The sequence below is a fragment of the Akebia trifoliata genome, chromosome 5, assembly GCF_017979445.1.
Source record: "Akebia trifoliata isolate Shusen 1 chromosome 5, ASM1797944v1, whole genome shotgun sequence".
NCBI lineage: Eukaryota > Viridiplantae > Streptophyta > Magnoliopsida > Ranunculales > Lardizabalaceae > Akebia > Akebia trifoliata.
Window position 1 is genome coordinate 34,208,856 of NC_141379.1, and position 122,141 is coordinate 34,330,996.

The 122,141-nt window shown below is 34.9% G+C and overlaps 13 protein-coding genes and 1 pseudogene across 18 annotated transcripts in view; 10 read left to right on the forward strand and 4 right to left on the reverse strand.

The window, feature by feature from the left end:
- Positions 1-7,084, forward strand: part of LOC147402464 (zinc finger (CCCH type) helicase family protein) — a 16,133-nt gene extending 9,049 nt beyond the window's left edge. Inside the window, 9 exon segments of the mRNA XM_086444134.1 lie at positions 55-235; positions 751-1,034; positions 1,117-1,239; positions 2,604-2,748; positions 2,830-3,092; positions 3,185-3,379; positions 5,710-6,240; positions 6,628-6,709; positions 6,712-7,084. Of these exon segments, the coding sequence (XP_086300260.1) occupies positions 55-235; positions 751-1,034; positions 1,117-1,239; positions 2,604-2,748; positions 2,830-3,092; positions 3,185-3,379; positions 5,710-6,240; positions 6,628-6,709; positions 6,712-6,842 (1,935 nt within the window). The 3' untranslated portion in view covers positions 6,843-7,084.
- Positions 7,085-9,440: 2,356 nt separating this feature from the next.
- LOC147402465 (complex 1 family protein / LVR family protein) lies at positions 9,441-13,615 on the forward strand. The gene is made up of 2 exons (XM_086444135.1): positions 9,441-9,726; positions 13,223-13,615. Exons 1-2 carry the CDS (start codon positions 9,483-9,485, stop codon positions 13,300-13,302), a joined length of 324 nt encoding a protein of 107 aa, XP_086300261.1. The 5' UTR covers positions 9,441-9,482; the 3' UTR covers positions 13,303-13,615.
- Positions 13,616-14,534: 919 nt separating this feature from the next.
- LOC147402466 (protein transport protein Sec61 subunit gamma-like) lies at positions 14,535-17,208 on the reverse strand. 2 transcript variants are annotated; one of them, XM_086444137.1, is made up of 3 exons: positions 17,024-17,208; positions 16,762-16,877; positions 14,535-14,706 (listed from the first exon to the last, which is right to left on the reverse strand). In XM_086444137.1, exons 1-2 carry the CDS (start codon positions 17,115-17,117, stop codon positions 16,762-16,764), a joined length of 210 nt encoding a protein of 69 aa, XP_086300263.1. In that variant the 5' UTR covers positions 17,118-17,208; the 3' UTR covers positions 14,535-14,706. The 2 variants fall into 2 exon arrangements, with proteins under 2 accessions (XP_086300263.1, XP_086300262.1); XM_086444136.1 differs by having other exon boundaries at positions 16,754-16,877; positions 17,024-17,207.
- A 2,152-nt stretch (positions 17,209-19,360) lies between these two features.
- On the forward strand, positions 19,361-27,810 carry LOC147402467 (protein pleiotropic regulatory locus 1-like). Its single transcript, XM_086444139.1, has 17 exons — positions 19,361-19,574; positions 19,785-19,809; positions 20,050-20,170; positions 20,880-20,961; positions 21,097-21,165; positions 22,354-22,438; positions 23,601-23,693; positions 24,428-24,491; positions 24,611-24,696; positions 24,795-24,896; positions 25,011-25,094; positions 25,704-25,764; positions 25,842-25,908; positions 26,093-26,170; positions 26,442-26,506; positions 27,109-27,186; positions 27,281-27,810. Exons 1-17 carry the CDS (start codon positions 19,441-19,443, stop codon positions 27,451-27,453), a joined length of 1,467 nt encoding a protein of 488 aa, XP_086300265.1. The 5' UTR covers positions 19,361-19,440; the 3' UTR covers positions 27,454-27,810.
- An 8,856-nt stretch (positions 27,811-36,666) lies between these two features.
- Positions 36,667-40,351, forward strand: LOC147402468 (UDP-glucuronic acid decarboxylase 2-like). Its single transcript, XM_086444140.1, has 6 exons — positions 36,667-37,280; positions 37,411-37,553; positions 38,193-38,356; positions 38,475-38,549; positions 39,015-39,107; positions 39,755-40,351. Exons 1-6 carry the CDS (start codon positions 36,667-36,669, stop codon positions 39,986-39,988), a joined length of 1,323 nt encoding a protein of 440 aa, XP_086300266.1. The 3' UTR covers positions 39,989-40,351.
- Positions 40,352-44,573, forward strand: LOC147402469 (large ribosomal subunit protein eL22z-like). 3 transcript variants are annotated; one of them, XM_086444143.1, is made up of 3 exons: positions 40,352-40,492; positions 41,839-42,090; positions 44,244-44,573. In XM_086444143.1, exons 2-3 carry the CDS (start codon positions 41,861-41,863, stop codon positions 44,386-44,388), a joined length of 375 nt encoding a protein of 124 aa, XP_086300269.1. In that variant the 5' UTR covers positions 40,352-40,492; positions 41,839-41,860; the 3' UTR covers positions 44,389-44,573. The 3 variants fall into 3 exon arrangements, with proteins under 3 accessions (XP_086300269.1, XP_086300268.1, XP_086300267.1); XM_086444142.1 differs by lacking the exon at positions 40,352-40,492 and adding an exon at positions 40,555-40,695; XM_086444141.1 differs by lacking the exon at positions 40,352-40,492 and having other exon boundaries at positions 41,732-42,090.
- Positions 44,574-46,356: 1,783 nt separating this feature from the next.
- LOC147402470 (blue-light photoreceptor PHR2-like) lies at positions 46,357-49,297 on the reverse strand. The gene is made up of 4 exons (XM_086444144.1): positions 48,192-49,297; positions 47,483-47,712; positions 47,284-47,388; positions 46,357-46,714 (listed from the first exon to the last, which is right to left on the reverse strand). Exons 1-4 carry the CDS (start codon positions 49,155-49,157, stop codon positions 46,633-46,635), a joined length of 1,383 nt encoding a protein of 460 aa, XP_086300270.1. The 5' UTR covers positions 49,158-49,297; the 3' UTR covers positions 46,357-46,632.
- A 6,415-nt stretch (positions 49,298-55,712) lies between these two features.
- LOC147402471 (Dormancy/auxin associated family protein) lies at positions 55,713-56,991 on the forward strand. Its single transcript, XM_086444148.1, has 3 exons — positions 55,713-55,891; positions 56,004-56,150; positions 56,588-56,991. The coding sequence occupies exons 1-3, from the start codon at positions 55,777-55,779 to the stop codon at positions 56,698-56,700; spliced, it is 375 nt and encodes a 124-aa protein (XP_086300274.1). The 5' UTR covers positions 55,713-55,776; the 3' UTR covers positions 56,701-56,991.
- An 8,206-nt stretch (positions 56,992-65,197) lies between these two features.
- Positions 65,198-70,439, forward strand: LOC147402472 (mediator of RNA polymerase II transcription subunit-like protein). Of its 3 annotated transcripts, none has more exons than XM_086444147.1 (4): positions 65,198-65,446; positions 68,170-68,296; positions 69,781-69,893; positions 69,996-70,439. In XM_086444147.1, exons 2-4 carry the CDS (start codon positions 68,170-68,172, stop codon positions 70,128-70,130), a joined length of 375 nt encoding a protein of 124 aa, XP_086300273.1. In that variant the 5' UTR covers positions 65,198-65,446; the 3' UTR covers positions 70,131-70,439. The 3 variants fall into 3 exon arrangements, with proteins under 3 accessions (XP_086300273.1, XP_086300272.1, XP_086300271.1); XM_086444146.1 differs by having other exon boundaries at positions 65,203-65,446; positions 65,747-68,296; XM_086444145.1 differs by having other exon boundaries at positions 65,204-65,446; positions 68,046-68,296.
- Positions 70,440-72,324: 1,885 nt separating this feature from the next.
- Positions 72,325-75,632, forward strand: LOC147402473 (folate receptor family protein). Its single transcript, XM_086444149.1, has 4 exons — positions 72,325-72,477; positions 73,851-74,209; positions 74,457-74,785; positions 75,285-75,632. Exons 1-4 carry the CDS (start codon positions 72,417-72,419, stop codon positions 75,409-75,411), a joined length of 876 nt encoding a protein of 291 aa, XP_086300275.1. The 5' UTR covers positions 72,325-72,416; the 3' UTR covers positions 75,412-75,632.
- Positions 75,633-77,051: 1,419 nt separating this feature from the next.
- On the forward strand, positions 77,052-78,615 carry LOC147402474 (phylloplanin-like). Its single transcript, XM_086441635.1, has 2 exons — positions 77,052-77,957; positions 78,117-78,615. Exons 1-2 carry the CDS (start codon positions 77,777-77,779, stop codon positions 78,395-78,397), a joined length of 462 nt encoding a protein of 153 aa, XP_086297761.1. The 5' UTR covers positions 77,052-77,776; the 3' UTR covers positions 78,398-78,615.
- Positions 78,616-79,500: 885 nt separating this feature from the next.
- U1A (spliceosomal protein U1A) lies at positions 79,501-83,749 on the reverse strand. The gene is made up of 5 exons (XM_086444150.1): positions 83,589-83,749; positions 83,192-83,364; positions 82,975-83,068; positions 81,774-81,868; positions 79,501-80,159 (listed from the first exon to the last, which is right to left on the reverse strand). Exons 1-5 carry the CDS (start codon positions 83,659-83,661, stop codon positions 79,878-79,880), a joined length of 717 nt encoding a protein of 238 aa, XP_086300276.1. The 5' UTR covers positions 83,662-83,749; the 3' UTR covers positions 79,501-79,877.
- Positions 83,750-87,604: 3,855 nt separating this feature from the next.
- Positions 87,605-100,731, forward strand: PUM24 (pumilio 24). The gene is made up of 17 exons (XM_086444151.1): positions 87,605-87,932; positions 88,893-88,946; positions 89,020-89,081; positions 89,172-89,253; positions 89,349-89,472; positions 89,590-89,673; positions 90,153-90,267; positions 95,287-95,437; positions 95,542-95,655; positions 95,769-95,840; positions 96,498-96,548; positions 96,653-96,703; positions 97,115-97,225; positions 97,318-97,536; positions 99,022-99,096; positions 100,081-100,328; positions 100,414-100,731. The coding sequence occupies exons 1-17, from the start codon at positions 87,675-87,677 to the stop codon at positions 100,541-100,543; spliced, it is 2,001 nt and encodes a 666-aa protein (XP_086300277.1). The 5' UTR covers positions 87,605-87,674; the 3' UTR covers positions 100,544-100,731.
- A 1,415-nt stretch (positions 100,732-102,146) lies between these two features.
- On the reverse strand, positions 102,147-104,684 carry LOC147402477 (subtilisin-like protease SBT1.5 pseudogene; annotated as a pseudogene).
- Positions 104,685-122,141: the final 17,457 nt, after the last annotated feature.

The window sequence follows — 122,141 nt, forward strand, 5'->3', positions numbered from 1 at the left end:
TTGGTTTTAGATTTTGTTAAGACGTGATTAATTGATTACAATGATTCGCTGCAGGCTGAGCAACGTAGGGGGAGGACTGGTCGGACTTGTGATGGTCAGATTTATCGATTGGTAACTCGATCATTTTTCAATAAGTTGAATGATTATGAACCTCCATCCATATTGAGACTATCATTGAGGCAGCAAGTGCTTCTGGTTTGTTGTGCTGAATCAAAAGCCATCAATGATCCCAAAGGTATGGTGTTGAGTACTTGATCACGTTCTCACTTCCTTGTGAGATTGTTTGTTGGAGAAACTTTTTGTGCTTACTGTCCAAAAGGATGTGATAGGTAAGATGGTAATAATTGACGTGAGAAATATTGTTTTTGCTTTATGAATCTCCTACATGGACCCATTGAATCAGGACCTCTCCTGTGTATACTCCACATAACGATGTTGTGACATGCCATCTTTACCGTCTGCCGGGGCCAACAAGTCCCATATATTTCCATTTAGAACTTTTAGGAGTGAATAATTCAATTATTTGCAATTTTATTACAAAACATTAATTAGAGTTTTGTTTCTTTTTAATCCAACATTCTTGAATTTCTTCCAAAAATTCTACACATGATGTGTGTGTTTCAATGTTTACATTTCTGCCAAGTCTTGCTTACTGTCCCCAATTTCTGTTTCAATGTTTCCTGCATGAGTGTAGACTGGGAACTCTTTGTTTAGTGCAATGTCTAACATATGGACTTTGATGTTCTCAAGTCTTGTTGCAGAAGGCTTTGGATCCACCAGATTCTGAAGTGATTGAAGATGCATTAAGTTTGCTTGTTCATATTCATGCACTGGAAAAGCCAAATTCTCATAGGGGCCGGTATGAGCCAACATTTTACGGACGGTTGCTTGCTAGTCTCTCATTGTCTTTTGATGCTTCGGTGCTTGTACTCAAGTTTGGAGAAATTGGACTTCTTCGAGAAGGCATTCTGATTGGTATATTGATGGATCAACAACCTCTGCCCATATTTCATCCTTTCGGGCAGGAATCTCTGGTATTATTGCAGCTTTTACATGCATGGTTTAGGCAGTTAGCCCAGTGATCTTCTGTTTCTGATTATTATTTACACTCCTCAGTTTGCCGAGTACATAGACAGCTACTTTGAGGGGAATACTGACAGCACCATCCTAACTGGCAGAAAGGAAGTGACACTCATGGGAAACCTATGTGCATATCAATTTTGGCAACGTGTTTTTAAGGTAAATTTCTATCTTCTGCTTTAAGGGAGCATCACATACTTCATGTAAGGAGAAAATGGACATGGCACACCTCTAAATAAATACCAGCTTGAGTACTTTATAGGTCTTTCCAAGCTAAGATAGTAACTTTGATCAATCTCAATTATGATAATTCTTTGCTGTTTCCTTTCCTGTTGCACAAGTGATATTTGGAAATGTTTTATCCATTCAGAAGGCATGGTTGAAAACATAAATTTTTAAATGTGTTCAACTCAACAATTAAGGGAAACACAACCAATATTTTTTCATTGTGCTGTATTGCACATATATGTATATTGTATGTGTGCAAATGTACGCTAATATCTTCATTTTGAGGATTTTATATCTTGGTGGGCAGCAATCATAGTTTTTTGTTTCACTGATGTAAAAAAAGCCTTGTCACTCAGAGTTTTTAATCCCTCGCATACATCATACATATGTAGCAATTTCTAAAAGAGTTATGTGCTTCTTACAATAAGTCAACGATATTTCCCAAATAGAATATTGGATTTCATCCACAAGGAGGGATTGATTGAGGAGGGTGTTACCCTGAGAACTAGAGCTGGCTGTCTCGGTGAAGATATGCTTCCGTATTATCTGACCACACCAATAAGACTTGAGGGAACATTTTTATAGGACAACCACAGGACCAGTGTTTCTTTACTGTGTGGAATGTTGGTCAAGCAAGAAACAACATGCATAAACGAGCGTATTTGAGGAAATGTGTAAGTATCTTTATAGGCAGTAACATAAGACTCATTAGAGATGGGTTGGTCATGTGCAAGGAAGGCTATTGATAGATTTGGGAAGGAGGCCATTGGAGTAGTTGAAAGCTTGCTCTAATAAAGAGGAGGGAAGGGCACAGATTGTGGTAATGAGATAGGATTTGAGGCTACGAGCATCAAAATAGGATACAACCCTAGGTTGAATGGATGGCAAAATTTAATCTGTATAAATGAATCCAAATATATGGGAGAGGGTTGGATGGTGGCATGGGAAATATGAAATGTTGGCATTCATCTGCATCACATATGCCTGTATTGATTTCCTATTGATGGCATATTGCATTAGTCAACACTTTTGACAATGCTGCACTCTTCCCTTTTTAAGTTACCTAGGTTTGATCGTAATAGCAATGATGTTACATGCCAGATTACCTCTTGCTTCTCTCTTTATTAACCAAACAGAAGAAATCACATACCCTTGTTACCGTTCATTTCTTGTAGTATTTCATAATGTTAATTTAGCTAGGTACCTGTTGGGTGGCATTTGAAATTTCATTTGTTTACATTTCACATATTTTGAATGTGTCTAGTTAATTATTGTCCCGTTTTTTTTTCCTGAAGGATAACCATCGCCTTGAGCGGCTGAAACAACTTCTCAAGTCTGATGTGCCAAAAGCTACTCAAATACCATTCCCTAAACTTGAAGAGGAGTGGTGCTCTTCCCATAATCTTGTGCAGAAATCACTACATCATGTTTCTGAAATATGTATGGTTTTATAGTCATTATCAAACATAAACTCTCATAAGTGAACACTCATTTGAAAGTTTTGATCTTCTTTCCTTTCAGATGAAGATATACTAAATGTACTGCACCGGTTCCGTCCCCAATTTATTGCTACATCAAATGGACTACCCTCTTACTATGAACCTTACGAATTTGAGCACACATGCCATCTTCAATCTCTGCCAGATACGGGTGCAGTTTTTGCCACTGATGAACTCCTTGATCCAACTTCTGAAACAAGGACATGTCGTACTTTACCTTTTGTCAGTTCTTACCACTTTCAATCCAACGCTGTGGCTGAACAGTTGGGAACCATTATCAAGGAGGTATTATTTCTTGTGTCTTGTGCCTTTTGCGCTGGTATCGTAATGTATTTGCCATCAAAATTGATCTTTTGTTCCCTGGTTCTGTTAATCAGATTAGAGTTCAGTATACAGAAGACACCACTGGAGATCAGAAAAAATCTGTAGATGATGTGGGTTCTCTTGGCAGGAATGAAGTTTCTCTATGTAAATTCTTTATGAATGGATTGTGCAACAGAGGCAGTCAATGTTCCTTTTCTCATTCCCTTCAAGCCAAAAGACCTATCTGCAAATTCTACTTTTCTTTTCAGGTGTTCCACTTGTCCCATTCAATTTATTACTATATATATATATCTCATATATGTTCATCAAGTCCTTGTTTTTTTAGTCTGTCATCAAGTTTATATAGTCCATCACACCATCTTGTTAAGCTGATGGAACAAGACTTCTTGACCAAGATAGAACAAGACAGTAGGAGGAAATGACATCTTTTGAACAGGTAAAACTAATTTTGATGTCTCATCATCACCAAAGCCTTGTCCCAAGATTTGTTCTTCATTTTGGGATAAGCTTTGATGATAATGATGGAGAGGACAAGAGAAGTTGAGGTTATGTTATGTATCTTCTCGGCATCTTACAAAAATGAAAGGTCTGCCCAGATGGTCCTTGATGGCACTCTATGAATCATACTTGTTATCTATAGTGTTTGAAATATCATTGGGTTCTCTATCAAAAGAAACCTGGACTTGAGTTGTGGTTAGATCTACTCTCATGCACTGTTGAGTTGTTTCAAATCTGTGTGGAAAATTCCAGAGGAAGCTTATCGTTTTTTCATCCTGTAATGTTTCTACTCCACAATCTGTAAATTTACCTAGAGCAATTTTGACTAAACCTTGAACATGGAACTCCTAGTCTGCACATTTTATCCCTATGCCATATTGTTATGATTTTTTTAATTGCAAAACCAAATATAGAAAACAATGTCATAACTTTCTTCCCTTTTGATGCATTCACTCATGAACTTGGCAAAGCTTGGATTTTGTGTTATACCACAAAAACTGCCAAACTTTTGAGTCTTGATATTTTGTGCAAAAATCAAACATAATGAAATATGGATTGCATCACCCATTTGTCAATCCTAAGGTGTCACATGTCATCGTACCAACTATCAAAATATCCAAAAAAGAACAATAATCATTTTTCCTGTAATTGTCAATTTTTGTTGTCTTCATGGTGGTTTTCTCAATTAGTTTCCTATCAGATTCTGGAGACACTTTTTGTTATCTTGGCTATTTTTACAAGGATGGAGAGATTGAAGATGATGCTCCCTATAGAATTAGAGCTGGTTGGTTAAAGTGGAGGATGCTTCTGGAGTGCTATATGACCGTCATATCCCAATCAACCGTAAGGAAATTTTTATAAGACTGCAGTTAAGACTGGCCATACTTTATGGAGCTGTGTGTTGGTCGATGAAGAAACAACATGGTCACATATTTAGCAATAGCACGAACAAGGATGCTGAGATGGATGTGGAAAGACCGTGAAATATAAAATTAGAAATGAGTTCATTTGTGAAATTGTGGGAATACCCAATAGATGATAAAATCCCCATCAAATAAAAAGGGGAATTTTATAAGACTGCATTAAGACCGGCTACACTTAAGGAGCTGAATTTTGAGCAATCAAGAAACAACATATCCATAGATGAGGATGCTAAGATAGATGAGTGAAAAGACTAAGAAAGAAATGTGAGCACTCATGAAACTGTAGTAGTAGCCCTAATAGGTGATAAGCTAAAGGAGGGTTGATTGATATGTTTGTCTATGCACAACAAAGACTGTTAATAGTCCCAATTAGAAGTGAAGTGCAAGGGAATGCTCTAAAAGAGTGGAAGGCAGATTGAAAGGACGTGGATTGAGATAGTGAAAGTAGATTTGATGATTCTTGACTCAACGGGAGACATGCCTTTTGACTGAATTTATTGAAGAATTAAGTTTTGTTCAGCCAGCTCAGATTTTTGGGATAAATCTTTGATAATGATAATGAGGGGGCTGAAGCCAAACTTCTTTCCTAAGAGCCTTCTGTTTCTGACTACTTGGAATCACAAAATTTCTATGTTTCAGTTCATTGTTGACAAGCTCTGACCAATTCTATTAATCATCATGAGTTTGAGCAGCATTGTTACATTGGGGTATTCCTGTTTTTCTCTTCCATCTTCGTTAGGATCTTACTGTTTAATTTTCTTGTTGCATTTTTTTTTTTGTATTTAGATTATCTGGCGTTTTGTGTGCTTGTTAGTCTGGTGATGGGGGGCTGGGTTGGTCTTGTTGATAGTTAAGACCTAGAGGATGGTCTTTCAGTGAGAACCTTCTTCAAGTTACACACTTACACTGCAGCCATAGCTATGTACTTAGATGGATACTGGAGTGTTTTGATTACCTTACAAAAATACAACCACATAATTTTGACCGCATGCTTATGTATCAAGAATACATAAACTATGTCTCAGAAAGGAAATAATGGAACAACAGTTTAATGTTTATGAATTTGCATCAGAATATTTCATGATTATGCTGGATATGAATCTTTGTGCAGAGGAAACATAATTTTTATTTTTAACCTCTGATATGTGGATGAGCAGGGATGCCGTAATGGAAATTCATGTTTCTTTTCTCACGATGTCAACCCATCTGTTCCATTACTCAATGGTAGTCCAAGCTTTTGCATGCCAGGAAATGAACATGCTGATGCCGCTTCTTTTCTGAGCTTGCTACCCACAACTCCTAATGGATGCGTTCTATTATTGGATGATACCGATTTGCATTTTTCATCCAATCTCTCTCAATACCTTGATCCAACCAATATAATCTCCACGACAGGTCTTCCACACACCTCCATATTTGATGACTCATTGTTGGGCGTCAGAATTATGTGGGGTTTGAGTCATCCATTGCAGGCAATCATATCCAATGCAGGAGAAAACAGCATCCCGTGGAGAGATGTTCAGTGTGTTATGTGGTTCCCTAAGTTCACGGTCGATGATAGCTTGGAAGGTCAGAGGGACCTCTTACAGAAGTTTTTTGAGTATCTTGCTATCAGGATTTTGGCTGACTCCTTATATGAAATACGAGTGATTCTTACTATGAACAATGTCAGATTTTCACAGCTTCAGGTACGATCTGTTGCAAGTCTTCCAATGTTCTTAGTTCCACCATACTATGAAATGTAATATGGGATAATCACATAAAGGGAATCCCTGGTGCTACCTGGTGGAATAGCTTGCACACATATTCTTTGCCCAACACTTCATGAAGCATCCTCACCCATCTTGAAATTTTGAAAATTTAAAATTTTATAGGACTGCAAGTCATGTTTGTCCAATGAGTTGCATTTGCATGACTTAATAGTAGCCTTATATTTGGTCTCTCCCTAAAAGAACTTGTGGGTTGTGGCCCCGTAACTCAGTGGGACCTATCAACGATTCAAGTTCTTGTGATGGTGATCACCATACATGGTAATAACGATGATGATGGCTTATCTGTTAATTGGTTTTTTTCAGGTGGAAAAGTTGGGTAGGGATTGTTTCTTCTTCCTCACGGAGTCATTTCTGCTTGATGAATCAAGCTTTGGCGAGGTCTCAGACAAATAATCTTAAAGAAGCCGATGATGGTATCAAAGGCTGTCTCATATGTTTTTGACCTTCATCCACCAACTGACATCCAGTTTGGAGATTATGCTGCCAAACTTCACAAGTGTCTGCAGAATAACCAGTGAAACATGAGCTCTGAAGGTTGGGGAAGTATCAGTTTTCTAAATATAAAATTGTACAGGGTTAGACTGGTTATAGAGAATAGAGGTTAGCACTAGTAGTTTATTATATATATATATATATAATCAGAAGTTATTAGGGGTTTTGAGAGTTTGAGAATCTCATGTGTGTTTTATTTCCAACTTGGTCACAAAACTAATTATTTTTAAATATAAATTACAAAAAAATATCCAATGGTCCAATGCTAGTACAAATTACTGCAACATGATTGTTCAATTATCCAACACCATTAAAATTATGAGGAATGGTAACACGAGAAACAAGTGGAGCCATGATTTCATGGGTTGTGTCGAGTATGGTCTGTTCTTGCATAAAAGCTCCCTTCGACTGATTAAGAATGATGAACTACGAAGATTAAAACAAAGAACATGAGATTTACGTGGTTTGACAAAATTGCCTACGTTCACGGGTGGCGATAATTCTTTATTGATGAAAATTGCGAAAATACAATACAATTTTTAGCGTTTCTGAACTTAAAATATACATGGCATGACTCATGACCCTGGGGTTGCTTACAGGTGCTGAGAACCTTCAAACCAGCTTAGCCAATAAAACATAACCAATGCTATGTATTTTGTTTGTTTTTTTTTTTTTTTTTTTAAACATTTAATGTTTTGTAAACGTGACAAGGATCTTATCATGTATTTTGAACTGGAACATTTGCCATTGTTGTGTGCTTTTTTACTGAAGCAAACACATAATCCAACGTCCATGAATTGCTGTTGAAAAGCAAAGTTTGAGGTGTTATAACTTCCGGAACTCTCCTAAATTTACTTCAGTTGCTGCTCCCTCATAAAATGGTTGTAATCATAAAAAATCGAAAATTGAATCTCAACTTCTTGCTTCAATTTTTTTTTTAATACATAAATCATTGAAATAAATCGAAAAAATATGTCTACATGTTCAAAATTAAAATAATATCATTCTCCATTTGTCATTTATGATCAAAGATCGTCGGAATGATTGCAATCGCCATTGGAAAACCTAACTATGTGAAGAAGATGAGAAAATGGTAGTTTGGGTTCAACTACCGAAAATTGTGGGAATGAGGTTGAGGGATCATTTAGAAAAGAGAAGTTTACTGAATGTCTTGTCAAGCTACTATAAAAAACTTAGGGACTATTTAGGAAGAAGTCCCTCCACAAGGATCCTTTAAGTAATTTCCCCTAAATTCTAGCACTAATACCCTTTTTCAACATATGTCACTCGATGCTCTTAGATTTCTTGTGATGATTTTTTAGTTTTTTATTTTTTATGTTTATAAGTATAAAGATTTTATAAATATAAAAAAGAAAAGGATTACAAAGGAGGTCGAGAGAGCCCCCAAGCCGGAAACCAAAAAAACAGAGAAAGCAAAAAGGAAGGATCCTGCTAGTTACTCATCTAAATACAAAGTCCTCGAAAGAGAACATAGAAAAGACCTTACTTAATTTCACTAAAAAAAAACAGCAACCATAAAATCTTCAAGTACACCGAATGCGAGTTGTTCTCCTTGTCCTGGAACGTCTTGTTATTTCTTTTTTCCCAAAGATCCCATGGCCAAAGAAAAAATAACCTAAACGTGTCTTTTTCTATAAGAGATATTGTAAGCCCACCTTTCTAACATCATAACAAAGATCTTGGGGGAAACCCAATACATTTGAATCAAAGACAAAAATAAAGGCCAAATACCCCAGAAGAAAGAGTATTGAAGAAGAATGTGATTTACATATTCGTCACCACTCTTACAAAGGGGATAAAAATTAGGAATGATCCACCTACGAGATATCAAATTATCCAAAGTAAGATCCTCCCTTAAGAGGCAAAGTCAAACAAAAAAAAATATCGTAGAAGGAACAAGAGAAGACCAAATGAGGGATTTTGGATAAGTATTCTCCAACTTTTGAAGAATGACTTTGTAAAAGGAACAAACAGTGCAGACAATTACATCAACTCGTTCATCCTAATTTTTTAGTTGGTAGGGGAGTGCTGACCATTAAATTTCAGGAAATTATACCAATAGTATTTCCAAATGAATAATGCTGAAGTAACTTCAAACTGGAAACTCACATCGCAGTTCTTAACGTGAAAGTACGATATGAGGTTCATATCCACTTTCACATCAAGAAATGGGATATGAAGTTCCAGCTTAAGGTCACTCCAGCACGACTCTTTCCAGATAGCCTTTTGTAGTATGCAAGTGGACAAATAAATTTTGGATAATGCTAAAGTAACATTAAAATGTACATCATAGGGAACATTTTTGACGTGGATGTGTGTTAGAACCATATATGCTTTCATCGAGATCTCACTCTTATCTTGATGAAAAGCATCTATGGTTTTGATAGACATCCACGTCAGAAATATCCCCAACGATGAACATTTCAATGTTACTCCAGCACGACACTTAAATTTTGGATCCTGATACTAAGATCCGATATAAAACAAGTCCGGAATCCGACAATGGTCCCATGATCCTATTCTTATCGGTTCCACTTCCAGATCCAATTAGTTGTCGGTTTGGTCCCAGATCAACCCGATCCGTTGACAGCCCTATATTGAATTGAAGTATTGAACTAGAGAGAGAGAGAGAGGGAAGGAGAAGAATGGCGAGAACAGGTGAAGCGCTGATTGCGTACAGAGCGCTTCTTCGAGCAACTCGGAAATCGTTCAAAGGAGACACACTGATGATGAATGAGTCTGCTGTCGAAGTAAGAAAGAAATTCGAGGAGAACCGAAACGTTACATCCGAAACGGAGATACATAAACTCCTCGAAGACGCTCGCGAAGCTTCGCATTTCATCACCAACATGATCGTTCAAGCCAAACTAAATTCCTCTGGCGGTTACGGTAAAACCTAATTAAAATCACTCTTCTCTCATAAATAAATTAAAAAAAAAAAAACTGTTTTTCCTTTAAGATTAAATTCGGATTTGTAGATCCAGATTTGCTCCCAAACAAGTTGTAGAATTAATTTTTTTTTTTTTTTTTTTAATTTGTCGGATTTTGATTCTTAGTTTTTGTTGGAAAAATCTGCATTTCTATCCAGATTTTTTGTGATCAAGTAGGGATATTTGAGCTACGATTCAAGTGGGTCCCATTACTTTTTTGTAGTTGGACCACTTGGAAACTTATTCATCTCATTGAAGAGAATAGTTTCATGTTTTAAGTTGTCAAAAATTCATTATGGGTGAATGACAAATCAGCTCCAAAGAACCCTATTAGCCATGGTTTGTTGTATGTGGTTTATAAGATTATTGAGTTTATAAGAGAAACTCTTTAGTCCCACATCGGATAGGAATAAGAAAATTGTCTAGTTCTTATATAGAACTTCTTAAATCACTTAAGTGTATATGAGAGAGAGACTTGGATACGCACGCGCACAAGGGGCCCATGGGCTCAAGAAGGATTTGATCCATTGGTCCAAAATATCCTTAATGCGGGCACACGATGCGCGCGCAGGGGGGGGTGCAAATCCCGTCAATTTGGCTTCACGTGGGTGCGCGCGACGGGCCCTTTTGCATTGGGCTTGGGCTGGGCTCAAAATCCGTTTTCTTATGAAGGGGCAGGGGGCACACACACCCCTCACCGTCCTAAGAGACCTTGTCTCTTAAATTTCTATAAATAGGTCTGCCTCTACCACGTGTGATCGTTGTATCCTGGGAGACAATTGTTCATTGATCCGTGTGCACCAAGTTGCGGGAACAAAATTGTCTTAAGGACATTGTGTTCAACACAAGCCTCGGTCAAACGTTTATTTTGTTCATTCTCGGGTATCTACCGCTTCAACTATTCAACAGTTTTATCGTTAGAGTTAGCTTGTTTGATCGGTATGGATTTGATTAATTAGTCATCTAGAAGGAGAGAGTTTATATTATCAGCGAGTGATGGAATTTTGATTGATGAAACTAGAGATGGAATAAATGTCAAACTTAGGGTTTTAGGATTAAGTAACTAAGATGGAATGAATGCGATGCAACTTTTTACTAAAGACACCCATAGCCATAGGGATAAGATGATTGTGAAGATTTGATTTTGCAAGAAATACCTCTAAAGTGACCAATTTCATTATTTAGGTCCTCTATTATCCATGAAGACACAGATTTGGGAGGCTCTGACTGATAAAATTATCATTAGGTTGTTAAATAGTGGAGACTTGCTTTTGGATTATTTAGAAAAAAAATTTTGAAAGAGAAGGCCAGTTATAGTTTATGGAGTTGAATGTAGTTGGGTGATATGTTCTTCGGATAACTTAGATGAAATAGTTTAAGTGTGTGAAATGTAGACCAATGGCAACACAATGAGATTTATTGAGTTGAAAGGCGCTAAAAAGACAAACAAGGCCAAGAATGATGTGGATTGAGGTGATACAGTAATACATAGGAAGCAACAATTCGGGGCGGAAGAGAATCCTTTGGAAATTACTTCCTTTTGCAATGTCCTGGGGGCTTCGGTTGGAAAGAAACAAGAGAATATTCAAAGGGCCCGCTGATTCTACTAGAGACTTTGTGTTGAATGTTTTAGGGTTGCTTTTTTTTTGTGTAAACTTTATCCCGAGTTCAAAGGGGATTTCTTCGAGGAGTTTGTTTCTCATTGGGACTCCTTGTGTGATACTTGAAAACTTTGTTTTGATTGGTCATCTCGACCGATCGGTGTACTTGCTTATCTTTTTAATGAAATTTATACTCATCAAAAAAATAAAATAAAGTAATACATGAACACAAGTTTCTTGATAGGAGATCTTGCTCTAGATACAGTTCAACGGAGAAATTGGATTCGTGTTGTTGACCATTGTTGGATACTTGGGTTACTACATTGTTAATGGTAATGATTCATATTGATTTCATGCTAGTTGTTTCACAACTGACGTTGATTTGCAAAACATAAATACAATTTTCTTAAAATGTTTGGTTTACCTATTTCTATGTTGGTAATACATATCGTCATACATGGATTACAAGCAGGGTAATGGTCGCTAAAGAAGGTAAGAAAGATGTCTACAAGTTGGCATGGATTAGGGAAAAGAAAATTAGATATTTAAATAATGTTAGGTGCATTAAATGCGAAGATCAACAGGAATTGGTAAGGGATGAAGAGATCAGGGAAATGTGGAGGGGTATAATAAATTATTAAATGAGGACCACTAAGATGACATAGGACTAGCAAGATACATAGAGGAGATTCGAGGGCATACATGCTTATGAGAATTAGGGTTTCATAAGTGTAAACCAGCTCTGGGAAAGATGAAAATTGGTAGGGTCTTAGGACTGGATGGTATTCTAATAGAAATATGGAAATATTTGAGAAGTCTTGGCTAACTAAATTATTTAACAATATTTTAAGAATTAAAAGTTGAATGAACAGAGGAAAAACATCATAATGCCTATGTACAAGAATAAATGAGACATTCAGAGTTGTACCAAATATTGTGGTATAAAAGTTATGAGTCACATTATGAAACTATGGAAAAGAGCAATTGAACATTAAGACAAAAAAAAAAATGTATCAAAGAACCAATTTGGTTTTATGTTGGTTAGATCATCCTTTGAGATAGTATTTCTACTTTTAGACAACATTTCTACCAAATATTGTTTCTTCTGTTATTTTGTATTCTGTTAGGTGGCCATCTCCACTCTTTGCTTTGTCTCAATAAAATTTCTGCTTTGCCCTTCAAAAGAAGAAGAAGAAGAGAAAAGTATAGAGAAAAGAGCAAGTATCTTTGTATGATTTTTATTGATTTAGAGAAAGCATACGGCAAAGTGCCAAAAGCTAATTGGATGCTATTAGGAAAGATGGGAGTCCTTACTGAATATATTGACATAATTAAGGGCATATATGTGGGTGTGAAGCAAATGGAGAAAAGACGAATGAGTTCTCAGTTACACAATTGGTCTATATCAGGGATTGTTTTGACTTCATATATTTGTTTGTTCTAGTTATAGATGAAGTAACAACTTATATTTAAGAGCAGGTACCTTGGTATCTGTTATTTGTAGATGATGTAGTATTAGTTAATGAGGTTAAAGAATAATTCAACACAAAACTAGATTATGGAGTGGGATGTTAAAGTCCAAAAGCTTTAAGAATAAGTCGAACTGAGGTGAAGTATGTGGATTTTAAATTCACTATCAACACCAAGGATGTCTTAGGGAGGCCCTGTTTTACTCTGCCTTTATATAAGTCCATAAGAGGAAAACTAGAGATTTTTTGTCATATATGTGGATTTATTTGAACTGTTATTTGCTTGGTTCCTAGTTCTATGGTTTGTTTATATGTATCTTCAGTGATTACAAGTAGCTTTCTATGGTTTGTTTATATTTGAACTGTTATTTGCTTGATGTTGCAGCTGTGAAACCCACTAAAGAGCATGCAGGAGCAACCCTTGAGCTTCCTACCGAGGATATCCTTCCAAAGTCCACTGCATAAGATAGTACATTGGCTGCAATGCCTTCAAATGTGGGCATTTATGGATTATTTGTTTAGGTGTAATCTCTGCTAAAAAGAGTACAGGAGTTCTACTTTTTTGTGTTCCAATGTCTATGGTTAGCTCAAACATAAAGCAATAAGGCTGAAAGAATGCGTTCATTAATGTAAAACTACACCTAGGAAGGTGGAAGAGTTGGTCATACTGTTTATGCTGCAATTCCTTTGGTTTCAAGAAATGCTGATATTTTTAAATTAGGTTAATTGTAACCTTCCTAAGCGGATTCAATCGAGTGGTTCATGTTTCCTGCTTCCAGTATTGATGCAGTATGTCATGATTTAGTCTATTGTTTGCTTAACCATATAGGCTCACGGTGGAATGATTGATTATTATGTTTTCTTTCTAATATGATTTCACCGTGGATATTAGCTCCATAAGACTTCAATCAAAGGTACAAGTTGTACACTGTAAAGCTCTTTTCAATATATTACAAAAAACTTTTTGTGGGATTGATTGCCGTATGAAACCCTTATACGCATAAAGTTAACATTAACTCATAACGCTAAACTGCAAGATTTCAATGGAACATTAGCAAGCTCAAGCACCAAATGTTTCCCATAAATGATCCACAAGATTAATTACATGTTGTCTTCATTGTAAAAAGGCAAACGACTTTTTCGTCATTGTGAAATAAGCTTTTATAAATAATTTTTTGATCGGCAAATACTTATAAAAAAATAATAATTCCACAATATCAATTAATCCTTTTTTTTTTTTTTTTACATTAAAAAAAAGAAACAAGATAGTTTTAGAAAGACATTTATGCAAAAACAGATGGTTTGGGAGGTATTAGTTGAACTCTGCATTATAGACCTGATTCTTCTTAAACTGCCATTACCACATTTCTTGTGACATTCATAAGCAAAATGCCAGATCCCCCAAATCACACAATGGAGACCTTAAACCAAACCATTCAACACGAGCAAGTTGGGGTCGTAGATGTCTACTACGGCCTACTTTTGTCAAGAATTCGTTTAGGTTCAATCCTGGGTGAATGTAGCAAAAGTGCACCACCCTTCAAAGCTACTTTTGGGGGAAAAAAGAATTTTTTATGAGAAGCTTCCAAAGAGTTATCAAAAAAGGAAAAAAGCCGACCAGACTGAAAGGCAATTGTATTGTACAGGCTAACTTAAAAGCAAGGTCACATTATATGAATGAAAGCAACGAAAGAAACTCGAGTCTAACAAGCAAATTCAACTAATGCAGATGAGTTTTACATGTCAAAAGAAAGCTTAAACAGCGTTGGAAATCATTCCGATTTTACAAAAATAAAAATAAAAATGCCGAATACTGTAATACTCTTGTGCATCTTTCACCAGCTCTCCTGCAACCACAACTCACATAGCCTGCAGTTTTTACATGAATATCAAACCGTCAGTCTCCAAGAAAGAAACAACAACAAATTTAAGAACCAAGTAAACCAACAGTGTTTGGTAATTGACGTTGAACAGAAATATGGAGTTTAAGCATTGCCTCATTCATTTAAAAAAAAAAGGGGGAGATATATGGAGTTTTGCCAAAGGGTCATCTCCTCAAACAATTAAACCACACTGTTGTTCTTATCCTGAAAACTATCAACTCTGAGTTCACTAGACCAATCAACCTACGTCCCGCACCCACTCCCACCCGCCCACTCCAAAAAATAAAATATAATAATAATAATAATAATAATAATCGAATAAACAAAACAACGTACTCATGGGATATTACATACCATTAGGAAGAATACTGAGAAATATATCAAACGGAGTAATCTTCCGCCGTAAGAGTGGTTTGAAGAATATAGATGGGTCATTCTTTCACTGGGGAGGAGGCTGGCTGTTGTGTTATTATACATATTCTAAAGGCATGGGGTGCTACTCTTGCAAGATGATTGGACCTTTAAAAAGTGCACCCAAACGTAATATAAAACTGTCGTAGGTTTTTCTCCCATGAAAAGTTACCAACTCTTTCACCATAGGAGAATTATCTTTAGGCAGAACGCTCCAGGAAAGAACTATCATGTTTTGTTTTTCCTAAGAAAAACAATGTTATTGATCATATGTTAGAACTCGAAGCAGCATCAAATCAATTACAAGGGCTTATTGAGTGCCTGCATTTCGCCACTTTAGGTTCTTAATAAAAATTTTGCACAAAAAGAAGAAACTCCCGTAGTGTATGTCTTTTATTCTCAAGTAGTTCTTCTCAAATGTCACTTAGGGATTACTAGAATTGTGATCCCAACAATATAACTTAAATAATATCATTTAATTAGAAATGGAAAGGATATCTTAACATAAAGGAGCCTTGTTTTTCAATCTGACCAAATTGCTTCTACGGGAATTGTGAAAATTGAGCCCTCAAAGCTCAATTTTCATTAAATAAAATGTTAACAAGGAAAAGACATGAAAAACAAAAAAGGTTTCTTAGCTTCAGTTAATACAAGGATTATGTAACAAGAGAACCCCATTTTCCTAAGGAGAGTCACACTAGACACCAATGGCCCAACACAGCTATTCAGGGCTGCTAGGAGTTACCATATAATGTGGTTGTGCTATTTTTTTAAAGACTCGGGGTCCAATAAGGTGTCCCATGCCTATAATGAAGGTAAGGTGTCTACATGGCACATTTTAGTTGGAGTTTGAAACACCTAAGGCTCTTAACCAAGCCGTGCATACAGCTCGACGTGTTTGAACTCCAACAAAAATGAATGTGCCATGTAGACACCTAAAGTTGTTATAGGAACGGGACACCATTCTGGATCACAATTCTTTTTTAAATTTGAACTGACCGCACTTAATTATCGACGCCTTTGGATAGTGCTAATATGCAGTCACTAATATGGCATCATTGATCCATCAAAAAAAAAAAAAAAACTTGAGACGGGCTTGTACCACCTTGGGAGAAATAGGGCGTGGGTTATTTTCAATCACATTCTCCGCCATCCCATCCAAACAATCAACAAGAAAACAAAGATAATAATTTGATCTTTTGTGTATCAACCATGGTTTTAAATCTCATCCAAGACCGAGATGTCTCGGTAGGGTCCACCACCGAGACGAGTTAACAAGTCTTCTCAAAGACATGGTTTGTTCTAATTCTAAGACATTTTTTTAAATCTCGTCCGAGACGACTCAAATAAATCAGATATCTCGTCCGAGACAACTTGGTCTCATTCATGGATGAGACAAGACGTCAAATCGAGTTTTAAAACCATGTTATCAACATAGAAATTATATAATTCTAGTTTAGTTTTGTCTATCCTTGCAAACTCTATTTTTTTAAGCTTCTGTTAACCAGAAAATCATTACTCGACAACATTTACGAAATTCTTCCGGCTTCGTTCCTATATATGCAACAATTGGGAGAGAATTGACATCAATAAAAAATGCATAAAATATATCAATTTCAGACCTTTTTACCTAAACAGATCCTACGATGATGTTGTTGATGGGGATGAAGATCAACTTCACGAAAAACCCTACAAAGCCCATCACAACAAATCCGACCGCCGTACGGATCGCAACCTTCGTGAATTCTACATAAAAAATAGCCGATTTCCGAGAAATCGGACCAAAATAAGCGATTTAACTCCAATTTGTTTCAAATATCCGAACAACGTAGATTTAAAAAAAAAAAAAAAAAAAAAAAAATCTAGATCAAAAAGATGGGAGATCGATTGACCTTTTCTGTCAGGTTTGTGGCATCTCTTAACAAGGCGAGCGCTGTCCTTCGCAAACTCTCTCAATGGATCGAAGGCTGAATCTAGGGCATCCATTGTTCCAGGGATTCGAAAGTTGATTATTAGAATTAAAATTAAAAGTCAATAAAAGACGATAGAGCTAAAAGACCAGCTTTGGAGAATTGGAATTTGGAGTTGATATATATATAACATAAGAACGCCTTAAATTAAAATACTAGAATGACTGAACTACCCTTGAAAGATGGTAACTTCTTATGCCAATACAAACTAGTGTAATGACTGAATTACCCTCGAAAGGCGCAAAACAATTTGCCATCTGACTCGATTTGTTTTTGGATAATTATAAAAGCACTCTCACGAATTAATAAGGGCAACCCATCCATAGTCAAATTGTTTTGTGACGATGATCTCAGCCCATTTTAAAACTTTCAAAATTGATTTAAAAAATAAATAAACGATTTACGATTCTTAAAATTATCTTGATGGGGTTAAAAGTTTCATAACGAGCTGACTTTTGATGAGGATGATCTCTATAACTTTTAATTAATTGGAGAACATACTCACAAAAAAGCAATTCCTCATGAAATTTTTAACTCATATAAGACAAATCAATTAGGCTGGTGTGAGTTGTCCTTATTAATTTGTGGGTTGCTTTTATTTATTTATTTTTTTTTCAAAATGAAAAGTTATTAAAAAAAATTGTTGATTTTTTAAATAATTGTCAAAAAATAATATTTATTTAAGAATTTATGAAAACAATTTAACGCGTGTTTCTACATTTGATCACTAAAAATAATTAAAGCTAGCCTTACCAACTTTATAATATTTGAAAATCTTACTAAAGGTCATTGAAGTCACCTTGTGACTTAAAAAAAAACATGATTTGTTGCCACATGGATATAGAGAACAAAATTCCATAAATTTTTATAAAAATATTTTTTTACCATTAAATTTTAATGTTAAATATGGGAGTTCAGTATCCGTTCATTTTCAAAACCTTGGATCAAATAAAAAATACATTATTCTTTTTTAATTTGTTTTTTGGGTCTGAGCTTTTCCATGAAATTTATAAGGTTGTTGTATTGGATTTTTCCAATTTGGCAATCCATTTGAGTTCAAAGACCCTTTGTAAGATTTGAAATAAACGCACAATCGAGTTTGTTTAATTATTTTTTGTAATTTTTTTTATATATTAATTTTTTTATTATTAATTAAAGATAACACTTTTTTTTAAAATAATTTTCATTTTTTTATGATAATAACGGTAGAAATAATAAAAATTTTAAACAATAAATGGGTGGGTAAAGGACTGCAAAAAAAAGAGTAAATTTTTTGTTATTGTTGTAAATTTAGAATTATCCTTTAAATTAACTAATGGGTGGCATGTGGACGTGTGCACATGAATTACTAAAATTATTATCTATAAAAAATATTTTAAAATTCTAAATAAATTCTAATTTTGTATGTTTGTACCCTTCAATGTAATATTGCAATTTTGCAATTTAAATGATTAACTGATATAAATTTAGGTCGACAATAGTCACCCTTCACTTGTTATAATGGTAAAGATTTCTTCGTAGTTAATTTAAAAATTGTTTAAGAATTTGGAAAAGATAATCTAATTTTATATTGTGACATTCTTGTAACCTAATTTAAGAACAAATGTTGATTTGTTTCGAGTGACTTAGATATCCTTGTTTTGATGAATATTAGATAACATGGTTCCCTTGAAATTTTTTTGTGATAATATCATCACTCATCCTCTACAAGATTTATTAAATTTCTCGACTTTTAGTAACATCATACTTATTTATTCAATGAATCCTGAGTCTTTATAAGCTCCTCGAGAAGGGTAGGTCAAGTGTTCGAAACCCCACGGAGCAATGAATTTCTTGGGATCACCCTTCAGATATAATTGACCTTCGACTCAACTAATTGCATGTAGGAGTCTCAGAGGGGGCTATGTGTGACCGTGGGATCAAACTCACTTGAAGGGTGAGGATACCCACGATAAGAAAAAAAAAATTTAAGTGTGTACCCTATAAACCTTGTCAAATTAATCGAGAATTGAAGTTTTAATGGAATATATATTAATTATTTTGAAAAAAAAATAATTGAAGGATTTTCAAATAAATAGTTTGTATCAGGGGTTTATTTGGAATTTCGATTATTTTCATTATGTCTTTTTAGAAGACCACAGTCAAGAATTCACCAAAACGTAGAGATATATTGTCTAAATTACCCTCCCAATAAACAGCGAAATTACGCTCCCTACCCTTTTCCATACATGGAGGAAAGGAACTACAAAAATTTACAAAAGATCCCAACCCAAAACCCTTCCTTTTAGTCCAGTTTTGCCTCCAACATACAGAGGAGCGAGCGAGCGAGAGAACAAGAGATGCCAGGGCCAACGTTAGAGATGGAACCAGTGGAACCACAATCCCTAAAGAAGTTGAGCTTCAAATCCCTAAAAAGAGCTCTCGATCTCTTCTCCCCCATCCATGGCCACCTCGCACCTTCAGATCCCGAGAGGTGATGTTTCTTCTCTGTAATTTCTCTCTTTCAATTATCTTCCTTGTTCACTCAACCTCTTTTTTTCTTTCGTACCGATTCAAATTTTTTTTTTTAGGGATTTGTTCTACTATTTGATGACTGCGTTTGTTTAAGGCCCTTTTTGATTGTCTAACTGGATTAGCTGATTTTAATTTAAGTACTAATTTCATTATTTTTTATCTGTTTCAGTAAAAAAATTCGGACCAGTTACAAGGTTAGTGATCTTTTAAGTACTTGTGACTTTAATTGTTCTTTATTACTGCTGAGTGTTCCTCATTACTGGTTGATAGATCGATTAAATTGTCAAAAATGTTTCTGGGGTGCATGAATGTCTCAATTTTAGCTGAATAATATGTAGTTTGAGTTCGGTAGGATCTTATTGTACTAAAAGGAATTTTTTTTATAGTTGCAACTGTATCATCCCTTCTGATTGTATGTGTGATTCAATTTAAAGATGCACGCAGAGTATGGGGCAGTAAAAAACTTGTCAAGTCAGTCTGGTAGTCAAGTAAGTTCAACTCCACAAGATCAAGGTCAACAAGCTTCTAGTTCTTCTGGAGTATTGGCTTTGCCAGGTACATGGGGGTTCTCTCATAATTTTATTTTGAAGTATTGTCTTAATTTTTTTTCCCTACCACTTATATATATTGATGATCTTGTTCCTCATCTTTTATTATTTATTTGTAAATGAAGTAATCTATTAATTTTGTGATAAGGGCTTGGACCCATAGCTCAGTTCGTTTGATACATTGCAATGCGACTTTGAGGTTGTGGGTTCAAAGTCTAGCTTACCCATAAAACAAAATTGTGACTAACCCAGCCACTCCTCCAAACATTTAAAACATATTTTTAATCCAATTTTGCTCTCTATCATGAGTAGTTTAAGTTAGACAAACATTTAACATTGTAAAACCTGTTTTGGTTTGCATATTGTTAGACCCGTAGCTCAGTTGGTTTGACAGATTGCAAAACAACTTTAAGGTTGTGGCCTCGTTGGTTCAAGTCCTGCTTACCAATCAAATTAAAAAAGAAAAGAATTCATGGTGCTGTTACTAGCCCACAATTATCACAGTAATGGATGTCTGAAAACTAGGGCTACTGGTTATAATTTTTGTGGGATCTTTCCTTCTAATACATTACAAGGAAAAAAATGAGAAATGTGCATTTATTTCCATAACACAGAGATTGATGGTAATATTCTGTTTATTTCAATGTGCTTAGAAGGTTTACTTTTTTGATTCCTTATTCTTCTGCCTCTTGGTCCGTTGGCATTGTGCTGTACAGGTAGTGAAGGTTCTCGAGATCTGCAGAAAGGAGAGGCTCAAAATGCTTTAGTTATTGCTCCATCTTTGCAACCAAAGGGCTTGTATGTCTGCTCCTCTCCAATTTTAATCTTTCTCTCGCCTTTTAATTCTTGTTATGCACAAAATACACCAAATTGTTTAAATCAAATGTTTTCGTCATTGAATTGGAATTTATTTATGAGTTTCGTGTTTTTCAGAAATGATGCAGGAGGTCCAATGAAAAGCACTTCAGGAGCTCTAATTTCTGCTCCTGGGTCATCTGAAAGGTGTTCACTTTTCTGCTGTCTACTCTCTTTGCTTTTCAGTGATTCCATCTGTCATGCATAAGATGCAAAGTTCTTGTTTGGATTCTACCATTGTAACTTTCTTGTTTAACCAATCACCGTTTTCTGTTTGCTTATTTGCTAAATTGTCTCTTGCATGAATACTTGTTGGTAGTTAGATGCTTATCAAGAATTGTAAATTACGTGCTGATGTTGATTGTGATCTTCAACTTGATGGCATGACTCATATTTCTAGAGAATCCACTGAATGCTTGACGCAATGCATGACAGAGGCAGAAAGACATTAATAAGATCGAACAATTTGATGTTAATTTTAATTTGTATCTTATTAGAGTTTGGGTTAACATTGATCTGCGTTGTATCTAGTTGTCACCCTTTGAGATAGATGAGGACTTTATGGAATATTGATATAAATGCATTTACATGGAGAACCCATGCACAACTTATTCCTGGCTGTGTTGACTTTTGTGTTCATTCTTTTGCGGTTGAGTTTTCATATAGGAACAAAGGAGTTTGAGTTGTTGACTCTGTGGTGCACAGTGTTGTCAAATGTGGTCGCATATTTGCATATTCCATCACATGTGCTATTTTCAAAGTGAAAATCACATATGCTACAGTCGCATATCCCAAATCATGCCATCTGCCAATATGCGATGAGATATGTGATGTGTTGTGGCATATTTTTCTGCATTTTTTTTTTTTTCAATTCTTTTTCTTGCAGCACATGCTGGTTGCATATGCTATTTAACAACATTGGTGGTGCGTATTTTGCTTGAAGAACACAACTTGACTAAAACCTGCTTACTATCAGTTTCTCACTGTTGTGTTGTTGGCCTCGTAACTTTATAGAAATTGATGAGTTAGCATTATACATATATCCATGACTGAGAAATGGGCAAGGAAAATGGAAATGCTGGGGGATCAGTCTACGCAAATGCTTTTATTTGTTTTGTATGAACAATGGTTGGGTCATATTTCTATTAGTCACACCTTGGGAAAATTGAAATCAAGTTATCTGTCATTTTATTAGGCTTTTAAAATTTAGGTGTTAGTTTCTTGGACTATGCTCTTTGTTATTCAATCTTCCATTTCTTTCTGTACAAGAATGCCAATGCAATCTCATGAAGTTATAACAGTTTTTCTCCCTCTTTCTTTTTTTTCTTTCTCTAGGAATCCTTCAACCTCTGCTCTCATGGAAAGGATCCCAAGCAGATGGCCTCGTCCTGTATGGCATGCTCCATGGAAGAATTACAGGGTATACTTTTTTCATGTTTAGTTGTTTACACTTCAAAAGAGAGCATTTTGTAGTGTTTTGGAATAATAATACAATATGTCTTTGTTGTGTTGGTGGGCCAATCCTGTTCATTATAGTTAATTTTGTTTGGTTATTGCGCTGGATTTTCAGATAATTGTGCTGCTTTTTAATTTTTTTCCCCATAACTGCTCTGTTGGATCTTTAAAAGATGCCTGGGTTTATCAGTGTATACAAGATTTTTATTCATGTTTTGGAGGCAGTGAATTTCTATTTTTTTTTCCTGGTAGGGAAGAAGGGGTGTATGGTATGTGGTTTCAAATGAAAGGATTATCAAGCGTATACCACTTTAATGCATGATACCTTAAGGCGATTCTTTCAAGTTACTTCCCATGATAGTTGTTTCCCACTAATTCCTTGATTGCATCTCTGGATTATGTAAATTTATTTACTGTAACTGAGGGTAATAAATGGAATATGTGCACTGATTTATGTAGCAAAAAACCTAGCAATGAAAATTCACGTTGATGAGTAAAAAGAATTCAAGGCTGGTTTTTGCCAATTGACAGTCCCTACTTTGAATCCTTATTGTATTGAATGATCTTAGATGATCTACGAGGGTATGCCCTAAATTTTTCTTAAAAAGGCCATTTCTTGAAAGGCAGGAGATCAGCCAGTTAAACTCTGAGGCAATATGGGCCATTTTTGTATACTGATCGGCTTTAACCTTTCTCTGTTTAGAAATGGTAGTCGATTACTGAATTTATGGGTTAAAATAATCCTAGCAAACTCTTGTAATTAACCCTTGTAGTTGCAACTAAACTAAATATAGTTAAAAAAAAAAAAAAAATAGAGCAAACTAGTAGTAAAGTGCTTTTATTTATTAAAAAAGTAAAAAAAAAAAAAAAAATGTTGTTACAACTAAACTTGGTTGGTACCATGGAACTTTATTGTCCACATACAAGTTCTTACTGAGTTGCCATTTGACATGTATCTTCAAAGCTACTAGCTAATCTGGTGCCTATTATCTTTGTTTTTGATGAATTTGTTCTTTTTTTTCAAACTTGTTGACAATTATGGTGGGGTGTATTATTCACTTGTTCTGTGTCTATCTTGCTTTCCAACATTTAATGATCTTTCACATTCTCTCCTTTAACTTGTGTAGGTCATTAGTGGCCACTTGGGATGGGTGAGATCTATTGCATTTGATCCTAGCAATACATGGTTTTGTACTGGCTCTGCAGACCGCACGATAAAGGTTTTAATTTCAAGATATCATTCCCCCTGAAGAATGCTTATAGTTTATGTGCCTAATTCTTCAAATTAGAAGTTTTTGTTATGTGATTCCCTAAAAGATATTAAGGTTTGTTTCATTATTACAAGGTTTTAAAAGTTTCTTTCTGGATTTTGTTTAATACAAAATTCCAATCAATTTTCTATTCCTTAATGAACTAATTTGGTATGTAGAAGAGAACTTAGTTGAAACTAGAATCAGATTACTGAATGCACCGTGCCAGGCAGTGGGTTTTAAACCATTCCCTGTTTTGGTCATTTTAAATAGCACTCTGGAAGAACTTTACTATTGTTCACGTTATTTAGATGTAGACTATCCATTATAATCCCTTGTAGCTGAGGGAATTACTTTTCTGCGTACTAGGTTGTGTTATGACACAGAAAATGGTTATTTAATCTCTATTAGTGGAAAAGATACCGGAAATGGTGGACTTTAACCATTGAAATATTGGCTATATAGTAGTGATCATCCATGAAAATGACCGTGCCGGGGGGGGAATACAGCTATGATATGCCAAGCAAAAAATCTTTGTAACTGCTCTTTTTAGAGACAACATCATTTCCTTGGAATTTATTATATATCGCTTACCATTTTTTTTTTTTTTTTTTAAGATTTGGTTTTCCTATAGTAATTGAGATTGGTTTTATTTCTTTTCCAAGGGAAGCATCTGAGCCTTTTCATTTGATTTTGTTGACAAGATATGGGATGTAGGAACAGGAAGGCTGAAGCTCACATTAACGGGACACATTGAGCAAATACGTGGTTAGTTTCTTTCTACTAATTGTTATACATTTAATTGGTTAGAAATGTCATGTTATTTTTTGAACTGTGACTTGTGAATCAGGTGTAACCAGGTTAAGCAAATGTGTTTCCATTTGTAGGGCTTGCTGTGAGCAAACACCATACCTACATGTTTTCTGCTGGGGATGATAAACAAGTTAAGTGTTGGGACCTCGAGCAGAACAAGGTTGGTTGTTGCACTCTATACTTTAATTTCAAGTGTATGTATTAAATTACAACTTGAAGCTGATTATGGTTTCTTAAAGGTTATCATTCTTTCGACAGGTTATACGGTCATATCATGGGCATCTAAGTGGTGTTTACTGCTTAGCTGTTCATCCCACAATTGACGTTTTACTTACTGGAGGACGTGATTCTGTTTGTCGGGTACACAACATATTCATCAATGCAAATAGAAATTATCCCCTGCAACACGATAGTTATTGGGTATTTTAAGATAAGCTAATTTGTATGTTCCAATGCAATTAACAAAATTTTCAGGTTTGGGATATTCGTAGCAAGATGCAGATTCACGCACTTTCTGGACATGACAACACAGTTTGTTCAGTTTTTACCAGACCTACGGTAATGCATCTCTCTTTCTGGTTATAACTACAATTGTAGTAAATTTGTGTCTGCTTCTATTCGAAATTTCTCTCATGGACTCTGGAAATTATTGATAGGTAGTAGGGGAATATATTTACCATGTTGCCAAAGTTATATCAGTGACCAATGATTTATATTCCATTTTTTTTTTGGATAAGTTGTAGCATTGCTGTTTTTATGTGAGGCAGATGCCTATCTTTTACATGAAAATGTCGCCAGTAGTTTGTAGTACGCCCAAATATAGAGGTTGTTCCCTGATCTCACCTCCGTGCTGCAATCCAATTTATAAACGCTCATAGAGTTCTGTTGAGCACCCTTTAAATGAAATTTAGATGTAGAAGTGAACAGAGTGTATTCTAGGATTATGAGCTGGGATTAGGCAGACCCCTACCAGCTTTATTAATCACCAAAAAAGATTTTGGCCTCGAGTTTGTACTTTCATGTCCTTACCAGGGAAAGAAGAGGGAAATGTAATATAAATAATATAAAATTCATTAAAACTACATTTGGAAGCTAACTTGGCATGTAACTAGTTTCTTATAACTGATGATCACAATTGGACTTAGTTGTACAACTTTTCTTTTTCAGGATCCACAGGTGGTAACTGGCTCCCATGACTCAACCATTAAATTTTGGGACCTCAGATATGGTAAATATCAGCCTTCTGCAGTCAAGGTTTTCTCATATCAGTTACTTTTTTTCCTCATTGATTCTGCCTTGTTGTAGGGAAAACAATGGCAACTCTCACTCACCATAAGAAATCTGTTCGCGCAATGGCACAACATCCCAAAGAGTATTCACCTGATCATGTTATTTGTCCTTGTTTTTTTGCATAAACAACTCTTTTATTGTAAACTTCCTTAAAAACAACTTTTTGATAGTAAACTTCCTTAAAAAAATACCTTTCCATATAATTGCTGTTATATCCTTCTCAAGGATAGTACCTGAATTTGACATTGTCTTATTTCCTATTTCAGGCATTGTTTTGCATCTGCATCAGCTGACAACATAAAGAAATTCAACCTTCCAAAAGGAGACTTCTTACACAATATGCTGTGAGTGTCCAACCACACGCATATCTATGTATTTTCGATTATGGAAATATTTGATGTTACTTTCTGTGTCTTCTCCATTGTAAATGTTTTAAGTGGAAGCCGTTTTCAAGATAACATAAGATGGTGATTGCTGACTCATTTTTTGCCCAAACATTTCTGATTTCGTTACTTGAGTCTTTCCAAGTGGAGATGGGCTTAAGAATTATTTTTTTTAGACTTCCAAATTGTTTTTATGAATAATCCTTTTAACAACTTTGTGTTTCTTGAGCAGCTCCCAGCAGAAAACAATCATTAATGCAATGGCTGTCAATGAAGATGGTGTGATGACTACAGCAGGTATATATCATAGCTATAGTGCCTTTTGAGCCCTAGTATTTTGAAATCATTTGGCCATCTGAACCATCTTTTATTTTGGTTTGCATGTCTTACGTGATGGGTCAAATTTTAGATAAATTAAGTGCATTTGCATCCGGATGGAAGATGAGAATGGCCATGCTTGCCTACTGGTGTAATAGACCTGTTGCACATGCAGCAGGATTTGGTCCGACCTAACTTCTGTGGGTTTCACTAGACCTTGTCTAAAGATTGTCCCTATTGGATAACCACCTGATGTGCGATTTTTCCTTCTTGGCGGGGTGTTGTTGGGGGTGGGGTTGGTTCATCTGACTCCCAAGAAAAAACAAATACAATGTAACGGACACTACAAGTTGGTCAAAATTTCATTCGAGGGTCATCTCTCCTTGATGAGATCCACTGAATGGAATAAACACTCCTGCTTTTCTGCTACCAGTGGAGTGAAGTAGGGGGGCGCTGGCCAGGGCTCTTCACTTCCTTCATTTTGACTTTAATATTCTTTTTTTTAATTAAAAGAAAAAGAAGAAATGGTTGAATGGAGCATATATGTAAACAATGATGTCTAATTTTTTGTTTTGTTGAAGGTGATAATGGAAGCTTGTGGTTCTGGGATTGGAAGAGTGGTCATAACTTCCAGCAAGCCCAAACTATTGTTCAGCCTGGTATGTATAGTAATAGTAGCACACATAGGTCTCTTTTGGGATTGTTATTGTTTGTGTTTGGAAATGAAGACTGATGGATATTGGTGTATATCAGGGTCCTTGGATAGTGAAGCTGGCATATATGCTCTCTCCTATGATATAACCGGCTCAAGGCTTGTTACTTGTGAGGCTGATAAGACCATTAAGATGTGGAAAGAAGATGAAAACGCCACTCCAGAAACCCATCCCCTCAACTATAAGCCACCTAAAGATATGCGAAGATTCTAATCGTCAGTTGGAGTTGTAGTTCCTATTACTGATCTCTTAAACTGTTGTCCATTGACGTTGTTCGCAACTTCTCATTCTGATGTAGTTTAGACCCAATCCTCCTTTCATGCTGGCTGATCTCTACTATATTATGATAAAAACGGATAATTTGTGGCATTTATCATTTTCCCCACCCCACTACTACGAGTTTTGGCTACATGGTTCATTTGGGTGACATGTTGCAATTGTACTTTTGAGGTCATGGATCTTACAATCCATGTAAGGATCATATTGTAACTTGTAGGATTCAAAATGAATTGGAGGACTCAAATTTGTTATTGATTTTTATTTATTATAACTTTTTTTTAGCTTGTATAATCTCGCCCATTTTCATAACTTTGCCCGTGAAAATCTTTTGATTCTCCATTCTATGTTATTATACAAAGAATCCACAACAAACAAATTAAGAATTCTTTCTTCTTTGCATGCAAATAATTTATTAGGGTAGAAGAGAACTCTCTCTTTCTCTCTCTTATTTATGAGTGATGAAATATGGGTGATTTAACCCCAAGGGGTTGGCTCAATGGCAATTTTGGATCGATGTGTTCAATACTCAATATAAACATTAATTCTTCTGGGGCCACCTGCGAGGGCACACCCTCATTTACCTGGTGTGTGGGTGTTGCACATGCCCTAGGGCTAGTCCTCTGGCAAAACCCAGATATAGTCCTCGGTCCCACCTACAGGAAAGCACGGTTATTATTTAAAAAAAAAAAGAGCTGTTATTGGCACACCAACTTTTACTAATGCCACAACAATTCCTATGGGACTCACTAAAGAGTTGCATACAGTTGGTGTGGCGTTAGTAAAAGTTGATCTGGCCATACTAACTCTAAAAAAAAATAAATGGCTTTAAAATTCATTTTAAATTTTAAATCTCCAATCTAAAAAGCTACATTCAATGCAGGATTTGTCCACTGAATGAGCCATTGGAATGATCAAGATCACAATCAGGTGCATCAAACGGGTAGAGTTTACAAAGGATGATGAACCTCAACTTCATTATATCATACGCACCTCGAAAAGAGTGTGGTATTTTGTGTAACACGTGAACTGCAATGGCATGCGACACACGTGTTATTCCAAACAAATTGGCTAACCTACCACTCTGTCGTATAATATGAAATCTTATTTTATTTTTATCATCATTGTTAGAGCTTCTAGAGGTTCAGTCACATCTCACATGGGCCATGTTTTTCTCATATATTTACCACTAAGTGAAGGTTGTGTCCAAATCACTTTTGTATTTGATGACATGGACCTCGTGGCCAAGGGTCCTTTCTTAAACCAATAGGGTTGCAAGAATTCAATTATTGAAAGAGTTTTTCCAGGCCAAACATACTGACATAATTCGGTCAGATTCAATTCCATTTGCTTAGTTCCAATAAATTTTAAAAAAAATCTTAATTATTCTAAAAATATGCAAATAATGTTTTTGAATTTCTTATCAAAACCCACTTTTTTCAACCTATCTAAAATCCTATCTTGATCTTCTGATTTGAAAGTTGAAACAAAATTTTCAAGGTGAAGGGCAATTTTTTTTTAATCATATTTTAAATTTGATTAATAAATTATGATTAATTTATTGATTCGTAGATTTAACCAGATAATCCCTTATTCAAAGTATTCTACGAATTCTTTCGGAGAATTTGAGCTATGGGTCTAAGCAATTAAAACAATTCTTTCCAAATCTTAAAAAAAAATTATAACTAAGTTCTCCCTTTGCAATAGCATTTATTTTAAGAAAGAGCTACTATAAATATTTATAATTTTTTTAATATTTAGAGAAATATTAATAGACAAGTACCAAAACACATTTATCATTATAAAAGTAACTTTCTCTTAAAAGGAAAAATAATCAAAAATATATTTGAATTAGAATGAAAATTTTGGAGGATGTTATCCCATTGGATTCTTACTAGCATTAAAGTTGAGTAATGCAATATTTTGTGAATCACGTGAAAGGTTTGTGATAATGAGAAGGGAAGCGAATCCTTTGTAGCACACAGTTCGTGTAACATAGATCCAACGGATGAGAAAAAATTATCTTGGAAAAAAATTAACATCTGAACATCTTGTGATCATGATTTAGATTTGATTAAAAAAAACATTTTTTTTCCTCAAGATTCATATTTTTGAAAATGAACGGCTACTGAACATCCAATATTTTAAGAATGGATTGTAAGTTTTAGAAAGAGCTACACTAAATATTTTAAGAAAAATTTATAATTTTTTTGATATTTAGAGAAATATTAATAGACAAGTACCAAAACACATTTATCATTATAAAAGTAATTTTCTCTTTAAAGGAAAAATAACCAAAAAAATATATTTAAATTAGAATGAAAATTTTGGAGGATGTCATCCCATTGGGTTCCTACTGGCATTGAAGTTGATTAATGCAATATTTTGCGAATCATGTGAAAGGTTTGTGCTATAAATTAATCAAATATTTATATTTTTACTATTATAATTAGAAGGGAAGCGGATCCTTCATAGCACACAGTTCCTGTAGCATAGATCCGACGGATGATAAAAAACAATCGTGAAAAAAATATTTAACATCTGAGCATCTTGTGATCATGATTTAGACAAGTACCAAAACACATTTATCATCATAAAAGTAACTTTCTCTTACAAGGAAAAAATAATCAAAAACATATTTGAATTAGAATGAAAATTTTGGAGGATATTATCCCATTGGGTTCCTACTGGCATTAAAGTTGAGTAATGCAATATTTTGCGAATCCCGTGAAAGTTTTGTGCTATAAACTAATCTAATATTTATATCTTTACCGCAATAATGAGAAGGGAAGTGGATCCTTTGTAGCACACAGTTCCGGTAGCATAAATCCAACGGATGAGAAAAAACTATCTTGGAAAAAAAATTAACATCTAAGCATCTTGTAATCATGATTTAAATCTGATTAAAAAAAAATCAAAAAACAAAATTTCCCCTCAAGATCCATATTTTTGAAAATGAATAGCTACTGAACATCCAATATTTGAAGTATGGGATCTAAGTGTATGGCTGATGTCATGCTCTTTCAACTGTTGGATCTGTGCTACAAAGTGTTATAGGAACCGTGTACTACAAAGGATCCATTTCCTAAGAGAAGATGGAGTAGAAATGATTGAATTAGATTCTGAATTCAAAAAATGCCTTATCTTAACATTTAAAATTAATATAATTATGGTCATTTTGATCAAAAGTCAAGAAAATTGCAATCGCACATTCCTGAAGTCACGTTGATTAGTTTTAAAAATTATAAAAAATACTTTTTTCACTATAATCTTCAAAACCATTTTAATTTATATTTTAAATTACAAATAAGCCCTTTAAATAATGTGTTCTGCCCATCTTTACTATTACAATAAGAGAAGGCGGAGTTGAACTTATTTGACATAAAAAATGCCCTCACATTATTATTTAAATTTAAAATTAATAAAATCAAGTTCGTTTTATATAAAAAAGAAAAAAAGGGACAATGACTGTGATGGACTATTTATTGAGAATATGTACCGATTAGTCCCCTAAAAAAGAATACGGATCATTTAAGTCTCACTTAATAAAATATATGACTATTAAAGATCTTTTGAAGATTTCTATACGAAAAATATTTGAAATACCCTTTTGACAATTTTACAAAATGGTTTAATTTAAAAATATACCGAGTCAAATAAAAAACTTGACCAATTTATTTAATTATTAATATTTTGTGAAAATAAAAAATAAATATTTTTATATATTAAAATCTATTTATAAGATAATTCTATTTGACTCATTTAAGTAGACTTGCTAATTTTTTAGTTGTACCAATTCGTTGAACATTCAAGTTGAATTTTAAAATAATGTTTTAATTATTTATAATTTTTGTAATAAATCTAATATACATAGATCAAATTATTTTAATGTTGATGATGATAACCATATTCACCTCCATCATCATCATTCATGTGAGTTCAAAATCACTAGTTTTTGGAAGAAAAACTAAGGAATCTTTTTTTTTTTCTTCATTTAGATTTTTTTTTCATATATAATTATATAAGAGATGATCATAGTCAAGGGACAAGTTATTAATTTTAAAACATAGGATTAGAAATAAATGCGTTTCTTTCAACCTCAAAATTCGTTGAAAGGGTAATTATGACATTTTTGCTTCAAAAATCCTTTTTAGACTAATATTCGATAAAATGAGTACTAAAGAGTTCGTATTTTTCCAGAAGGGACTTTTTGATACATATTTTCAAAAAATAAGTCTTTAGGATAACTGTCCCAAAAAAAATAAAAAATAAAATTACAATCTCACCTACATCATTAATTTTTGAAATTATGAAAAATATTTTTTTACTATAGAATCTTCAAACTTCCTTTTATCTAAAATTTTAAATTACAAATAAATCCTTCAAATACATGTGCATTTGCACATGCCACTTTCAAATTTAATACAAGATATAATATTTATTTAAATAGAGAAAAAGTGAAATGAAGTGTCATTTTTATCCAAATAAAAGGCTAATTGAAATTCTACCCAAGGTGATTTTTAACTATTATTTGTAAGGAAATTCTAAAATATGATCAATTCTACATGCATAAGTTAGCTTCGTCTAATTTAAGAAGGGGTGGAGCCAGGATTTTGCCCTCGTGGGGGCAAAAAGAGCAATAAAAAAAATTGTGGGGGCAACCAATCGAGGAAATTCTTTTAGAAAGCAAAAAAACAAAAAAGAAAATAAATAAATAAAAGCACATTGAATAAAAAATAAATGAGTAAATAAATGCACAATAATGACCATTATAATTAATAAATAAATTAACAATAATTGCGCTATTTCATTGTTGAGAAAGGCCCGTGGTCAATGGTTGTTACACGTGCTTAGCCAGTGACATATTATATGTACATTAAAATATCTCACTAAAATGTAAGAAGTCCCTCCTGTAAATGAAAATAGATTAAAATAATATTATGGTTTTAATTTTTTTTTAGAATCGTGATAATCAGACTATCTCACAACAAACTCAGTCGACAAATTGACATGACAAGTTCGACAATTGTAGATCTGCACTTCTCAGGATACACATTGCACTTCCCCATAAAAATGTGTATCTAGAGGGAACCATGTATCCCAAGCAGCACAAATCTACGAATTCTGAACTCATGTCAGATAGTCAATTGAGTATGCCACGTGGGGTAGTCCAATTATCACGACTTTTTTTTTTTAATTATTATTTAGAGTTAGGTTGGCATGACTGACACGAAATTTTAAAACTCGATTTCGCATCTCGTCTTGTCTAGGCCTGATACCAAGTCGTCTCAGACGAGTTTTCCGATACGTTTGAGACGTCTCGTTCAAAAAATCAACGTGAGGTATTAAATCTCAGTAAAAAAAGTGAATTGTGAGTTGATCTTGTTCAACTCCAATATCAAGTTAACTCGAACAATACGTCTTGATCTCGGACGAGTTTTAAAACCATGGACTGACATAGTCATGCTCCCACCGTTAATAACACTTTGTTGGTCCACTCGGACTTTGCTTAGCCCCAAGTCCTAAATTTAAAATTTAAAATTTAAATCTAAGGATGAAAATTTATCTTTTTTATTTATAGTTTCTTTTAGAAATTTTCAATTTTGTGTTTTACATCAATGTGGCAATGATTCTTTATTTTGCATTAATTATAATATTTCTAAACCAAAAATATAATCAATTAGCATTTTATAACTTAGGAGAGGTTTAGGCTATTTATGTATTCTTTATTTTCAGTCGATAGCTACATATAAATAATAGTGAGGAGATTTACGTCGAAGGATGATAAATATTTGAAGAAAAAAATCCATTTGGTGGTTTTACTCGAGGCTAGATGTATGACGATCATGTTGACATATCAATGAAATAAATTTTATATTTTATTCCAAGAACACGCTTTACCAAATATTAATTTATCGTTACATTTAGTACTCAATAATGAAATTACTTTCTTTTCCTTCTTTTTTAATAATTTTCAATCGACATATTATAATGTGCAATCAACCGTCGATATTACAAATCTTTATATATATATATATGGGAGCGGTTCAACAGCCCCTTATGGTGCCACACATGGTGCCATGCATTTTTTGTAAATTACTTTTGATGGGATTACAAGTTTTGGAATAGGCTGATTTTTTGTGAGGATGATCTCTACGGTGAAGAGATCATCCTCACAAAAAATCAGCTCATTTTGAAACTTCTAACCCAAGTTTACAGGTTGAAGAATCGTGGACCATCCAATTTTTGTAAATCACTTTTGATGGGGTTAGAAGTTTTGGAATAGGCTGATTTTTGGTGAGGATGATCTCCTCATCATAGAGATCATCCTCACAAAAAATCAGCTCATTCCAAAGCTTGTAACCCATGTTTTGAAAAATGCATGGCACCATGTGTGGCACCATAATGGGGCTGCTGAACCGCTCCCTATATATATATATACACACACACAAAATCATGGAATACCAACTATCTTGGATCTATGTCGAATTGTGTAGCAATCAAGTTAATCTCGTTCTGATGGGGATTAATAAAAGAAATTAAGGTCGGTCTTGAAACAATTCATTGCAGTGATATTTATCAAATATAAATATATTAAAAAAAATTAGCAATGAATCTTGATTATAATACTCATAAAGAAATAATCATAATAAATGCAAAAACGTGGATATCTTGCATCCAACAACGAAGGATTTGAACCAAGAGTTCAAGATGGATGGGATGAGGTATTAATTAGGGGTGGCAATGGGTCGTGTCGTGTCGTGTTGAAATAAGTGTATCAAGAAAATTTATCAAATCTAAATCAAATCCATTTATAAATAGGTATATCTGACCTAATTCATATATAATCTATTTAATAAAATTCTAATCTTTATTAGAAAAAATAAGTTCTATTTCCATCACCCAAAAAAAATATCATTACTAAAAATAATATCACATGATAGTAAACTAAGTTCAATAGTGAAAAATAAATTTTTTTTTAAAGTTCATATAATTTTGTCCTTTACAACTTATGACATTAGAGCATGTTTTTGGATGCCATAAGGTGATGTGACCAGAAAACTTCCTTTAGTAAGGAAAGTGTTTTTGAATATTATTATTATTATTATTGGTTAAGCAAAATGGATTTCATTATCACAGGAGACATACAAGTTTTACTAAGTAAGATTTTAAATTTGCACGATAGTTATTTTGTATTAGGAATCAAACACTACATACCTCTAGATTTCAATGAAAAAAATAGGGTAAAAATTTATAAATATAAATAAATAACTTAATAAAAAAAATATTTTTTTGCCCATACTAAAGTTTAACCATTTATTACTTTAAAAATATCTTAAAACACTATTTATATTTTCTAGGATTTGAAAAATAAGCTTGTATTATGCAAAAGTTCTAGGAAATTCTAGAAAAAATGGGCAGTTTAAATTTTTCTTAAATAATTGTTAATATATATAAAATTACATGTTAATGATAGAAAAACTAAACATGTCAAAACGGGTTGACGCCTAAAACGCAGACCCGACTCATTTAAAAATCGTGACAGTTGACACTATTATGACTCAAACCCACTAACTTCATATCTTTTTCGAGTCGTGTAGAGATTGCCACCCCTAATATTAATATATCTAATACATTACTTAAATGTGAGAATTTATCCTTTAAAAATGGGTGGTCATCATTAGGGTAGAGAAAGCAATAAATTGGAATTTATTAGGACCGATGCTACGAGCTTCGAAAATTCAATGGGATCTTCAAAAAATTGATCATTATGAGTGTTACGACGAATTTGATTGAGTATGCCTAATATTTTTGGTAATTTCAAAGGCTTCTTTATCTCTTCATGTTCAAAAAAATAAAATTGTTTAGATCTAACGGGACCAGATCTCATCACTTTTTTTCCTTTCAAAAGTCAGATCATAATACAAATATCTATTTGGTTTTGAACATATTAAAAAATTATTAGTATTTCAACAAAAAAAAAGAGGTATTTTCTCCATTTTCTTGTGTCAAAGTTTAGGAAGACAGATAATCCATCTTACAATCTTTTGGTTCTCTCATTTTTCTCTTGCCTTATATTCTCCTCCTATATATCTATTCTTAATCTAATTTGATTGTATTAAATTAGAATAATAAGAATAATAATTGAATAAAAAAATAGGGATATATTTCCAAGTATTTACCATTTAGAAATAGTGACATAGCCATACACCCCGATTGGATGCAAGTATCAGAAAATATTAAATTAGATTGAAAAACATACGAATAATTCCAATAAACGATAAACTACGAGAAAGTCGTTTGAAATAATTTGTACATGTTCAATGAAAGTGGATCATAATCCTAGTTAGAAAAAATATTAAATTAAAGATAAAAAAATGAGAGAAAGACCTAATAGAAAATGATTGGATGTAGTAAAAATATATCGAAACTCATTTTTAACAAAAGATTAATGATAATTTAACTCAAAAGTTTTCGCTCCGACCTGTAATTGATCGTCGTGGAAAATGCATAGAATCGTAGATCTTTTTCATTATGAATCCCGAAGAAAAAGATTTATGATTTTGTGCGCTTGTCAACATCCAAGAAGTGAATAATTTTGAGTTGCCAATAAAAGAAAGTTTTTGATTTGGACAAAAATCAATTATGTCGATAAACGACTTCAAGAATAAAACGTTTTCTTACAATATAAGTATACCTAGAGGTCCAAAATGACCAACACGGACACCGCGCCTAATTTCGTTAAACTATCACTAATTTAAAATTACAAAATTACCCATTAAACAGTACATTATCCCTCTTCAAATGAATTAGAGATAAAAGGGTAATACCGTCAATTCAATTTTCCAAACATGGAGGAGAGAAACTGAGAAAGCAATCGAAGGGCATTTTCGTGATAATAAGGAAAATCAGGTGGTATTTAATAGTGCGTCAGCTTAAATTCCAAAACAGAGACACACGGAGAGCGAATCATGGTTCCCTTCTTCCGCCTATAATTCCTGCACAGAAGCAAATGTGCAGACAAGTAGTACTCAAACACGCCTTCTAGTTGAAGCTTTCGTCTCTATTTCTCCTCTTTAATCGATCTGAACTTCTCTCTCTCGTATTGTTTGGATTTGATAGAGGAAGAAGAAGAAGAACAGAGTGAAGATGGCTTCAGAGCTGATTTACAGAGGCCATGAAACCCAATCTCAAGCCAATATTTATTCCCCAAAGCGACCCAAACCATGGCTCTCTGTAACTCGCCCGATACGCTACATACTTCGCGAACAACGAATCTTATTCGTTCTCATAGGCGTCATCATCGCCACCATCTTCTTCACTCTCCTCCCTTCTTATCCTTCTCATTTTACCCAAACCTACAACCAAATCCCCGACTCGTACTTCCATTCCAAATCGACTCAGTTGCCTCACCGGGTCGTTTCCGATTACCGAATTCGTTTCGGTTCTGTGAATTCTGGTGGGAAGGTTCCTTTGGGTCTCAAACAAAAGAGGTTACGGATCGTTGTTACTGGTGGGGCCGGATTCGTAGGGAGCCACCTTGTGGACCGTCTGATTGGACGAGGTGACAGTGTGATCGTCGTTGATAATTTCTTTACTGGAAGTAAAGAAAACCTGATGCACCATTTCGGAAACCCTAGATTCGAACTCATACGCCATGACGTAGTCGAGCCTTTGTTGTTGGAAGTTGATCAGATCTACCATCTCGCTTGCCCTGCATCACCAGTACATTATAAGTTCAATCCAGTCAAGACCATCATATCCTTTCTTTGATTCGATTATGGGTTCCGTTTCAATTTTAGAATTATTATAGTTTTCGATTGGTTTTTTTCTTTCTTTTTTTTTTTTTTTTGGGTTTTTTTTCCTTGACTCTTGTTCTAGGGTTTACAAGACGAATGTGGTTGGTACTCTGAACATGCTTGGACTAGCGAAGAGAGTTGGTGCGCGGTTCTTGCTAACGAGCACCAGTGAGGTGTACGGTGATCCTCTTCAACACCCACAAGTCGAGACTTACTGGGGAAACGTCAATCCCATCGGTGAGTGTCAGATTCCGTTTTCTCCTTCTTTTTCTTGCCGTTAAAGAGAGATCTGACGGTTCTGCCAGTTCTGTTTCTCTGTTCTAACGTGCGCCGCTTCAGCGCACGATAGTAAGATTAGCTGCCTTGTATCTAACTTGCAACTGGAGAACACAAGCCAAAAGCGAAAGTCGGTTCTTTTTTACTTACAAAATGGTTTAGAATTTAGAATGGGAAGCGGTCGGACTCGGACCTGGTTTCTGTTCCTCACGTGCGTATTTTAGCAAAAGTCATTGTTTCTTAAAGACCCACTTCAGTGATACTGAAAATTTCTATTCCTCATTTTATTTATTTATGTTTTTTTTTTTTTAATTTATTTATTTATAGAAAAAAGAATAATTCTTGTAAATAACTAAACATGATAGTCGTCCCCATTTATTGAGAAAAAAAAAAGCTTTTTGTCTTGTCTAAAGTAATGGAAAATTTGGGGTAATTTTGTATTTTATTTGTTTCAATTTTTTTATTTTTTTCTCTTTAATTTAAAAGTTGTGTCTGCTTATTGAATGAGCATGATTCATGAACACCGGGATCTGACACACAAGGAGATCTTCTGCCGTGGGTGGCTGGGATCTAACACAAATTGCTGGATGTGGTGGGCAGGTGTGAGGAGTTGTTACGATGAGGGGAAGCGCACTGCAGAGACATTGACTATGGATTACCACAGAGGAGCTGGGGTTGAGGTGAGGATAGCTAGGATCTTTAACACTTATGGACCTCGTATGTGCATTGACGATGGGCGCGTTGTCAGTAATTTTGTTGCTCAGGTGAGTTCTAATTTTTTTAATTATTTATTTTTATGAAAAATTCTAACTTTTATTTTGTTAATTGATAATTAAACAACATTTTTAATATTATTAATGATTCATATAATTATATTTGTAGGCATTGAGGAAAGAACCAATGACAGTTTATGGAGATGGGAAGCAAACAAGGAGTTTCCAATATGTTTCCGATCTGGTAAATACATTTTTTTTTTAATTCCTATTTTTCTTTAATAATCTTTTTTTTTTTGGTTGTCATGGGTGCTTTTCAGTTTTTATTTAGAAGTGTTGTTGAATGGAAGAACATGACAATAGTGTGTCATTAATTAATATTGTCCTAATGTTTCAAAACTAGACATTTTGGTTTGGGTCGCGATTGGAAACAAAATAAATTGACTTGAATGTGTCGATTGTGTCAGTCGAGGTATTCTTGATTTTTGATTGAGACATTGCCTAGAGACAAGATTTTAAACATTGATTAGTACTTGATAATGTGTTGGGTAAGATGTCTTGAATTGAGGTCCTGGTGGGTACTATTCATTAAATAGTGAATGTGGGCTTAGTTCAACCGTATAAATCTTGTGTTTCTTGTTTTTCATTGCGTGCAATGTTAGATCTTGGGATTTCGCTTTCATGATGGGTGCATGTTGGGTGTTTACAGGTGGAGGGTCTAATACGATTGATGGAAGGAGAGCATGTGGGGCCCTTTAATCTGGGTAACCCTGGTGAATTCACAATGCTTGAACTTGCACAGGTAACCCCCCATCCCTTAAAAACTAAAGAAAGAAAATCCAAGAGATTCTTTAAAGAATAATTGAAGAACAGTTCAAAAGGCTATTTAGATTTTAGATTCCATGTGAGTGCATTGTTGTAATAATAGTGGGGTAGTATTACTACTTTGTGAGATCTCAGTTTCAAGCTGATCCCAATTTGACTTGGCAGAGTCATAATGGGATTGTGTTTGAGTGAATTCTCAATATATATCTGGACTTCCCCATGGCTTGGCTGATGATTTTTGGGCACAACTTGGCAGAGTGATGCCAGAGTTGACTAGTTCCAATTGCATTTTTATTTTTGTTATATTTAAATTGGTATTATTGATATATCAGGAACAAATAGTTTTTTGAAATCTAAATTCTAAATTAATAAGGATGTTGAATTTATTTAAACCTGTTTGGGAGGGATTGACTTGACTGGTTCAAACCTGAATAAGTTGCTCCAAACATGGATACACACCTGCTTTAGACGTTCCCAAGAATTGGTCCTATAATCCATAAGTTAGAAAGCTTTTTGGCTGAGGGATTGTGCAGTGTGTGCGAATACTTAAATTTCAAAACAAGCAAAACACCTGACATTGACTTTGAATGTAATTTGGGGTCTTGGTATTTGGGATGGATGCAGGTGGTGCAGGAGACGATAGACTCGAATGCAAAGATAGAGTTCAGACCCAACACAGAGGATGACCCACACAAGAGGAAGCCAGACATCTCCAAGGCTAAAGAGCTACTGGGTTGGGAACCTAGTGTTTCACTGCGCAAGGGTCTTCCTCTCATGGTCTCTGATTTTCGACGCCGCATCTTTGGAGACCACAATGAAGGCGGTGGTTCCTCTAAAATTTCCTCTACCTCATCCTAGGAACCAAAAAATAAAATTAGGCTTAGTACCTTGCTTGGAGAGACCACCACCTTCTTCCGCCCCATCTTCTCTCCTCTAATGAAATGGCACAGCAGCAACAACACCTACAGCAAGTGTCCTTCCCAGTGTCAATCAGAATATCCTTACTGCTTGATTGGCTTTCTAGACAATCTCTTTTATCTGAGAATGACATTCGAGTTAATTAGTAGTTGTGATAACAGAGGCCTTTAATATATTTGTAGCTTATTATTACTGATTATCAATCTGCAGTTTCTAGTACTTGGAGAGGTTGGGTTGTCTTCTTTCCTCTCCTCTACTAGTGAGGTTTGTTTGTGACTGAAATATTATGAGCTGCCATGAACACATTTTGTTTACCAGACTGCTTGTTTTTAGACGGAGTTCGAATGGAGTAATAAGATCATGCCATGGCTGTTGTTTTCATCTTCAACATTTTGGGTCTTTATTTACTTTGGGAGATGGTGCAACTACAAAGACTGGAAAGTGGTAACCTTTTTACAGTGCATCTCAAATTAATGAATCTATTAAAGCTCTTTTCAGGCACAAGAGTTGGTCAAGACTTCATGTTACATGCATGTGCCGCCTTGAGATTTGAATATCTATTCTTGTGGGTTGGAGATGTAAATTTTAATTGAACTCTAAACCATTGATCGTGGGAATTGGACAATCATTAACGGCAATAAGCAAATGTAAATTTTCATACCTTGAGCCGTTGAAATTCAGATCTACTACTCTCTTATCACAACTTTATTTGACTTTTTTTAATGTATGCAAAACGATTAATTGGGAACATAGATGAAGAGAGGAGAAGCATCAGAGCACTAGAAATGATTTTATCAAATTTCAAAAATCATGACAAACGGTTGAATTTAACTATGGGTCCATGAACACAATTTTAGAAGGGAAGGGTGAAACTGTTTAAGATAAATGAATCTCATCTAAATTGAGCCTTAGCTTTGTTACTGTAGAGTCTAAACTAAATTGAGCAGGAAAGTGTAATTAAGAAACTCATCAACATAGAAGTTGAGATGATTTCTGAAGATCGGAGGACTTCCACAATGTGTGATAAATGATAAATCTCCCGGTCTTGAATCAAACTTTTGTAATGTTTGAATGGTGTGTTTCAATCTTTAATTGGAGTGCCAATGGCAGCTATCTTTTATTTTTTATCCATGATATAAAAAAGAAGTACAAAATTGACTCAAAAGATACTCAAATTCACTCAACTGATGTAGATTGTGCACCGAATCATAGAGTTTTTATTTCATGATAATCAAGAGGAGAATATCTATGATTCTTTGCATATTTCACGTCTATTGAGTAGATTTGAGTATTTTTTCTGAGTCAGTTTAGCATGACTCAGAGAGAAAAAAAAAAAAAAGGATAATTCTTATTTTTAATGAGACTAAGGTTGTGTTTGATAACACTTTTGAAGTCTGAATGAAGGTGGTCCACCTTTAAAATTCAAACTTTAGAAATTTTATTTTCGTTTTAAATTTCAGATTTCAAAATCGAAATTCAGAAATTTTAAATCAGCGATGGGGGTCATTGGATGAAACTCCGGAGAAATCTGATTTCTACTTTTCAAATATTACCAAACATAGTCTTAATAGGTAAAAGGTCAAGGAATGAAATTAATATTTGTTTATGAATTATGGGGAGGCATTTGTTGTATAAGAAGACTTAATAGGTAAAGGTTAAGGAATGAAATTGATATTTTTTATAAATTATAGGGAGGCATATGTACATCAATACTGTTATAAACCCTAACCCTAACTCTTGTCTTCCTCTCCGGCAGCTTCAACAAATCCTAATTTTCTGTATATTTGCAGAAGGGGAAGAGAGGAGGCGAAGATGAGTCGTGGCAGCGCAGTCGGCCCCAAGGGGAAGAAGAAGGCTTCAACATTCGTAATCGACTGTGCGAAGCCAGTTGAAGATAAGATAATGGACATTGCTTCGTTGGAGAAATTTCTCCAAGAGAGGATCAAGGTTGGTGGTAAAGCTGGTGCCCTAGGTGACGCCGTTACTCTTGCACGTGACAAGAACAAAATTACCGTTACTTCTGATACCAACTTCTCTAAGCGGTACTTCTTATCTATCGATTGTATCTATTAATTTTATTTCCTTTATGGTATGTAGATCTTGAAAATGGTTCAATGTTGCTTTAAAAAATAAAAAAATAAAAAAATAAAAACAAAAAATCACATTTGATGAATGGTTGATATCAGAAGAGGATTTAACAAAATGGGTTTGGATCACAACATATGGAATCACTAAATAATCTGTTTGGGTTTGATGAATTTAGAAGATATCTTATGTTGAAGCTACTTTGTTGAATTTGATTGTATAAGGAAACTGATAGTTGTGAGAATGTATGTGGAAACTCAGTTTTGGCTCTAAAATGATTTGAAAAAAAAAAAATGCCCAAAACAGGGTAAAGATGTGCATTGGATTGAAGATATGGCTCAAGATATTAGGGTTGTATGGTGAAGTATGATCCATGTTTCTGAACCCAATATTTGGAATTGGCATAAATAGTGATTTGATGTAAAAAATAAAAAATGGATTATCGGTCTTCCCGCAGCGGTAGCGGTTTGTATGATTTTTAAAACATTCAAATTGTGTACAAAATATTTTCATGTTTGGTGGCCACCAAGATCAGTTTGTTCTAATTTATGACTTCGTGCATTAGGAGGGGATGATTTTTTGCCTGGGGTATTTTCTTTTTTGATATTGTGGGTATCCTCACCCTTTGGGTAGGATTAATTCCGCGGTCACAAGCACCGCTCCCTCGGAAAGTCCTACTTGCAACAGGTTAAGTCGAGGGTCAACCAAACCCTGGAGAGTGGCCACAAGAAATTTATAGCTTCGTGGGGTTTCAAACACTTGACCTAGGTACTTATTTGGGTGGGAGCTGTAGGAATGAATTACTTATTCTGATTTAAGTATTACTCTCCACACATGCTTGCATACAGATGTGTTTGTAGTATGGTATGTGTGTTTTCCATGAAAATCAAAAGCTTGTGTAGATCGCCTAGGTGATGGTCTAAAACCCAAGTTGTGCAAGAGCTCTGATTCTAAATTATCTTGATTCATTCTCTCATGAGGAATTGCCAAAACATTTGACTCTTCATGCATCCCAATAAAAAGGATTAGTAAAAAATAAATAATAGATAGTAATTGGATCGGTTTGAAAATAAATGAGTTGCTAGTTGTAGAATATTATTCCCATCAGACTTGAACTTAACTAAAATACTAAAATAACAAAGGTTTGGAGAATTTACCCCCTTTTTGGGTATTATAGACTCTTCAGTAAAATGACTAATTTAGTGATTTTTTTACTCTTGAAAAGGGGTTTTCCCCAATAGGATGTCTGAGGGTTTTTGGTTATTAAGTTTTCAGGGTAGCTTCCCCCCCCCCCCCTAAATGTAAGGGTTAGAAAAAGTATGTGCATCCCCACTTAATGGAAAATTTCTGGGGCATTCTCACATCTTTAATGAGCATTTGTTTTTGCATTTGGTAGACTGATATTTGTTGAGTAAATTTTAGTTATTGAAAATATTATGTTTTTCTCATTCTTCACCTCACTTTTTTACTGTGTGAAATAAATTGTCTGGGTTTTATTTTTTAATAGGTGGAGGTGAGTGGGGGAAATGTTGCTAGGTGGACTCTTGCTAGATAATGAGATCTAAATAAATGTGGACAATTTTATTAAGACTCAATTTGGCAGCATTGCTGCATGAATTATTATTATTATTAGAGTCATGCTGGAGTGACCTCAAGATTGGACCTCATATCGCACATCTTGACATGAAAGTGGATAGGAGCCATAGATGCTTTTTGACTCATATCTCAAGGAAAAGCATCTATGGTTCCCCTACACTTTCATGTCAGAGTGTGCGATGTAAAGTCCAATCTTGAGGTCACTTAAGCATTATTCTTATTATTATTATGTTTTTTTTTTTGCAAGTGGTTAGTAATTAGTTGAAGGAACTTGAAGGCTTGTTTTAGGATTGGTGGATGGAGCTGGAGATCTGCTTAGTTCTCGTAGAGTTTTATGATATTTTTCTTGAGATCGGTTGTTTATGCTCTACTTTATCTCCAGTGATCTAATATTTTCTTTTCTATCACTCGTTAATTCTGGCTCTATTCGATTTTCAAATACTGTTGAATTACTCTCCATTTGTACAATCTAGCCTGAAACATGTGGTGATCTTGCTTTATGCATATTATTCAGGTATTTGAAGTACTTGACGAAGAAATACTTGAAGAAGCACAATGTGCGTGACTGGCTTCGGGTGATTTCTTCCAACAAAGATCGGAATATTTATGAGTTGCGGTACTTCAACATTGCCGAGAATGAGGGCGAGGAGGAAGACTGATTGCGAGGATCTCCATTACTATTTTTTAGCCAAGTTTAATATTCTCTTGTTTTGGGTCATATTGATTCTTCATTTTTGGACTGTGTTGTCTTGGAATTTTGTTGTCTACTTGACTTGGAATTTGATTTTCCCATTTATGAGGTTCAGGAATGAGCTTTGATATAAAGACTGATTTCTTTTATTTATTTTTAGCTGGAAAAGGGCAGGTCATAGATAGGGGGAGGAGTGAGTAATTCACTAAGAAAAAGGATTGGGAGTGACCCTACCTTAAATCCTTTAATTAAAAGGGACGCACTATTTGCACCCATTTTATTTCTCGTACGAGTAAAACTCTCACACCCACACCCACCATCTCAACCGAATCTTAGTCGGTCTCCTTCTTCTTCTTCTTCTCTCTCTCTCTCTCTCTCTCTCTCTCTCTCTCTCTCATTCTTCTTTGCATCTACGTAAGTTTCGACAAGAGTTTCAACAAAGATTTTGTGGTAGAAGTAGCAATACCCTTAGGGTATGTTTGATTGCATGGAAAGTCACTTTCCATGGAATTTGAAATCTATGGAAAATTAGTTGTGGAAAATAGGTAGGGTTGGAAAATCAAATTCCATTGTTTGATTTCGCATGGATAAAATCATGGAAAAATATAAGAAAAAAGAAAAAGAGGAGAAGGAGGAAGAAGATGATAGGAGGGGGAGAGGAAGAAGAAGATGACGAGGAAGAGGGAGGGGGGAGGATGTGGCGACGAAGGTGGCAGCGACGGTGACTGCCATGACGACGGCGACGGTGGCGGCCACGACGGCGATGGTGGCGGCGACGACGGTGGCAGCGGTGACGGTGGCGACGGAGGTAAGTGAGGAAGATGGGAGGGAGAATGTGGTGGTAGTGGTGGCGGATGAGATGAGGGATGGAGAAGAATGAGAAGAAGAAAGATAGTAGGTGGTCGGAGACGGAGCCGATGGTGACGGCGATGGTGATGACGACGATGACGAGGTTAGTATAATGGTGATGGTGATGGTGGTGGTGGTGGTGGTGGTAGTGGTGGTGATTGTGGTGGTGGTGGTGGTGGTGGTAGGGAAGAATTGGTGATGGAAAATATGGGTGGATTTCATTTTCCCACCCATATGGGTGGGAAAGTGAAATCCATGATTTAGTGGACTTTTTGAATGGGGTGGAAAATGAATTCCATTTCCATGTGCAATCAAACACTTGAAAAATATCATTTTCCATGGAAATTGATTTTCCACCCTATTTTCCATGTGCAATCAAACATACCGTGTAAGATAGGTTAATTGTGATGTGGAAACCTCAACTTTTAATTAGGAGTTGCTAGAGAATCTCTATGTGAAAAAGAACAAACAAAAAAAAAATCAAATCAAATCAATAGAAACTTCATTTGGTAGGTCAATATTAAATTCTCCAACATAGATTTGGTAGGATTTTACCAAATCAACCTAAAAGGACCAATTGAGTTCCTACAATGTCCCATTCGGTAGGTTTCTGTCGAATCCTTTCAAGTGGATTCAATAGGATCCTACCAAGTCCCAATGAAAATTTTGGTATCTTCCTACCAAAATTACTCACTAATTTGGTAAAAACTTAGTTAGGGTCAACCAGGATTGGTGCTTTTTGATTGAGTGACTAGATGGCTCAAATTAATCAATTCCGTCTGGGAACTGTTCACTATTTCAATCAACATTAATTTTAACCTTTGTCTTCGATGAGAAGTTCTCATCGGCTTCTCTCTAGATGTTTCCTTCCTTGTTACCATCGGTTGTATCCTGCATTGGCTGAACGCTATGGGGTACCTCCTAAGGATTTGCAGACAAGTCTATTAGCATATTTCCTCTGCATCGCTTCTCTTACATATAAAACTTTTCTTCGATTAATGCCATTTCTCAAACATCTTCTCCACACGCAAGCCAAAACCACCCAATTGCAGTTTTCATACAACAGTTATTCTAAATGAGATTTAAGTGTAATATTTTCAAAGAAAATGTTTCTAATAACTAACATCATTTCAATAGAAAGAGGCAGTGTTGGGCTTATTTAAAGGAAGTATGTGCTGCAAGCACTTTATTCTATCAGAAGGTGAAGACAAATCAGGTCAACAAGAATAAGATAATCCAATAATCAAGGGAAAAAATGCACTCTACTCCAAATCATAACTTGACAATGCATAACTCGACATTTCCCACTGCTCTTCACAATCTAAGATACCACCCACTAAATGTTTCTCAATTGAGTTTCTCCTCAAGCAAGGGCACCTGTGCAAGCTGTTGCTGGAGCACCTTCAAGCATTTTCTTGGCGGAGCTGTACTTCTTGGTGATGAATCTGAAACCAGCACAGATGAGAAACATGAGAACAGGCATAAATGCAATGCAAGTACAGATAATTTAAGGCTTGGATCTATAGCTCAGTTAGTTCGCACATTGCAAAGCAACTTTGAGGAGTCCACCTTTTTGCCACCCCCCCCAAAAAAAAAAAAACAGATGAAGAAAATGCAGTAGGTAGCCCTGTTATTTTGAAAACTGACGAGAAATCATACAACAGGAAAAAAAATGTACTCGAGGGAGTAGATCCTCAGAACTGTCTACCAATGACACTAGTACTTGTGGAGCTCATTCAGCTTGAGTAACTCATACACCAGTAATTGGCCAATCAGATGGCTGGACAATTATTAAAGATATGAGCGATGGTCCAGAAAACATAGTGTATGACAACTAGTAGGCTTTCTTTAGCATATCAGATAGGGACCTTAGCCTTTCTCATCACAAAATCAAACGCATTGCACAAAAGCAGGAATGTGATACCTCTGAAATTCCTCTTGGATGAGAAGGAAACATGAACAAACCCTACTCTTTGAGGGGGAAAAAAAGCTTTCGATGGTATGTAGAGTTTACCTGAAGAAATCCCTCCATAACAATTCAGACATCAACCAGCTCATTCCAGTGACAGAAGTGCTACTACCACCATCTTTCCGTGTTGAGGCAGCAGAAGAAACCATTCTAGAAATCACAATTCAATTCCAATTAAGAACAGCTAGTACAGATCTCATGAACTACAAGATATTATAGATCGAGTGTAAAGAGTATGGTAAACCTTGTGGTAGATTTGTTCAGCTCGTCGAATATGGAACGGGGAGAGATGCACCCCGTGGTTAGCCATGGTGAGATTTTGCATGCAAAATTTGCACCACATATGCTAGCCATGCTGCCATCCTTGTTCCTGTTTTGTGGTTGTGCCCAGCATTCGGCTGCTATTTTTCTAAGCCTCTGCAGTGCTTCAGTTTCACCTCCCATAAGAGAAGCATTGGTACCAGATTTTCTATCCTGTGTTACAAGAAATGACCTTATTATTTCAGTGAGGATACATTAATCACGATAAAATTATATCATTTTTTTGTTTGAAAGAAAAATTCATTAACAGCCAAAGTTTGTTAATATTGGAAATCAAATATGAAAACCGCTTGGATACCAAGTAATTATGCGTTTGACACAGTTACAAGTTACAATTATTATATTCAGTATTGTTGGGTGAGGAATGCGAAATAAATTCATGTTTAAGCACCTTTCTTATTCATTTTACTCTCAATCCGAATTCACAAAGGAAGAAATATAAAAACTATTCGGGTCCATCCCATTAAGAATTATTCTTTCCTAATCAAATTTATACTTCCACTAACAAAATTACCTTGAACCAGATTATACCCAGAACAAATTGAAGCTAGATTCCTACTGTAAATACATAAAACATGATTAAAATTAGAATGAAAGATAAAACATAGCAGATCAAGAACCAGAACACAAACCTGAGACATTTTCGCAGTTGGGCTGAAACCTAGATCTGACAATGACGGTATCTCCCCAGGCTCCACATCCCCTCTCATAGGCAACCCCTTCAATTGATCCGGCGCTTCCATTGTCTTCCTAACCTCTACCCTTTGTACCTTCTCCCTAAAATCATTATAATTCATCGGCATCTCCTCTAATTTAAACGTAAAATCATCAACATGATACAATGTACTCCCCCAGAAATACTTAACTTCCACTCCTTCTTCCTTCATCGCCACCTCGATCTTCTCCTCCAATTGAACCTCATTCTCCGAGATCTCTCTATGGGCATAAACCGCATTGGCCCCAATCGCCTTTGCAAGCTCAACCAACACAATCTCTGGTTTCCCAATCTTAACCACAAGATCAGAACCTCTAGATTGGAGGTTTCGTCGAAGATCGGCTACCGATTCAATCAAGAAGGTCGCATGATTGGATACATTAGTGTAGTCCCGAGGGTCAAAACAGTAGACAGGGAGTACGGAAAATGACTCGTTGTTGGCCGAATTGAGGCATTCGTTGTCGAGTACACGGAGATCATTTCGGAACCATACGATCGATGATCGACGGATGGCAGCGGCGTTGGATGGATCGGAGGAGCGGTGGGGACCATTGGAGAGGGGGGTTTGGAGTGTGGAGGCCGATATGGTAGATTTGATGGATGGTTTGGGAGGACGAGAAAGGGAGGATGAGGAGAGAAAGATTTGGGAGACTTGTGACGGAATTTTGAGTTTGTAGGAAGGAGAGGAGAGTAAGGAGGAGGGTTTGGGTGGGAGAAGGAGATGAGTGGGGAGGATGTTTGAGAGGGAGAGAGAGATTGAAGCTGTGGAGAAGAGAGGTTGTAGTACTGTTGTGGGATTGGAGGGTTGAATGGTAATTTCAGATTGGTGTTCTTCTACCAGATTGCTCTCTGGTTTTTCTAGGGTTTGCTGGTTTGGATCCATTTTAGGGTTTTTAGAGAGGGAGGATAAGCTGCTGCTGCTGCTGTTTCTTCTTCTTCTTCTCCTCTCTCTCTCTCTTTTCTACGATTTGTTTAAATGTGTCCACCTCTTCCACCAACCACCAAACGTTCAACGTCATAGAACAACCAGTGTTCTATTGCAACGCCAACTTTTACTTATAAAACACCACTGCATAGAACACTATGGGAACAGTTAAGTTAAACAAAAAAGCCTCTTATTTTATATTGAATCAAAACATCACAAAAAATAATAGTTAAATTTTTTTTTTTAAATATCCATAATGTTAATATCAAACAAAATCCTTATTAAGGGAAATCTTCATTGAAATTTGAGTATGAGGGTGAGGAAACTCTTGTTTACCTACAAATTCAAATAAGAACATGTTGAAGATCAATAAAATTTAACAAGGTTTTTATTTTGCTTTGAGATTTTTCCATTTATTGTCCTTGTATGTGTCACAACGTCGTCCATAAAAACTCTCCTATATTCAGTCGTTGTTGACTAGGGCATCTTTGTATGGATGTGAGTATGGCCACATGATTTTATTTGAAAAGGGAAAGAAGAGTGTCTATAGGGTGAAAATTTAAATATATAGAGGGTTATGTTTGGCAGCCAACGCCTTTGTCCTATATGTGTTAGAAGTTTCAGAATGAGCTGATTTTTGCGAGTGTGATCTTTATGGTGAGGAGATCATCCTCAATAAAAATTAATACAATCCAAAACTTTTAACACCATCAAAAGTGGTTTAGAATTGTGGATCGTCAATTTTTTTATCTTTAATTTGTAAATCACTTCTGATGGAGTTAGAAATTTCAGGCTCCATTGATTTTTTTGTAAGGATGGTTTCCTCACCATAGAATCTATCCTCACAAAAAATAAGTCAAATCCAAAACTTTTAAGCTACATGGGACAAATTTTGACTCCCTAACATTGGTTGTCGAACGCTACCCACATACATACATACATATATTCTCACATTTTATAAATTTACTATAGTTCACTCATGCCTACAACATGGGCATCCTCTTTGGAGTTATGGGGGTAAAAGCGAAAAAAAATTAAAATTTGAGGGGTATTATTTAAAAAAGAGTCGTGATTTTCTAACTCTCCCTCTAACACACGTTCCTTGACATGGCATGGGCTACAACCATATATTTTTTTTCCTTGGGATACACAATTGGACATCCCCATAAAATAGTGCAATTGTGAATCCTAAGGGTAAAAAATCTATGATTCTACTACTTGCCACATCAAGGGCGGGTGTCAAAAAATTATTATTCCTAAAAAAAAATTAGGTTAAGGGGGTAAAAGAGGAATATAGTAAAGTTAGAAGGGGTGAAGAATAAAGGTGTGGGTCCCACAAAAATTGTAGTTCAATAGAATATTTATCCCCACAAAATTGTAGTTGACTAGAAAATTTATCACTCACAAAACTTTAGAACTATGAGCCTTATAATTGTGTTTTAAGATACTGATTTAATTTTACTTGTTAAAATATTATAAGAAAAAATTGGTGTGCTAATAGAAGTTCTGTAAAGGAAGTTAGGTGAACGTCTGTTAAGGAAACTTGATTTGGGCGCAGTCGTTTGTTGAACACGTAAGTGTCAAACTTCGTTGGACCAAAACTCTTCAATCTTTTCTGACATAGGATGGGCCAAGGATACAAATAAAGCGGTTTTGATTTGATGCTGTTGGACTATGGAGAATGGACCTTTCATCAACTTCTCCGATCCATCATCCCGTTATCATGGGCTCATTGCTTTGGTCCATATGTAGATGTAGTGTGGGACCCGGGTTCAACATTCAAACGTTATGGGTTAGTGGGCCCGACATACCGACCCACAACTAGATGATCCACAGCAAAAAATATTCTCCGATGTGATGAAGAGGTCTTTGTGGGCCCATGTTTTGTACGTTCGCCACGTGTGCAATAAAGTTTTTAAATCGATTTTGTTTATTTGCTTCAATTTCAAAAAGTGTGGACTGTGAAACAGCTGATAAAGAAACGTTAGTTATAAGGACTCTTCTGTTTATAGAATCATTTAGTATTTGATTTGGTTATTAGATCTGCTTTAATGATGAGTGAAATCTAACTGTCTTATGGATGTTTGAATTTCATTTTTTGAAAGTTAAAATAAAAAATAAAAAAATTAGTGATATCAAATTGATTTTAACAAACATTTCATCGAATATTTGGCGTGGAACACATAGGTAAAATCAATTTGACAACACTATTAAATTTGTGAGACAAAGAACCAATTTTAGATTTTGACTTGATTTGTAGTATAGAGGTGAGAAATTTTGAGATCTTTGTTGAAACAAAATACCTCCCTTTGAGGAAAGATTACCAACACTTCCTCTACTCGTGAAGCGAGCTAGCCTAATAGCTGGCACCAAAGGAGAGTCTTTTAACCAGCCAAAGGAATTGAAAGTTTCCGTAAACGTTTAATGGGTTTGTTATTATGGCACGATCATGGGTCGAGGTAACCTTTATAATTGCGACACATGGTAAAGGTGTGATCAAATGTTCATTTTATCATAATTTTGCAAAAGCTTGCCCTCCAAATAATGTCACTTAAATTCTGTTTGTTCTGAATCAAGACCTAACTCACCTGCGCTCTAATATCAATTGTTGGAACAAAAGGCTAATGCGATAGAACAATACTAGAATGTCAAGGTGAAAAATTGCAGCAAATTGAGAGACAGAAAATAATGAACCACATGAGAAATATAGTATTTATAAACCTACATAATTTACCGCTTAAGGCTTTGTACATCAATGTCAACAATCAAGAACTTCCACTATTTGATTGAGCGAATTAAACCCAAAACATTTTACTTAAAAGACCTAATTGATTACCAAATAGAGCCCTCTTAATATGACCTCCCGAATAGCCGACGCTTCTCGTACTTGGATCCAACTTCAATTATAGAGTACCCCATTTATACCACACTAAAAATCCAAAACCTCTGATGTTAGTGGGATTCTTCTGATGTGCCTAAGATTCTTCCCAGACCCCCTATATATGGAGAACCTGACACCAGTTCCACAAGAACTAGATTTCCAACTCTAGATAAAATGACTATGATAAGTCTGCCTTCCAACAATGATCCCTTCGTGCGATATGTTGATAGATGTCCAACTGCGCTTACATTCATGTTTAAACTCTCTCTTTGCTGCTTCGTGTCTTTTAGCCTTTCAAGGTTGTTAATTGAACCCACAAACGTTAACCAACCAACTACTCCAAAAGACCAATCTGCTGGAGAGGGGGAGAACCATGAATATAAGAGAATCGGTCACGAGGCTTAACTGGGGTATGACACTCCCAAGAGTGGAGGAAAATGTACACTCAAACAACAAATGTAAGAATTTGGGACAAGCCACACACCAGAACCGCTCCTTAAATCGTCATCTCCACTTTGGATTGAATTCACAGTCATGCTTCACCCCAAACAAGCTTCACTGAAAGTACCCCTCAAACTTGACTGCTGGATCTCTGTCTGCATTGAATCTCTCACCCGAAAGTTCTTGAAGCCGTCCCACCTCCTTATTAACTTTACTCATGGCATATTGGCATTAGTTTTTTTTAGTTTCCGATAGCTTGAACTAGCTCCCAACCAGAACTCCACTACATGACCACTAAAGCATTTTCCAAACCCATGTCGATTATCTTCGAGAGGCACAATACTTACGTGGTTCATTACTGAAGACTAAGCCAACAAGAGTCGATGATTGAGAACTTCCATGATGCGATTGAGCAAATAAGGAGTGACCAAAACCTCGACCTTTCTAAACCCAAATCAACATAACTCACAAACCATCCAATAAGTGAGGTATGCCCAAGGTACATCCTTTTTTTACCTGATAAGTACATGTCCCCCATGAGCCATATTTGACTGATTACAACCCACTTATTATCATGATGTAGAGACAATTCTTTGTGTATTTCTCTCTCTTTATTGTTGTTGGTTTCTTATTCTATGGTGTGGACTACTTGCATGGAAGCGACAATGGTCATCCCGCCTCATATCAGACCTCCAAGAATCGCAGAATTTCTTAAGCCGTATGTCTTGAAGATGCATTTTACAAACAAGTATGTGAGTGCCCAAGTTATCCACTCGCCAACTGCCACCATAGCCTCCTCTGCAAGCTCACAGGAGAAGGTGTTAAGGTCAAGCATGGAATCTACTCGGGACATTGCTGCAGCATCAAAGATTGGGAAGATACTTGGGGAGCGCTTACTACTCAACGACATCCCCGCAGTTTCTATTTTGTTGAAGAGTGAACAAAAATATCGTGGTAAGGTGAAAGCCCTTATTGATTCTTTGAGGAATGTAGGTGTGAAGCTAATATGAGCTGAATTCTCTTATGTTAGGCTTGCTTGGGAACAATATTACAATAGATTTTATCTTGTTGAGACTTTATGGTTATCTAAAATCTGCTTCTTGTTCTCAACTTTTTTAATCTAAGATTAATTTTATGGGACTTGAAGATTTAATTAGGTTATTGGTCCATCCAATACTCATAAATCTGGGATAAAACTAGTATCATTGGAAAACTCTTTTTAAGATTTTTATATTTAATTTTTTTTATAAATATGTATGTTATATTTAATTTTAGATTTTATCTACTAACATCTCTAGTATTGGTTTTGGGTGATTATTTGAGAATACCTCGTGTTTTCAAAGTGATGGCATACCCTCTTGTCCTCTGGTCATATATGAGATACTAATAGAAAATGACCTGAATGCCCTCATCTTCAACCTTTAGCGAAAAGCTTTCGATATTTCTCCCCAAAATCAGTTACCTTCAGAGTCTTCAGTAAACTCTTATTCTTGTAAATTATTTTTTAACCTATTGCAATTAAGCCAATTTTACATTTGAAGACAAGACCTTCCTTTGCTCTTTCTTGCTTGTAAGTTTATTTTTCAGCACTGGTTTTGGGCATTTGGAAGTTGGAAGACTCCGCAAGACGCTTATTTGGCGTATATATATATATTAATGGAATTGGTCGAGTTTTCAAAATGTGATCAATTTTTGATGAAATTCCTATTCCTGCTCATTCTCATTGTTCATTTTCAAATTGTGAAAATCTCATTGATATAAAGTAGCGAGATCTCTAATATAATTTTTTTCAAAATGACAATCTTACTATTTATAAAAGTGACGATCTTGCAAGTTCACAACTTTTTAACGAGATTGTCACTTTGAAAAAGAAAATGTCAGCAATCTCGGTATTAGATCAATAATTCTTCAGAAGTTATGTATGGTTTTTAATTATCATTATACCTTAAATGCAAAATAAAATTAGTCGATGTCGATGAACCCACTAAATGGGCCAATGACATAAACGCGTGCATTATAAAATGTTGTTGATGGAAAGTGACCTAAGTTGATTGATTCCTGATTTTAAAAGATAAATGAATTAATTGGTACCATTCACCAATATTATAATAGGATGATCCATACCGTCCACTAATATGATATATGACGGATAATACAAAGTAATATTTTTATAATTATATTATGATGATGATATTCTGACTCAAAAATTTTCACTCGTTCTATATTCAGTCAACATGGCAAGTGCATAGAACTGTAGATCTTTTTCCTTGTGCATTTCAAAGAAAAAGATTTATGAATCTATCCACTTGTCAGGTCAAAGTGAAAATTTTTGAGTCAGAATATTGTGACTTGTATTATAGGATTGAATAATTATTTTCTTACACCCCCGACGTGACATGTACTAGAATCATAGATATTTTTCATCGGTACCTTGAATTACACATATTTATGAGGATTCGTTGTTGTGTATCCCGAGGGAAAAAATTATGGCTCTAGCCCATGTCACATCATAGGGCCTACGGGAGCATGTGTCAGAGGGGGCGCTAGAAACTCACGACTCTATGGGATCAACTATTTGTAAATCACAAATAATCCCTTGCACCCCAATTTTAAGGGGAAAAAATTATTTTTAAATTTGGACCAACTCTCTCTCTCTCTCTCTCTCTCTCATGGAGAGAAGATAGAACGAGTACATTTTTTTTCTTCTTTCAGAGTTCGATCGGACCATTAGAGAGCTAATAAGATTTTTTTTTAATTTACACAAAGTAGCATTGGATCAAAACTCAAAAGGTCATATATGCAAGTGGAATCCGATTTTTCGCGAGAATTTAATATCACGAGAGATAGGATATATCAAAACTCAAAAGGCGGCCTTGCCTCAATCAGTAATGGTAGTCGTGTAAATTAAAGTTTATCTTGGGGTTACTTAATAGTATTTTGGATAAAGTGAGGGTCATTTTGTATTTTAACTTTCCAAACACGGATCCATCACGTGATGAGCTGCCACGTGGTATCTCTACCTAAGCGTCTCTCATCCTTGTCACGACGATCTTATCCCAAAGCGTGTCCCCTGATCTATAAGCCACGTCGCTTTCACTGATTTAGATCAACGGTCCAAATAATTCTGATCTCTTCGAACTTGTTCGACCTTTAACGCCGGCTTCTAATTTAAATATCTCCCAAGGGCAAGACTTCCACCCTTCGTGGATTTAAGCTTCTGGAAAGATCGATCCCTGAATTTCGCTAAAATACGTCATGGGTCTTTTGGACAAGCTTTGGGACGACACAGTCGCCGGACCTCAGCCGGAAAATGGTCTCGGCAAGCTCCGGAAATACTCCACCTTTAGTTTCCGGCCAAGTCCCGGCAAAGGTAAGTCAATTTGCTAACGTAAGCCGGGTGCACTGTTTAAGGTTTAATATTTAATAATTTTTTTTAATTAACGGTTCAGATCTAGTATCATCTTATATAATTGTTGAACCAGAATTGGACGGTGAGGATTTATCCGAGGAGGCGATGAAGGTGACACGTAGGATCATGATAATCAAACCTCCTGGAAATCTGACGGTCGGGAATGGATCTCCGCCAGTCTCACCAGCTGGATCTACTCCTCCGGTATCCCCGTTTTTCGGTAAGAGTAACTGTTCTTTATCGTTATGTGAAATGACGGTTTTGTCCAAATGGGTCAGCTGAAGGTCCTAAGCATTCTTCCAAAGAATCTAGAAAGATCTACAACAAAACGGCGAGGTTATTTTCGACATTTTACTCAAGGGACAATCTTTAGTGGATCTGATCCAATTTTACTTTCCTTTCTAGTATGACATATATGCACATCAGCGTAGTTTAGATTTTAGGGTTTAGCCTTCTTTAGTCATGTTGTGGCTAAAATGCGCCGGTAGTGAAGGCTTATATATTAGTAGATGTAGAGGATCTGGGCCGTTGGTTCCGATCTTTTACTATTCTATAAATCTAAGTTGCACTCCAAGTGTTATAATAAGCTACAGGTGCATGTTAGAAAAACTAGCTTCACGGGAACGATTGTTTGACTTTGACCATGATCATGATCAGGTGGTAGAGAGAGAGAATCAAACCGATTCCGTAGGAGATCCACGTCGGATGTTTACGAGAGAGCAGGAGCTGTTGGGCCCAGCAGTCCTCCTTCTCCTCCTCATGATGTGTGAGATCTGGTGGTAGCTAATATAAGATCGACGGCTACAACAACTCCTCCCAACTCTATCATACAAAGAACTTTGTTATGTGTTGTAGTATATATGAAGGAACAAGGAGAAAGAATCCCACGTACGAATACTGTTTGTGTGCGTGTGCGTGTGCGTGTGTGTGTGCCTGTGTGGTCGTGTAGGTATGTTTATGTGGTAGTTTGGGTAAGAGAGGAAGGACAACTTTGTAACATATAGGAGAAGTAGTGTTGTTATAAGTTCTTCTTGTATGTTTTAGAGGTTTTACTGGAACAACTCTCTCTCTCTCTCTCTCTCTCTGTCTCTCTCTCTCTCTCACACACACACACAGTGTATGTGTTATTGAAGTTGCACTCCATATATTTTGTCTTGGTTTAATTTATTTTAATTTCTTGGATTATAAAGTTAGTCTTCTTATAATCAATTAGCATATATGATATACATCAACGAATGCGCTTTTGAATAGAGCAGTAACTTCATTCATTTAATTTCTATGTTGACGTGGTGGTTATATTTTCTAAATTTTTCATTTTTTTTTCTTCAAGTAGAAAGATTGGCTTGATAGTTGACTTGACTTTCCTAGTGAGATATATATATTTTTCCTTAATCACAAATATTTTTGTTCTATTATTCTTTTTCATAACTTGATAGTGTGATTTATAAGATTGATGCTTTAGGCTTACAATGCATTTTCATGCTTTTATATTATTATTATTATTATTATTGCATAAATTCCCAAATAATTACCGAAAGTGTTACATGGGTAGACACAGCTGCCACGTAATATTGACTACGTGATAACTTTGTCAACATCAGCAACATTTCGGAAATATAGAAATTTTTTGTAATTATTTGGGAATTTAGCCATTATTGTTTAGGAATTCTAAGAAAGTAATGTCTTATGTGTTCTCTCTTCTCCATGTATTCCTCTTAGTCTAAGGCTCTCCTGTCAGTCTTGTGTAGAGTTTATTTAATATTATTTACAAATAAATCTATCTCATTTCCATAATTTTTTTTTCTTACCAATAGTTTCTCATCAATGCCATTTAACATGATATAGGTCTTTGTTTTTTTTTTTTTTTTTTTCCTTCTCTAATATGTTAATTTGTAGATATTTTTCTTAATTACCTTAGTCCTAATATATTATAAGTAAATAAGGTCATTTTCTTCTTTGTATGTTTCATTTTTTTTTCTTTATTTTCTAATTTTCATTGTTTTTAATCAATTGCAAATACTTGTAATAATTTCTATTTTCTCCATTGACCTCTTGAATCTCATTATTTTGTTATTCAAGAACCTGTTTTGCAGTGGAAAATACACTGCTGTACCAAGAATCTTCTTCAAAACCTTTCCTGTGCTTTGTTGATTTTTACAATTTGTAAATTTTGCAGTAGTTTCTTGTTAAATTAAGATGTGATAAAATTTTAATTTAATCAATCTTTTGCCACAAAATCCTTATTTTTCTCACTAAAATGCCATCGTGTTCAAATTATTTTGAACAAAGAAGAATGTAGATGTTGATTTTGTGATAAATCGACCTTGATCACAATTTTATTATTAAATCTACAAAATAATAGAAAGATCATGAAAAGATGATAATGATTTTTTATGTGGTTAGGCAAACGTGCCTACATCCATGGGCTCGGGAATTCTTTTCACGATAAATTTCACAGTCGTATGGTCTTCTCACTTTCTCTCCGTTTCTTCTTTTTTTCTCTATCTCTTTCCTCCTCCCTTTCAACTCCCCTCTATTTTTTTTTTTTTTTTTTACCATAACCTTAAGCTTTTTAAATAGAAAAATCCTAAAAAAGTTTTTAACCCTAATTAAGTTATCATTAATCATATTACTTTTAATCTAAATTAATACTTACATAAAAAGGGGAAGAATTTTTTTAAATTGAGATTTTTTCTTAATAAGATAGAGTTCTCTTCAAATGATGCTACGTATCCACTTCAAGATACGTGTTGATGGTGTGGATGAACAATTCGGATGGAAGACAATTTTATCCCTCTACAAAGAAAATTGAATCTTTGAGGTTGAAAATAAGAATGAAAAATATTTACTTTGAAAAATTAAATATAGGTTTTTTAGAAAAGAAATTGAAGGTTATGGCAAGAATTTGAATATGAGACATTTAAGTCATTTTCTAATAGTTTCCAAGAAAATAACACGATAACTAAGCATGTCCAAATAACCCTAGTTATGATTGTTTTGTAAATTATAGAGAAAAATGATGAAGTAACCTTGAATTTGACATCGTTTCGCACATTACTGACGTGAATGTGTGTATAGAACCATATATGTGTTAAAGTATGGCTAAAAAATAATTAGGATCAATTATATGTGTGTTCTTTTGGTCGGTCCAAGGTAATTTGGATTGGGTTTGTAAGTTAGGTAAGTGACCCATTTATGTGGTGCTTTTAAAAGGGGTTTTATTTTTTTTTTGTTAGAAGTCTAATTCTAAATCTATATCTTTTCTAGAGAAGAGAGTAGAGAAAGATAGACAACCCAAGAGAGAAGATATTGACAGATTTGATAAGATTGAGATCTAGAAGAAGGTGAAGTTAAGTGATAAAGGTAACTTCTTATATTGATTTGTTTCGTTTTCTTCATAGTAAAATTGTGTTCCAGTACTCATACCTCCATGAATGTCGCCTTTAGGTAAATTACTTAAAATCTTGTGTTGTATGGGTGTTGTGTTCTTATTCTTTATCTATGTGATTATTTATCTTTTTTGTATTTGTTATTATTAGTTGTGCTATTCTTTATTGTCATTATCAAACAAGGTCTAGGAAGGTGTAGCATACAAGGTATTTAATCACATTACTAAGTGTGCTTCACAAAGGTGTTCAAATACACAATAATGTGCTTTCATCAAGATACAAGTGAAAAGCATCTATGGTTCTGTGCGCACCAATGTGTGAAACGTTATCAATGTCAATGTTACTCTAACACAACTTAAATTATTATTGTTGTCATTGTTATAGAAAGATTGTTTGCTATGCAAAGTTTTTGCTCCACCAAGCACCAACAAAACGTAATTTAATTTTTAATTTTTTTTCCGCATTGATCTGCTACTTCACAAATAAAAAAAACTCATACATCATTTTGAGGTGATGGCATTAGGTCATGGAAGGTAGCCAACCTTTCATTGTCGAAAGATTACTCTTTCGTGACGAAAGATTACTGTTTCATGAAGAGGACTGTTTCCCAACATTTTGACTTGCTAACTCAATAATAAGACTTGTAACATCTTACCAAACACGTAAGCTGCCAAACATGTTTTCTTCTCCCTCATTTGGTGGGAAACTTAAGATCAAACCCATCATTCATGGTTGTAGCACACGGATCTATTATAATCCCTTAACTGAAACAATTAGGTTTAAGATGTGATCATGGTGACCCATTAATTTGCAAACTTCAGAATTTCAATCGATGTGACATAGATCTAGGATCACAAGAATTATATATATTAAGAATAATTTGACCTTAATTAGTGTTAAAAGTACAAGAAGATTGGTTTTAGATTTTTGGGTTTATGGTTAAATTTAACAAATATATTTTATTTATTTATTTTTGCTTGAATGAAAATCCAAATTTAAGCTGTCAATGAATGAAATCAGGTTTAAAATATGATCCAAATTAACCAATCTACTTTGCAACTAGAGTTCCCCAAGGCTTTGTAGCCCTGTCGAGGGCTTTACGATAGCCACCAAGTTTTCGAATCATTATAAAACCTTTAAATACTTTCCACCGCCTTAAGATTCTAAGTTAGGGATTAAGGCCTCGTACTACTTATTTGGGGCTAATGATTAACATACTCTGCTATACCATTAATGAACTTATATATGTGTCTCACTATTAATGTTTATCTCTATGGATGCGATTAGAATTAATTAAAACCTAAATAGATTTCATTCCAAGGATTTTGATTCATCTCTAGTTTATCGAAACTTTGTTGTCTATGCCACGGTATTGACTCAAACTCAGGATGATATTGAACAAAGAATTGGCAAGGCTAAGTTATGATTGCAATAGTTAGAATAGTATATTATTCTACTCGATATCAACATAATTTGTTTGCCTAAAACAATCATCAATGGAACCCACTATATGTTGAGCTCTAGTAAAATGTTCTCGACCAAAATAAAAAATAAAACTAAAGAGAAAATCGATCAAATAGATGATCTTAGCCATTTGTTTGATTATGTTCTTTTGGCCTTGAATTTACTATATATATCAGATTAGGACTTTCTATCGACTAAATTCAATATTGAAATCTTTTACTTGCAGTGGATTGGGTTTTAAACAAACCATTTTAAGAATATATATATATTTTTAAAGAAATAAAAATTGTGTGTGTGTGTGTGTTTTTTTTTTTTTTTTTCGCATTTGTGGATAACCAAGCAAGCACAAAATTTTGCATAATACACAGCTGAGCAATCCAATAGCAAAACAATCTGAAATTCAGTAATTGTAAAACTTTCCAAATGCCAAGTTTCACGTTTGTGAATTTTCACACTTGATTCTCTTTCAATTTTGTTAAGATTTCTATTGCATTATATGTATAACAAAAATTACAAAAAAAATAAACTTATTAATTATACCAGCCGGGTTCAATGTATTCTACAAAGTAAATAAGAAAAAAGATTTCATTAGTTGTAAGATATTAAAAACAAAAAATCTTTTGGCATTAATTATCATATCTTTGGCTAAATGTATACTACAAATAAATCAAAATGGTTATCAAGAAAAAAATATTTAATTAATTGTACAATATTACAAACGTTTTATTGGCATTAAGTATCATATCTTTGCTTCATGTAAATATAATTAATTTTTCTTGACAATTTTTTCTATATAAAGCCCACCATTGTAACATGAAGTGTTACAACGGTTGATACATTACGTGAAAATTGAAATTTTTGATAGGAAAATTCGACTTGTCAAGGCGCACGGATTTTAGAAATCAAATTTCAATGGCTCATGATTGTCGAATGTTTTTATGTTACCCAATTTGACGGCTTAGAACTGTCGAATTTCTTCCATCCTTCATTAATTTGATGGTTTCGACCCATTGAAAAAAAAATCAACAATGAAAATTTGATGTCTTGGGCCGTCGAATATAACCTTTTTCATGTTGTGGTGGCAGTGATAGAATTATAGATTTTTTTTCCTTGTGTATCTCGAAGAAAAAGATCTATGATTCTATCATTGCCATGTCAGGGTGTATAAAGAGTGTCAAGTTTTAGAGTGTAGATTATCATTACTCTTTTCAATAATCCACAATCTTTGTGATCTTTCTCACTTGATTCTCTTAAGATTTGTTGTATGTAAAAAATAAAAAAATAAAAAAAAAACTTATTAATTATACTTGCACTAACTACAAAATAAGAAGGCTATTAAAAAAAGGATTTGATTAGATATTAAACATTAAAAAAAAATCTTTTGACATTAATTATCAAATCTTTTGTTCAATGTACAATACAAACAATTTAAAAAGAATTATCATGGAGTAATATTTGAGTAGTTGTAAAATACCACCAAAATCTTTTGGTATTAATTAGAATCATATCTTTGCTTCATCTAAATATAATTATATAAACCCCACCATTGTATCATGTAGTACGACAATTCGGAGTTATGTTTCCATTTCTGTTAGAGAGAGATTTATTTTGCTTCAATTCATTTATATTGATCATTGTTCATATCATTTCGTATTCTTATAATATGATAGAACGAAAACTTGGTGGGAGGATTTTTTCCAAAAATTTCGTCCTGTTTTGGAGTGCATCGAAGAATCAAAAAATGCTCCATTGCAACGATAAACATACATTTCGGAGCAAAAATCCCTACTCTACTTGAAGACAATCTCTCTCTCTCTCTTTCTCAAGCTCTACCAAACACACTGCATAGACCTCAAGATCGATCGTACGTGGCATAAACCATCTGCCAAAGATCTTATCACGACGAACCCAAACTCTCTCTTTATCTCTCTCTCATTTTGTCTCTCAAGCTCATTCAAATTATACGAAGACGATGAATTCAAGTGTGATGGCACGACTATTATCTGGAAAAATCATAGTTTTTCAAGTTATCTTGATGTTTTGTTGGTTTTGTATTTTTTATTTATCTATTATGGATTTAGAAATCCAAGAGTTTATATACATTGAAAGTTAGAAATTTTATTCATCTTTCCTTTTTCAAAATTTATATATGTAGAGGAAAATACTGCATAATTATCTAAGCTGTACATGTATCCAAGCCAATTAAGTGGTACTATGCGCAAATCAGCATACGGGCGTTACCCTTCAATAGGACAAGTCAAAGCAAAGATCTTCCTAGTCTGGTTAGAAGGGCATCACAACACTTAATGAGACTTGGTCTACCAAGCAAGGGCAGACCTGGTTATAGAATACCGTAATCTTGATATACGCATGTCAATCTCAGAGATCTCTACAGGTTAGTATGACCAATCCAAAAGATCTTCGTTCGGTAAGTGGATCCATAAAATCAGGGGATTTCCAAAAATCGTCGTCCGAAAAGGGCGAAACCCTGATTCGTAGCCAGAATCTATAAATAGCACTGTAAGCATTGATGAAATGATCTTTTGACGGATTGGAGGTTTAATCAGTTCTTTTGACTATTCCTCTGCTTCTCTAACTTTAGCGTCGAAGTGATTTTGGTACGTATCATACCGGCATGAGGAAGGAGGTGACAAAAACAACTTCAGATCAGGGAAGCAGAGTCCATTAGAGTTGTTCACCAAATTCTGACTGCACAATATATATTTTTTTAATCAATTAGAAACAACCAATAGAGATAGATAGATATACTTGACTTTAAGAGCAATTCATTAGATTAAGGGAGGAGGGGGTTCATGAAATATCAAGATTTCAAAGTCTTGCCCCTATCAACTATTTTTACTTCTCATTTCCCTCTTATGGGGAATAAAAAGTAGCAAGAAACAAACAAAAATTTTTAATTCTCACTTCCCTATTTATAGTCCTCTATCTCGACTAAACCATTAAATAATCAAATATGACACCTAGCAGAAGGGTCAAGTCAGTAATTTTTCTTACATCCACCTCAAGAGTCCAAGTGTTATATGTAGATACAAAAATCTTGCACTACTTTGAGATCTATAACCCTCTGATTGATTCTTCCTTGCTTCTTTGAATATTCTTGAGTGTACCTACACCACAGAACCTTTGATGCTCAAATCAATCTACATATTTCTAGGTGACACATGTCATCATCATGGGACTTGCAGATTTTGACCCTCCACATCATGTACAACTCCAATATAGAAGTCCTTTCAAAGTTACTCAAAGCAGATGGAAAGGTTTCAACTTCATAAACATATATAAAGTCCAAAATAAAATAAAATAAAAGAATAGAATATACTAACTAATACGTTTACTAAAATGCTAATGATTTTTTAACTCGAAAATTTTCACTCTTTCTATACTCGATTAACGTGACAAGGGCACAAAATCTTTTATCTTGTGGACCCAAAAGAAAATGATATATGGTTTTGTGCCCTTGCCATGTCAGGCGCGCACAAATCGAGTGAAAATTTTTTAGTCAGAAAATCACGACTCTTATTAAAAAGTTTGATGACAACAAAATTCTCAAAGTGACTAGCTAGTTGATGGGGATCGATAATGGTAGCCTTGAAGTCGACTTCTCATACCTGATAACATTATCCTCCATAATATAAAACTTCTTATATGATGCAAACAACATGTTTATCTGAACATGTCATCATGAACAGATCGTTGGAATGAATTGAAAATTACATTTAAATCTTTGAAATTATAAATATTCTCTCTGTCAAGATGAATTATCCCGTGTGACACAATTGACTCTCGTGATAAGTTTGAGAATCGTAGATCTATATCTCTTGGGATACAAAACTATACTTTCCCATAAAAATGTGTTTCCCAAGTTGTACAGATCTATGATTCCAAACTTATCACGTCAGGAGAGTTGATTGAGTGTGCCCATGTGGGGTACTCAGATTACCACGACTCAAAACCCAATGGGAGTAAAAGAGATGAGAAGGGTAGTTTACATAAATTATGTCTTAGAAGCAAGGGGGTATTTAGCCATTTAATCATTTATAATGAAAGATATTACTAGCTTAGTTACTAAGTTACCCCCCAAAAGTTAAGGGTATTTAGGAAGAAGTCCCCACTCTACGAGGAGTGAGGCCTTAGGTCGGACCTCAAAGTCTTGTCCCCTCTCTGATATAATTAGGGGTGCTACTTAATCTGATTCAAACCGAAAATTGAATCAAATCATAAATTTTGGACTGATTTGGTTTGATTTAAATTGAATAACGGTTCGATTTCGAGATAAAAAAAAAGAAGAATCGATGGATTTGGTTCGATTCTCGATTCAGACTTTGTAAAGAAGCGAACCAAACCAAGAAACCAACCAAGATGATATTTTAAAATAAAATATATAAAAAATTCAAAATAAGAGTAAGACGGATTTTTACTCTCGTGCAACTTTCCCTCTCCTCTCCTCTCTCTCTCTCTCTTCACTCTTGCAGTTGAGGTGCGGCTGAGACCTGCGAGTTGCTTCTCAACTCCGACGGCCGGCGGTTCGTCTCTCTCTCTCTTGCAATTTCCACGGCTGAGGTGTGGCTGCGGGCTGCCTCTCAACTCCGGCGGCCGGCGGGTCATCCCTCTCTCTCTCTCTCTCGTCTCTTGCAAGGCTGAGGTGCGGCTCTCTCTCTCTCTCACCTATCGATTTGTTGGATATGGTTATTACGAATTTACGATCAAACATTTAACAAAAAAAATAACAAATTGATTCGGATAACTGTTGTCCAATTTTATGTTTCTAGGGTTTGTTTCAATCGGGCTTAGACCACATAACTCAGTTGATTTTAATGGTGTTTTTTATGTGTTGTTATGGCCTCCCAAATGTAAGCTTAAATAAATTAAAATAATTAGTTTCTCGAAGACAAACAAAATTCGTACTGAAACTTTTTTTTTTTTTTCCTTTCGTAATTTTCAGAATTGTTCTGTTATCTCTTTTGGGCTGTTAAAGATGACCAATGGGTGTAGGTGTTTCATTCTAATGACCATTTGAAGCTGAATTTACCAACAAACATCATTAATCCAATATTAAATCTTTGTTTTATTTGCTAATTAAGTTTTATTTTGAATGCTCTGGGTAACATGAATTTGTTTGTACTTTTTGTTTTCCTTATAGTGATATCCACCCTCCAAATCATGGTTTAAAAACCCGATTTTCTGAATTTGGTTTGAAACCCACTGATTGGGATGAGTCAAATCTTCCCCAAGTGGATCAAACCGATTTTTTCGTCTCTCTCACTCCCATTTCAAAGGTACATTCAGTTGTTTTACATACCAATGGTATACTTTTAGCTCCCATCACAGTTTTAAAACTCGGTTTCTCGTCTCATCTCATCCATGCCAGATACCGAGTCGTCTTGGACGAGTTTTCCGATACGTTTGAAATGTCTCCAAAATTTGAAAAATGAACATGGAGTCTTGAATTTTGTTTGAAAATTTGACTTGTCTATCCGTCTCATCCATGCCTGATACCGAAACGACTCGGCGGATGTGTCTCGGTCTCGGACAAGTTTTGAAATCATGGCTCCCATGTTCCTCCCACTTATTTTCTGTGAGCAAAATTAAATGCTTTGATCAACTTGAAGGTGTTGATTTGGACTTAGATCCATAGCTTAGTTGGTTTGATACATTGATTTCAAAGCACTGAATTTTGGAAGTGCCAAACGATACCAAATGTAAATCAGAAATCTGAATCTGAAAATTGATTCTCAAAATGCGGAAATAAAATAAAGAGAATCGAAATCTGAAAAAAATGCCCAAAATCCGTACCTCCGGCCATTGATTTCTTACGCACTTCATTCCACTGGTTTTCTTTCTCGTTTGGCACTTCCAAACTCAGATCCACTCACTTTAGATGGTGTAGACTGAAAGAGATTGAGAGAGAGTGTATCCAGTTTGGGGACCAAACGAAGTCATTTATAACCAAACTTGGTCAAGGCTTCCATCAAGCACTCGACCACGTTTTGGTTCGTTGCCACAACCCAGATCTATAGTGGGTTACGTTTCTTAACTATAGGAAATGTGTTGGAGCATCGTGGATCACCTCATGAGCTCCGAAAATGGTGGTTTTAAACCATCCATGTAAATCGGGGCTAACAGTGTGTTCGTACCCAGACTCCCAAAAAGGATCAACCAAGCACGGATCATAAGAATCAGTCGAACTCTGTTCTTCCACAGTAACTCTCCTCGTATATTTTTTTATCGGAATTGATAAAGAAGTAATCGAACCTTATCAGGCTCTCATAATCGCCTTCGATGTCATCAAATTCTTTACAGACTTCTGGTGAATGATCAACACTAGTGTCCAAGTTTTGGAGAATTTCCCAGTCCTGAAACTCCCTGATTTCTTCCATGGTTGTGTAAGAGAGAGAAACCCAGATGGCTAAAGTAACCCAATCTGAGAGAGAGAGAGAGAGAGGTCGTGGGTTCAAGTCCAACTTACCCATAAAATAAAATAAAATTGAATGTGTCAGATATTTTTTCAAAATTACATTAAATTTTTGGGTTTTGAAATGTGACCATGACAATTGTATATATTTAGATCAACTGCTCTTTTTTAAGTTTAATATGATTGTTGGCTTGTGTATCGGATTTATAAGTGATCTATTGATACCTAATACTCTTGATATTTTGATTTGGATTGTTGTTCATGACATTAGTCGTTGTTGTATGAATCTCATATATAAAATGTTGGATCCATGAGAATCTGTTTGTTGTTGATGGTAACCAAATAACAATGATAATTAGGATATTGGGCAATATCATCCAAACAATATGATAACCAGACATAGTTCAAGGTTGATAGCTACACAGTTCAGAATTGAACTGGGCTAAGACTAGACTAGGCCCTGAAAAATGAATGTATCCAAATAGGCCGTTTAGTGTACAATGTTACCAAGGGACAGGTCAAAAATTCATTGGTCATGGGGTCTAAAACAGTTGTGCTACATGGTGCGACAAAGAGATTTATGTTGGAGCAATCTTAAACATCTGGAGTTCATGATCCTCATTCAAATTTATACCTGGAAAGGGATATCAGTTTCTCACTAGAATGAAAGAAGAGAAATGGTAGAAAACACTTGGGCACAAATCGTAACTAGGGAGCTTGTCGATGTCTTAAAATTCATGATTGTTCAACTTTGAGAAGTTAGGGTTTTTTCTATGTGGATTTTGCTGGTCTGATCCAAACCTGGTTGGACTGATGATTGTAAGTTTAGGGTTTCTCAACCACAATTTCGGAAAGAGGGTCTTTTGCTGCTGTTCAAAGTAATTGACTAACCAATAAATAGAGAAATGGCGGAGAGACAGACACTTGATCAACAACATTCACTTGATCAGCAGATGCAATCGTCCCCACCGAAGGAAGATATGTTTGCTTGTGTCATGGCATTAGAAGCTGCGTTGCTTCCGTGCTTGCCTGCAAGAGAACTCCAAGCCATAGATCGTTCCCCTCATCCGTCTCATCAGAGTAAGTACTCATCTCCTTGGTTTGTCTGGTTTATGTGATATGTGCAAGCCTGCAAAACAAACTGCTCTTATGATTTGATTGTCTTATCCACCATTTGATCTTGTTCATTCAGATATTATTTGGAACTTTAATTTTCTATATTGTTAATTTGTTTTTGATATTATAATCTGAATGTGTTTGTTTTGTTGTAAATTTTCATGGCTGATATTGTACACAATGGGTTACGATATGAGAGACATTCTTGCTATTCCCAGGCATGTTGAGACTTAAGAGAGATGAAGTCTACCCCTGGTACGGTTCTAGATTGTATCATCAAGAACATGATTGGGTCAGGATTATCTCATCCCAATTTTCACGTTCGGATAAGTGAAGCTGTCACTGATTCATAGAGAATATAATCATGCTTATCAAGAAAATGTATAGCAGGGCTTAGACCCATAGCTTAGTGGGTTTGACACATTGCAAAACGGTGTAAGTTCAATTCCAGCTTAGCCATTAAAAAAAATATGTAGTCACGTTTGCCACCATCAGAAAATTCTAATGTTGATCAGGTGAGCTTGGATCGCTCCTGGTCTAGATGATCTATGTGTGAAAGTTCTGTTTTATTAAAATTTGCATGGATTGGTGTACAAGAACTTGTGATGAAAAATTAATTATATGTTGAGGCAACACAGATACCATACTTAATACCATACAATTTTATTAGATTTTATAACTTATCAAACAACCTATCAGGAAAAAAAAAAGTTCTGTTTTGTTAAGTAGAGCGTATATGACTGTTGTATTGACCTTTTTTCCTTAACTGGGGTCAAGGATGTGACCTCATGGCTGGAATACAAAGAAATATCCACATAAGCATTTGGTCCAACTTCAATGTCATGATTCTATTTACCCATGTTGCATGAACTCTGAAAAGGATGAAGAACCTGCATTGGATACGTGTTGAATTCGGACACTCCATGGACACACACTGCGATACTTCTGAATTGTTCTTTCTTATCTCAAGATATTGATTAGCATTTATCATAGATTATGAGTTTATCCTAATCTATTGATTTTTCTTTGAGTATCAAACTTAACATTTACTAGGGTATTTCTTTATAAATATCAAAAATATATATATTTGATCACGTAACCTATTATTATCTTTATTATATTTTTTTATTACTTTAATTATAATGGCTAGTAGGTGAATCCTATTTTTTGAGGTTTGTCAAATCTGACACTTTGTATTCATGTTGAACGCCACCACCTGTGAGTTTGTGTGCGGCGAATAGAAAAATATTTTTTCAATCTCTTGTGATTAGCGAGTCCTTGGATCTGATTTTTCAATATTCTGTATTAATATCGGACCCTTCACCCAATACCTGTATCTGTGCAACCAGTATGCATGCAACATTGTTGTTCACTGATTGCATGTGCACTCACATTATACACATATCGCGCGTATATAAGTTATAGTGATAATTACGTGGTTGCTCCAGTTGATGTTGAGAGGCATGCGAGAGACTTTATGGAGGCAGCCAAAAAGCTTCAACTTTATTTTATTGGTCTACAAAACGAAGAGAAACCTAGCAAGGAAGAAACACTTCAAAAGGTAATCCAAACCCTAAGGGTCATAAAATTGTCTGTTGGAACACACAAGTTTTTGCACCAGATGTCTTAATCTTCATTTATCTTCTTGTTCATGCTTTTTCAGGAGATAGCAATGATGGAAGAAGAGTTGAAGGTCAAGACTGAGCTCATCAACAAACATGAAAAACTAATCCAAGGATGGAGGCAAGAGTTGAAAGATCAGTTGGATAAGCACGTAACAGAGCTAGAGAGGGTATAATACTTTGATAATGCTTCCGGCTTCTCTTCTAAGATGTTGATTGCTCTCCTCATGTATGAAAATTAAATACTAAGGACCGAATTGAAGGAGAAAATTTAATGACTATTCCTGAGAGGGAGAAAATTCAGAGATTTGGTTCTTGTGTATCCAATCATAACAGTATAGAACAATGCATATTGCCCCTTACTTGTTTTGAGTTCATCGAGTCAGAATGAGTTCCGAATATTGTGTCGATGTACTTCTCCATTCAGTTTCTAGAATTAAGGGTACATTTATGACATGGATAGCTTCTTGTGATCCCACTGAAAATTACTTGTGGCCCACTATTTTTAATTTTTTTTATAAGTAAAATTTTATTGATATAAGGATGAGGTATGCTCAAGAGCGATTACAAGCTAAGAGCATCTCCAATGGAGACGTTAAAATCTACATGTTAAAGGTATTATATGTTAGTCATTTTTTAATAAGTGAATTTACTTAACAAGTTAACGGCACCTAGAAATGTTAATCACTTTCTTTTACTAACTGTTAGTTAAAAAAAATAAAGTAGTTATTATTTTCAAAACCAGACACACTAGCAAGATGATGTGGCTGGTCAAACCGTTAGTCACAGTTAATACACAAATTAGCATCTGACACACTTAACACACCTGTTAATGTGTCGGTTGGAGTGAATTGAGCTGATTAGATTTTGACGTCTGACATTAACATACACTTTAACATGTCTACTGTGATGTTTTAACCACTCTCTTTATTAACATTCTCCCACTCAAACATAAAATCTTAAAAAAAAAAAAAAAAATTATCTAAACTCTTTATATTATTTCCCCCATTCCTTTGCGGTCGAGTATTCTGGATCCACTAATACATTAATAATTCACATTTGATGGATTATCTGGGTAAAAAAAATCAACTTTGATTGATCATGTATAAACATTAAATTTGAGAAAATTCTTTTAGAGCTTCAGCCCTCCAAGTTGAGGGGTTGAAGTGTGTTAGGTTGTTCTGTGCTGGAGGGCTGGAGTTTTGTCCTTAGTTTGCATTGTGATGATCACACATGGGAAATGAATTTCATGCAAGTCGAAAATTGATCACTGTGACATACAAGAAATAAGGATTGTCATCTCTATCTCCATTTTTTGCTTGGTTTAATATATCTCTATCTTTACCTATTTAAAAATAAAAATAAATAAAACGACTGATAGAGGTGGGTGCATGGAGTTTAATGGGCCTTTCAGTGTTTTACCCTCTAAATCATCAATGAGCATTTTGGGTCCATCTCTTAGAAGTATTGATTTAACAATTCTTTTTTGCCTACCAATTGAGATAATTAGGCGAAAAATCTAAGGTTTGGGATATAAGAATGTGAAAATCCCAAATGAAACTTGAAAAAAACTGACATGAATGCTAAGGATGAGAAAGAAAAATAGATTACAACTCCTAAATAGTATATCACTTTTAAAAGTTAATCACTTGCAACCATTATGATTTAAAAAAAAAAAAAATTATTAACTCAGTATTTTTAATAGAAAACAATGCAATTAAGTTGATATTTTTGTAGATAATATGTTAATTTTTGAAAGAATTTTGATTCTCGAGAATCATAATCGATGGTTACCTCTGTTTCTTAGCAATTCTAATTCCACTTATTTTAGAATTGGAATCTAAATCAACAAGAATCAAAATGGAAAAAATATAATAAATTTGATTCTATGTACCTTAGGAATCAGACCGGAGCTGACCCATAGACAACTCTAGATGGACTCCAAACAGTCCTTTACAATATTAAGAGGATGTGGAGTTGAACTTTTGTAGAGTTGGTGTGTTTTTAGTAACACTTCTGAAGTATAAATGGAGGTGGTCCACTTTTAAAATTCAGACTTAAGAAGTTTTAATCTTGTTTGTTATGATTTAGATTCTAGACTTCAGAATTGAAATTCAGAAGTTTTGAATCAACAATGAGGGACGTTGAATGAATCCAGAAGTTTTGAACCAAAAATCAGAAAATAGAAAACAGTTCCAGCCTTCAGAAGTGCTACCAAACACAGCCTTAGTGGACCCAAAAAGTGTGCCACTTCTGCAATATATTGCCTAGGTGTGAGCTTTTTTGTCATCTGAACAGCAACTTCGCATTCCTACAATGCTGTTAGTAAACACGTGTCGTTCTTTAGAGGATTTAATATACTGTTTGATGCGAAGCATCCGTAATCCATATAAATCTACGACACCCAAAGTCTAGCCTTTGGAGTCTCTGGAGAAGGGCAGAGAGAGAGAGAGACGCAGAAAATGGGTTGCGGCGTTCAACTGCTGATGCTCATCTTCAACCTTCTAATCTTCTCCTCTAATGGTAAGAGCTTCTCTCTCTAACACTCTCTCTTAGGGTTTTTCGATTTTGTAGCAATCTTGCAACTGTATTATTGAATCTTTTGTTTCATCGTCAGTTCGATCTAGAAACTCTAATTTTCTGTTGGATCATAGTGATTTAAATATCCTTCGTTGTCGTTAGTTGAGAATCTCTAGACGAATCTATAAGTATATATAATAAATCAACTGATTAGCTCGGCACCAGTAGAAAAATAATTTGATAATTATGGTAATTGTTTAGATTATAATCTTTAAACATTGTGTCTCGTAATGATTTCTATGGAATCGACACACATACTATAAAAGTTTCAGTTTTTAATTCTTGTATTATATAAACTCCAAAATTTGACCTCGTGATTATGATCATTGATAATTATTTGTATTTCATGAATTTCCAAGATGGTTTGATCGAGATGGAAGTGTAGTTTAGTTCATTTATATTTTACCTTGCTAGAGACGTCACGTTGAATTATGCAAGATAAATTCACTACGTACTAATCTTCTTGTCTGGCATCTCCTACAATCACACTAAATTTTGCATCTTTGATTCTTTTAGTTGTTGTTAGGTTTTTGAATGGTAGTCAAATCTCTTAGAGAGTAAGCCGTTCGATGTCATCAGCTTTTCTCGACACCCAAAGAGAATCCAATGCCATTCAATTACATTTTCTTATAAGTGTTCGGTGTTTCTCCATCTTTTTATTCAGAGGAGGTTTGGGGTCTAGGCCTTCTTCTTTGATTTTTTTGTTTTTTGCGGTGGGTGGGTAGGGGGGGGGGGGGGGGGTGTCGTATAAACTCTAGAATTGTCAAAAAATGGAAGTTGAGAAAAGCATGGTGAGAATTGGACTAGATTCACTAGTTCAGGCGGCATTTTCGAGTTAGATAAGTTTTATAATCAACTTCGTATCAAGTATACCTATCAAAAAAAACTTTGTATCAAGTATGTCTTTTTCTTCCATATGGAAAAAAAAATGTAATAAATATTGTATAAGTAGTCAATCTTTTTGGTAAGTATTAGTATGCAATCTTCCACAAAGGAAAAGTCATCGGTTGGGATGCCTTTGGTCCATGAAGAACTACATTGGACAACCCCTTTGTCATCCATTGATTTTTGGATAATGCCTCTATTGACATCCTTTGAATGCCCTACAATTCTCATCTTTTAATGTTTATGTGGCACAATAATTCACACATGTTGGTCACATATCTAAATCTATGCATGCATGGTTAGCGTGTGTAATAGAGAACCTTCAACACTTTTGATATCCTAAACTAAACTGTGGATTTTTAAAAGAGCGTCCAGCTGATTTTAGGGTGCCTTGCATCATTAAAAAATTCTTTGATTTTATCACAATGCAGGCAAACCTAATGGAGTGTGCATTTCGCCGGGTGGCCGCTTTCCCCCATTTTCATCTGAAGGGAAACCTCCAAGAAAAGTTACCAAGGGGCCGAAAGATTTGACTCTATGTAGGGTGTTCCGTAGAAGCACATGTTGTGATGTAGCCCAGACGCATCCGGCTTTGTTATCTGTTAGAAGGTTGGCTTCAAATGGAGAAGCAAATCAAGACTGTGTGCAATTATGGGAACTGTTGGAATGCTCCATCTGTGATCCACGTGTTGGCATTCAGCCTGGACCTCCTCTTATATGTGCCTCTTTCTGTGAAAGGGTCTTTCATGCTTGCTCTAATGCCTACTTCTCTATGGATGCACAGACCCAGGTGGGTGGATAGTCTCAATATCTCTTTATTAGGAATCTGAAGTGTCATTTAAGATGATAAGGATATTTACAGGTGGCATATCTTTACACATGGGGCACTTGCAGGGGTGTAGGAGAACCATTTTGTATGTATCAACTCTCACCCCTGCATGTGTGCCACATGTGCAATTTTTCAATGGTGGATTTCTCTTTGTAGATACTTGAAAAATACTCAATTATTTGATTAGATGTTCTTTTCTTAATTTCAGGTTATGTCACCATGTGGATTAAGTGACTTTGTTTGTGGCATAGCTTCTGAATGGGTCTCTAATGGTACAGAGTTCTGCCGATTTGCAGGCTTTTCTGTTAAACCATCTGAGCATTACCAAGACGAGGAAGTACCATCTTGCTATGGTGGGAAAGCCAGTCTAGACTCAATTGCTAATTCATGGAGGGCTTCACAAGCTGAAGTACCCCAGAAAAATGAGAACATTGGTGTGTTTGAAGATTTTCAGCAATGGGTTAAAGAAACTCCTTTCAGAGAAAGAGTTTTGTGGGCAGGAGGGATGGTGCTTACAGCCGGAATTTTGTTTGTAAGGTTGGGCCACTCACTTCGAACACCTATATGTTCCGTTCTTCCCTTATAATTATCTATGACTGATTTTCAAGATCAATGTTAACAAAATCGAATGAGATACTAAAATCATAAGGGAGATTTGATCCCAAGATCCGTAAAGAATTTTCCTTATAAATTAAGAGAAGCTGAATAATATTCTAAATTTTTTGAAAAGAAGGAATATGACCAAATCCTTCATTTTTCATGATATTGCAACATTGTTTTTGTCCATGGTCCATATGCTACCAAGTACTAACATCAAGCTATCATCAAACTAAACTAATTCCTCTCACAAACAAGTCTCAGATCAGTTTTTCATAAAGTGGGCATGGACATGCATTTCTCCTCACATCTGTGTGTGTATGTCACCCTTGGTTTGGGTGAACTACAGATAAGGCTTGGTTTGTTTTTTCCTCATCTTTCTGCATGTAAATGTGGGTTAGGCTTTCTTTATTTGCTCATCTTTGCCTGGTCTGTGCAGCAAAAGGAAGAGTCACAGCCAACGTCAGAAGAAAGCAGCTTCTCTACGCGCAGTAAAGAGACTCGAAGCTGCAATGAGCAGGCAGTCTTCAGTTAATCAAGGAAATAGGAAGGGAAGTGGAAGATAATTGTCTCCTTTTTTGTATGTTAACACAGGCAAGGGGGGCACCATGCCCAGCTGTTTTGCTTTGTGGTTTGAATCTGAAGTTATAGGTTCATTGTAGATACCCTAGTTAGGGTTTGAATTATTATATATTTGTATGAGATGAATTTATTCCAGGCCTTGTTTTAGAACATGTTGCCCTCATAATTGCATTTTCAAAAAGAAGAGAGATATTAGCAGCCTCAATTTTGAGACTTAGAAATTTTTAATCCATCAATTTCCTTTTTTGGTTGCTTGTCTAAATTATGAATGGTCCAAGATGCTTTACTTTTCTCCAAAATTGATATAATTCATTTCCTTTTCGATCCCTCAGTGCCATTCCAAATAGCTCAAAATATGTGTTACACATAACACAATACACATGATTGGGATTTCAAGGTGGTTTATATAGATATTTTCTTTTCTTTTTAAGTGGGAGCTCGCATGTAAGCAGATATTGTTAATAAAATAATGAACAATGAGTCCTTGTTCGACTGCAATCACATTTAACTTTGAAAATACCAAGAAGATTCATATATATATATATATATATATATATATAGAACAGCGTTCCTAAGACTCATATTGGGACTCACATTGCGACACACCGTTTTGTCTTATATGGGCAAAAATATTTGGAATGGGCTGATTTTTTGTGAGGATGATCTCTGTGGTGAGGAGATCATCCTTGCCAAAAATCAGCTCATTATGAAACTTCTAGACCGTCCAATTTTTGTTGAAAAATTATAGACCGTCCAATTTTTGTAAATCAATTTTGATGGGGTTAGAAGTTTTGGAATGGGATGATTTTTTGCCAGGATGATCCCCTCATCACAGAGATCATCCTCACAAAAAATCAGCTCATTCCAAACATTTTTGCCCATATAAGACAAAACGGTGTGTCGCAATGTGAGTCTCAATATGAGTCTTAGGAACGTGACCCATATATATATATATATATATATATATATATATATATATATATCAAGTGGGTCCCAAAATTTAATTCTATTCGCTTTCTCAAACTTGAATGTCATGAAGCTCTAAAATATTTGTTTCTCGTTAATATATTTCCTAGGATATCTCTACATGTTATTTATAACAGCTAGGATAATCAAGGAAAATTTAAAATGTATAGAACTATTTCCCTCAATGGCATCACCAATAGCAAGTTTTCAAGTGAACTTCTCACTATGTAAGTAGGACTGAGGATTGCACACAAAGCTGATTAGAACTTAGTTATACACCTTATGTGTACCAATGGTTTATCTTTAGTCTTTGTAAATCTCAGTTCTTCCTTCAATTTTATTTTATTAAAACAGGAAAATAAAATATGAGGTAAACAAATCGGTTAACAGATATTTCGTTTGTTTTTCTTACATTGCATTAGTGTTGAATATTTTCCCTAAAGAGCTATATTTGGATCTTAAATCTATTTGTGGTGTAATTTCTCTTCAATTAAAATTTTCGAGTCTGGCCATTCTTCTTTATCTTCAAATCCCTTATAATCCTTGGCCAAGTGGGTGAATCACCTTTCTTGATTTGCTTCGAATCTAAGTGTCAATGGGATTGAATTCAATAGAATCATTGAAATATCTTATGACAGATTCCAGATTCCCACTATAAAAAATTACCCCATGCTTTCTTAAATTATTAGAACAATACAAATGCTAGTTGTTTCGAAGCAATCCAATGCCGTGTAGCACATGCTATGTTATCGTTCTCAAATGTTGGTTGCCTCTTTCTGGTCTCTTCAACAGGATCAAACGTGTAACGTTGGGCACTTAAGTGGACCATACAAGCTTTTATACGGTTAACTTTCCATATTATTACTATTATTGATGTGGATCTGAATAAGATACAGCAAGAACTAGTACAACCGCCATGTGTTGATGTCTTGCACGCCCAGACCTGAAAACCATTTTCTGATTGGAGTTTCAAAGCAAACCCACCAAATGCCAAAAAGGGCAAGCTTTTTTAAGTGGTTAATATCTCACAATATAGAAGCCAAGAGGTAACATATGAAAGAGAGGTTTCATATGGTAGCCAAAGCATGCCTAAAGCATAGGGGGAGAGGACTAGAGTTGGTTTGTAGGGTGAAGCCCACAAAGATGTGTGCATGGTTATGAGGAAGGATGTGAAGCAAGTTGGATTTTGATGGGCAAGGTAGAGACAAGAGACATATTCTTGCTAGTTGGGCTACTACAAGACATTTTACTTCACTGCTTTGTGATTTTGACAGTGCAGGAAGTCAAGAAGAACTGCTGCAACAAGTCCTTCCCTCCCCTATAAATTTGCTAACTGTTGAGCATTCTAGCAAATCAGTTTGCTTCTTAGAACTATTGGTAGCCATGGCCTTGAAATCTCTTCTCTTTGTTTGTCTCTTGGTTGCTGCGGTAGCGGCTCCACTGGCTGAAGCTCAACTCGGGGGCCTCGGAAACCTCCTTGGGTTGATCCGTATCCAAGGGACTCTGTTTTGCTCCATCAATGGCAATATGGGTGTCAATGGCACGGCAACCCCCGTGTTTCCAAGTAAGTTAGCCGAGATCCTCTGTTTACAAAGAAATTAAATGTTATGGGCACGATTCATCTCCTTAAAAAATACCGTTTTAAGCATGCTCAGGCAAGAGTAGTACTTCGACAAGTGAAACTTAATTTTTGCTGAAGATAAGTTTTGTTTTCTTCATGCAGATGCTCAGGTTCAATTGCAATGTGGGGCTGGAAATGTGGTCTCTAGTGTGACCACCAATTCAGGTGGAGTGTTTTCTATCTTGTTGAATCCGATACAAGTCCTCTTAACGTCACTCCTGTCTGATTGCAATCTTGTGGTCAACACTCCACTCTCTACCTGCAATTCTGCGCTTCCTATCAATGGAATGCTTTCGTCACCATTACAGCTTATTGGAAAAACCATTGAGGGGCTTCTGAGCATCACCAACATTATTCCTGCGGGATTCAGCCTTCTTCCTTGATCAACTAAGCATGGTAGCAGTATTAGTAGTAGTAGTAATAGCTTGGTTCTTACTCCTGTCACCCTTTATGCATAAGATCAACTATGGCATGTAGTCTCCAGTTTAAGCACTATCTTTAACTATGTACATTTCCTTGAAGTGATGAAGATGGTTATCAGACTGTAATCTTCCTTTCAAAGCTATATATTACTTTAAGGAATAAATGCCCATGTCGTCTCTGTCTTTCTGTTTATGCTTGTATGTTTTTTTATTTTATTTTTTTAATGAGATCAGATGGGCACTTGTGCTCCACAAGTTCTTCCATGCAAAAACGTGAATTCACTTTGAATAAGGAAAGGAAATCGATGGTATTTGGACACAAGGATATGCTGTGCTAGTGGTAAAAAAAAAAAAAAAAACCCTTTTATCTCCAATCTGGTTGGCCCCAAACCTCAACCCAAAAAACTTGGACAAACATCCGTTAATATGCATTTCTCTTTCCATCTCTGCCATTCAACCCTAGACATGTCCACTATAATTTTTTTTCCCTATTTTGGAGCTTCTAACCATTGTACAATCAATCTATCAATGTATCCAAACATCCCTTAATATGTATTAAAACGACATCCAATGCTAGGAAATCTATTAACCCGAAAAGTCGAGCAAATCAAGGGTGACCCAAATGGTGGATTGAATCGTTCAAATGGATGATCAGGATCTGCCCATTAGGTTATGAACTAGGTTTTCCCTTCATAAGCTGGCAAATTGAAAACTCTGAATCAATGACAACCACCTTCGAGTTTGGACCCATAGCCCACTTGATTTACATATTGCAATCCAACTTGAGATGGGTCAAATCTTGCTTACCCACCAAACAAATACTATCTTATACAAAATGAGTCAATAACACAAATCCCATGTTACCCTTAAATGTATATTTTCTTACATCCATTCCATTTTCAACTTAAAACACCACTCAGCTTATCTTCCACCAATCCGGATTCCCTAATAGCATGAATAACCAAACTATTGATCCCGAAATCACAGTATTCACATAGACTACACACAGTAAAAGATAGAAAGCATGTCCACCTATTGGCTCATGCACAATGGCCCATTAGATAGGCAATATAATCATGATCTCTTAAACCATAAACTGATCCAGCCAGATGGCTGCAGCCACTCGTACAATTTAAAATTTTTGGTGCACTGTAGCTCTTTGTCAGGACCCTCTCAATGGTGGGTTCATGACATGGACACCCACGATTCTGTTGACACAAAAAGGAAAATAATACAGTTTTTGCACAAAGAACTAAAACCTCAGATGGATTAAGTTTCCAGGTTAACATCTCTAAGGTGGTGCTGATGATGAAAATGTAAGTACAAATTCAACCAAAGAAGAAATGATGCATGAACATATTCAGTATTCGTGTATTGTTGAAGATCTAATAATGCAGCTCTCAAGAGTGGGGTGCACCAAGTATCTCACTAGCCCTCCTATCTATTTCTTTGCATAAGTTATCAGCATTGGGTTTTGCTGGGTTATCTTGAAACCCTGGAGTCCTTGCATCGCAACCGTTGACTGCATCTCGTCCCCATATTCCACAAAAGCAATCCCGGGCTTTGCCTCCACCATCCTAACCTCCTTGAACCCAGGATACTGACAGAACAGCATTTGCAGCATCATTGGAGTGGTTTCATGGGGAAGATTTTGAACGAAAAGTATACTATTTGGTGGGGCTGGAGCTTCTGGAGCAGATTTTACACCTCCAGGATATAGTATCTGCAAACAAGAGTACCATGGGAGGCATTAAGAAAGAAAGACCTCAGAAACAAGCAAATGAAAGATTTACAAGAAATGTCATAGTCACCAGGACAAGAAAGCATTTCTAAGCTTTTGCATGAACTAAAATAAAAGAAATCATCATTTTGCATCCAAGTTGCCTACTAACTTCCTAGAGGTCTTTAGAGAATAGGAAGTTGTACGGACTTAGATCCATAGCTCAGTTGGTTTGACACATTGCAAAACAACTTTGAGGTCGTGGATTCAAGTCCAGCTCACTCATCAAAAAAGAAAAAAAGTTGTATTATCTGAGTTGGTCGAGCCAAGATGAGTTAATACCAGTGGGACTTACAGTGCAGTAACACTTTGTATCAGCTGATCTCGAGTTGATGAACTCAAGCCCAGTAATTTTGTTTTTGCCAATTGTGCTAAGAGTAACATCAGCATTGGCTCCAACAAAGAGGGGATCCAATACTGCCAGTTTAATCATTCATAAAATAATGAGTTATTATCAATAACATTTTGCATAATGTTTTCTCGAAAAAAGGAGGGTTAAGAGCAGTCTCTGAAGTCAACAGTATGTTACAATGGAAGCAATCACAAAAAATGCCACTAGCATCAATTATCAACAGTGAACCAGCAACCACGTACAATTGCGGAGGTGACAGGACAGCCTAACAAAATGTCCGTTCCAATTGTAATACACAATTTTGCCCACGTTAACAGTCCCCATTGGCAATGGTATCTCCAACAAAACCTTAATGAATGGGGAAAAAAATGAATTATTCTATAATATGCTTTCTATTAATTATTACACAATTGTTTGGGGTAAATGCAATTATCTGGATATACTATAGCATATAACTATCAGAAATATTAGTTTATTCATAAACTAAAAATTATATAGAGTAGAAAATAACATATCTGTTCAATTATTACCAACCAGATAAGTTTTACACAAACTATTCTCCATTATATGAGCAGGATAAGTTTCTGTTATTTTTAACTTGCTCTTTATGGTGAAGTTTCTGTTATTATTCTCTTCCAAGTTAATTTACCACTAGTTCTCAATATTTTTTCTACCATGACCAATCATTAAGCCTATAAATTATAGCAACTTTTAGTGTTCTGGAATTTTCAAGTTCCATTGCACCTTGGGGTTTTAGCGTATAGTTCGTAGATTTGAAGCTTGCTCTAGACACTCTTTCATTTTTTTCCTCATGTTGTTCTAAATTTTCTTATGCCTTTTTGTGCTTGAACCAACCCCAAATTTTTGGGATGCTCAAAATCAACCTCAAGCATTTTGGTCATCTTGAGACCAACTCAAATGGTAGACATCAATACATGCTTTGAAATGTTATAACGCTCTATAAAGGTTAAATCCAGACAAGTATTTCACCAATTGCAACATCTCTTGCAGTCTAATACTAAGTTTCCAGTCCCTTGTCCCAAACCATCCTCTAAGAGGTAAGAAAAAAATTGATCATTGACTCAATATATGAAATAATAATGGAATTTTTCAGTAAGGAGAAATGATGAGATTTCAGGAAAAATATTGGCTACTCATCGTCAGTGAAAGAAGTCAATAAAGATAGAAGGAAAAAGTGTGCTTACTGGAGGCGTTGCACCATAGGCACCAGCATAAGAAGCATTCAGACCCATCCCAGCTTGATTAGCATCATGCTGTTGTTCTCTTCGCTTTCTCTCAGCTGCATAGGCACATATATAAATCTTCAGGAAACTATTTATCATAAATTTGCAAGTCAAATTAATATAGAAAACAGAATGTAAGGCCCTCAACGGAAGCTTATGAATTTTTTCCATGGAAAAGTTTTTCTTAAAAAATCCACTGTTTTGGAATTTTCAAAATGGTATAAATTTTGATTTAAAGGGAAAAGAAGGGGGAGGGATTTTCGCTAAGCTTCCATACAAGGTCTGAAATAGAAAGTTCCCGTAAAATAAAATCAGATTGGGATACTTGAGGTGGGGATGAACCCAAATTTTATAAATCTTTTTAAAGATTTGATGAGATGGCAGACAAAAGAGGATTCCATTATCAGTTATAATGAGAGATTTGGGAATTAAATTTATCGGAATCCCAAGTTCAGGACTTCAAAATTCAAACAAATAACATTTGGAACAACTAGCAAGTTCTTTGGCCATCCTAAAGAAAACATCCTTGGTGAAGATAAGCACATATTGCAATAAGAGTCTAAAGGGTAACCTAATTTTGGTAAGGATAACCCCACCAAAAAATCAGCTTTCAACTATATATATGTGAGCCCTACAAACCATTGGAACAAATTGTGTACCATATCCTTCTTCCTATATAAGGTTCTCGCCTCCAAGAAAATGTATGAAATTTCGATGATCTCAGTAAGATGCTTCTATGAACTTTTATTCCTAAAAAGAGAGAAATGCATCTAATGCATCAAAGCAAATTTTTTATCTAGTACATCTAATAATGCTTTGTGGGCTTTCAATGATTATTGTCCAAGCAGGGGCGGAGCCAGGATTTTGTTCATGTGAGGGCGAGTAAGCGTGGAAATTTTTTTGTGGGGGCAACTGCCCACACTGTAAATCTGCCCGTATCCAAGTATATAACATTACTTTCGAGGATCTGCCAATGACCAATGAAAGGTAATGAGGCATGTCAAACAGATATTATGTATTTTTTCTACATATAGGCTAAGAACATAAAGAAGAACACAATAAAGATGACTAAAAGGAACAATTTTGCGGGGCAACACAAGTAAAGATTTTCAAGACAAGAAGTAAATTTTGGGTTGCAGTAGGTAAAATAACCAAATGATACCTCGTTCCTCATGCCGCTTCCGCCTTTCTCGTGGAACAAAAGTACCATCAGCCTTAGCTATCACGTCCGACTTCGTCTTCGCATATTGTATCCTCTGCTTATTGTAACAGAAATTACTAATCAGACCCATATTCTCAGAGATAATTTACTTAACTGAAATCAATCTAGGGTAGAAAGAATCTCAAATTCTATTTAAAACAAACAATCTAAGAGATACCATTGGTTTATCATAGAATGGGAATCCCTGCATTTGCTTAAGAGCATTGGTGGCGGACGAAACATCCTCGAAAACAACCCAAGCTTGCCCTTTGTGTTTCAGAGTCTTGAAAGCTAGAACCTCCAATATCTTTCCGAATTGAGAAAACACCGCCAAGAGTGATTTCTTCAGCTCTGGATTTTCATGCAATTTGTTTTACTCAGATCAGTTAAGACTTTAGAGAGGATTTAACCCCCCAAAAACAGCTTTTTTTTTTTTTTAAACTTTATTTCAGAACTATAATGAAAAAAAAGGGCCGCTTGTCTTGAATAAAATTCAAGAGTTTGAAGCTCTTAACGACCTCTGATAAAATTAGGGCAAAAAACTTTCGATCGAGAGAGAGAGAGAGAGATGAAACCTTCGAGTTTGATTTTCTCGTTGAGATTGTTGATGTAGATGGTCATATTGGGTGAAACTTCCCCTGTGCTCATCCTTGCGGCTCGGTGTTGTGTTCTGTTGTGTCGTTTACAGTGAAGAAAAAGAGGGGAAGGACGACACAGAAGAAAGGGGGGGGGAAAAAAAAAGACGCGCTATCTACACCCACTTACTGCTTTAACCCACTGTATTTGTGGGTGTACGCAGAAAAAAAAATTGATTGCTGGTTTCGGAGGGTCAGGTTCAAGGGACATATGAGAAAACATATGTAAAAATAATGTAACATTAATAAATTTTCAAAATATGGGTTAGAAATTTCGGATTGAGCTGATTTTTTGTGAGGATGATCTCTATGATGGGAAGATCATCCGGAAAAAAAAAAATCAGTCCAATCTGAAACTTCTAACCCCACTAAAAGTGATTTAGAATGTGAACCGTCGATCTTTTATTAATTTTTGTCAATAATTTGTAAATAACTTTTGATGGATTTATAAGTTTCTGATTGAGCTGATTTTTTGTGAGGATGATCTTCTCATCATAGTGACCATCCTTGCAAAAAATCAGCTCAATCCAAAACCTCTAACCCATGTTTTGAAAAACCATTGTTTTTTCATATGTTTTTACGTATGGCCCTTGAACCGCCCTCATATAATATGGATTTAGAAGTTTCTGATTGAGCTGATTTTTTGTGAGGATGATCTTCTCATCATAGTGACCATCCTTGTAAAAAATCAACTCAATCCAAAACCTCTAACCCATGTTTTGAAAAACCATTGTTTTTTCATATGTTTTTTCATATATATGGGGGCGGTTCAAGGGCCATACGTAAAAACATATGAAAAAACAATGGTTTTTCAAAACATGGGTTAGAGGTTTTGGATTGAGCTGATTTTTTGCAAGGATGGTCACTATGATGAGAAGATCATCCTCACAAAAAATCAGCTCAATCAAAAACTTCAAAATCCATCAAAAGTCATTTACAAATTATTGACAAAAAATCGACGGTCCACATTCTAAATCACTTTTAGTGGGGTTAGAAGTTTCAGATTGGACTGATTTTTTTTTTCGGATGATCTTCCCATCATAGAAATCATCCTCACAAAAAATCAGCTCAATCCGAAACTTCTAACCTATATTTTAAAAATTTATTAATATTACATTGTTTTTACATATGTTTTTTCATATGGCCCTTGATCCTGACCCTATATATATAGGGAAATGTTCAGCACCCTAAGTTTTACCACACACTTTAACAAACGTTTTTTGTCCTACATGGGTTAGAAGTTTTGGAATGAGCTGATTTTTGGTGAGGATGATCTCTATGATTAGAAGATCATCCTCCCCAAAAATCAGCCCATTCCGAAATGTTTAGCCCCATGTTTACACGTTGAAAAATCGTGGACCGTCCATTTTTTGTAAATCAATTTTATGGGGTTAGAAGTTTTGGAATGGGCTGATTTTTGGTGAGGATGATCTCCTCACCATAGAGATCATCCTCACCAAAAATCAGCTCATTCCGAAACTTCTAACCCATGTAAGACAAAACGCATTTGTTAAAGTGTGTGGTAAAACTTAGGGTGCCGAACGGGACCCATATATATATATATTTGGGATGGCGTTATTACGACCCCCTTTGCGACACACCATTTTGTCTTATATAGGCAAAAATGTTTGGAATGGGCTGATTTTTTGTGAGAATGATCTCTATGGTGAGGAGATCATCCTTGCCAAAAATCAGCTCATTATGAAACTTCTATCCCCATGTTTACAAGTTGAAAATTTTTAGACCGTCCAATTTTTGTAAATCAAATTTGATGGGGTTAGAAGTTTTGGAATGGGCTGATTTTTTGCCAAGATGATCCCCTCATCACAAAGATCATCCTCACAAAAAATCAGCCCATTCCAAACATTTTTGCCCATATAAAACAAAATGGTGTGTCGCAAAGGGGGTCGTAATAACCCGACCCATATATATATATATATATATAGTGTTCACTGGCTAACTTTTTGGCAAAACATTTTTCAAACACATGAGTTAGAAGTTTTGGAATGGGCTGATTTTTGGTGAGGATGATCTCTACGGTGAGGAGATCATTCTCACCAAAAATCAGCTCATTCCAAAACTACTAACCCATGTTTACAAGTTGAAAAATCATGGACCGTCCATTTTTTGTAAACTATTTTTGGTGGGGTTAGAAGTTTTGGAACTGGCTGATTTTTGGTGATGATGATCTCTTCACCGTAGAGATCATGCTCACCAAAAATCAGCCCATTCCAAGACTTCTAACTCATGTTTTGAAAAATGTTTTGCCAAAAAGTTAGCCGTTGAACGAGACCCATATATATATATGGGTCCCGTTCAATGGCCAACAGTTTGGCAAACATTTTGGCAAATACTTTTTCAAAACATGGGTTAGAGGTCTTGGAATGGGCTGATTTTTGGTGAGGATGGTTTCTACGGCGAGGAGATCATCCTCACCAAAAATCAGCTCATTCCAAAACTTCTAGCCCCAGTTTACAAGTTGAAAAATCGTGAACCGTCCATTTTTTGTAAACCATTTTTGATGGGGTTAGAAGTTTTGGAATGGGCTGATTTTTGGTGATGATGATCTCCTCACCGTAGAGATCATCCTCACCAAAAATCAGCCCATTCCAAGACCTTTAACCCATGTTTTGAAAAATGTGTTTGCCAAAATGTTGCCAAACTGTTGGCCATTGAATGCTACCCTATATATATATATTTTAAATACATACCGCCTATTTTCAAAAAGTTTATATAATAACACATAGAATGCTGTTCACATGGGATCTCATATAAAAAATTATACGATATCTAACTATCGATCTGAGAATGATAAATTCGATAGAAATATATTGAAAAATACATTATTATGCAGTAGGTACACGATGGATAGTTCTTTACATGAGATCCCATGTAAAAAAATGCACTTAATATGTACCTATCGAAATAGCATTGATGAGTTTGTTACTAACTTACTGAATGCACTGGAAATTTTGAAAAAAAAAATATTAATGTAAAGGATAAAGATAAAATCGATTTTTAATATGATTTATTTGTAAAATGATTAAAAATAATTTCGAGAACAAAAGGCGATGAAAAAAAATATAAAAACTTACTTCATCTATAATAATGCTTAATTTATATCAAATAATGATAAATAAAAAAAATCAAATTTTAATGAATAATTTCTTACAAATGGTTCAAAACACGATCGTTTGATAAATTTTTGAAGAAAAATCAGTTGGTTATATGAATATGACTGAACTTTGATAGGGTCTTTCAATATGAATGTTTTGGTAGAGTTTGATATGCTTTAAATTAGTGAGAAGGAAAAATGGCATTTGTTCGATAATTAATAGGTGGGTATATGCAATAAAACATAAGAAAATTCATAAGGGTGTTCATATACTTACACATTATTTAAATTTTACATTTAAGTGGGTGTAGATAGCTCGGTAAAACCCATTCATTTTCAATTTTTGATTAAAATAAATGGAAAGATCTACTAAAAGCTTGAGATAAAGACTAGTTTAGATGATTTCAACCCGAAAGAATCGTTCTTAATCAATTTTCATAAAAATTTAAGAAAAAAATAAAAAAAATCATAATTTTTTATATAAATCTTCAAAAATTTTAAAAACTCTTAAAAATGATTTATTATTCATTTTTCAATCCTTTTCGACATAATACAATATCCGAAATTTGATTGAGATACTAAAAATTCAATTTTTTTTAGATAAAAATCATGAATTTGAACGATTAAGGCATTCAATCACGAGAAATATCGGAGGTGAGGTCGAGACGATTAAGAAAAGAAAAATATATTAAATGGATTATTAAGAAACCACCCAAAATTTAGGGAATATTTAGAAAGAAGTCCCTCCTTCCGCGAGGGTAATCCCTCCCTTTTTCACTTTGGCCCGCCCCTAGAAGTTGTGGCGTGTCAATATAACTTCCCTTCTATAAACCCTAACCAAATAAAGCTCAACTTACGATCCACTAAACCCCGCGAGGAAGAAAGAAGAACCTTTCTGTAGTGATTCTCTCATGGCGGCAAAGGAACCCAAAATCGATCGACCCAACAATAAAAAACGAAGTTTAGGCAATAAGAGAGAAGGAGACAAACTCAATTCGAAGAAGCAGAAGCTCATTCAATCGAAACCCTCAAAACCTCTGAATAAGGGATTGAAAAAGCCTTTTAAATCCACCAAGCCACACCCAGTTAAATATCAATCCGATAAATCAAACCCTGTTTGGGAGAAAAAAGAGTTCGAGTCGAAACATGAACGTCGTCTTCACTCCAAGGTTAGTTTCCTTAGACATTTTTGATAATTTAAAATTTTATTAGAAAAGAAAAAAAAGACGGATCGAGGTAAAAGAGGATTTGATTTTAAAGAAACTGCTGTAATTTTTTAAATTTAAAAATTACAAAAGAAACTTATAAAAAAAGAGGTGACTTCAAGCAGCCACATTAGCTTGCAATCTATAAAATTCTCAAAGAAACACCCTTTAAACTCCTTGAACACCTTTCCCCACGTAAATAACAGTCCCAAAACCGAGAGAATAAGATCGTGGGGTTGAAGTTCCTCCTCTTGAAAGATCCTTAATTGTCTCTTTAACATATTCGAGTATCAAAGGTGGTTGTTTTTTTTTTCAAACTGGGTTTTCTGGGGATTAGATGGTTTATGTGATTTGGGGTTTTTTTCTAGGAAAATGTGATTCTTTTTCCTAAAAACTACTAGTTTTTAGCTTCATATAACATTTTGAGGGATGGATTATACTGTTCATGTGATTGGGGGACTTTTTCAAGGAAAAAGTGACGCTTTTTACTAAGAACTACCAGTTTTTAGCTTCATATTGATAGGTTCCAGGCCTCCAAATGGGCTGTTACAATCAATACTTATTCGTAGGAATCCACAAATCATGGATCAATATCTTCAACAATCTCGTAAAGACTAGCTAACTTATTGGAAGTAAATCTCAAGGATAAGGACTACAACTAATTGAAGAAAAACAGTGAGTCTAAATAAAAACAAGCTAAACAGCTAGCATGCCACGTCAGTAGTAAACCCAACACATATCTCGATTTTTATCACCCTACATTCCATTGGTTTCTTGTACAATTTTCTTCTCTATCACCAAACAAGTAACAATTTGCAAATTTTGGTTGCAACTCAATATGTATTCTTTGTGAATTTAAATTACAACGGGGGAAGCAATTTTTGGATTCACAGAATCTGTTTCTTGGTTTTATATTAACTGCAGGAGTTGGCAGAGGCAAGGAAGAAGAAGAGGAAGCGACACTACACTCTTGAACAAGTAATATGAACATGGAAAAAAGTCAAGTAGTGGGTTTTTCGAGATTTAATGGATTTTTTTTTTTTATGTTTAGGAACTCGCATCACTATGGGAAAAAATGAGGCGCCGTAATATTGCTAAAGAAGAGAGATCCAAGTAAGCATTTTCATTATAAATTATTGAATGCATGATTACTTATATAATCACAACTTGGTTAACTTTTTTTTCCTTTAAAAAAAAAAAAAGGTTGGTGAGTGAAGCTGTACTGAAGATGAAGGGAACAATTCCTGAAATTGCGGGCTCCCATGTTTCTTCCCGCGTTCTACAGGTATTTATCTCTTGTTGTTGGAGTTGTTTTAAATTTTATTATTATATTTATTTTTTTATCATATGTTTTTTGTAATCTGATTTCTTTTACATTAGACTTGCGTTAAGTACTGTTCCCAAGCTGAAAGAGACACCATTTTTGAGGAGCTCCGGCCACACCTTCTCACTCTTGCATGTAACACTTATGCAGTTCATCTTGTGAAGAAAATGTTAGATAATGGTATGCTTCGTCTGTGAAAATGTAAAAGAAAACAAACCAGAATTAAAAGGCATACTGCAAGAAAGACTACTTGTTACTAGATCTACTGAACTCCTTGTTTTCTCTATTCTGTTGCAGCCTCTAAAAAACAGTTGGAAGGGTTCATATCCTCCCTTCATGGACATGTTGCTTCTCTTCTTCGACATATGGTTGGATCTGTTGGTATGATTTACATGATTTAGTAATCAATTTTTCATATGTACTTTGTTATAGTTCGTTTTTTTGGGTAGTCATTGTTGTTTTTAAAGTTATTTATCTATTAAAAGCAATATGTTGTATGGTCAAGCTAGTCCAAGTCAGCCAAGTTAACTTAGGTTAAATGAATCCTTAGTTCACAATGACTTGTTTGAAACACATATGACTTGGTTAAGTCATGTGATTCTATTGGATATTATTCAGAATAGTTGGTTTCAAGTAAATGGATTTCAATTCTTGCTCCTTGGCTATAATGTTGGTGCAAGTAGGGAGTCAGAGGAGTGGGTGGCATACAAGTTCTATTAGAAAGTGTTTTATTTTGATTTTGCATCACAGTATGAGCTATGTGTCGACTTTAATGTTTAATTGATGTTTTTGAGCTACATAAAAAATAACTTTTGTCTTAGGTTTAAACTTGGATTTGCCAAATATTTTCTTCCTTGCAGTTGTCGAACATGCATATCAATTGGGAAATGCATCTCAAAAACAAAGCCTTTTGTTGGAGTTATATTCTACAGAGCTTCAATTATTCAAGGATTTGGTTTCAACAAAAGAAAGAAGGTATGGATTATTTTGCAAGATTTTACTACTTGACATAGAAGATTGTGTATACTTTCTTTAAGTCTTGTCTTATTTATGATATTTATTTAGAGTTATAGCTTTCAAAATTTTTGACATTAACTTCTAGAGAATTATGCCCCTTGGGGATGAACGTGAGGGATGTAAGTGGGACCAGACTGGTCTTGCCATGTGTACCATTGTGTATTTGTGGTATTGCTTTCATCATCACTAGGCATCTTCTTAATCCTTTCTGATGTAACGGAAGCGTGTGAATCAATAGATTCAAAAGGAAGTAAGATATTATGTTCAATGGAACACACAAAATCAATTTGAATCAATAGATTTAATTGATAAAAAAGCAATAGCTTGAAAGAAAATAAAGTATAAAACTAAAAAGTAATTAAGAGAAAATATAATTGAATTGATATGCTTGAAGTTCATTGAATTTCGTTTTTGGAGCTCCTTATATTGATACCTCCACCTTCTAAAATACTAAAAAGTAATTTTCTAATCTAGCTATAATATAATACTAACTTTCTAAACCTATTATTACTCTATTTTGATACTTCTAAGCATTTCTAATTACAGTCTAAATAATAAAAACGAATTTTAAATATAAAATAGAAACTAACAAGGAATTGTACTTCTAACATAACTATGAAATATAAATCCTACTAGAATTAGAAATATATATCCTACTAAAATTAGAAAATATAAATCTTATTAAAATTAAGAAACTGTTAAGACACTAGGATTGTAGATGTCCTACATCACCTTCTATATGTGGAGAAGTTTTAGTTGAATCAATAACCACACAACCTCTTAATTTTTTCAATCTTCTAAAAAAAAATTGAATGGCCTGCTTGCATTTGCAGAATGTTCATTTGGTCGAAGATCCAAAAATAGATTACTAGTGTAGATCCAACAATGTAGAGGATAAAACTGTAGCTCCTAGCAACTATGGAATGTAAAGATGTGAAATATGGCACTGTTATTTTTTAGATCATAAAATATAGACAGAGTTGTGGTTTGCATCAAAATTGGACTTGACTAAGAATGTGTAGGTTGAAGTCTCTAAAAGGGTGAGGGGAGGGTCTTTATGAATTGAGAAGATTTTTTAAGGCACTTCCCTTAGCAAAAAACATGGCCTTAGATTAATTGACATCATAATGATTTGTAGAATCGATCCCATGTATGTATGGATAAGTAAAATTTTGTTCACCCATCAAAAGAAATAGAGGTTGAGAAGACCAATTAGGAAATGGAGAAATCAAGGAAAAAACTAAGTATCTGCCGCACATGTCCAAGAAAAGACAACAACCTCTTACTACAAACAAGATCCCGACAAAAAAGCCCTTAAAGAAAAGCCCCTCCAAAGTCTTCAACAACTTTGCAATAATAAAACATCTCCTAAAAATGCTTATGATAACCTCATGATTAACATGTTCCTTCTGACGAGAAACTCCATCTTTCATTTTCTTTCCATGTACCTCTGCAAACAATGTAATTGGACAAACTCCATAGAATTCTTTCTTTGTCCTTGAAAGCTGACATATGCCAACTCTAAAAAAAGGCTTAGAATCAAACTAGGGAAAGTCCAATGGAACCCAAATTAAGTACACAAAATGGTAAAATGGCAACGAATAAAATGTGGTTGGTTGATTCTCCACACTTGAGTGACACAACCCACAATAGTTGGCATAACTCTCTAGACATGACATTGTCCTTTGCCAACCATTGAAATGTACTATAGTTTGTTAACCACCTCCTCCTTTATTGTGAGGTGACCCATTTTGTGTGGTCCTATTTTTTGTCCTTGTTCTACTTCTCGTGGTGCGCCCCTCATTCGGTCAAGGTGTTATTTAAATCTTGGAGGTCCACAATCTTTGTGGGTAGAGCTTAAAATGGTATGGATTTTTATCTGAAATCCGAGTGATCATAATCCAAATTTAGCGGGTTTGGTTTCATCAAGTATATTCGAATTAAAATATGGTTCGGATATGGGTTGATGTTCGTTGACCCGAGTAGGATCCGGGTCAGATATAGTTCCATCCCTTATCCACCAAGATCTAAATGATAGATTACTTTGCATGATGTAGACTTATATTTTTTTAATCATCTTTCATCAATCAACAATGGTTGAGTGTAGTGGTGAAGACCTCTTTTCAAAATGGAAAGGTCTTGAGTTCAAGTCACCATTTAGTCCCATTTTAGCAATTTTATTTAAAATAATCTTAAACAGTTTAACATTATCTAACCTGACTGACTCGAATCAATAAATTCGATCGGATTGAATCCGGATATGATTTTAATAAAAGGAAAATGATTTGGATATGGTCTTAGCTAGTATGATCCGAGTTGGATTCGGATCTAGATATGAATTTAGTTAAAAAATTTGGATATGGATATGGACACATTCATATCCGGCCTGTTTTAAGCCCTATTTGTGGAAAAGGAGAGGAATCTATGGAATTTTATTCCTCCAATCATTTGTTGGTGCTTGTGGAAAGAAAGGAACGAGCGTGTCTTCCAAGGAAATGAGTTTTCTCTGCAGGATATCATCTTTAGCATTGTGAGATTTTTGTTTTTATTGGTGCAAACAATTTCATGAGTTCACAGGGTGGGGTCCTTGTTTGAAGATTTCTTATTCAGGTGTAATCTAGTGTGCAAAGGGTGATTTCCTACCTTTTGTTTTTGTAGCCTTTTGGCCACTGTTTGTTGTTTCTTTCTTTGAAGACTCCTTGTCCTCTTTTCAATAAAGCTTCTTGGTTATAAAAAATAAAAAATAAAAATACTATAAGTGATTGACTGAGTGAACAATGCCAACTTAGTTGGGATTTTATTATCCCACATGGCAAAAGTTGGGATTTTATTACCCCCACAATAGTTTGCATGACTCTCAGTCTTGTGTTGAACAAATATTGAATATTGTTTTTGTTAAGTTAAAATTTTATTAAGAAAATAAGGGGACGAGATGATCCCAAAATACTAATTTATCAAAAAGAAGCAAAACAAATTTTAAATATTGATCATCTCATCGCTCCTCGATAAATCATTGTCAATTTCTATATCATTTATACAGAAGGTTGCGTAAGAGTTAACAATCTCCTTCTTAATCGTTCCAAAGCCACAATGGTTTTGGTCTCATCTTTATGTGTTTAGCTTGTATCGGATTCTTCCATCCTTTGTTTTGTCCATTTGAAAGTTGGTGTATTTTTCATGCTTTTAGTGTCAAAGTTAGAATCATCTTGGTTTTATTTTATTTATTTATTTATTTGCTTTTAGTGCTATAGTTAGAATCTTCATGAATCTTTTACTATCTGCTATTTGTTAGGTATCTGGAAAGAAGGGAATTCCAATGCTTTTGAGGGTAAAAAGGAAGTGTCGTTGACACAATTGTGAATACTACAGCTTATGTTTTTGTGGTCTAAGCTTCACGTGATTTAAATGGGAGGACTACTTGACCGCATGTAAAGGGCACATACCAATCAAACTGAAAAGTAAATTATATAAGATGATAGTAAGATCTACTATGCTTTATGGAGCTGAATGTTGGGCTATAAAGAAGCATCATCTTAATAAATTGTGTACAAAGATGTGGATATTGAGATGGGTGAGTTGAAAGACTAGGAAAGATAAAATAAAAATGAACATATTCGGGAAAATGTAAGGGTAGCTCCCATAGGCGATAAATTAAGAGAGTTAACCAATATGGTTTGGGCATGTTTAATGAATTCTTATTAGAGCCCCAATTAGAAGAAATATTTAAATTGAAGGTCCTAAATGAGCAAGAGGTAGACCTAAAAGAATTCGGTGTAGATGGTGAAAGCAAATATAAAACTTTCACTAACAAAAGAGTTGGCTTTGGACATTAGTGGAATGGAGGACATGACTCATTTCAACAATCCCAAATTTTTGGTGAGCCGTGAGGCTTTTTTTGTGTGGTTTTTTTGTTTTAGGCTCTAGATTGTTGCTCTCTTTGACCATCTGCTCTCTTGGATAGTCTCCTTGACCATTTGTTTTGAGAAAAAAAAACAAAGAAAAGAGAAAAAAAGAAGAGATAAAAAATTTCTTCCCTCAAAAGGATTGTGGTGGCTCAAGTCATCCTTAATGCACTTCCTCCCGTCTGATCCCTTGGTAGTCTACAACCGACTTTGTCACATACAGTGTCACTACAACATTTGCTCAAGAGACTCTTGACTGCACTTCAAATAGTTTTGTCCTTGTGAATCAATCCCACCACATCCATCTGTCAACCTATTTCCTTTTCGAGTCTCTCTGTGAATCTCCCCGAATTGTAGAATGTAAACTTGTGTCAAGATTTCTCAAACTTCACAAAGTGTTTCTTTTGATTGTGTTTCAAATCGCCTGATGCGTATTCTAATATTCCTTTCTATAAGTATCATGCTGCTTCTTATGACAAATAAGTCCTTGATCTTGATGAACCTTCGTTCACTCTCCACAAGCAGGGTTCTACCTGTAGTATTGACCTTTTTTAGTGACTCCCTTTTTTTTTTATTAGTATTAATGACTCCCTTTCCTTCCAAGCGAATTGTCCTGGGATGCGTTTTTCCCTCTTTGCGTTCTTTGTTACTGCTCTTGAGACGTCAAATTTTCTTCTTGGTCGAAAGACTTGGCTTTGTATTCCTCTCTATGTCACACTGAGATTTTTTTTCTATTGTTTTGATGACTATTCCTTCTCTAACTGTTACTAATATTTTTTTCACTGGCATGCATATGTCATCGAGTGGTAGAATGCACACCTAATTGAACATACACTTCATCACTAATAAGCTTTTATCCAATGGATCATATTGCTTCTTGAGACTTTCCATCAAATTTAGGCCCTTTGTTATTAAAATCCTTTCGCATAGTATTCTTGTTGATAGTTTAAATATTCTCCTCTAATTTGGAAATTTTGTCATGCTACTTTTTAGCATTTGATTCTGTTGCTATAATCAATGCATTTTGAATTTTTTTTTCCTTAGTTTTGATTTGTAATAGTCTCTCTTTTATCAGGTTAGTGGATCTAGTTCCTAAACTTGGTCTAAATAGAGCTTCAGTGGTACGACACATGGCTTCTGTAATTCAACCAATTTTGGAGAAGGGAATAGTGGACCACTCTATCATTCACAGTACATTAATGGAGTACCTAAGTGTTGCAGATAAGGTATTGATGGGCTAGTATGAAAATGTTAAGCTTTCTTTGAAGATGCATTCTCTCTTGCCTGTGATTCACAATTATCCTTTGGTCTAAGTTGCATTTGTTAAAAGTCCTCTGCCACAGATGTGATACAACAATTGTCAGGACCACTCCTTGTTCGAATGATCCATACAAGAGATGGATCAAAGCTTGGCATGCTTTGTGTCAAGCATGGAAGTGCAAAGGTTTGTTGTAATTAACACAAGGGTCCTTTTGTTATTTTTATCCATCTAGAGGTGATTACTTAATTTTTCATAGTAATTTCTGAATGGTTCAAACATGGTTGTTTTTGTTTCAGGAAAGAAAGAAAATCATCAAAGGCATGAAGGGTCACATAGGCAAGATAGCCCATGATCAATGTGGGAGCATGGTAATAGTGGATTTTGGGACTTTTCCTGCCCAGATTTAGATATGATTTGCTTTATTTCTTTCAATAATGGGGGTATCACACTACTATTTCGTTTCCTTCCCATGTTTTACAACCGTTCTTTTGGTACACTGAGTATTCAAGCATCTCCTTTTTTTTTTTTCTTATCCTGCTTGAATGTGGAGTGTACTTCCCTTTTTATCCTTGCAAGTTTACCTCTGTTTGTCTCTCTGCGGGTAAGGAATTGCAATGGTATTTATGAGTTACACCCTTATTATCAGGCAACACGACCAAACCACTGCCTTATCTTTGGGTATAGACTTCTGTCTTAGTTGTGAACTATTTCATCTCTGGATAATTTATTTTCTAGTACTCAACAATCAACAAGAACTCTCCTGAGATTCATTCATCTTTTTTTCTTTGAAATTTTTTCCATATTTTTCTAAATTGGGGATTTGTTTTTAGATGGATTCTATAGTTTGCGTACCCCCCTTATCTTTTTGGTTTTGTTTAACCTATTTAAGGGCATGTTTTCTAGGATTTTGTTCTCTAGATTCGTCCCTTTAATACTATATTATGCTTGTACCTTTAAAATTGTTGGCTATTGGATATCCCCTTGAGATCTTTTTCTTTAGCTTAATTTTTTATCCTTTTTTTTAGGTACTTGTCTGCATTTTTTCTGTAGTTGACGATACAAAGCTTATAACAAAGGTCGGTTCAAGTGTTCAACCACTTACACTTGTTATGGATACCTCTCCTGTGTAATTTGCTTGATTTGGCAGATTAACAGGGTTTTCCAACTCCTAATTTTACAGATTGTCATCCGTGAACTACGAACAATTCTAGAGGAGCTTGTTTTAGATAAGGTAAGCATTCTAGGGTCCATCAATATGATGTTTTACTCAAAGAACATCTGATATACTTTTTGGCTGGACGATAAGCATGTTCTAGCAAGATTTTCAGTAAATGTGATTATGACCCATAATCCGATGGTTCCAAACTAGAGATCTCCTAGATATTCAATCTACTCATGCATGACTTGATGTGATCTGTCAAATTTCCTGGGCTGTCACAAAAATGTGACAATTGGCTCCAAGTATCTTTGATAGATCATGCACACAGGTCTTTTTCCCTGGAAATTCTCATAGATGGGCTCCTGTCCAGTTCTTTTGCGACACATTTGCAGTTATGCCGTCCTTAAAGAGTTGGCAGCCACCATAGTTGTGCTTTTTTTGCTACTTCATTTTAATGTTATTTTCCCTATTCGTAACTATCAGGATGCAAGGCGCCCCTTATTGCATCTACTTCATCCAAATTGTTCCCGCTATTTTGGTCTGGACGATCTGGCTTCGCTCAATCTATCTGTTCCTTCTCTCTGCAGCAGCAAGGCAATTATGAATCTGTTTAGCTTTCCTAGAATTATCTTAGTTCCTTAAGCAACATAATAGGACTTAGACAAATAATTTATTTTCTGTTTCAGGGTGAAGTGTCAGATGTAAGTCCAGTCATGGAGGAGAAAATAAAATCTTCAGAAGTTGGTCAATCCACTGACAAGTGTGCTGAGAGTGATACAATGACAACTGTAGCTGAAGCAGATAATAATAAGAGCGCTATAGAGTCTCTACAGTTAGTGGATGGAGGAAAAAAGGATCCTTCTGTAAGAAGACTTGAATTATTGGTCAACAGTGGACTGGCTGAGGTTTGTTGACTCTCACTACTTTGTTTGGGCATTACTAGCAGTTTCTTCTTCAATTATATAATGGGTCAGGTTGTCCTACGTGAGTTAGAAATTTCAAAATGGGCTGATTTTTGGTGAGGATGATCTCTATGGTGGGGAGATCGTCCTCACAAAAAAATCAGCCCATTCTGAAACTTCTAATCCCATCATGAAACTTCTAATCCCATCAAAAGTGGTTTACAAAAAAATGGACATTCTTCAACTTGTAAACATGGGGTTAGAAGTTTCAGAATGGGCTGATTTTTGGTGAGGATGATTTCCTCACCATAGAGATCATCCTCATAAAAAAAATCAGTCCATTCTGGAACTTCTAATCCATATAGGACGAAACACATAGGCCAAAAAGTTGGCTGCCGAATGGGATATATATATTCATTCACATTTAGAATCTTGTTGAAAATCTATCTACCGACAATGAAAGCCATTTGGAAGGGAGACATCATAATTCCAACATCAAAATCTATCTAGCATTTTCACTTCTTCTGTGACAATCTTTCACTTGGTAAAGCTTAAAAAATACTTGAAATAGGGAACTTTTGATGGTAACATCAATTAAGTTTTGGATTTTGAGTGTCTACACAGACTATGTCCATTATCACTAGTATTTTTATGTGCACTTAATTTATCTATGCTTTTGATCGGACTGCTTTGGAGCTGAACATTGGACATGAGTTTTTCACCTATTGTCCTTGGTTGATCAGGCGCACTTGCTTCTTAAGAGTGCATAGTGTACCTACAATGCCAGGGTCTATCTGCTTCTACTACATCTAGTAGGTAGAATTCTGAGGTTTCAATTATCTATATAATAAAACACAACGATTGTCTTCCCCTGTAAAGAGCAGTTCAGATTCAATCTCGCACGCAACTTGAGAAGCAATTTCAATTTTCTTCCCTTTCCTGTCCCCACCCTTACCCCTTCAACTTTCTTGCCTGTTCTCTTTTACCCCTTTCCAATGATTACCCTCCAACTTTTTTGTCTTTCCTCCTCCCCCTTTTCCAATAATACTCCTCCAACTTTACATTTTCCAACAATACCCTTACAACTTTATTGTCTTTCCTCTCTTACATCCTTAACCCCAAACATCATAGCACTACTACAACATTCTATCGTACGAGATTTTTCCAGTTGCAGCTTTTCCCAGTTTTAGAATCCAGCTTTTTTTCAGTGGCAGAAGCTCATTGCATTATCAAACAGGGCCAAAGTAGTTTCCTTTTGTTTTTAAAAAAGTTAAGATATTTTACTTTTTAAAAATTAATCTAAACAAACATTTTAACTTTTCAACTTTAAAATGTAAAACAAAGTTATTTTTTTAAGTGTATCCAAATGGACTTCTAAGAATGCTCTCTTTCATTTTGAACATAAGAATTTATTGGCTGGTTTGCACCTTGTAGATCTTACTTCAACTTTCAAGAGTTGGTGACTGTATTCTGGTTTATGTTTTGCAGAGTCTCATTGATACATGTATCAAGTGTGTGGGACAGTTACTTCGGTCGAATTTCGGCAAAGAAGTCATATATGAGGTGATTCCTCTTTTTTTTTTTTTTCTTCTTCTGATTATTTTCCCATTCCCCAGAATGTTGGTGTCATCATCATATGAAAATCCAAAAATTTTATGCTCTGGGTATATCCATGATTTCATGGTTTAATCTTTTTGAACATTGGTGCTGCTTGGATTTTTTTAATATTTCTATGTTAGCTGCAATAGGCATCTGGGTTAGTTTGATGCTTTACACTTTTGTTCTTCTGGGATTTAATTTTCCCCCCAATCTCAAAAGCTTCAAGAAGTCTGTTGGGAGCCTCCTAATATCATTCAAAGCTAGAACTATTTGAAGACTGTTTTACTCGAAAATGTTTCTGCAAATATTTTACTTATTGGTAGATATATGTTTTTCATTTACTTTTTTTTTCTTCTTCTTTTGGATAGAAGCATTCAGAAATTCAATAAAGTTACTGAAAAATAATTAAGAGTAACCAATAGATCAACAAATCAATCGATTTTTCATCTGAAGACTGTACTTTAGTTGGTTCTTCACTAGAAATATATGTATGTATGTATGTATTCCACTGCTTTTTTTTTTTTTTTTTCTTTCTCTAATGGGGAAAGAAATTGTTATGATGGTCGTCGATACAGATTCTGAAATGATTCTTCTGGGACTAGTGACTATTAGGGGTTTTTTGGGTTCAGATGCCTTTTAATGACTCTCATATGACTATCCATTAGTACTCATTTAACAGATGATGGGTCTCCTCTCTAGTAGACAATGGTTTGGAGTTTGAAGGCTCCAGACTACATATCGGACGACAATAGGCGATCTGGGTTATCATATCCTCTCAGGACTTTTCTTTCTCACTAGTGGACTCTTGATGGAACTTCATATATATCATAAACTGACTGAGCTCTCTAATGATCAATGAAGCTTCTTCCTCTCCTCATAAAATTTATAAATCCCCTTTGTAGGACTTGCAATAATGGGTATCGATCAACTTATTACTGATTTACACAGGTCGCTACTGGTGGAGCTGATGGTGTTCTCTGGTCAACTTTAGCAGACAAGTTAGACAACTTGCATAGAGCCATAGCATCTCTTGCTGCCCTGCCTAAAACAGAGGATTCAGAAGAGGAACATATCCTTGAAAATTTCCACTCTAGCAGGACCATTAGAAAACTGGTTTTGGACTGCTCCTCATTCGCTTGCACTTTATGGAAGATAGCCCTGGAAGGGAATTGTGAAATGTGGGCACAAGGACACAGGTTAGAGACTGCATTTGCTCATACACACGTTAAAATCTGCACTATGTTAAGCATCTCACTTTGGATTCTATTGCTGTGGTTTCAGTTGTAAGGTGGTTACGGCTTTCTTGGAATCGTCGGACTCCAAGGTACAAAATCTGGCAAAACCCAAGTTGCAGCCATTGATAGATGGTGGCATTCTCAAAATCCCTGACCCCAAGTGCCCTGTGAAATAAGGTGGGGGTTACATGGATTGGATAAACAAGGAACCCTATTTCTGATGAAACAAGCATTTGTTCTTCTTGGGTTCCGTTTCCCGAGAGTATTAAAGATGGCTTCAAATGAAATGGATTGATGGTTACAAAGTTTTGTATTAAATCTAACCTTACTTTCAATGAGATGGGTCTAAGGACTGGAAATTAATCATCACTTGTGTCAACTGTACAATTTTTTAAAATAGAAATGAAAATTATCCTTAACTTATTAAAAACAAATGAAAAATACCTTATATTTGTCGTGAAATTTGAGCGTCACTAAACCAATGCATATTTCTAACTGATGATCAACACGAGTTGGTCTTCTTGTAATAGCATTTCATGAAGGGTAAATTCCCAAATAATTACAGATGTTTTTAGTATGTCTGAAATTTTGCTAACGATGATATAACTACCGTGCAATGTTGACAAAATGTTATCAAAGTGTCGTGACATTATGTGATGATTTTGTCAATATTTCAGAAATATAATTATTTTTTGTAATTATTTGGGAATTTACTCTTTCATAAAATGTTGATTTTCTGAGAACTGGTAATTTTATTGTGATGTTGATTATTAAATTAGAGAGCTGCTATTTGACGGACTGTTCAACACTGAGTAGGAGTGTCTGTTGGTTTTAAGTTTGTATTTTGAAACGAGATCTATAGTTATGTGCAGGTAACTAGGGCTGTCAACGGATGCTTATTTGTTTCAATACAGCATTATCCAAATCTGAATATGAAATTTTTATCTGATATCCGAATTTGAATTTGAATATCCTATCGGATATCGGATAATTTCCAATTAGAATTCAAAAATTTTGTCAATTAATACAATTTTTTCTTGTCTAACTGATTTTTCATCATTAAAAAAAAAAATCTATTATATATTATATTATGTATATAATAAATAAATCAAATAAAATAATATTATTATTTTGCATCGAATATTATCAGATTCGAAATGTCAATATCTGAATCCGTATCCGATAAAGATTCAAATATATAAAATCATCTGAATTCGAATCTGATATCCAAAACTTTTGGATCAATTTTTTTAATTCGAATTGGATTTGAATTTTCGACTATCCATTGACAACCCTACATGTAACATGGTTTCAAAACTTGTCATCGACCGTGTGTCATGAGACGCACAAAAAGTCAAAGTCAATGTATTGGACAAGATTTAAAACATCACGTTCAGTTTTGTCTTTGGCATGGACGAGAAGTGAAATCAAGTTTTAAAATCTTGATTGGTAAAGAGCAACCTTTTGGGAAATTGGATTTTTTTTTTTTTTTTACATTTATTTATCTACGTGAAATTGGATTCATTTTGCAAATGAAGGATAATTTTTGAGTAACATTAAAATTGGAATGTGCTGCAGTTACATTAAAATTGACATCGATTCTCACATTGTTGACATGGATGTATGTATGGAATTATAGATTCTTTTCATTAAGATACGAGTGAAAAGCATCTATGACTATGTGTGCACCTCCATATCAGCAATGTGAGAATCGATGTCAATTTTAATGTTACTCTAGCACGACTCTTAAACTTTACCAACATTGTAAACAAACTTGCATGTATGAACATATTTCTCTATTAAAAGTTCAAACCAAATCGATCATCTTATTATATAAAACTTATAAAAGATCCTATAAATATTAAAGCAGTCCTACAAGTAGAAATATTCTAGAAGGGTTGGTGCCATGTCACAGCAATCGGCATGTTAACCACGTGCTTACCATCCAACCACGTCATCCTCCCAAACTCGGTCTGCGATCTTCCACCTGGCATGTCAACTTTTCTTGCTGAAATCTTGACCACAAAACTTTGTTTCTGGTTCATTTGACTGAAGTCCAACTTCGAAGGTTCCACAGTCACAACCACACCTTTAGGATTGTCAATCTTTACCGTATAGCGTGACGTACCCTCACTAACTTGCATCATAGTCCTGGTCACAACTATCTCGAATTCGGACCCACTTGGTTGGTCAAATACAACAGAGATTGAAGGGTAATTCAGATCCCAAGGATTTAATCCCTTCTTAGTACATGTCACTGGTGTCTTTGTTATTTTTCTGATGCTCTTACTGCTGTAGTTTGATGCACAAAGGAAATCCAAGTAGTCATCAACAGTCAGATTAAAAACTAGACCAGGATCAATGGCCTTTTGAGGGTCCACATGTCCTGATCCCATATCCCATACAGTTGACGCATTACGAGAACACTCATCCAACAACGGCTTCCCTTCTCGATCATGCACATACGCTGTAGTCATCAATGCTGACCTGATCATCATTGGTGACCAATCTGGGTGGACCCCTTTCAACAAAGCTGCAAGACCTGATACGTGGGGGCATGACATTGAAGTTCCAGCTAATATATTGAACTCTGTTCTTCTCTTATCAGATGGGAGACTAGTTGGACCTACACCATCAACCCAAGCTGCTAAGATGTGGACACCCGGAGCAATCAAATCAGGTTTTATGAGGTATGGTGATTCTGAATTGGGCCCTCTAGATGAAAATGCAGCAACCATTGGAGCTGGTTTGACACTTAATTTGGTCCCATGGAAAACAAATCTGGCTCTTGGGTTCTTAGATGAGGCAATATAGGAATGAACAATGTGTGCACCTGATTCGGTGATTGCTGAGGCTGGAAGGACATGAGAATCAGCAATCAAACCTTCTCCTTGAGGAGGCACATTGGCTAGGATCATCCCAACCCCACCTGCTTCTTTAACAGCAACTCCTTTTACGGCACGTTGGATACCTCCTCGATCACATACCACAATTTTCCCACGTACAAGTTTTGGGTCCAACATCTTTGGCATGCAAATACTTGCATAAAAATCACCACCACCACTCGAGGCTGCGGTCGATACGTTTCCAGCATAAACAAGAGGAAAAAACTTTTCATTTTGCAATGGGGTGCCACTAAATAGAGAAGTTCCAACAACGACTGAACCATCTTCAAGTATAACATCAGCAGGAAAACTCCTGTCGATTGTGCCAGCACCGACTGTTGTTATCCATGGTGCAATATTACTGACCGACTTCTCACTGGGACCTTCATTTCCACCCGAAGCAGAAATAAAAATACCACGTTCCATTGCACCAAATGCACCTATAGCTATTGTGTCGATATCATATGGTAGAGGTCCAGAACCTACAGAAAGTGAAATTACATCGACACCGTCTTCTACCGCCTTGTCAAACCCCGCGAGTATATCAGAATCGGCACAACCATTTTCCCAACATATCTTGTAAACTGCAATTCGAGCTTTTGGTGCAATTCCAACGGCAACACCTGCAGCATATCCGAATAAGGATGCTTGTTTTACTTGTCGTCCAGCGACAGTTGATGCTGTATGAGTTCCATGTCCTTCGGAGTCCCTTGCAGATTTGAACTCTGTCATGTCGTTGATAGCGCCATTTGTGACTTGATACCCTTCAAAGAAGTACCTTGCTCCAATCAATTTCTTATTACATAGATTTTTTGAGAAGTTTTTCCCTTCAGTACATTCTCCTTTCCAATGTTTCGGCACGGGACCGAGGTCTTGGTCATGAAAACTATGTCGTTCAGGCCAAATCCCTGTGTCAAGGACTCCAACTATTACATTAGAACCATAATCTGATTCAACTAAAATATTCTCTGGACCTTCGGGAGTGAGTCCAAGGAATTGAGGTGACCGAGTCGTCTGAATTTGACGAATTCGATCTGGGTAGACTCCTAAAACACCTGGGCGGGTCTTGATTTCTTCTACTTGTTGTAGGGTTAATTTTGTTGAGAAGCCATGGAAAACAGTTTTGTAAACATGTAGAAAATCATTACTGTTGTTTTCTTTTTGAGAGTCTAAAGGTGTGGAAGTGAGACTTCTTAAGGTGGCACTGTACCAGTGTTCGACAGTAGAAAAGATGGTGGGCTTCATGTCATTTTGAACTCGAATTATAAAAGCTTGGGTTTCTTGATTGGTGGTTTGAGTAGAGAGAGAGAATGGAAATAAAGAAAGTAGAAGCAAACTGAAACTCAAAATCAAAATTCGACCCATTTGAGAGAAATTAAGGAAGAAAAAGCTGTGAAAGATGAGAGATGAGAGTCTTTCTTCAAGCGAAACCTATTTATAATAAAGAAAGAGAGAGTGAAGTATGAAAAGAAAGCAAAGTGGAGTGAAGCGTTTTCTAGAGAAGGCACACAAAAGGCATTGAAGCTCTGTAAAGTGAATAAGGAGTGTGACAGATTGCCCGTAATAGAAATTGTAGGTGAAGATTCTTTTGGCTGTATTATATGCATGGGAACCCAAATCATGTCCACAAGGGAGTTGATTAGCTATCCTACTCCACATCTTCATTAATCATTACGTGGCATTTTCTTTCCATCTCATAATTTAAAGTTTTGAAAAAAAAATATTCATAAAAAAACCATAATAACAGTTGGATTGGTGATTTCTACCTGTTGATTAATATATTTTTTAGAATCGTGATAATTTGATGCTCTTTTTTTTTTAGACACCCTCATCATAAAATCGTAGATCATTTGCCTTGGGATACATATGGAAAAGATTTATAGTTCTATAACTGCCAGTTTGGAGAGCGTGTTTTGGGGAGGGGGTTTGAAAAAGAGTTGTGATAATATGACCCGTCAGGTGATATACTCAATCGATTTTACGACGTGACAAGTTCAAAAACTGGAGTTTTGTATGTCTTGGGATACATGATTGCACTTTCTCATTAAAAAAGTGTGTCCCGAGACGTATAAATCTACAATTATCAAACTTGTCCGTGTTAGGGAGTCGATTGAGTATGCAATCTGATGAGTCATATTATCATGATTCTTAAAAAAAAAAAAAAATAAAAAAAAAAAAGAGCGTCGTTATCATTAGTCTGTTTTTTATTCGTAATCATTAGTCTATTTTTTATTCACGAGAAGCACCACTAAGTACTAACAAGGCCTAATGAGTGGTTTTCTGTCAACATGATTGTGCTATTCTTGGCACTAACAAAGAATACTTGGCACTAACATAATATACTTTATTCGAAGAGGGTAACAATGCAAATGCATTCCACTCTTTTAACCTAATTCAAGTTGAAAAAGACGGTCATACATAATATAGAAACCGCACTTGAAAAGGATGGATAATTAGCTAGAAAAGATTTTTTTTCATTTATGAATTAATGTTTAACATATCAATTAGTAGATGATTAATTTTTTATAAGTATTTTAAAATTATTTTTCAAAATTTTAAACTGATAATCTATTTTATATAGTATTTTACCATTTAACACATTGTAAGGAGTATTTTGTAATTTCTGAGATAACATAATAAAAAGAAATTTCTACAATTTTAGAAAATAAAAAACTATCTAACATGACTAATTGTAAGGAGCATGGGGTCTTGATGCTATATGTGATGAGAATAACCTTCATAACAATAAGGTTAACTGAACAAGTAGGCGCATTTTTGTTCTTCCAAATTTTGGTGTTAGCAAACATCCATGGGACCTTCTCTCATTATAATAGTAACTAAAAGGTGGTACATGTAAATGTAGATATATCTAAAAGGTTCATTTGTAATTTAAAATAATAATTAAATGGTAGTTAAGTTTTGAAGATCACATAGTAAAAGTTTTATTGTTTTGTTTTCTATTTTTTTATTTATAATTTTGAAAACTAACTAATAGATTGTAGGTTAGGGAAGTGCAATTTTCTTGAATTTTGACTAAAATGATTTTAATTGTGGTAAGTTTAAATGTTAAGGTAAAGGCATATTTTTGGAATCCAAATTTTGGTGACCAACCACTTCTAAGATGTTTAGTAAAGTTTGTGCTACTTCAAGATGTTTTATAAAAGAACCGTGATAATCTGACTATCGCATGTAACATACTCAGTCGATTACCTGACGTGACAAGTTCAGGAATCGTAAATATGCACTCCTTGGAATACATGGTTCCCTTGAGATACATTTTTTTATGGGAAAATGAGAAGTACAGATCTATTATTCTAAAACTTATCACGTCAGATAGTTGATTAAATTTGCCACGTGGGATAATTAGAATCTCGGGATTCTTTATAAAGTGCATCAAGGATATCAAGAGTTGGATATCTGTTGAATTCCTTGTAGTATAGGATCTGTACCATGTAGTCAATGAGTCTCATTTAGCCTTACGTTATCAGATTACTGTCTTTGACGAATTAAATTGGGGGTGGGGGGGGCGAAGTAGATGACGAAATTCCTATCAAAATGTTGATGCGTTTTCTCGAGATACGAATAAAAAGTATCTAGAAATGTAAGAATTGCGTAAATCCCAATGTCTCCCCATCATTACGACTCTTTATAGATTTTCTTTGATTCAGTTCATCGAAAAAAGCACAGAAGGAGATTTGTGCCGTTTTCTGTGGTGTCCACTACAATACGATACGCCAAGGAGATTTTTTGTCGTTTTCTGTGGTATTTACTACAATACGCCAATGATATTTTGGTCGTTTTCTGTGGTATCTACTACAATACGCCTTAATAGCTGTGTACCACTTTTTTTTCTTTCACTAGTGACGTCCACAAATGGAGCTTTCTCTGATGAAAATTGCGCGCTTTCTTGTAATTTCATAAGATGATATCTGTAAAATGGAAATATTATCAGATGGGATGATTTTGTGCATTTATGAATTTAGGAAGTCTTATGATGGTTGTGTCCATGAGCAAGGAATGCAATCAAACTAAAATATTTTTTAAAAAGCATAGGGCTTCAAACTGGGCGGACTGACCTCAACTTAACCTAATTGATGGGCGAGTCTTAGGGCAACAACCTCATAGGTTGGAGAGTAAACTCAGGTTCAACCCAAGTGGTAGAACCTTAAACCTGAGCTCAACTCAACTCGACCATCTAGCATGAGCTCACTAACCTAAGCTCAACCAAGTTGAGCTTCTAAATCGAGTAGAGCTTGTGTTAGTCCGAATTAGGTAATTTTGAGTGGGTTGGGTAATTGAATATCACTAATCAATAAATAAATTTTATATCTTAAACAACCACTGGTATATAGAATCACATACAACCTCCAAATCCATCACTGAGAGAATATTTAAATAAATCATACTTAATCAAAAATCTGATTGTCCACAAGCCATAATAAGATGGAATAAAAAAGTTAAACAAAAAATTTATATAATTACTTCGGATTTAGATATTCCAACCTAAACTCAACTCATTTTCTACATAACGCAACCCAAGCTTTCCCATCAATTGAGTTGAGCTCGGGTTGAGTTCAAGCCAACCACCTAGGTTGCAGCCCTAGTGAGTTTGGGCCGAGTTATATAGAAGATGAGTTGAGCCTGAGTTAAAATATCTCAACTCTATTTTAATTTGGGTTGAGCTCGAGTTGAGAGTATGAATAAGCTAGACTCAACCTGAACCCAATGCTATATTCTAATATATAAATATTTTTGTATTATTTATAGATTTTTTATTTAGCTTTTTTATTCCAACATTTTATTATGAGTTGTGGATGATTAGTTAATATTGAAGTGAACTTTGGTTTAGTATGATTTATCTAAATATTCTTTTAATGATGGATTTGAAGATTGTATGTGATTGTATTTACTAATTATTTTGTTTCTGACGTTGTATATATATATATTTAAATATAAAATGTATTTGCTAATCATAATGAAAATAGTTTTTCAACGAGTCCAATTCAGGGGATGGATTGCTTAACATGAGCTGACCTGAACTCAACCTGATTTTAGAAGATCAAGCACGGGCTGAGCTTGGGTTAGTGAGCTTAGGCCCTATGGTTGAGTTGAGGTTCTAATACTTGGGTTGAGCCTAGGCTTACCTCCAACCCGCCTAGGTTGTAGTCCGAAAAAAACATAAAATACTTTATGAATTGATGAAAAACAAAACAAACACTATGTGAAAATTTTCAAAATTCGACGGTCCAAAACCGTCGAATTATGGGACCATTCGACAGTCCAGACCGTCGAATTGGCCCATCGAATTATGACTTGTCGAAAAAATATTTGACGGTTAAAAAAAAAAAAAAAAAAAAAAAAACACGGAAATCCTTATTTTCCAAAATCTTCGAATTTTAAATTCTAGACTACGTAACGGTATAATAAGAAAAGAATGCAATCAAAGTTAAATATTGAAAATAAACCTAGAATCCTTGATAAAAGGTGAAAAACAAAGAAAAAAAACAAGGAACCTCTTTGTTGTCCAAACATTTAAATGTAAACTCTTTTAAATAAGGAACATATTTTCAATAATTACTTTCTATTTCGTTAACCCAAAACTTTACTTGGTTTTCGAATTCAAACTTACAATAAATGGCGTATTGCACTTAGGCGTTCAAAATGCGAGAATTGATCCTTTTATCTCTTTGAGATTAATTATAGGTCTCATTGTTTGTCACTGCAGACCCCTAATCTTTGTGGGTCTGGTAAAATGTGCGTGATGACTGATGAGAAACTCTCTCAATGTCTCTTAAGCCTCGTCCCAATCTCCTATTCAAAATTTCAAATTCTCCTTTGCCCTGTAGTATTTCCTTCCTAAGATCTAATGGGTTTTTCTTATTTTTTATTTTTTATGATTGATTGACAAGGGAGACTTGAACCCACGACCTCAAGAGAATGAAACTACTTGGATTTAATATAAGTAAATAGATCTACATCCAAGGATTGATTTAGATCTTAAGATATAAAGAACTCTAAAATAAAAAAAGAATAAGAAACAATTGAAAAAGGAAATAAAAATTGAGAGTTCCTACCCAATTTTTTTACTTATTACACACCAATGTTTTGATAAGTTCGTTGGGGGACTTTGTTTTTCACTGTGATTCTCACTGCATTGATGTGATAGTCATAGATGTCTTTCATTGAGATACAAGTAAAAAGCATCTACCATTATGTGACCACCTCCACGTCAGAAATGTGAGAATCACAGTAAATCCCGGTGTCACCCCAACATTACTCGCAAAGGAAAATTAAGAGATGTATGTGCTTGTTTCAAGCTAACAAGCATAGATCGGAGGGCAATCCTTGTTGTTGGCCCAATTTTCTTTCAGGGACATACTTACCTATGATTTAATTATTAGGTGCATAAGGAATAACGTTTTTTAATTTTACAAGATTTTGTATCTGCCAAGAGCACAGCTATATATATATAGAAAAATGTAAATAAACTAACAAGAATTTATTACGTAAAGAAAAGGCAATTAAGGAGACATTTTTTTTTTGATAATAAAACATAAATTATCTATTGAAAGGAAATTAAGAGATGTGCAATTGTTTGCAGCTTCTTTATTCTAAAACACAAGAAAGAAGAAAGACAGAAATTAACTTAGGTGATTGAGATCATATAGGGATGACTGACACACAGTTATTCAATACTGGGTGGATATGGTACTAGGGGTATTATGATTTCTCTTTCTGGGGGTGTGTAACAATCGTAGGATTCACAGCAAACTTGTACAGCAGATTTCATGCATCCTCTCTTGGTAGGTTTCTGGCCTCCCTCTAATTCAACTGCCATACAAGTCCAAAATACACATCTTACGCAACAATCGGTCTTTGGCTCATATTTTTTACATCTCATGACAACATCTGCATCACATCCCACTGTAGCTAAGATCAACAACAATACTACCACTGCAACTACCTTCTCACTACCCATGGCCATCCTGCTTTCTCTATGTATATATTCGATCTTCTCTACGGATACCTTAATTATATATCACACCCCCTTAATTACTTCTGAGAAGGGCAGTACTGTTTTGTTTTGTTTTGTTTGATTTTCCTCTCCACACACAACAAACACCCTTATATAAGATACCACCACATCTGGAGGATTTCCTTTAATTCATCTAATGCTTATAAATACTTCATTAAATAAATAAATAGAAACATATAAGTTTAACCCTTCCTTTAATTTATTGTATTTTAGATTCATTTGTTCATTCTAATAAATTCGTGCGTTTCCAGTTTTATTTGCATATATGTTAGTAACCAATAAATCAATAACTATTATTAATGATAGCAAGTGATTCTATATATAATCTCATCATATCGATTGGGATAACTTTTACTTGATTTCAGCGAGAAGTGAACCATTGAATCTTGGTAGGAGAAACCTAGAGCTAAGACATCATCACATTTTCATTGAGAATCAACATACTTTTAAGGGAAGAATTTTAAGTGATCATTGAACAAAAGCAAATAACACACCAACTTCAAACTTAAAAAATTGAGGTATTTGAATTCTGGATCATATAGATATCATGTTATGTGCTTCAATATATAGTGAATTGTCTGTACAACTGAGATCATTTTTTGTAAAATTTCAATCCACTCTCACATACTTTTTTGTTAGAATATAAATTATGATGTAATGTATTAAAGTGCATCAAGATGCACCGGATCATTATCTTATAATGGGTTGGTGATCTTAGAAAATAAATGGAGACTGTTGTGCAAAGTTCAATTATTTGGACATGCCCAGCTCAAGATGTAATTAAAATCAATACGGATGGAGCTCTTTCATCTTTTGGTGGTGGGTCTGATTTTATAGCAAGAAACTAAGGTGGTGTTTGTTACCACTTCAAAACGTGGGTTTTCCTGTGTTTACGGTGAAAAACTGCGGTTTGCTGTCTAATTACCGTTTGGTAAAAATGGCGTTACGAATTTGCAGTGTGAAATTGCATTTGGAAACGCAAATTTGAGAAGGGGAATATAGGCGCTTTTTTTTTTTTCGTTTGCGGGGGACTGATTTACCGAATAAACGGTTCGTGTGTAAATACATTTTTACCCCTGCCCCTTCTCTCTATTCACTTCGACATAACCCTTCAATCGACCGAACCTGTCGATCTTAGCTCTCTCTCTCGCAAACCTCTCAATCTCACCTCTCTCTCTCGCTCGCACACTTCTCTCGATCTCACCTCTCCCTCTCGCACACTTCTCTCTCTATCTCACGGTCTCTCTCTCTCTCTGTTTAGTTTCTTCTCTTCTTTGTCGATGACCATCTCAGACAGCTCGCACACGGTCTTACCTCTCTCTCTGTCGCACACCGCTCGATCTCACCTCTCCCTCTCTCACACTTCTCTCTTTATCTCACGGTCTCTCTCTCTCTCTGCTTATTTTCTTGTCTTCTCTGTCGAAGACCATCTCACACAGCTCGCACAGATCTGCGTGAACCACAGATCTCGCTGTCGCAAAGCAGTCTCTCTCTCTCTCTATTGAGCCTCGCACACATCTGCGTGAACCAAGGAGTTCGACTTCGTCTCTTCTCTCTCGACAAACAGCCGAATCAAACGGGATTTGATTCGATATTTCAATGGATGTCATTAAGGGGAGAACCAAGGGTGTTTGTAAAATGCGTGGGGTGTTTAGATTCAAGGACACACTACTAAGACCTTGGATGCAAGGACAGGTCATCCAAGCTGATGGAAGATGAGATTTTATCCTTGGAAGGGAAAGTGGTTTTTGGAGTAATTTATCTGTAGTAAGGATAGTGTGCCCTTGTGTCCCAACAACCCATAGTGTCTTCTTAATTCCCATTAATATAATTCAGGTATTGATCCACATTACTTGACCAAATGCCAGATCCATCGGGTCAGATGGGCTCTTCCTACCACTCATATGCATGAACCCATCACACCACGTGCCATACAAATCGATATCATGTAACTTCAAACTATAAAAGGAAAAAAAATTACAAAGGATCATGTCATGTGATTGATTAATTATCATTCATTTGCAAATGCAATTATTTTGGGTGTCATTTAAGAAAGATATTTGGAAATTATGCTTGTGACATCTTTTTCACGACGAACAAGTTTTCTCAGTGGAGTTGAAATCACCTTATTCATAACTCTAACTATAGGACCTGATCCCATATAATTTGTTATTGATTTAGAAATGATCGACCAGAAAACTTGTGTTTATCATTGTATTCCCATTAATCAGAAATGATCATTTTGGTTTAATGATGCTCAAGTTCCACTCCCTAGGTGTCAAGTTCAACTCCTCCCACTCTCTCCATTTTTTTCTTTTCCTTTAAACGTTAACTTTTGTTCTCTTTCCTCTTTTTCCACATTTTTTTTATTTTTCTCTTTCGGTATAGATAAGATTTTTCTGATCTAATTTGTGTTAATCGGTAGATACTCGAGAATGAACAAATATAAGTTTGACCGAGGCTTGTGTTGAACATAATGTCCTTAAGACAATTTTGTTCTCGCAACTTGGTGCACACGGATCAATGAACAATTATCTCCCAGGATACAACGATCACACGTGTAGAGGCAGCACTAAAATCTACACGTCTAGCGAACCGAACACTATTGTTTGTACTCTCAAAGAATGCAAATGGAAAATAGAATGCTAGCACGTTTAAAAGAGAAAGAATAAACTAAGGTCGAGATGACCTATTTATAGAAAATTATTAAGAGAAGGTGTCTCTTAGAAAAAGACATGTGCATGTGGTGTAGGGCCCGTCGCGCGTACCCACGTGGGCTTATCCAAGTCTCTCTCTCATATACACTTAAGTGATATAAGAAGTTCTATATAAGAACTAGACAATTTTCTTATTCCTATCCGATGTGGGACTAAAGAGTTTCTCTTATAAACTCAATAATCTTATAAACCACATACAACAAACCATGGCTAATAAGGGTTCTTAGGAGCCGATTTGTCATTCACCCATAATGAATTTTTGAAAACTTAAAACATGAAATTATTCTCTTCAATGAGATGAATAAGTTTCCAATGATCCAGCCTCAAAAAACTAATGGGACCCACTTGAATCGTAGCTCAAATATCCATACTTGATTACAAAAATCTGGATAAAAAATGCAGATTTTTTCCAACAATTTGTACATGTTATCCTTATAGTAGTTAAAATCTTATGTTTGGAGAATTTTATCTTCGTGATTGAAACATATTCCTAATGTAATCATAAATCGAGGGATGTTCATTTGTTATGAAAAAGAAAGAGAGTTTTAAAAAATCTGGTTTTAGAACTTGTTATTTTGTTTGGTCTCGTCCCATTGATTTCAAATTGACTCATTATCTCAACAAAATAAATCATTTAACTCAATTTATAATTATTAATTAACATATACATACATATATTCAAATTATTATTTATAAAATAAGGTGGATTGAAATACTAAATCACAAAATCATATTTTTGTTTAGATAATAAAACCTTTTAAATTATCTCCGTTGTTTAGAAATATCGAACGACTCACAAGGATCTCCGATGAGTCAACAAATGTGAAGGATGATTCACAATGCAAATCCCGCTCATTCAAGAACGATTTTGGTCTTGAGCGATATTTAAAACCATGAGTGGGGATATTTTCAAATATATCGAATGAGTATCTAGGATCTTATACGAGTCAATGTGAAGGCCAAGTTACATTGCAAATCTCGTTCGTTCAAGAGTTGTACTGACGTCGGGCAATGTTTGAAATCATAAATGAGGGACCAGGGGAGAAAACAAAGGAGTGTGGTGGGCCTTGACAAAAATTTCATTTTCGTATATTGGTCATTTTGGACAGATTTCCACATAAGATGTCGAATCCCTTCTATATGGTGAATGACAAAGCCATGCAAAAGCTTTGCGAGATAACTTTACATTCGTTCTTGTTAAATATATTGGGGACTCTTTTTCATTTTGGGTTTGTGAAAGTATGGAATTTGTATCCTAAGATCCGGCAATGCCTGTAGGAAGTCAAGGTTGAATCAATGACTGAATTGATCTGAAGGTCTCACTTGATGAATCAATATCATACGAAAGGAGTGGCGATAAATCACTTTTTCATTATGTAGAGTTAGTTCAATCTAGGTTTCTTTGGCCTAAAGTATGGTTGTTGGTCTTTTCAGATTGAACTGGTAACACAAGCTGTGTAAGAACCTAAGGTATAAAATCAAGATTATAAGAAAACCTCAAAATATTACTTAAATTCTTCATCAAATTGCATAAATTGGGTTCAGTTTCTATTTGATTTTGTTATCACACACATATACATAACGGAGATGAGTTTTCCTTGGAAAATTTTCTGATTATGCATTAGGAATCACACCATAAACGAGTAGAGCTCCTTTACATGAACACATTACGACACGCGGCAATTGACATCCGTTCCAGTCGTTCAGGACCCATTCTATGATACTTGGTGGCCCAATTTACAATGGATTTGAATTTGTTACCCTTCTTTTGGGCACCCCAAGGTAACCATTTTCCTATGATATTATTTGATATAAATTTAACCAATACACCAAAAGCATGCACTTAGGTGTTCAGAATGTCGAGAATTAATCCTTTTATCTCTTTGAGATTAATTATCGATCTCATTGTTTGTCACTGCAGACCCCTAATCTTTGTGGGTCTTGTAAAATGTGCATGATGACTGATGAGAAACTCTCTCAATGTCTCTTAAGCCTCGTCCCAATCACTTATTCAAAATTTCAAATTCTCCTTTCGCCTGTTTTGTTTCCTTCCTAAGATCTAATGGGATTTTTTTATTTTTTATTTTACGATTGATTGACAAGGTAGACTTGAACCCATCCTCTCAAGAGAATGAAACTACTTGTATTCAATATAAGTAAATAGATCTACATCAATTTAAAGAACTCTAAAAGAAAATAATAATAATAATAATTGAAAAAAGAAATAAAAATTGAGACCTTCTATTGGCACCCCAACTTTACTTATTACGCACCAATTTTTTAAATTATCAAATAAAGATTAAAACAAACCATTCAAACATTATAAAGGTTTGGCTCAAATTATTATCTCAACATTACCAAAAAAAAAAAACAAAAAAAAACAAAAACAAAAAAACAAAAAAAAACATTATAACACTCAGTTCAAACAATTTCAATAGCTGTTTACAATTAAGATTAAGCTCATATAAAATCCTAATTACTAAAAAATTGAAAGGGTGAATCTCCATTTAGTGAGCTGAATATGACGAAATTCAGAGTTTGGTACAATGTTCATTTTAGTTACCAAAACATGTATTTGTAATTTTTATAACCTACAAACTTGTGAGTTCGTCACTTTTATTATCTATGAATTTGTAGATATACGAGTGAATTCATTGATTATAAAAGTGATGAATTCACTCGAAATGCATGTTTTGGGAATTAAAATGAACAGTGTATTGAAACCGAATTTAATTTGGACATAAGTTGTGCATGTTTAGAGAAAAATCCCTAATAGAAATTTAGCAAGAATAACAAGAGAACTTCTATTAGCACCCCAACTTTTACTTATTCTCAACCATTCAATTATTTTCTTTATTTTTAATTGAGGTGTAACAAGTAAAAATTGGGCCACCAATAGTAGCTCTCAAAAATAATTATTTTTCCTCTACTATAGAGGATGGCAAACTTTTTTTGCCCTTTGGCTTGTATATATCATGAATGTTTGATCCTCCTCTTCAATGGTCGTGCATTCATATAAAAATGAGCAAATTATCAAAATGGATATAAAAATTGAAAAATTCCCAAAAAAGTGCACTATTCAAATTAATTGCTAAAATGGTAATTTCTGAATTATTGTTTTCAGAAATAAGTTTTTTTTTTTTTTTTTTATACCAGGGAAATTATGAATTTTCGGTGCATTTTTTGATAAATTAGCCAATAAAATAAGTATTGTTTGATAAAACATAAAGTAGTTAATTAAAGCAAATTAAACGATGTACGTGCTTGTTTCAAGCTCTCATTCTAAAACAACAAGCATAGATCGGAGGGCAATCCTAGTTATTGGCCCAATTTTCTTTCAGGGGCATACTTTCGTATGATTTAATTATTAGGTGCATAAGGAATAACGTTTTGTAATTTTACAAGATTTTGTATCTGCCAAGAGCACAGCTATATATATAGAAAAATGTAAATAAACTAACAAGAATTTATTACGTAAAGAAAAGGCAATTAAGGAGACATTTTTTTTTTGATAATAAAACATAAATTATCTATTGAAAGGAAATTAAGAGATGTGCAATTGTTTGCAGCTTCTTTATTCTAAAACACAAGAAAGAAAGACAGAAATTAACTTAGGTGATTGAGATCATATAGGGATGACTGACACACAGTTATTCAATACTGGGTGGATATGGTACTAGGGGTATGATGTTCTCTCTTTCTGGGGGTGTGTAACAATCGTAGGATTCACAGCAAACTTGTACAGCAGATTTCAGCATCCTCTCTTGGTAGGTTTCTGGCCTCCCTCTAATTCAACTGCCATACAAGTCCAAAATACACATCTTACGCAACAATCGGTCTTTGGCTCATATTTTTTACATCTCATGACAACATCTGCATCACATCCCACTGTCGCTAAGATCAACAACAATACTACCACTGCAACTACCTTCTCACTACCCATGGCCATCCTGCTTTCTCTATGTATATATTCGATCTTCTCTACGGATACCTTAATTATATATCACACCCCCTTAATTACTTCTGAGAAGGGCAGTACTGTTTTGTTTTGTTTTGTTTGATTTTCCTCTCCACACACAACAAACACCCTTATATAGGATACCACCACATCTGGAGGATTTCCTTTAATTCATCTAATGCTTACAAATACTTCATTAAATAAATAAATAGAAACATATAAGTTTAACCCTTCCTTTCATTAATTGTATTTTAGACAACTGTTTTGCTAATATTCATTTGTTCATTCTAATAAATCGTGCGTTTCCAGTTTTATTTGCATATATGTTAGTAACCAATAAATCAATAACTATTATTAATGATAGCAAGTGTATTCTATATATAATCTCATCATATCGATTGGGATAACGTTACTTGATTTCAGCGAGAAGTGAACCATTGAATCTTGGTAGGAGAAACCTAGAGCTAAGACATCATCACATTCATTCAGAATCTATATACTTTTCAAGGGAAGAATTTTAAGTGATCATTGAACAAAAGCAAATAACACACCAACTTCAAACTTAAAAAATTGAGGTATTTGAATTCTGGATCATATAGATATCATGTTATGTGCTTCAATATATAGTGAATTGTCTTTACAAGTGAGATCTTACAAGTTTACACTTTGCAACATACAACAAGTTATAATAGCACCGAGTTTTATAATAATTTGTAAAAATCGTAAAAAAAAAACATATTTTATTTTTTTCCAACTTAAAATCCGTGAATTATTTAGATTAGTTTAATAATCCAAAGAATAATACTTTCATTGTAAAAAATGAGAAAATTCACATTCATGAATTTTTCAAATTAAATGTTAGATGGCTAACAGGGGCTGGCCTTGAAAGAAAATTGGGTTTACATATCCTAATTCCTAATTAACTATGTTGTATTTACTTTCGAAGTCATCTTCCTATGGAACAATGACACCGCATACAGACAATTCAACCATATGAATTCCTATCTGATTCACAGACCTATAAATATGTTTATAAAAATTAATATTATATTTATAATAATATTTTATAAATACAATAATAATATTATTTAATTTATTTCTTACAACATTATTTTTTGAAAATGTAAACAAAATTATTTTTATAATAAAATAAAATAAATAATTTAATTTAGTTACATAAATAAACAATATAATTTTTATTTATTTCTAATAACATTATTTTATTGTAAAACATATTTCATTTGAAGTATAAAACAAATATGTTTATAAGAATTAATGTTATATTTATAATAATATATTATAAATACTATAATAATATTATTTTATAAAAATTAAATAAAATTCATTTTATAATGAAATAAAATAAATAATTTAACTTAGTTAAATGAATAAACAATATGATTTTTCTTTATTTCAAATAACATTATTTTATTGAAAAATATATTTCATTATTAATATAAAAATAAATATGTTTATAAGAATTAATATTATATTTATAATAATATTTTATAATTACTATAACATTTGATTGATGATGTGAATCCATTGATAATGGCAATGTCTTAAGAATGATTTCTAATTGATGGATTTAAACTCTTTTCAAGAGATTAGATCTAATGTATACAAGTTATCAAACACTATGATTTTTGATATGTAGGTTCATCAAGGACTGTATCACATATTCATACTGTCACCGGGTCCCAAAAAAATAAAACACATAGTATATAATGGGGTTTCACCTGATCTTGGTTGGGTACCGGACTACCGGCACACCATACTCGATTCCTACTCTTATTTCTCTCCCCCAAGGCTTGTTTTTCTTTTTCGTTTAAAAATACATGTGGCATCATTCCATTGGTTCACCAGCTTAGCACCTAACTTTCACAAATCAAAATAGATGAATAGTTTATCAACTATAAGGGCAAAAAAATAGTAATATCTTAATACAATCCATGTTCACAAGACAACTGCACGTTCATAATAAAGAAAAATCGTCAAATTCAACAGCCCATGTTCATAGTAATAGTAATATCCCAAGATAACTCACGTTCATAGTAACAAAGTTCGGATTAGAGAAGGGGTCAATTCAATTTGTTGGGATAAAATAGAGAAACTTGTGCTAAAAATCACAAGAACTTTTTGCAATTATGATTAGTGGGTTCAAATCGGGCTTGGTTGAGCCCTAATCCGACCCTTAAGAGTTGGGATTTACCTAGCTAGACTAACCTTATATCGTCATCGAGCCTACATTGATCAGCTAAGTCCTAATCTGACCCTAACAGGCTCAAGCTTGACTTGGGCCAAATAAAATGAATAAAATTCACATTGTTAATGAAAAACAAATGTATCTTTTTCAAAAAAAAATTTTGTTTGTGTATCCAATTTGTATTCCCCCACCAACATTTCCTTATAATATACCAATTTCCAAATTAAATTAAAAGATATTCAGGGTGGGAAATGCATATTAGTTTTTCATCGTCCCATCTCATTCTTAGATAATTGAACCAATGGGAAAGAAGGAAAGGCTTAAAAAATAGAGTTATAATGCCGAGTATGGTGTCCCGTTACTAAAGATAGGAACGGTGTCTACGTGGCATGTTTTGATTTTGAATAAATATATACATCGGGCTTCATGCACAACTTGATTAGGAGGAGAGTGTTTGACTCCAAACTAATTTAATTCATTTAATGCTTAATTGCTTAAAGATACTTAATTAAATACTTCATTAAAGACAAATAAATAGAAACATAAAACTTTAACCCTTCCTTTAATTTAATTTATTGTATGTTAATTAATTATATTTTAGACAACTGTTTTGCTAAGGAAACTGCTGAACTGACATCATTTGGCACTGCACTAACGTTGCAGTAGGCAAACAACAACCATAGATTTCTTCCCTTGTATCTGGAGGAAAAATTCTGCGCTTCTCTGCACACTGCCAATTCATCAGTGTTGTATGCAGTGTCGAAGGAAGTGATCAGTTTAGGACGATTCTTTTGCTAATGAGTTGCGATCCAGTATGATGTCTACTTGGCACTGTTTAATTGGAAAATAAACACACATTGTGCTCTATGCATGGCTTTGTTAGGAGCCCGAGGTGTTTTAAACAACAACTAAAGGATGCCACGTAGACACCTTTCCTATAAAATAGGAACGGGACACCGTATTGGATCCTAGCAGGCTGCGTTTGGATTGAGAGAAATGCAGTGAAGAGAAGAGAAGGAAAAATAAATGAGTTTCTCTCCATTTTTCTTGTTTGGATTGTTAAGTAGGGAGAGAAGAGAAAATAATTAGAGAGAAAAAAAAAAGGTGAATTTTCTTTCTCTCCAAAAATGGAGAGAGTATGAGAGAAAGGGAGAGAAACGCTTTTAAAATATTTTATATTTTCAACTCTGCTCCTATGTCTCTTTTAAGATATTTTAAAATTTCAAAGTTGTCAAACTCTCTCTTGTCAATCTAAACATGGTGAAGATAAATTGAATTTGTTTTTTATTTTTTTTTTCTTTTAACGAGTTTCTCTTCTCTCCACTTCTCTCAATCCAAACATAGTCTAAGCCTTTGCTAATTACCGTGTATAATATCCACTTGGTTCATTCTATACTACATCGCGTGTTTCCAGTTTTATTTGCATGTTAGTAATTACCTATATATCAATAACTGTTGGAAAAATCTGCATTTCTATCCAGATTTTTGTGATCAAGTAGGGATATTTGAGCTACGATTCAAGTGGGTCCCATTACTTTTTTGTAGTTGGACCACTTGGAAACTTATTCATCTCATTGAAGAGAATAGTTTCATGTTTTAAGTTGTCAAAAATTCATTATGGGTGAATGACAAATCAGCTCCAAAGAACCCCTATTAGCCATGGTTTGTTGTATGTGGTTTATAAGATTATTGAGTTTATAAGAGAAACTCTTTAGTCCCACATCGGATAGGAATAAGAAAATTGTCTAGTTCTTATATAGAACTTCTTATATCACTTAAGTGTATATGAGAGAGAGACTTGGATAAGCCCACGCACGCGCACAAGGGGCCCATGGGCTCAAGAAGGATTTAATCCATTGGTCCAAAATATCCTTAATGCGTATGCGGGCACACGATGCGCGCGCAGGGGGGGGTGCAAATCCCGTCAATTTGGCTTCACGTGGGCGCGCGCGACGGGCCACCGTCCATTTAATTTTAAGGGGCACCCCTCACCGTCCACCATGGGTGCCTGTTCGGCCAGTAAGGACACCTCCTTTGATTCTTTGGGTATCCCCTGTCCTTTTCTAAGAGACACTTGCACATTCCTTTTCCTAAGAGACACCTTGTCTCTTAAATTTCTATAAATAGGTCATCTCGACCTCAGTTTTATTCACTCAAAAATTTTCTCTTCTTTACTGTTTTCCTTTTGCATTCTTTGAGAGTATAAACAGTAGCGTTCGGTTCGCTAGACGTGTAGATTGTAGTGCTGCCTCTACACGTGTGATCGTTGTATCCTGGGAGACAATTGTTCATTGATCCGTGTGCACCAAGTTGCGGGAACAAAATTGTCTTAAGGACATTGTGTTCAACACAAGCCTCGGTCAAACTTTCTTTTTGTTCATTCTCGGGTATCTACCGCTTCAAATATTCAACAATAACTACTTTCATAGATGACAGCATGCCTGTTAGTTGATTTGACCAACCATTGAATCTTGGTAGGAGAAAGCTAGCTAGAGATAAGGACATCATCACATTCATTCATTGAGAATCTATATATATTTTCTCATATCAAATGTAATCAAAATCAATGGATGAATTTAAATTTTAAAGAGTATATACAATATTGGAGGAATATCTTTTCATCAAATTAACTTCAGTGACTTCTACACATAGTAATTTGTAACTTCTTTTTCTTGGCTTTATGCACAAATTGACTTCAAAAGGCCAATTTTTAATAATAATAAAAAAATAAAAAATAAAATAAAATAAATTGCTTGAATCCAATCACTAAAATTTATCCATCAAGCTAACATTTATATGTATGCGTGATCATCGAATAGAGGATCGAACATATTCATGAGTCTCTAGCGGAAATCTCTCTTTGATCAATCAAGATTGATAAACTATGAAAATTCAAAGGGAGAAAACAAAATAAAACACAAGTCAAAATTTCCTATATCCATTGGCGACGATAATATTTTTTTATTGATGAC

Excerpts from the sequence above, each read along its gene's own strand:
- LOC147402465 (XM_086444135.1), top strand. The coding sequence starts at position 9,483 with ATGGCGAGAACAGGTGAAGCGCTGATTGCGTACAGAGCGCTTCTTCGA. Across the intron at positions 9,727-13,222 it reads AAATTCCTCTGGCGGTTACG|CTGTGAAACCCACTAAAGAG; the intron begins GTAAAACCTAAT and ends TTGATGTTGCAG.
- LOC147402466 (XM_086444137.1), bottom strand. The coding sequence starts at position 17,117 with ATGGATGCCCTAGATTCAGCCTTCGATCCATTGAGAGAGTTTGCGAAG. Across the intron at positions 16,878-17,023 it reads CCACAAACCTGACAGAAAAG|AATTCACGAAGGTTGCGATC; the intron begins GTCAATCGATCT and ends TTTTTTATGTAG.
- LOC147402467 (XM_086444139.1), top strand. The coding sequence starts at position 19,441 with ATGCCAGGGCCAACGTTAGAGATGGAACCAGTGGAACCACAATCCCTA. Across the intron at positions 20,171-20,879 it reads TGGAGTATTGGCTTTGCCAG|GTAGTGAAGGTTCTCGAGAT; the intron begins GTACATGGGGGT and ends TGTGCTGTACAG. Across the intron at positions 24,697-24,794 it reads GGGACCTCGAGCAGAACAAG|GTTATACGGTCATATCATGG; the intron begins GTTGGTTGTTGC and ends TTCTTTCGACAG.
- LOC147402468 (XM_086444140.1), top strand. The coding sequence starts at position 36,667 with ATGGCTTCAGAGCTGATTTACAGAGGCCATGAAACCCAATCTCAAGCC. Across the intron at positions 38,550-39,014 it reads TCCAATATGTTTCCGATCTG|GTGGAGGGTCTAATACGATT; the intron begins GTAAATACATTT and ends GGGTGTTTACAG. Across the intron at positions 39,108-39,754 it reads CAATGCTTGAACTTGCACAG|GTGGTGCAGGAGACGATAGA; the intron begins GTAACCCCCCAT and ends GGATGGATGCAG.
- LOC147402469 (XM_086444143.1), top strand. The coding sequence starts at position 41,861 with ATGAGTCGTGGCAGCGCAGTCGGCCCCAAGGGGAAGAAGAAGGCTTCA. Across the intron at positions 42,091-44,243 it reads GATACCAACTTCTCTAAGCG|GTATTTGAAGTACTTGACGA; the intron begins GTACTTCTTATC and ends CATATTATTCAG.
- LOC147402470 (XM_086444144.1), bottom strand. The coding sequence starts at position 49,157 with ATGGATCCAAACCAGCAAACCCTAGAAAAACCAGAGAGCAATCTGGTA. Across the intron at positions 47,713-48,191 it reads CAACTGCGAAAATGTCTCAG|GATAGAAAATCTGGTACCAA; the intron begins GTTTGTGTTCTG and ends CTTGTAACACAG. Across the intron at positions 46,715-47,283 it reads TTATGGAGGGATTTCTTCAG|ATTCATCACCAAGAAGTACA; the intron begins GTAAACTCTACA and ends TGCTGGTTTCAG.
- LOC147402471 (XM_086444148.1), top strand. The coding sequence starts at position 55,777 with ATGGGTCTTTTGGACAAGCTTTGGGACGACACAGTCGCCGGACCTCAG. Across the intron at positions 55,892-56,003 it reads CCGGCCAAGTCCCGGCAAAG|AATTGGACGGTGAGGATTTA; the intron begins GTAAGTCAATTT and ends TTGTTGAACCAG. Across the intron at positions 56,151-56,587 it reads TCCGGTATCCCCGTTTTTCG|GTGGTAGAGAGAGAGAATCA; the intron begins GTAAGAGTAACT and ends GATCATGATCAG.
- LOC147402472 (XM_086444146.1), top strand. The coding sequence starts at position 68,122 with ATGGCGGAGAGACAGACACTTGATCAACAACATTCACTTGATCAGCAG. Across the intron at positions 68,297-69,780 it reads CCCTCATCCGTCTCATCAGA|TTGATGTTGAGAGGCATGCG; the intron begins GTAAGTACTCAT and ends TGGTTGCTCCAG. Across the intron at positions 69,894-69,995 it reads AGGAAGAAACACTTCAAAAG|GAGATAGCAATGATGGAAGA; the intron begins GTAATCCAAACC and ends ATGCTTTTTCAG.
- LOC147402473 (XM_086444149.1), top strand. The coding sequence starts at position 72,417 with ATGGGTTGCGGCGTTCAACTGCTGATGCTCATCTTCAACCTTCTAATC. Across the intron at positions 72,478-73,850 it reads TCTAATCTTCTCCTCTAATG|GCAAACCTAATGGAGTGTGC; the intron begins GTAAGAGCTTCT and ends ATCACAATGCAG. Across the intron at positions 74,210-74,456 it reads CTATGGATGCACAGACCCAG|GTTATGTCACCATGTGGATT; the intron begins GTGGGTGGATAG and ends TCTTAATTTCAG.
- LOC147402474 (XM_086441635.1), top strand. The coding sequence starts at position 77,777 with ATGGCCTTGAAATCTCTTCTCTTTGTTTGTCTCTTGGTTGCTGCGGTA. Across the intron at positions 77,958-78,116 it reads GGCAACCCCCGTGTTTCCAA|ATGCTCAGGTTCAATTGCAA; the intron begins GTAAGTTAGCCG and ends TTCTTCATGCAG.
- U1A (XM_086444150.1), bottom strand. The coding sequence starts at position 83,661 with ATGAGCACAGGGGAAGTTTCACCCAATATGACCATCTACATCAACAAT. Across the intron at positions 83,365-83,588 it reads CGAGAAAATCAAACTCGAAG|AGCTGAAGAAATCACTCTTG; the intron begins GTTTCATCTCTC and ends ATGAAAATCCAG. Across the intron at positions 81,869-82,974 it reads GAAGCGGCATGAGGAACGAG|CTGAGAGAAAGCGAAGAGAA; the intron begins GTATCATTTGGT and ends GTGCCTATGCAG.
- PUM24 (XM_086444151.1), top strand. The coding sequence starts at position 87,675 with ATGGCGGCAAAGGAACCCAAAATCGATCGACCCAACAATAAAAAACGA. Across the intron at positions 89,254-89,348 it reads TTTCTTCCCGCGTTCTACAG|ACTTGCGTTAAGTACTGTTC; the intron begins GTATTTATCTCT and ends CTTTTACATTAG. Across the intron at positions 100,329-100,413 it reads ATGTGGGCACAAGGACACAG|TTGTAAGGTGGTTACGGCTT; the intron begins GTTAGAGACTGC and ends CTGTGGTTTCAG.